We start from the raw sequence: 135,557 nt of genomic DNA, 5'->3' as shown, positions 1-135,557 counted from the left end.
ATACAGAACAGACAATTCCGGCTCTTGCTTCCAGTTCAATGAGGAAACCCGCTGTTGAAAGTGGAGTGAGAATGACAGCACTGTCGCGCCTCACACTTTTTCATAGTCATCATTTCATTTAATCCCCAAAACGGTCTTATAAAATTGGTATTACAGTCTTCATTTCACAGATCACTAACTGAGCAATAGGGCAGCTTAGGTGAGTGGTCCGTTGTCACACAGGAAAGGAATCAAGCTCTGGCAGCAACCAAAATCCATGCCGTTAACTTCTACACCGATGTGCGTCATGGCGAGGATAGGCAAGGCGCGGGGGGGGGGGGGGGGCAGCTTTCTGTCTGCTCCCCCAGGGATGGACGAGAGCAAAGGGCAGAAGGGGCAATCTTCTCTGAGGTGGAGGTGGGCGCTGGGTGTGGTTTGAAACCAAGCTGTGATAAACCACTTGGAGTGGAGCTCAGCCACCTTCTCCCACCAAGGGACATGCCTTAGTGTCAACATATAGTCACTAAACTCCAAAGAAAAACTTCTGTTTTTTTTTTTTTTTTTTTTTTTTTTTGCATAGGGTGCACAAATTTGAGGCCAGAGTGGAATTACTGGGGATGACAGCAGAGAGGCTGAGTCGTGCCATCACCTTTTCTCTACTGGTAGGTCTCTCCAGAAACAATACAGACCACTTTTTGAAATATTAATATGCTTGTATACCAGGTGATACAAATAGATGCCATCCCCAAGAGGGCCTGGGGCAAGAAAGGACTCTGCCACAGGTCCAGGCTATGGCGTGAATAGCCCTGTCAATTGCGCTATATGATAGAGCAGGCCCTACGGTGTTGGAGGTATCTGTGGAGAGGAAAGAGGCAGTGTGAAGCTTAAAGCAAGATCCAGTGGAGAGACCACAATGCAGGACTTGGAATTCTGGAAAAAGATCATGCCGTCCACAGGAGGAAATTTCATTCCTTTTGAAAAAGAGCTCCTGGCCTGTTTCTAGACTCTGGTAGAGATGGAATGCTCAAACATGCATCCAGTCCCGCTCACTGGGACCCGGGTTCTGCTGGACCCACTGAGGCATAAAGTTGGACAGGCACAACTTCAGTCCATTGTAAAATGGAAATGTTCTATCCAGGGTCGAGTCCCAGGGGTCCAAAAAGCTTGAGAAAGCTGCATGAGTGGGAAGTCCAGACCAACTTGTCCTTCACCACACTCACCCTGTCTTACACCCAGGGCCACATTCAGGGAGGGGACAGGGTCACGACCAGCTAAAAAGGAGGGAAAAGCCTGAGCTTGGTTTAGACATGGGCTGGTTTAGAATGTGGGTACAAGACAAACGTGGAGGATGGCTGCATCACAACCACATTTTTGGGAGGCCCTGAAAGACAGGAGAGCAGGAAAATATTTTCAAGGGGCAAAGCTGTGAGTGGTGCATCTGGTCACCTATTTTGTATGGAAGAAGTGATCTCAGGTAAGAAGTGGTTTCAGGGACTCATCTAATGGGCAACTTTGGCTTAGGGACTCCCCATCGGCCTGGCTGAAATGCTGTTAGATGCTGTCGTCTGAGAAATTTCCTCTCCAATCCTTCCTCTTTTCTTTCCCAGCCGTGTGACCTGTACTGTGGTCTGAACACTCTCGCAGGCTACTTCAGCTTCATTTCCTTTGCCCACTACAGGCATTTCCCCCATTAAATAAATCTCTTCTTGTCTAATTTCATCTTAGCTTAGAGGACCTGAACTAATACAAATCATAAATTTCAATCACAAAGATATTATTCGAATTGAGCTAACAACATGTACAAGCTGAAGTCTGCAGTTACCAGACAAAAATACCTTGCTCTTTGCACTGTTTCACAGCATTACGCTCTTTAAATTGTGGCAAAAAACACATAACATAGGGCACCTTGCTGGCTCAGGTCGTGAACCCAGGGTCCTGGGATCAAGCCCCGCATCGGGCTCTCTGCTCAGCAGGAAGCCTGCTTGTCCCCTCCCGCTCCTCTGCTTGTGTTCCCTCTCTTGCTATGTCTCTCTCTGTCAAATAAATAAAAATAAAATCTTTTAAAAAAACACACATAACATAAAATTTAACATCTTAACCATCTCTAAGTGCACAATTCAGTAGCGTTTAGTATCTCCGCATTGTTGTGCAACAATTGCCAGAGATTTTTTATGTTGCGAAGCTGAAACTCTGTACTCGTTAATCAATAATTCTCCATTCCCCCTTTCCCCTGCCCCAGCCTCTGCCAACCACCATTCTACTTTCTGTCTCCCAGCCCTTTGTGGCGGCTTTAAATTCCTCATATAAACTCAATCAAAAGTATCTGTCTTTTTGTGACTGGCTTTTTCCCTTAGCGTCGGGTTCTCACAGTTCATTCATCCACAGCACGTGTGAGAGTTCCCTTCCTATTAAAGGCCGCATAATATTCCATTGTATGTACCTGCCACATTTTGCTTCTTCACCATCTGTCAATGAACATTTGGGTTGTATTTGTCAGTGCTTTAAATTCTAAACACAAATAACCACAAAATTCCGAAACTTAATTAATAGTATGCTGTTCAGTATTTAAATATGTGCTGTGTGTTATATGTCAGTTATGCCTTAGTAAAGCCGTAAAGCAGGCAAGCGAGCAAACATGCTCTCTTCTCTACCCAGCCTCATACATCAAACCGCCTACCCAGTAGCCGCACTCAGATGTGTAGTGGGCGAGTCAAACTTGGCATATAGCCACCAAAGTTACCATTTTTCTTCTCCCTCCAAATCTGCTTTTCACCCATTCTTCTCCATCTCAGTAACTGGCAACTCCAACCTCCTCAGAGACTCAGGCCAGAAAGTGGAGAGTAATCCCTGACTAACCCTTTTTTTCTTGTCCCTACATCAGATCTGTGAGCAGATCTCACTGGCTGTGCATTCAGAATAAATCTAGAACTCTGCTCATTACTACGATCACCCTAGTCTGACCTACTTTTGTCTTTTGCCTGAATCATTGTAGAAGTCCCCTCACTGTGCAATTTGTTACATGTCAGTTATACCCCTCAATAAAACCTAGGGTGAGGAGGAGAAGACACTGCCTATTTGCCAAATTTTCTCCCCTTTTGTACTTTGCCTATTTGCCAAATTTTCTCTCCTTTTGTACTTCACCTCCTTCAGGTCTTTGCTTAAATTAGTATCTTTGCAATGAGCCTCTCTTCATCACCCTAGGAAAAATTAAGCCCTCTTCCTATCTGCTTCTCCACCCCAACTTTTGTATTCTCTACCCTTAATTTTTCCCGTAGGGCTTACCATAAATAAATTATTTTATTTATTCATTTTTTAAAAGACATTATTTATTTATTTTGAGAGAAAGAGAGAGAGAGAGAGCATGCAAGCCGGGGGAAGGGCAGAAAGAGAGAGAGAATCTGAAGCAGACTCCTTACTGAGCACGGAGCCCGACCCAGGGCTCAATCCCACCACCCTGAAATCATGACCTGAGCTGAAATCAAGAGGCAAATGCTTAACCAACTAATCCTCCCAGGTGCCATTTACCTATTTTTTAAAAGATTTTATTATTTATTTATTTATTTGAGAGAGAGAGAGAGAGAGAGCATGAGCATAACCAGGAGTGGGGGAAAGGGAGAGGAAGAGGAAAGGAACCCCAAGCGGACTCCATGCTGAGCGTGGAGCCCAGTGCAGCTCACAATGAGATCATGACATGACCCAAAACCAAGAGTCAGACCACTTCACCGACTAAGCCATGCAATGCAAGTTCCCTGCTTATTCGTTTATTATCTGTCTTTCCTTGCCAGTCCCACCCTACCCCTAGCAGCTAAAATATAAGCTCCAGGGATGCCTGGGTGGCTCAGTTGGTTAAGCAGCTGCCTTCGGCTCAGGTCATGATCCCGGCGTCCTGGGATCGAGTCCCACATCAGGCTCCTTGCTCGGCAGGGAGCCTGCTTCTCCCTCTGCCTCTGCCTGCCATTCTGTCTGCCTGTGCTCGCTCTTTCCCTCTCTCTCTCTGATAAATAAATTAAAAATCTTTAAAAAAAAAAAAAAACAAAAATAAAATAAAATATAAGCTCCATGAGGGCAAGGAATTCTGTTTGTTTTGCACACAGCTTTATCCCCAGTACCTAAAACAGCATCTGGCATATAGTAGATGCCCCACAGATATTTGTCAAATAAATACAAGAGTGTGAAGGCCGGACTGTGAGGGGTTTAAGAGCTCAGGTTCTGGGATCAAACAGACTCGGGTTGGAATCTGGGCACTGTCACTCTTTCGTTGTATGAGTCACTCTGGACAAGTCCTTCATCACGTCTGTCCCAAGGTCTCTTCCTTCAGAGAAAGATGAATAAATGGGTTAAATACCTAGCTCGTGGGCAGCCAGGAAGATTCACTAAGGCGAAGGGGAGGTATAGAAGAGAGGTGACAGGAGATGTCATTCTTGGTCTAGTTCTAACACTGCATTGCCATTGTCTTCACTCCTACCTGGGAGGGGACAGTAAGCCTTGGGGACCAGCAGGGAGGCCACTGAGCTAGCACTAAGCTGAGAATCTCCAGACACTAGGGAGGAAAGCTAAGTCAAGTGGGCAGGCCTCCCTCTTCTGGGCTTAATCGGATGTTGTATCCTCCCCTGAGGTAAGCTATTAAGGAAGGAAAGGTACAGACTGTTCCTAAAGACAAACTTCCATGCACTGCCCCTTCTGCCTCCCTCCATTTGTAATCCAGAATCCAGCCTTGCCTGGTAGATGACAGTAGGTTCCTCCCCCCAGAATGTGTGGGTGTTGCTGGTCTCAGAACGCATTTGCTTCTTCGCAAGAGCACAGCCAGACTTAGCCATCTGACTGCTAGTTTCACGGACTCTCCCTGCACACCCACACCCACACCCCCAACATCTACACCCTTCAAAAAGCCAATTTAAGGCACAGAATCTCTGCTCTCCTCACACCCTTGTGAGCACCAGTTAGCTGGACAGCTTGCTTTCAGAGGACATAAATTACTAGATTCAGTTATCTTTCAAGGATATCTCCTTCGTCTTACCCCCTATAGAGTCCAGGCAACTTAGCAGGCAAAATTAGTTGGCTTTTGAAATAAGCATTTAGGATACAAAAGGCAGAGTCAATACGTTCAGGCTTCCTGAGCATGGCCAAAGGGTTCACACGGATATAGCCCACTCACATCAATTCCTCGCCTGTGCTGCTTGCTGATTCTACCTCTGCCCTCTTCACATCACCACCCCTCCATCTTTGTGCTGGTGTATCTCCTACTCCCACAACCCTCTCCTTCCTTCCTCTATGCCCTGGGCGACTAGTTCCTGTGGACTCCACTTCCCAACCTCCCTTGCTGACTGACTTCCTGGTGGCTTCAGCCAATGAGAGGCACCCACAGGAGACAGGAGGTTGGGAAGAGAGAGCATCTGGGGGATTTCTTCCCTGCTGCTTCCCTGCTTGGGCACCACAGTCCTAGTGGGACATATAACCCAACCCCCAGAACTACACCTTCTGTCTGGTGTCCCCTCACTCACAGTACCAGCCATGGAAAGACACTGGTTTCACCATCCCTCCCCATCCCTTCATACTTAGAAGGTTGCTGGTTCCTGGATACCTCACCATCCTTGTTCGTTCCTTAGCTCTGCCCATGTGAGTGTAAATAGTCTGTTCATGGGACACCTGGGTGGCTCAGTTGATTAAGTGGCTGCTTTGGGCTCAGGTCATGATCCTGGGGTCCAGGGATCCTCGGGCTCCTTGCCTGATGGGGAGACTGCTTCTCTCTCTCCCTCTGCCTGCTTGTGTCCTCTCTCTGACTCTGTCAAATAAATAACATCTTAAAAAAAAAATAGTCTGGGGGCACCTGGGTGGCTCAGTGGGTTAAAGCTTCTGCCTTCAGCTCAGGTCATGATCTCAGGGTCCTGGGATCGAGCCTTGCATCGGGCTCTCTGCTCGGCGGGGAGTCTGCTTCCCCCCCCCCCAACCCTGACCCTCCTCTCTCTACCTGCCTTTCTGCCTACTTGTGATCTTTCTCTCTCTGTCAAATAAATAAATAATATCTTTTTTTTTTTTTAAGTCCATTCACTAAGATCTATTCAACTGAACTGAATGGAATTCTATTTCCCACAGGACCCTGACTCTTAAATATAACTGGACTCCATCTATCTGAAGAGCATCTCAGTTCCGAAAACTATCTGCCCAGTAGCCACAGATGTTTGCTGAGCAGATACCAATAGGAGAGACAACCATTAAATATGAAGACACTCAAAACTGTAGGCCATCATTTCCTTTCCTAAGAGTCAAGCTTTGTTAGGGAGGAAGAATTTGATATCTAAAAAAGTGGGAAATGTAGTAACTTGGAGGTGGAGGAGGCAGGGACGGAGTGGTTTAGTGGTCTAGGGTTCTGGGCTGGCTTGGCTGTTGGCCACTGAACTTGGGCAAGTCACTCAGTGTTTTTGTCCCTCAATTTCCACCTCTGAAAATGAGGGTGACCTATTTTAAGTGGCTACCCTATGCATCTTACAAGTTTATTTTCAAGCTGAAATGAGATGTAGGAAGAAAAGATAGTAGTTTGGAAATTACAACGCTAAGATAGGGACCCAGTACCTCCTCCCTCTGGAAGGAACCACCACCCCAGTTTGACAACCATCTATAATAGATTAAGTGAAAAATCAACTCAACTTGCAGGCCTCAAATAATAGTGATGATAGTTGCCATTATAATTTCTTAAGATATTTATTATCAATTAGGTAATATTATTGCTTAATAAAAACACAACAATTATTGTTCCAGTGGCTACTTATTAACTGTCAGCTCTGTGTCGAACGTTGGGCTAAGCACGTTCTACACATTCTGTCATTGCATCAGTGTGATGATTCTGCAAGATACAGGTACCTTCTGAACTCCCATTTTGCCTGTGAGGAAACTCATGTTCAGAGAAGTTAAGCAACTTTCCCCAAATTACATGGCTGTCCTGGGGCTGAAATTCAAACACAGGTTCATCCTATTATGTTCTGTTCTCTCATGATATCCGCTTGGTAGAGTGGTGGTTGGGGGGGGGCGGGGCGGGCAATGGCACCCCCCAAGGGACATTTGGCAAAGTCTGGAGATACTTTTGTTTGTTTTAACTGAGGGGAGTCGCTATTGGCATCTAGAGGACAGAAGGCCGTGGTGGGGCTTGCATCCGTTCCCCCTGGGTGCTGTAAAGAATTATCAAGCCCAGGCAGCTGTGACAACAAGAATTTATTGTCTCGTGGTTCTGGAGGCTAGAAGTCCAAAATCAAGAAGAGGTCACACTCCTTCTGAAGGCTCTAGGGAGGAATCCTTTTTAGGTTCTAGTGGCTCCCAGCAATCCTTGGTCTTCTTGGCTTGTAGCTCTTGGGTGCCCCTCTCTGCCTCCACCTTTGCACGACCTTCTTCCTTGTGTCTTACTGTATCCTCTCCTTTTCTTATGAGAACAACAGCTGTGAGATTTGTGGCCAACCTGGAATCAACGATGATTTCATCTCACCATCCTTCACTAATTACGTCTGCAAGATCCTTACTTCAAACAAGGTCACACTCTGAAATTCTATGTGGACATGAATCTGGGGGGGTGGAACACTAATCAATCCATTAACCCTTCAAAGCACAGGACAGCCCCCCACAACAAAGAATTATCTGGTTCAAGATGTCAATAGTGCTGAGGTTAAGAAACCCGCTTTAGAGGGAGGTATTTGTTCTCTGGGAAGCAAGGAGAATGTGGCTCTGTTAATCCACACAGCTACAAACGGACAAGGTCTCAGATTGCCTTAAAGTCCAGAGGTCACCTTCTCTTTCCACTTTTCAGGGACCACAGACTCTTCTGATAGCCTTGAGTCTCTATGCTGCCCCCTGCATGGCATTTTTACAGCACTTTGTATTTTGACTTGAGAATGATATGGTCAGGAGGCTGGGTGGCTCAGTGGGTTAAAGCCTCTGCCTTGGACTCAGGTCATGATCCTGGGGTCCTGAGATCAAGTCCAGCATCAGGTTCTCTGCTCGGCGGGGAGCCTGCTTCCCCATTTCTCTCTGCCTGGCTCTCTACCTGCTTGTGATCTCTGTCAAATAAATAAATAAAATCTTTTAAAAAAATAAAATAAAATCATGATATGGTCAGGGATGCCTGGGTGGCTCTGTCTGTTAAGCGTGTGCCTTTGGCTTAGGTCATGATCCTAGGGTCCTGGGATCGAGCCCCACACTGCACTCCCAGCTCAGTGGGGAGCCTGCCTCTCCCTCTCTTTCTTCTCCTCCCCCTGCTTGTTCTCTCTTTGTCAAATAAATTAATAAAAATTAAAATTAAAAAAAGAAAGATTCGGTCAGATCCATCCAAAGGATTAAGTGTCCATCATAAATAAGAAATGTCTGGCTTCTTTCCCAAAAGGGACGATACTCAAAAACCAAAGAAAGAAACTCAAGCTTGTGGACAAGTGACTATTTGCAGGTTACGGAAGAGGACCAGCCCTACCAGGTGGACCATCATTGGATGACTAACAGGGCACTTTCCTCCATTCATTCAACAAATATATGTTGAGCACTTACTATATGCTTAGCCCTGGGGAGGCAGTAGTGAACAGAAAGGCTGTTGTGCTTGCTCACATAACCTTCCAGTCTGACATAACCACTTACAATCCAGTGTGGTAAATGCTATAGGAGGGAACTCCAAGATGCTCAGATTTCAAGGGGTTATAAAAGGTTTTCTGGAGCAAGTGAGATTTGAAAACTGAGTAAGATTCAAATGCATGTGGGTCAGGCTCATTAGTCCAAAGTCAACACAGCTTTGGCCCCCAAGCAAAGACTAAGGGAAGAGTAGGATTGGGAGAAGAGAGAGAGCTTGTGAAAAGGCCCAGAGGGAAGAAGGCCCATTTGGGGAATTGAAGGAAGGTCAGTCTAGGCTTCACCGCCACAGAAGAAGAAAGCAGAGAAGGTGATTGCTAAGGTCCACATTCTGTTTTCCTCTTTGTTCTCCAGGAACTCCCTTTGACTTCCCTTTCCAATTTGAGATGCTACTGGATGCTTTCTCTTGCTGTCCATGTTGAACTCAACTCCCTTCTCAGTTTCAGCGACCCCCATCTAAGTCTGATCTCCAGGTCAGGACAAAGGCCTTTGACCTCATCCAGAAGCAGAAGGCAACATCAGGCATGACCAGATATCTCTGGTGTCTTATAAAATATGTAGAAACTTCTTTGTCCCAGCCAGACTAAGGCAGAGGCAGAAAGTCCTGGGTAAGCATCAGAGCTGGGACTAATTCACTCACAAAGTAGACCCGACTTTGAAAATCAGATAAGGACCGGGACCCACAGTCAATGTCACTGTGTCTCTTGCTTTCTCTGGATCATGGAGGAACAAAGATGTTAAGAGCCTGGGTTCTGCAGCCAATGGCCTGAGTTCAAATCCAGCCCCAGATCATTCCTAGTTGCAGGACTTGAAACAAGTCAACTGATTCTCATTATCGTAGTGCTGCCCCCTAGAGGAACATGTGTGTATCCAATTGAGGGCGTCACAAAACCACTCCAGTAAAAGACCAGGCGTTCACTTTTTAAAACAGTCTATGACGGGGCTCTATGCCCTCCTTTCCCACAATCAATCATTTCTTCACACACATCTCTGAAGCCTGGATCTGTGTGCCAGGCACTGAAAGAGCTCTGAGAAGGCCGCAGGGGAAGTTCCATGGGTTAGTCTGGCCCTGTGTGCCCTGAGATCTTTCTCCTCCTCATTCCCCTCTCTTTTCTTCTTTCCCTTGAACATGTATGTGAGGGCAGGGAAGGGGTAGCCCAGAGAGCCCTTCAAGCTGCATGTCCCAGACTCCTGGGTCAGCCAGTGGGCACTGGCTGTTGCTCAGCAGACAGGAGAGAGGAGAAGGCTAGGGTAAGGGGGTTCTTCCCTCTCTCAGACTGAGGCAATGTTTCTGGTCATGGCTACACATCTTCCATGGCTCCAGCTCCCAAAGACAGGCCTGTTATGGTTCTGGCCTCCTCAGGTGACCCTGACTCTTGGGCTCCAGTGACCTTTCCCTTGCCCCTCTGGCTGATGGGGAGCAGTGGCTTTTTACACTTGGCGGCTCCTGGGCTTCTCCCCTCTAACACCACCTGCACATCCAATCAATTCCCCTGTCATTTACCCTCTTTAGTTAGAATGATTTCTCTTTTCCAGGTTGGAAAAGTAACTGATAATTCAGTCACAGTTTGTTGATGACAATAGCATCATTAATGAGTGTAGCAGAGTACTTAAAAATGCTGGCCTTGGAATTCCAAAGACGATGGTTTGGGGGGCCCCCACTCAGTTCACTCGGTTAAGTATTCAGCTTTAGGTTGCAGCTCAGGTCATGATCTCAGAGTCATGAGATCAAGCCCCTGCGTGAGGCTCTGTGCTGAATGGAGAGTCTGCTTGGGATTCTCTGCCTCTCCCTCTCCCTCTGCTCCTTTCCCCGCTCATGCATGAGCGTGCGCTCTCTCTCTCTCATTCCCTCTCAAATTAATAAATAAAATCTTTAAAAAAAATAAAATAAAGGGGTGCCTGGGTGGCTCAGTCGTTAAGCATCTGCCTTTGGCTCTGATCATGATCCCAGGATCCTGGGATCAAGCCCTGCATCAGGCTCCCTGCTCAGCGGGAAGCCTGCTTCTCCCTCTCCTACTCCCCCTGCTTGTGCTGTCTCTGTCTCTCTCAAATGAATAAATGAAATCTTTTTAAAAAATAAATTAATTAAATAAATTTTAATAAATAAATAGAACTCAAAAGACGAAGCTTTGAATCTGGATCCTGCCCCTTGCTTATGGATGGTTTTCCTCGGTTTCTTTTCTTTTTTTTTAAATTTACTCTTTTAAGTTTAAAAAAAAAAAAAATTTATTTATTTATTTGACAGAGAGAGATCACAAGTAGGCAGAGAAAGAGGACGAAGCTGGCTCTCCACGGAGCAGAGAGGTGATGCGGGGCTAGATCCCAGGACCCTGGGATCATGACCTGAGCCAAAGGCAGAGGCTTTAACCCACTGAGCCACCCAGGTGTCCCTCAGTTTCTTTTCTGTAAAATAAGGTTAATGATGTCCACCTCCCCTGATTCCTGAGCAGATTAAGTAATGGGTGAGCATCAATGGTAGTAGAGCTTGCAAAATTTAAACATGTATGTTTATATATACATATAATATATAGTGCAAAATTACTCTTTACTGCATATGTGTTACAATTCAGAGTTTTGCAATCATATACTTATGGCCTAAAAATAACTTATGACCTTCAGACTTAACAAGTCATTAATTAACTTATTTTATCTGATAAAATTATATATAGAATGAATTTGCCTATGTTATTCCAAATACGAGCCTCAGATTATAAATTACCACTTTGGGGTTCACTTTAATAAATCCAATCCAAGAGGTGTATTTTTAATATTGCACTGTAATTTTAGTTGAAAGATATAATAAAGAGTTGCCATACACCTTTTACACAGATTTTCCTCATTACCCATAGGTTAACATTTTACTAAATTTATCATTCTCTCTTATTTATATATATTTATATTTATACATTATTTGTATATATTTCTATATATGCAAATATATTATATATTTCTATATATACAAATATATTACATATTTCTGTATATACAAATATATTATATTTATTTTATATATCATTTTATTTTTAACATTTTACTTATATAAAAATATATAATATATAATATATAAAGTATTTATGACAAAATGTTATATTATATATGATAATATATTATATATTTATTATTAATATAATATATATTTATATATTATATAATATATTATTTAATATATTATTATATATTATTTAATATATTTAATAATAAATATATAATATATTATTATATATTATTATATATTGTATATATTATAATAAATATATAATATATTATTATATATATTTATTATTAAATATATATAATTAGGGGCGCCTGGATGGCTCAGTGGGTTAAGCCGCTGCCTTCGGCTCAGGTCATGATCTCAGGGTCCTGGGATCGAGTCCCGCATCGGGCTTTCTGCTCAGCAGGGAGCCTGCTTCCCTCTCTCTCTCTCTGCCTGCCTCTCTGTCTACTTGTGATTTCTCTCTGTCAAATAAATAAATAAAATCTTAAAATATATATATAATTAAATATTATATATTTATTATTAAATATATAACATATTTGTATATATAGATATGTAAATATAAATTTATATATATGTGAGAGAGAGAGAGAGAGAGATAAAAAACATAAATCTAGATGTTGGTCTATATCCCTTATTCAAATGTTTCCTTTTTTCTGAAACATTTGAGACTAGTTTCAGACCTGATGTGTCCTCTTTAACCCTAAATATCTCAATGTGTATTTCATAAAAGCAAGAACATTTTCTTACAAGATTCTAAAAATCAAGATATAAACATCGATTTGATATTGTTACCTAACATAGAGATCTTATCTAAGTTTTCTCAATTGTGCCACAACTGCCTTTTATAGCAAAATAACAACAAGAATTTTTCTGGTCTAGAATTGTGTTACACGGTCATGTGTCTGTAGTTCCTTTGATCTGAAACAGTCCTTAGTCTTTTGTCTTTCATGACCTTGACATTTGTGAAGAGTAAAGTCTGGTATTTTGAACAGTGCTCTGAAATTTGGACTTGTCCTATGTTACCTCGTGATTATGTTCAGGTTCTGCATCTTGGGCAGGACTATCGCAGAAGTGATGTGTCATTCTCAGGGCAAAGTGTCAGGAGGCATGTGATATCATGTGGTTTTAAATTTAATCACTTGGTTAAGATGGTGCCTGCCAGATTTCTCTGCTGTAAAGTTATTGTTTTTCTCTTTGTTGTTTGTAAGTATCTTGTAGGGAGATACTTTAAGTCTATGTAAATATCCTGTTTTCCTTGATACCTTCTCCTACCAGTTTTATTATTCATTGTTGACACTTGCCTGAGTAAATTGTTATTATGACAGCTGCTGAACAACGATTTTTCTAATTCTACCACTCCTTCCATGTTTCTTAAGTTGGGATTCTACTTATTTGCTTATATCAATATGGACTCGTGGATTCTTATTTGATTCTATGCGTTGTGATCCCTTACTATCATTATTTAATTTGATGTTCAGTTTATACCAAATTTGGTTCCTTAAAGCTGGTTCCTTTGTCCTTTTGACATGTTTCCATGATTGTTTGTGTGTTTGCTTAATTTCTGGAAATTAGATGTTCATCTATATTTCCCTTATGCAAATCTGGAATCAGCCATTTCTTCAAACAGCCCTTGTTTCTTTTAGTGGATAATTTATACCTCAACTCTTAAAAAACAATGAAGGAGAAGAAGAAAAAGGAGGAAGAGGAGGAGAAATGCCTAAAAAGGGGACAGGGAGGTTTACAAATATTACAGTATGTGTTTTAATAAATCAGTTTTTTAAAGATTTTTATTTATTTAGTTGAGTGATAGAGCATCCACACACATGCAAGCAGGGAGAGGGGGAGAGGGAGAGAGATAATCCCTAGCAGACTCCCCCCTCAGTGGGCAGCCTGACTTGGGGCTCAATCTCACAACCCTGAGACCACGACCTGAACTGAAATCAAGAGTCAGATGCCCAACTGACTCAGCCACCCAGGTGCCCCAACAAATCAATGGTTTTAAAACTAAAGGTATGGGGTGCCTGGGTGGCTCAGTGGGTTGAGCCTCTGCTTTCAGTTCAGGTCATGGTCTCAGGGTCCTGGAATCGAGCCCCGCATCGGGCTCTCTGCTTGGCAGGAAGCCTGCTCCCTGCCCCCCGCTCTGCCTGCCTCTCTGCCTACTTGTGATCTCTCTGTCAAATAAATAAAAATCTTTAAAAACAATTTAAAACAAAAGGTATGATGCAAATATAGTGGTGCTTCTCATAAGACAGTTACACCAAGTCTGCATTTGAGGTTCTTCTGAATATGAGTCCAAATCACCTCCCTGTCTCCCCAGAACCTCCATAATGGCCCTATGCCAGCAGCGCTTAAACGTGGAGAGAAGGGAAACCCCCAGTGTGATGGTAAATCTCAGGGAGCTCAGGTCTTTCTTCTCTGAACCCTGACCTTGACCTCCTCACCCCCAGAATAGATGTTTTATATATTGATAGATTGGGATTTTACTCAGTTTTATTTGGGGGCATTTTAGGGCAGTGGGGTAGGGAAGGTGGGGTAGGGAAGAGCCAGGCTACTTGATTCCAAATCCTGGTTCTGGGGTCTCCTGGGTGGCTCAGTCGATTGACATCCAACTCGCTGTTTTTGGCTCAGAGGGTTGTCCCAGGATTGTGGGATCAACCCTGCATCCAACTCCACGCTCAATGTGGGATCTGCTGGAGATTCTCTCCCTCTCCCTCCTCCTCTGCCCTGCTCTCCAAAATAAATAAAATCTTTTTTAAAAGGTGGCTCTGGCAAGTGACTTAACTTCTCTATGTCTTAGTTTCCTCATCTGTAAAATGGGGAAGTATTGCCCCCAGAGGACTTTGAAGAGGGTGACACTGTCAGATGTATGTCAAGTACAAGAAGCAGCAGCTGCCTCGCAAGAGTTTTATGTTGGTGTCATGACTTCCCCTGAAGACTGCTGCCTTTAGAGACATCTTCCCATTCTATATTTATCACTTCAATTTGGCCTCGGGATTTCCCCTGCCCTCAAGGACTGGAGCTCACGAATCAGAAGTCATGACCCACTGCAGCCTATCTTCAGCCCTGGCCACCTGCAAGCACCTGTGCCTCAGATGCCCACATTTGTCAGGACCCTTTCCAGGGTGAGTGACAGAATCCCAGATCCTACCAGGTGACACAAAGTAAGGATCCCACTGGCTCCCAGAGTGCTTTGTCCACCTTCAGGCATGGCTGGATCCAGGGACACAATTATACCACCAATGCCCTCCATATTTTCTGGACTCAGTTTTCCTCTGTGTTGGCTTCATTTTGAAACTTCACTTTCATGTAGCAACAAGATGATCGATGGCCGCAGCCTCATGTTCGACCAGCTGAGGGACTTCGGAAAAGAGAGAGAATGTGTCTCTCCTAGTAACATTAACAAAGGTCCTAAGGCTGATGCCTATTGATCTGTTTGGATCATGTGATGCTAGACCTCTCCCATTTGCCCCACCATGGCCACTCTCCATTCCTTTCCACCCTCCTCTGTGCCTTGGGAAACTGATGCACACAGACTACAAAAGAGACTCCCTTGCCTTCTGGGTTGGGGTTGGGCTCAACGAATGGGAGGCACATGCAAGAGCTTGGAGGATAGAAAGGAGGTTACAGTTAGGGTGTGGATTTTCAAGCTCTTTTCCTTCAAGGTTGCTTTGAGCTGGCTGTGTGTTTTCACTAAAGGTCCCAGCTCCTGCCAAGGAACCTTCTCCACACAACACCATTCCTCTTGGACCCTGTAATCATTCCCTCTCCTTACCTCTCTGGGCTATGAGGATGATGGCTCCTAAAACCTGGAGGCCCCAGGGTACTACCAGCTCTTGTAGGTTTTCCTGGATCCTGCCTTCACACTTATAAAAGACCCTTGATTATACTTTCCTCAGTGACCCGGTTGAGCCTACCATCTGTGTCCTCATTTCAGGAGCCCCAGGCTGGTCTTCAGTGATCACAGAAGGAACAGACAATGCAACAAAGATGTGAATGTCAGAGTATTTGTCAGTTTCAAGACACGAGACCGTGGTGATGGTATCAGTCTGGAAAGCCAGGGTCCCCCTTGGTCTTACTTTTTTAACCTCCTTCTTCTAAGGACCCCTTCTTCTAAGGTCCCCAGTTCCATTGAGTGGCAGGGTGAGAAACGGAACTGGATTTGGAGCCCAAGGCCAACCACCCCCTCTTTTGTATATCTACCACTGATCGTGTGACCTGAATAAGGGACTCAGGTTCTCTGAGCCTCCCTTAAGCAAAGAAAGCTTGCCTGCCTCCCTCAAAGGGCTGCTAGCAGAATTGGAAAAAAATGGCTACGGGGAAGGATGGCTAATGTCTGGCATTCTCCATCTACTGTGTATTATGGGGCTTCAGGATTTCTGGGGTGTCCATTAGTACCACTGTGCTGTAAGTACCATTTCCCATAAGTACCATTTTGATTCCATTTGTTTCCATTTTGACCACAGAAGATTCCAGTCCTCTGTCAGACACTTTCTACATGACCTTAGAGATAATCTCCTTCACCCCCTTCCCCCGGTCACCAGCTATGAAGATCAAGAGCAATAATGTCTGTTTATGGTCTCTCTGGGCCACCCCCCACCAGCAGGAGACTGTAATCTCGTTGAAGGAGGGAACATCATAGTTTGTTCCTTGTCATATGCCCACGTCTAGGAGAAACGAGCACAGATCAAGTGCTTAGGAAGTACGTGCTAAATAAACACAGGCACACAGGCATTAAGAAAGATCAACTCTTAGATTCCTGGATGTTAAAAAGCAAAATGAAGGAGCACAGAAATGGAGTTATAAAAACTGCCCTCATGGCCAGACTGGCTATGGGAATACCTGTATTGTAGGCTCGTTGTGAGACTGATGTGAGATTGTACACGTAGGGTACTTGGCGCCATGCCCAGCCCAGAGCAAGGATTCCGTCAACCCTGGGTGGATGCAGAAGCAATGACCCATCCAGAGACCAGTGCTTGTCTGAGGGTCCTTCTGCTCCTGCTAGCCTGGCGCTAGCTACTTAGCTAACACTGGATCCCAAGGACAGAAACCAATGTCTTGGGACAGAAGTAGCTTTCCTGTGTCTTAAGGAGGGACTCTGTGGAAGATGAAAAAGCAAAGAGGGCCTATGGACCTCGCTCAGAAGACAGGGCACCAGCTACTAATTTGCCCTTCAGACAAGCGGTCTCGTCTTTCGAGGTCTCAGTCTGGAAAACGGTGATGTTTATACTCAGTTCCATTTACCTCACAGGTGGTCCTGGGGACCAAATAAGAAATGGTTATACCTGGGGCGTCTGGGTGGCTCAGTTGGTTAAATGACTGCCTTCGGGTCAGGTTATGATTCCAGAGTCCTGGGATCAAGTCCCACATCAGGCTCCCAGCATCATGGGGGATCTGCTTCTCTCTCTGACCTCCCCTCTCATGCTCTCTCACTCTCTCTCTCTGTCTCTCAAATAAATAAATAAAATCTTAAAAAAAAAAAAAAGAAATGGTTATACTTAAAAGCTCTTTTAAATTAAAGGTCACGTATGAAGCTCAACAGATGATGAGGGAAGGTTTTGCAATCACCAACGCCTCCCCCACACTCACACTTGCACGCCTAAGGGTGTTCAGACCTCCATGTTCAAGACTTGTCCCCAGGCCCTCTCCATCCCTCCTCTTTTTCCTTTGCTCTAATCAATGAATCTTGATTGAGCAATGTATACCCTACCACCCCAGGCTAACACCAAGTGATCTTTGAGTAAAGGCCTGGGTTGAAATGGTCCCGGTTTCTATTGATTTGGAAAGAACTTGACTTGGAATCCTTTAGGATTGCCAAAACACAGAGCTCTGCAGGCTCTGGTCCCATGGGCAGCTCACGTGGGAGAAGAGGAGGGAGCCATCTCCACCCCTCCTGAAAAGTGAGTCACCCTATCGACATGCCCTTCTGATGTCACAGCTGGTTCTACCAGATCCCCCTGGAGTGGAGCCCTGCCCTTACCAAGCCAAACCCTCTCCTTCCCCCTCTGTCAAAAGAAAGAGACACTTGCCAGCTAGGACTACCAGGACCCCAGAACCCCATTCTATTGAAAAGTCTTTCATACTATCATAGTTTTTGTCAAACAGTTCTTACTGACTGACACAAAGGAAAGAGAAAACTTTTGCTCCCTTTCTGCCCTCCATCTCAATCTGTGCCCTATTATTATTAATAATAATTATTAATAGCTTCCTGTGGAACATTCCAGATTCCACATAATGCATAGTCAGTGCTCTTTATTAGGACTTTATTTTTTTTATTAGAGCGGTTTTAGGATCACAGCAAAATTGAAGGGAAGGTGTGGAGATTTACCATATCCTTCCTGCCCCTGCGTATGTCCAGCCTCTTCCATTACCAATATCCCCCTCCAGGGTGGTACGTTTGTTAGAATCGATGAACCAACAGTTACACAGCATAATCACCCAAAGCCCATAGTTGACATTGCAGTTCATTCGTGGTGGTGTTGTACATTCTATGGGTTTGCACAAATATATAGTGATCTGTATCTACCAGTCTGGTACCACACAGAGTATCTTCACTGCTCTAAAAATCCTCTGTGCTCCGCCTAATCGCCCCCTCTGTTCACCCCCGACCACTGATCCTTCTACTCTCTCCACTGTTTTGCCTTTTCCAGAAAGTCATACTGCTGGAATCATACAGCATGCAGTCTTTACAGGTCGGCTTCTTTCAGTTACAAATATGCATATAGGGTTCTTCCATGGCTTTTCATGGCTTCATAGCCCATTTCTTTTTAGCTCTGAATAATATTCCATTGTCTGGAAGTACCACAGTTTAAACATTCACCCACTGAAAGACATCTTGCCTGCTCCCAAGTTTTGGCAATTATGAATAAAACTGCTACAAAAACCCAAGTACAGGGGCACCTGGGTGGCTCAGTGGGTTAAAGCCTCTGCCTTCAGCTCAGGTCATGATTCCAGGGTCCTGGGATCAAGCCCCGAATTGGGCTCTCTGCTCAGCAGGGAGCCTCCTTTCCCCCCACTCTCTGCCTGCCTCTCTGCCTACTTGTGATCTGTCAAATAAATAACTAAAATTAAACAAACAAACAAACAAAACAGGGGCGCCTGGGTGGCTCAGTGAGTTAAGGCCTCTGCTTTCAGCTCAGGTCATGATCCCAGGGTCCTGGGATCGAGCCCCACATCGGGCTCCCTCCCTTCTCTCTCTCTGCCTGCCTCTCTGCCTACTTGTGATCTGTCCAAATACAGATTTTGGACATACGCTTTCAACTCTTTTGGGGACATATCAAGGAGTGTGATTGCTGGATCATATGGTAAGAGTATACTGAGTTTTGGGGCGCCTGGGTGGCTCAGCAGGTTAAAGCCTCTGCCTTCAGCTCAGGTCATGATCCCAGCGTCCTGGGATCAAGCCCCGCATCGGGCTCTCTGCTCAGCAGGGAGCCTGCTTCCTCCTCTCCCTCTCTGCTTGCCCCTCTGCCTATTTGTGATCTCTGTCAATAAAAATAAATAAAATCTTTAAAAAAAAAAAAGAGTATACTGAGTTTTGTACGAAATAGCCTAGCTGTCTTCCAGAGCGGCTGTGCCATTTTGTATTCCTGCTAGCAATGGATGAGTTTCCTGTTGCCCCACATCATCTCCAGCAGTCGATGCCGTCGGTGTTCTAGAATTCGGCCTCTCTAAAATATGTGTGATGGTATCTTGTTGTTTTAATGTGCATTTGCCTGACACACATTACGTGAAGCATCTTTTGTACGTTCCTTTGCCACCTGAGTATCTTCTTTGGTGAGATGTCTGGGAAGGTCTTTGACCCATTTCCGGATTGGGTTGATTGCTTTCTTACTGTCGAGTTTTAAGTGTTCTTCGTATATTTTGGATAATAGTGCTTTATCAGATATGCCTTTTGCAAATATTTTCTCCCAATCTGTGGCTTATCTTCTCAGTTACCTGATGAATATTCAGTTTTATTTTTATTTTTTTTAAAAGATTTTATTTATTCATCAGAGAGAGAGAGAGGGAGAGCGAGCGAGCACAGGCAGACAGAATGGCAGGCAGAGGCAGAGGGAGAAGCAGGCTCCCTGCGGAGCAAGGAGCCCGATGTGGGGCTCGATCCCAGGACGCTGGGATCATGACCTGAGCCGAAGGCAGCTGCTTAACCAACTGAGCCACCCAGGCGCCCCTATTCAGTTTTAAAATTTAATTTGATTTTACAAGTAATACAGAAAGGTACTATCTGTGGGGAAAAAAATGAAATGGTACAAAATCTGCCTTGACGTTTATCCTCCATCCGAGTACATTTTCACTACAGCCCTTGGGTTATGCCTATTATCTCTTCTGAGCGTATTTTTCCTCACTCTTCTCTACGTGTTTCTATTAGTACATATTTCTATTTCCATGGGGAATAAATAGCTCTATTTTGTGTGCACAGTTTACATAAATATTGGCATATTGCACCTATTATTTGCCAGTTAGTCATACTGAGTCTTGAAAATTCATTGATGTCAGCACATACATAGCTACCTCATTTTAAGCATAGCATTGTATTGCATTAAATGAACATATTTCAATGTATTTCACCTTTCCCTTTTGATGGGATGCTTAGGCAGCTCCAATTTTTTCTTCAGTTCCTTTATAAAAATGATCTTTTCAAATTTTGGTCAAATTCATGCATGTTCACGGTATTTTAAAAAATCAATTATATTATAAGGTTTCTAGCAAATACCAGTAATGCAACACACACATACACACACACACACACACACACACACACACACACACACACCCCTGAGTCCTGTTCTTCTGAGAAAATTACTTTCTACTCTTCTAGCTGTTTCTTCTGGCATTCACCTCCATATTTGTGAATCAGATGCTTATATACTATTTCTTGATTTATCCACCTGAGATATGATATCCTGTCTTCCTGTTGAGGTAGGTATGCTTTATACACATCACACACACCCACTTGCTTTCCCTCTTTCCATTCTTCCTATATAATTCATGACAACTTTCTGGTTAAATCCATATTCTCTGTTTACATCATTGTCATTTTATTTTTTCCTGCCAAGCCAAGGTCCTAATCGTTAACTGCCCCCAGGGAGATTTTAAATCACCCAGGGAGCTTTTAAATAATCTTGAAGCCCAGCCTGCACCCCAGATCAATTAAGTCAGGCTATCTTCAACTTTTTCCTTGTCCACCTTCCATTGAATATATTTTTTTTTCTGCTCTTACATCTTTAACTTACAAGAACTCTTTCTTGCTTTCTGATTGCATCTTGCAGCAAACAAGGTAGGCATTGACCCTTGGCATTCACCCTTGAGTCCTGCCCAAGGCTGTTTACTACAAATATCTATGACATTCTGCCCAAGGGGTGTTTTCTTCCCAACAGCATCCTCAGCCCCAGTTCAGGACAAGCTGGAAGTAAGAAGGTCTCTCCCCCCGGAATCAGTTAGTGGATCCATGTGCACTGGTGAAGTTACCTCTGAGGCAGGTTCTACACCAGTTCCCAGGGTTCTCCAGAAATATCAAGCTCCGGGTGCCCACAGTAGTACCTGCCTAGGACAACACACCTTTTTGCTGACTTCCTTCCCTTCCCTCCCACACTCCCCAACTCCTCAACCCATATTTTCTGGGATTACCTGCCAAAAATCACTTGCACTGGAATCATTATCTCAGAAATGGGCATATGGGGAAACCCAAACCAAAACACTCCTTTTTTCTTTTCTTTTTAAATAGAATCTGGTGTTTCATGGATGCGATACCATATTATCTCTCCGAGGATATTAATTACAGTGAGATCTAACATTTGCTTAACATTGCTGCTATATGGAGACTTAGCTTGGCCCATAACATCTCCAGGTTAATTTTCCGGGGTTTCTCCGCAGGTAAGTCTCCAGGTTCCTACCATGGTGAGGACATGTCTCAGACTGGCAGCATCCTTAGAGCCAAGGGGCTGGAGGGGCAGGGTTCTTTATGGTCAGCACACAGACTTTCACAGAGCTTCCCTGTTTTTTGTGTAGTGTTCTGCCTTTTGCTGTGCCTGGTGTCCTTTCTTGGGGAGCCTCCCTGGTCCCATTTTTCTGTAGAACAAACTTCTGCCAAGATCGGGAAGAGGTAATTTATCTGAGAGGGGTCCTAGGTAGATGGTTATTACAGTTATAATTGATAATCCAGAAATCACCCAAAACTAATCAAATAACAATATGCATTTTTTAAAATCTCTCCTAGTTTCTGAGGCTAGAGAATTTGGGAAAAGCTCGGAATGGGCATTTCTGGTTTCGGATCTCTCATGAGGTGATTGAAGCTGGAGTAACAGGGGCCAGGCATCTATATCTCTGTGTCTTTCCGTCTCTGTCTCTCTCAATTCTCCACCCCCATACCCCTGCCCATACCCATTCTCGGGGTCATTCCATGGGTTCTTCCATCTGGGTTTCCTCACAGCATCATGGTCTTGGGACATTCTCACTGCTTAAATGGAGGCTTAGGTTTCGCAAGAGTCCCAGCTTCAGAAATTACACAGTGTCACCGCCCCCTGTGTTCTGTGGTCACAAGCGAGTCACGAGCCTGTCCCGTTCAAGGGGAGGGAACATAAATGCCATCTCCCAATAGAAGGGGTGTCACAGTCACCTCGTAGAACCCATCATGTGCAATGGGAGATATGGCTGTGGTCATCCCCAGAAAAACCAACCTGCCACGGCTTCTCACACAAGGTTTTAGCCGTGCTTCTGTTGGCAATCCCTCCCCACCTCTGACACATCATTTTGATTCAGTTCCTGGCATTTTGGGGTTTTGGTCCACGAATTGTCCTGCTTCTTTTGGGGGCTTCCCTGTGCAGATGCACGAGCTGGGCAGGGCATGTCCGGCCTGAGGCTGCTTGTTGGCTCGGTCTTCTGCATGCATTTTCAGCTCCACTTCCTCGTCTGCTCTCCACCCACCCCCAAATTTGTCTACACCTCTCATCTGCTACTGTCCTATCTCCTGGTCTTTTGGTTCTTTGTGAGCTGATACCTGTTTGGTTCATTTACTCTGATTTTGGTTGGGCTTTGGGGAGGAGGCAAAGGAAAATACATATCCTCAATCTGTTATTTCAACTAACAGTGCCATGTTTCCATTTTTTCTCCTAATAGAAATTCCTGCAATAATGCCTCATTATGCACAAAAGCAGGCACTAGTACATGTTTGTATAGTTTACCTTAAAAAAATGGATCATGATATCACTCGGCATCAGGGAAATACAAATCAAAACCACAGTGAGATATCACCTCACACCAGTCAGAATGGCTAAAATCAACAAGTCAGGAAATGACAGATGCTGGCGAGGATGCGGAGAAAGGGGAACCCTCCTACACTGTTGGTGGGAATGCAAGCTGGTGCAGCCACTCTGGAAAACAGCATGGAGGTTCCTCAAAATGTTGAAAATAGAACTGCCCTATGACCCAGCAATTGCACTACTGGGTATTTACCCTAAAGATACAAACATAGTGATCCAAAGGGGCACGTGCACCCGAATGTTTATAGCAGCAATGTCCACAATAGCCAAACTATGGAAAGAACCTAGATGTCCATCAACAGATGAATGGATCAAGAAGATGTGGTATATATACACAATGGAATACTATGCAGCCATCAAAAGAAATGAAATCTTGCCATTTGCGACAACATGGATGGAACTAGAGCATATCATGCTTAGCGAAATAAGTCAAGCAGAAAAAGACAACATATGATAATATGATCTCCCTGATATGAGGAAGTGGTGATGCAACATGGGGGCTTAAGTGGGTAGAAGAAGAATCAATGAAACAAGATGGGATTGGGAGGGAGACAAACCATAAGTGACTCTTAATCTCACAAAACAAACTGAGGGTTGCTGGGGGGAGGGGGGTTGGGAGAAGGGGGTGGGATTATGGACATTGGGGAGGGTGTGTGCTTTGGTGAGTGCTGTGAAGTGTGTAAACCGGGTGATTCACAGACCTGTACCCCTGGGGATAAAAATATATGTTTATAAAAAATAAAAAATTAAAAAAAATGGATCATGTTATATATAATAGATATATATATACACACACACCAATATATACAGATATATATACATATATCTCTATCTATCTATCTATATACACATTTCTATAGATAGAAAATCAGAATCTTTTCTCCAGATACCTTCCAGATAATCACTGATAACATAATTTTGGTGATTATTTGGACAGCCTTCCGGTCTTCTTTTCTATTTCTTCCCCTGTGTAGAATGTATATCTGTATATATATCTAAGTGTGTCCATAAAATTTTAAGCAAAATCCCCTTTTAAACAATATGATGGGGCACCGGGGTGGCTCAGTTGGTTAAGCATCTGCTCTCAGCTCAGGTCATGATCTCATGATCCTGGGATTGATTCCCATCTCAGGCTCCCTGGTCACCACGGAGTCAGCTTCTCTTTCCCCTCCCCTCTCTATGATCTCTCACTTTCGCTCTCTCTCAAATAAATAAGTACAATCTTTTAAAAATACATGGTAACTTTGTAATATCTCTTCCTGCTTTAAGCACCAGATTTTCTTTGGAATTACTTTTTTTCTTAAGATTTTATTGATTTGACAGAGAGAGAGAGAGCACAAGTAGGCAGAGCAGCAGGCAGAGGCAGAGGGAGAAGCAGGCTCCCCGCTTAGCAGGAAGCCTGACTGGGGCTCAATACCAAGACCCTGAGATCATGACCTGAGTCGAAGACAGAGGCTTAACTGCCTGAGCCACCCGGGTGCCCTTGGAAAAACCCCTTATCTGTGCACCCAGATAGCTCTGCCTTACTGCTGCTCAGGTTTGATGGTACTGATAAGGAGATCCCTTGCCTCTACCATTGTCAAAATACAGCAAATGACCTCTGTTGCCTGTCAAAGTACAACTTGAGAACATTAAAAACATGGCACCCTCAGACAAATGAGCCCCCACCCCAGATATAATGAGGGAATCAGCAGGGTGGTAAAAACTGGTTAAACGTTAATTTTTTAAAATTAAAAATTGTTAATGAGGGGGCGCCTGGGTGGCTCAGAGGGTTGAGCCTCTGCTTTCAGCTCAGGTCATGGTCTCAGGGTTCTGGGATCGAGCCCCGCATTGGGCTCTCTGCTCAGCAGGGAGCCTGCTTCCCTCTTTCTCTCTGCCGGCCTCTATGCCTACTTGTGATCTCGCTCTCTCTGTCAAATAAATTTTTAAAAAATCTTTAAAAATTATTAATGAGGGAATCAGCAGGGTGGTAAAAACTGGTACATAGGAGAAGTAGAGGAAAAGAAGTTATATAGTCCATCAAGAAAGACATATGAAAATTAGTGTGCTAGGTTTGAGGCAAAAAGGACGTCTCTCCTACCAGGCAATAAAACCATAACCTTTTAGGTTATCCTTCCAGAGAAAACTCATTTGCATCTCCACCAAATTCTACAAATTAGCACACAGCCTTACAGAATAGGGGCCCCAGTCAAGAGGAAAGTTCAAGTCCAACAGAAGTATATTCCCCGGATAATGAAATAATCCCAGCGTGGTCAGTCTACACTGAAAGGATGTGCAGTCCTCTCTTCACCTTGTTTCCAAGTTTGGGACAATTTTTCTGAATATTCTCATTCTTTTCCCTGGTTCCCAAACAAATTCTTTGTAATATTTCCCAAAGGGAAAGTGGCGATGGTTTCTGTGGGGACGTTGGTATCCCTAAGGTTCCTCCCCTGTACCTACATTCTAAGGAGGTAAGCCTGGTCCCCAGAGACCTGGGTATTTCCAATTAGTCACTGTACCTAGCCAGATACAATTCACATACTGCACTTATTTAAAATGTGTGATCCCATGGCTTCTGGTATATTCACAGTCATGCAATCAGTTTTGAAACATTTCCTTCACCTCAAAAAGAAATGCTTTTGGCAGTCACTCCCCATTTTTTCTCAGCCCCTGGCCACTGGTAATCTACATCCTGTCTCTATGTATTAGTTTTTTCTGAACGACCTTTTCTACAAATGGAATCATACAACACGGGGGTCTTTTGTGTCTCATTTCTTTCATTTAGCACAATATTTTCAAGGTCCATCTATGCTATAGCATGCATCACTCCTTCATTCCTTTTTGTTGTTGAATAATATGCTGCTGGATAGATACACCCCCACTTTAATCAGTTGATGAACATATGAGTTGTTTCCATTTTTGTCTATTAGGAAAAATGTTGCTATAAAGCTGAGTTACAAGATTTGTGAGGATCTACGTTTTCGTTGCATATCTACCAGGGAGTGGAATTTCTTAGCCTATGGTAACTAATACCTAACCTCTTTAGGAGCTGCCAAGCTGCTCTCCAAAGTGGCTTTGCCATTTTATATTCCCACCTGCAGCATAGGGTGGGGAACAGGAGTTCCAATTTCTCCACATCCTTGCAACACTTGTTATCATTTGCCTTCTTGATGACAGTCATCTTACTGGGTGTGAAGTCATAACATGATGCTTTCATGGTCTTTCTTCTCAAATCAGTCTTGCACAGAAAACAGTTTTGCATACAACTGAGGAGCGGAACACAGTGGCCTCATGGTTCTAAGCCTCTACTGTGGGTTGAGTCTGATAGATGAGTGAAGACAGTCCTACTGAGCCATTCCACAGATGGGAGCTCCCAAAATGGGTAGGAGGCTTAGACCAAACCTTACCCGCCCAGGAGGAAGCATCTAGAATGCATGATCTTCTGGCCAAACATGGACCACATCATCCTCATGGTAAAAGGAGGCAGTAAATACCCAGGATTGTTGTGTGAGGCAATAGAGAGGAGACACGCAGTCTGCCCCTGGGCTGGGCCCCTTCAAGAATGTCTCCAATTGCTGCCAGGAGTCATCTGTGTGCTGCCCACGAATAAATGACCTCCTTCACCACCTCCTCATCACTCAGGGTCACTGTCAGAGATCCCACCAGATCCCCAAACTCAGTAAACAAGTTGCCACCTTTTTGAAAATGTGAATACCTCTGAGAGGGGTAGGCATCTTGCAAGAAGTCAACAGCTGGTTGCGAATGAGCTTATCAGATGCCAACCCACACCCTGCCAAGACAGAGCTTGGAGCAAGTGGGTGTTTTGACTCACTGGACAGGGTGGGGAGAAATGGGAAGGAGCTCTGGTGGCAAAGGGGTAGCTCTGCTCAAGAGGTGGCATTCCAGGATGCCAGGAACGGGTCAGCGCTGGATCTGCGGGCCCTTCACCTGCACCTTCATTCATCAGTGATAAACAGGGATCGTGATTAGTTTAGGGCAGTCCACGAGGGGTACTAAGTGCTTTGCAGATAATTTTCCCCCTTTATTTATGTAACAAGCCTACAGAGCCCACGTACTGCCACCCATCTCTCACACTCCACGTGCCACATCTATAATCTCACACAGATCCTGTTGGCTTCCCCTACAAAATGATTCCCCAATCTGACCATTTCTCACCAGCTTCCCAGCCAACGTCTCCTCTCAGTCTTCCTGCAGATCTCCCGCTGGTCTCCCTGCCTCTCCACTTTGCAGTCAGAGCAATCCTTCACCAAAGAACAGCCTTCCTGTATTTGAAATGCTCCATCGCTTCCTATCTTTGTCACTATTAAAACCAATGTCCTTAGAATGGTCTACAAAGTGCTACCTGAACTTCCTTCTCTTACCTGGCTGACATCACCTGCCCACAGGCTCAGCCACAGGAATCCGGCTGCTCCTTAGACACAGGAGCTTGTTTCTGCTCAGGGCCACCAGGACTGCAGTGCTCTGCCTAGAACACTGTTCTCCCAGAATCTACATGGCTTCTGCCCTCATTCCCTTTGAGCCTCAGCTTCAATGTCATCTCCTAGAGAGACATTTCTTAGCATTCCCTCCTCCACCTAAAAGAGTCCTGCACACGCCAGATTGCTCACTGTCAGAAAAGAGGGTTACAAATATAGCAAGGGAGAAGACTAGAATGAATTCTGTGGTGATAGATTGGAATCAGAGATAGGGAGTGAACTCATGGTTTTCAATAGACACAGATATATATAGAAATAAATACAGATGGAAATGGGTGTGTGTGTGTGTGTGTGCGCGCGCAAGTGTGTATATGTGCGCCCGCACACGTGTGCATACATACATGTAATCTGTAGCTCAGGCCATGGGAGAAGGCCTGGGAGTCCAATAACAGTGAATACACCTCATGCCCAGATCTTGACTTCCAAGTATTATTCCCTACTAAAAGCAATCATGATCCCTTGGAGAAATGGTTGATTCCAGGTCGGGGGCAGGGAAAGTTCAAGAGGAGCCTGGAACATTCTTTGTGCCAAAAACTAAGAAAGTGCTGGAACTCCTGGGTGGCTCAGCCAGCTGGGTATCTGCCTTTGGCTCAGGTCATAACTCCGGGGTCCTGGGATTGAGCCCCACATCAGGTTCCCTGCTCAGCAGGGAGTCTGCTTCTCCCTCTCTCCATGCATGCTCTCTCTGTCTCTCTCAAAAAACAAACAAACAACCTAAGAAAGTGCTCAAAGGATGGTATGACACATCAAAAGGATACAGGAACTAGTTCAAAGGGTCCCCCATTAGCCAAATAAAGGACAGCTTGAATACCAAAATACCTAATGACAAGAATCAATTACAATTCACTGAATAAACTAGGAATCCATTGAGTCCCTGCCAACATAAATAAATAATTTCATAAGGACCAAGATAATTACACAGTTTTCAAAATATTTCCCCATAAAATAGTTCTTAAAAAGGTAAAAAGAGTAACTTTACAGTGGAGAAATCTGGCAGATGTTAATCAAGTGATTGAACTTAATACCTCAAGTAATGGGGCAAATAGAAATTGTCCAGCATCTAATAGGAGGCAATGAGAAGTACACAGCATTATTTTTTTAAACTACGTTATTTTTTTAAAAGATTTTATTTATTTATTTGAGAGAGAGAACAAGCGATTAGGAGAGGCAGAAGGAGGGAGAGAGAAGCAGACTCCTTACTGAGCAGGAAGACCAACAAAGCCTGGATCCCAGGACCTGGAGATCATGACTTGAGCCAAAGGCAGATGCCCAACCGACTGAACCACCCAGGCATCCCCACAGCATTATTTCTGTGATAATACATACATATATATACATTTAGTATATATTTTTTTCTGTCCTACATAAGTTATTTTGGTGATTATATATACATTTTTCTATGATATGCATTATTTCTGTGATTTCTGTCCAAGATATATAACCTAAATCAAATCATGAAAAAACATCAGATAACCCCAAATCAAGGAACAGATTACAAAATAACTGATAATAATCTTTGAAAAGAAATGGAGGAACTGCTCTAAACCAAGAAAGATGAATGAATTATGACTCTGTAGCTATGTGTGGCATTGGATGTTAATCATGGTACGAACATGTATGAATCATTATGTCATACACCTGAAACTAATACATTATATGTCCATATATCTCCATTTTTAAATTTTTTTATTTTTATTTTTTTAAAAGATTTTTATTTATTTATTTGACAGATAGAGGTCACAAGTAGGCAGAGAGGCAGGCAGAGAGAGAAGGGGAAGCAGGCTCCCTGCTGAGCAGAGAACCCGATGCGGGGCTCGATCCCAGGACCCTGGGATCATGACCTGAGCCGAAGGCAGAGGCTTTAACCCACTGAGCCACCCAGGCGCCCCCATATATCTCCATTTTTAAACAGTGCCAACTAAACATGGTTTAGTAAACATGGTTTAGCAGAGATGTTTTGGCTCTAAAGGACATTACTGGAGCAAATGGAAAAATTAGAATAGGGTCTAAGGATTATGGTGTTGGCAGAATAACACGATTCTTGCTCCAATTAAGGTGAGTCCCTGCCTGACTCCGTGATGGTTCCACCAATGCCACCGACCAGGACTGGCCAGGAACACCTTATCCCAACCATCTCTGCCACTGTCACCGGCATCCCCTCCTCCACTCTCTCAGTGAAGTGATTGATCCCACCTTAGGGGTGCGGAATTTGGATTCTCTTCTTGGGCTTGGATTGTGCTTTCTGGGGCTGGCGGTTCATCCATGAGGACTTCTGTGGTCCTCTGTGCCCACTGAGGGCAGCCGAGGCTTGCAGCATTCCCAAGGCCCATCACTAGCATCTGGGCTTCCCAGATCATCTTCCAGTCAAACAAGAAGACTTCCACAAGGACCCAGAAATGATGTGTTTCCTAGAACAAAGAGTAGAGCCTGTAGGTGCAACATCTTTTAGTTTTGTTACTATTGTTATTGCTGTTCTGTGGTGTTTTTTTTTAATTCCTTGGTATAGTCATTAGTATCTATTGCAGGAATAAAAAGCTATGAAATCTCAGGCTCAGAATCTTCTAAGCAGATGCCCTAAGATGAGGAAGAGTGGGAGCTAAAACCTAGGGGAGGGGAAGCCTAATGTCGAGAGGTTCCTGCATGTTCTTTTGCCTCCAACAGTTAGAGCAGCTGGTCCTTCTGGGCAGCAAACTTTTCTGCTTTAACACCAACTACAAAGTGGTAAGCGAATATCTGTGATTTCTAGTGGTGACAGACTCCCAGGTACGGCTCATGTGCTTTGTTCTTATTTTTGTTTTTGAGCGTTTACTATATCCATCATGGAAGGAAATGCTAAATTTAATTTAAAGATTTGTGAATAAGGATGTAATAATTTTCATCCAAGTTTATGAGAATACTGAGTCCTAGCCACCTACCCCAGTTAAGGACCCTGAGTTATCATGTGGGGAGTCTGACAGCCCAGAAATCACTTCAGAAAAGGACCTTCGAGATGCCCAAGGAGATGAGGCGGGCTGAAAGCAGGGCAAAGGTTACGGGCACCCAGACCAGAGGCTAGAAGTGAGTGGTCATCTGGACAGAAAGCCAGCTGGCTTGGTGACAGATGGGGCATGAAAGGTGATGGTGATTCTGGGCAGTTTGGAAGAGCAATTGGGCAGGAAACAGATGAAGCTCCACAAAATACAATGGCCTTACCATGGGCATGGCACCTGCTACTTTGGAGGTTAACCCACTTCCCTCCAAATGCCTCCCACAACCTCCCCGAGTGGGTGTGGCCCTCAGAGAAGTACCATCTACCCTCCCTCCAAAATACCCCTCCCCCATCCAGGATTTAGGACCCATTCTGCAAAATCTCTTAGTCCTGACCCTCCTTAACCCTTTTAGAGAGCTGTTATTCATATTTTAGCCCAAGTGCTCTTATCCATCCTTCCCTGAGAGTATTAGGAGAATCTGAGTTCACCAAGCTTCTGAGAATAGGTGGGTATTGGGGCATCTAGGTAGCTTGGTTGATTAAGCATCTGCCTTCAGCTTAGGTCATGATCCCAGAGTCCTGGGATTGAGCCCCGCATCGGGCACCGTGCTCAGTGGGGAGCCTGCTTCTCCCTCTCCCTCTGCCGCTCCCCCTGCTTATGTGCTCCTACTCTGTCAAATAAATAAATAAAATCTTTAAAAAAATAGGTGGTTTTGAGGAATGGGGGCTAAAAGTGTGCCCCCTTTCCAGTTGGGCAACCTTGAATAAAGGGGACCTCACTGAAGAACCAGATGAAAATTTTTATTTCTATCACTTCTAGCCTGGGCAGGCTGTGCCCCATCCCTCCCCCCCCACCACAACTGCCACCTCAGTCCCCTCACAGGCACTTTCTGGGTAGAGGGCAGAGTGGGTCACACTGTAAGGATAATTAGGGGGAAAAAAAGAATAAAAAAGTGATAGCTCTAAGCAAGTTGCAGATAAATGTACGGAGGTGAATTGCTGCCAGTGGGACCTAATTAACATATTTTATTCAAAATATGTCTGGAGCCTCAAAGACACCTGAGATGAGGACCCACATTACCTGTAGACCCCTTCCTTACAGAGAGAACTCAAGACCCTACTGTCCTACCATCTATTCCCTTCCCAACCAGGAAAAAGCCTCCATTAATTCACAAGTTGTTGGGGGAAGGGCTAGAGTAGGCAACAACCTGTAAACATCGGTCATTTTTTCTGATTATAAAAGATTCAAATGCACTTTAGTGTATTTCCTTCCAGTTCTTTCCCTATGCATTTGTTACGTGCCCGAGAAAATCTATACATACACCCCAGTACCCTGCTTTGAGACTAAGTGAAGCAATACAGAGGAACGCGGGTTGTAGTCTATGTCCTTACTACATACATAGCAAAGGACCTTGGAGGAAACACGCCAACTTGTGGGAATGTGAAAGGCAAAGAAGGGCAACTTTCACGAACTTGGGCGTTTCCCGGTAAATGTTGAGTGACCGTATATCACTGAGTGAATTTCCTATTCCTATTTCCTATTGCTGCCACAGACTTAGCGGCATAAACCAACACAAATTTATAATTTTATAGTTCAAGAGCTCAGAAGTCCAAAATGGGTCTCTTTCGACTAAAATCAAGGTGTTGGCAAGGCTGGATTCCTTCTGGAGGCTCTAGGTGAGATCTTTGTGTCTTTGCCTTTTCCCAGCTTCTCGAGGCTGCCCACAGTCCTTGGCCCATAGCCCCCTTCCTTCTTTAAAGCCGTAATCACACCCTCCTGACTACTGTTTCCATCACCGCATCTACCTCTGATGCTCCTGCCTCCCCTTAAGGACCCCTACAACATTAAAGCCACCTGGATATAACGCAGGATAATTTCTCCATCTCAAAATCCTGCATTTAATCACATCGGCAAAATCTCTTTTTCCGAGTTTGGTAACATAGTCACAAATTCACAAGCTACAGAGATTAGGGAGTAGATTATCTTTGGAGAACAAGGCAGGGAGGGTGGTGTTATTCTGTTTACTGATAAAACACTTTTTGGGGCACCTGGGTGGCTCAGCCGGTTAACCGTCCAACCCTGGATTTGGGCTCAGGTCATGATCTCAGTCTCGTGCGACTGAGCCCCACGTCAGGCTCCAAGCTCAATGTGGAGTATGCTTTTCCTTCTCCATCTACTCCTCCCCCAACTTGTGCTTACATGCTCCCTCTCTCTTTCAAATAAATAAATAAAATCTTTTAAAACTAAATAGATAACCCTTTTTAAAAAAACATATACGATAAAATGTATTGCATCACTAAAATTTCAGGATAATCATCATTTTTCATGGGGCCTAATATTGTACTGTAGGGATATACCACAACTTATTTAAGCAGTCCTGCAATTTGGGATATTTGAGTTGTTTTATCTTTCCTGATTTTCATGATGAATGTCTTTGGGTCTTTTGGGAGGGGGATGTGTAGAATTAGAAAAAGATTACAGAAATGGAGTTGGTGGTCAGAAAGGCCTTGGTTCAAATCCATTCTCTGCCTCAATTCTCCAATGTCATTAGAGTCTCGGTTTCCTCAACTGCAAAAACAGGATCCTTACAACTCCAACCTCAGCATTTTTAATAGCTCTCTTGAGCTATAATTCACATACTATATAATTCACCCATTTAAAGTACAAATTCAGTGGGTTTTAGCCTCAGGGTTTTTGCAAGTTTCAGTGATACTGAACATGTGAATTGTCAGCACTCTTAATAATTCTTTGATCATAATTTATATTATTTTCTTAGGCTAAGTTCTTAGAAACAGCCATATAAGATAAAAGCCTGAATTCTCTCAAATGTTTTAGAAATAGACCTTGTGAAGCTAGAAGGTATTCTTCTGAGGGTTTTACATTTTTGTGGCGCATATGTGTGTGTGTGTGTGTGTGTGTGTGTGTATGTGTGTGCTGTGTGTGTTTAGATAGACTTTGGGAACATAAGAGTTGGTATGAAAATGTTGACCTATTTGACCCAAGATGCTCTCTTTCATTCTCCCTTGTGTAATCCTGGATTGTACTCACCCCTAAACCCACACACACATAGTAATTAGGGGAAATCAATTATGGTTCACTGTCACCCAACCCTGCAGAGCTACCGGCCTGTCCCTCTCCATATCCTGATGTGACCTACTCCAGTGAGGACTGCATTGGTACCATCCCCAACTGCCAATCTTAATTCATACACTGTGTGGTGGGCTGGCAGGAAGGAGAGGTGGTAGGTCTCCACCAAGGCCATAGGGAGCCCAACCTACCCACCAACACATCATAAAAACATACTCAGTGTGGCTGTGGGAGGACTGAGTACAGGTTTCAGGGCTGAGTTAGTGAAGTGCCAGCCAAATCCAGGAGTGTGTTGCACCAGAGTGATGTGTGGGTGAATCCTTGGCATCCCAGCAAGTGTGAGAGCAGGTTACGTGAGATGGGTGTGGGTTAGGTGTTGAGGGATGAGAGGAAGGTGCAGAGAGGATGTGTGGGGTCAGACATGGAAAGGGGTGGAGGTGAGGAATGGGACTCCCCCTGGGTTTGGACCTAGTAGTCAGACGAGGGGTTTGGAACCATTTTGGGGTCACAGTGTCCTGTGAGTATCTGATGGACGCTAAAGAAAGAATGCACACATGTACACACACACGCATATGCAGTGACCCACACGTTTTGCCTACTGTGTGATGCATTCTGGACCCAGGAAGCTCATTCAAGGGCTCCGGATTAAAACCTCTGGCCTAGACTAGTTCACAGGGACTTGCCAAAAAAAATCCAAATGCGGCATTAAGAGCTGGAGAATGTTTGTGCCTTCTTGCATGGAAGACATTTAGAGAGGTTTAGAGGTTTTGGACTTAAATTCCAAAGTGCACTTACTCTATAAATGCTTTGTTTATCTTCTTCCAGCTTTTGTTTTGAAAATTTCAAATCTACCAGAAAGTGGTGATCTCATGTAGTCTTCAACTATATTCTACAACTATCAACGTTTCTGCCCTAATTGCGCCCCTCTCCCCATGTATGCTTGGGCCCTAGGGAACCCACGTTTCTCTGGAGAACCATTTGAGAAGAAGTCGCAGATATTATGATACTTCATCCTTAAACACTTGGCATGTAACTCCTAAGATCAAGAGACTTTCCTTCATAACCACAAGATAACCCTCAGACTCACAAAATTTAACATTGATGCAATACTATTATGTAATGTACATCCTATGTTCAAATTGCCCCAGGAGTCCCATTCGTTAGGGTCCTTTTGGCTGTATTTCTCCTTCCCTTCCTCCCTCCTTTCCTTCCTACCTTTCTCATTCAGGATGGGATGCAGAATTACAGAGTTCTCTCTCTCAGGCTCCTTTAATCAAGAACACTGTTCCGGAGTTTTGTTTTCTTCTGTGTTGTTTTCTCTTGTGACACTGACAGTTTCGAAGAAACCCAGACTTTGCTGTTTTGCAGAATGTTTCCCTGTTTGGATTTGTCTGATTGTGTCCTCACAATGAGATTCAAGTTAAGCATTTTGGGCAGATGTCTTGTCCCTTCTTGGTGCATCACTTTACAGGGTCCGTTGGTCCTTTATTGATGATGTTAAATTTGACTCGTGGTTACAGCAGTGACCTCCACTTTCTAATCAGTTAGTGATCTGTAGGGTAACACCGTATTTGCTGAAAGCCTCTAAATGCGGCAAATGCTGGTGAGCCAGTGGCGAGCATTCAGATTCAGTCCTTGCTCTGATGCTGTTTTTACACTGGAGGAGAGAGAATTACAATTACAAAATATGCAGCTTTCCGAAGGATAGAATGCTGAGATAGAGAAGTATCAACTCTGCCATTTAAAGTGAACTTAAAGGGGTGCCAGGCTGGTTGGCGCAGTCCATAGAGATGCGACTCTTGATTTTGGGGTTGTGAGTTGAAGCCCCATATTGGGTGTAGAGCTTACCTTTAAAAAAATTACAGATTTAAATAGAAAATCCATTAATTTTTTGTTTTTAATATGGGGCACCTGGGTGGCCTAGCGCTTGAGCAACCCATATTTCATTTTAGCTCCAGTCGTGGCCTCAGGGCTGTGAGATCAAGCCCCATTTTGGGCTCTGCACTCAGTCAGGAGTCAGCTTAAGATTCTCCCACTCCCGCTCCCGCTCCCTTCTGCTCCTTCCCTTCCTCAAATAGATAAATCAATCCTTTTTTTTTTAAGCGTTTTTTAAATTGATTATTATTTTTTTTTAGTAATCTCTACACCAAACATGGGGCTCAAACTCACAACCCCGAGACTGAGTGACATGCTCTTCCAACTAAGCCAGCCAGGTGCCCCCCCTAAAAAAAAAATTTTTTTTAAAGATTGTATTTATTTATTTGACATAGAGAGACACAGCGAGAGAGGATACACAAGCAGGGGGAGTGGGAGAGAAAGAAGCAGGCTTCCTGTTGAGCAGGGAGCCTGATGCGAGGCTCAATGCCAGGACCCTGGGACCATGACCTGAGCCAAAGGCAGATGCCTAACGATGGAGTCAGCCAGGTGTCCCAAAAAAAAAAAAAAAAAAAAAAAAAAAAATTAAATTATAAAATGAACTTAAAGACTGCTTGGGAAGATGTCAGAGTAGGAGGACCTTGAACTCATGTCGTTCCATGTTTACAACTAGATATAATCTACATTCCAGTAAATAAAATGAGCCTTAAATTTGAGACTTGAGGAGGAGAAAGAAGGCAGGCACGGGAAGGTGGGGATGGAGGGATTGGAGGCAACCATGGCCAAACTTGGAGGATGGAAGGAACCAAAAGCTGGGCACGTGTTGGTCTCAGGGAGGGAAAAATGATAGGAAAAGGACTCTGGATCTGCTAACAGTGGTACTGAGCACCTGGTAACTGCTGGACACTGTTTTAAGTGTTTTACATGGTTCACCTTGTCTAAGTCTCCCCATAGCCCTGAGAAGAAGGCCATTACTGCTTTTATGCTGTAAAATCTGCAGCACAGAGAGGTTAAGTTATCTGCCCATAGTCACACAGTTTATAAGCAGCACAACTAGGATTCAACCTGGGTGGATCTGACTCTACAGTTTATGCTCTTAACCATAAGAAGGAGAAGCGGGGTTCCACCTAGAAAACAGAATATAAAAAAGCACTGGAGTCAGAGCTCCAGTGGGAAGTGCTGTTGATAAAGGATGTGGAAGGGGAAAGCAAGACAAAGGAAAGGTCCAGAAGATCAAAGAGAGAAGAAGGTCAGGAGCTAAAAAGCAACAGATAAAACAGGGCAAAGTTTGCCTGGCCAACCTCACCCTCCGTCCATGCCCAACCGCTGGCAGGTCCCTTCAGGGAGGACTCACTATTCTTCTGCTCTGTCCTTCCCCGCAAAACAGGACATGTTCATAGTCTCAAAGTGCCTCCGCACATACCGCTTATTAATTACAGAGGGGGAAATGGGAACTTTACAATGAGCTACCTGGCCCACTCCAGCTTAACCAAGTGACAGAAGGAAGCATTCGGTGGGTTCTCGGGGAAGGCTCTGGAAGGGAATTAGGGGCTCGTGTAAGAGAGGGGTTTTGTGAGGAAGGAAGGCTCTGGTTGAAGAGAGAAGGGGGAGTCTTGAGGTTGAGGAATCCTAGGTGATAAGGCAGGATCCATCGGAGAAAGAGGAGGTGTCTCCGGGAGGGAAGAAGAAATCTTGAGGTGAGGGATGTGCTCAGTGGTAAGAGTGAGTCATCGGGAGAGACCTGATGGGGACGGGTTGGTTGCCGGGAGGGTCAGAAGGGGGTCAGTATGGGGCGGGTAAACTCTGCATGACGAGAGGGTGGAGGGCTTGAGGCAGGGGTCGCCAGGAGAGTCCTGAAAGCGCCCGCCAGGGGTAAGGCTCAAGGCAGCGGTCAGCGGCTGAGTGAGGCCCTGTGGCGGGCACCCCCGCGTCCCCTCAGCAGGGCAGCTCTGGGAAGAGGGCTTGAGGCGGCGGGCGGCCGGGGGCGGGGCCGGAGGCGGGGCCGGCGCCGCCCGGCCGGTCCCCCCGCGCTGCAGGGGGCGCTGTGAGGCTGGGCGGCCCCGGGCCGGGCGGCGGCCGCTCCTAGTGAGCGCGGCCCCTTTTCCGGGTTTCCTCCTCCTCCTCCTCCTCCTTCTCCTCCTCCTCCTCCTCCTTCTTCGCCGCCGCCGCCGCCGCTGTCCCTTTCCCGGCCGGCGGCCGCCGCTGCTGGTGCCGCCGCCGCCGCCGCCGCCGCCGCCTCGGAGCCGCGAGCCGAGCGGAGGCCGCCGCGGAGCGCGAGCGCCGCCCGCCCCGCCGCCCCGCCGGCCGCTCCAGGGCCCGGCCGGCTCGGCCGGAGCCCCCCGCGCCCCCAGCCCGCCCGCCCCCGCGGGCCCGGCCTGGCGTGGCCGCCTGCCGCCGCGCTCCTCCTCCTCCTCCGGCGCCCCGCGGCCCGCCGCCTCCTCTGCCCGCCGCCCCGCGCCCCCCGCCGCGCCGCCGCCGCCGCCCTCTGCGCCCCGCGGCGCCCCCCGGTCCCGCCCGCCATGCCCGGCCCGGCCGCGGGCAGCAGGGCCCGGGTCTACGCCGAGGTGAACAGCCTGAGGAGCCGCGAGTACTGGGACTATGAGGCTCACGTCCCGAGCTGGGGGTAAAGCCGCCGCCGCCTCCCCCACCCCCGCCCGACCGCTCCCCGGCGCAAACCGCACTGGTCCCCCACCCCGCGGTCTGCCTTCCCCTCCGCCCCGCCGCTGGCCGGCGCTTTCTCGGGTCTGGGGTAGGAGGCAGAGCCCCCTCCCCTGCCGCCCGCCGCACATGTCCTCTCCGGTCTCCCCTTCTCCCCGCCTTGCGCACCCCTCTCTCCCCCTTACCCAAGGAATGCTTTCTTACTGAGAAGTGTAAGGTCCAGGGACTGAAGCCTGGTGGAAATGAGGGAGCAGCCCTTCCTCCTTACACTTCTAGGTTTCTATTTGGGGTGGGCAGTCAGCAGCTGTCCTCTGGAGCTATTAAAATTCTCTTGCCTTTTTAGTTTTTTGAAATGAGGCTGGGTGGGAGGAAATCTTTTAAAGACATCCACATTTCCAAAGCAGGCGCTGGTACCTTTGGGGTGTGAAATACAAGGCGGTTGCTGTGGAGCTCTAGGCAGCGGGGCACCCTCTGAACCTCCACGATGAATGCTTTGCTCACCCTTCTAGATTGGCTCAGAGCCGTGCCTTCCTACCTCTGCTCCCCAAGTTCTGATGGACCAATTAGGTTAGGAACTGTGCGCAGAGTGAAAGGAGCCAAGTTTATGTTGTGACTTTCATTTAGGGAATGAGTCGTGTCCTGATGTATAGACGCTTCCAACACTTGATTAATGGAAGTGGCTGGATGGGGGTGTATAGTGGGCATAGGCTTGGTTAATCCCAGGGGTGTATAGTGGGCATAGGCTTGGTTAGTCCCAAGTCCTGGCATTTATGTGTCACTCTTGCCTTTCACAGTAATCAAGATGATTACCAACTGGTTCGAAAACTTGGTCGGGGAAAGTATAGTGAAGTATTTGAGGCCATTAACATCACCAACAATGAGAGAGTGGTTGTAAAAATTCTCAAGGTGAGTGTCTTATGAGTGGCTTTAAAAATGTGGTCCACTGGTCCGGACATAAACTTCAGCGGCATTGTAGAACGAGCAGTGCAAGCTCTCATTTCACATATGATTCTGTCTGATGTCCCTTCACTACTCCTCCCACCCGTTTTCCTGTGAACTTTGAAGTACCTCCGTAGACCTGTTTCAAATCTAAGCATGGTCGTTCCGGAACATGTTCTGAAATGCCATTGTGGGCTCCCAAAGTGAAAATTCCAAAGGGTTCATTTGTTAAAACAGGAGATAGGGATTCAGATGAAAGAAAACCTTTTCCAGTGAATATCCTGTCAATTGAGGGGTTCCTTGAGTGTGGGATTTGTTACCCTTGCTGCTCGAAATTATTCCAGAAAGAGAGCTGGAAGAAATGAGAGGAGCTCCAAAGATGAATTTGAAGCTTGGGTGGAAACACCTCAGTGGCTGATCAGTTGTTTCTTCTCTCTGGCAGTAAGAGTGTGTCAGGTGGGGTTGGATATGGCGAACCAGTAGTGCCTAGAAGGTTCATTGTTGCTTATCAAGAAGTTAAAGTGAAATTGGGAGCAGTAAGGAGTACACTTACAATCACTAAAATTAATGCTTGGAACAAACAGTCTTAGGCTCTGGTTTAGTCTGCTTGAGTTTAATAAAGATACGTCTTTTATGGTCTCTTTGGTGAATACATCTTAATGAGCATGAAGAGTTGGCTAAATTCTCCTTTAGGTAACTGGTTGGATAGCTTTAATAATGTTTGATAGGGTGTACAAAAAAAAAAGTAATTCTTAGGATCTGTGAAGGGTCTTCATCGTTGCCAGATCACTTAATGTGTGCGCATGTCATTTAGTGAAATATTGAAAAGACTAAAGAGTGATTAATATAAACACTTGCATATACAAGATATCCGATGTGGCCATTTTGCAGAGGCTCAGTGAATAAGGATATGGGATTGGAGAGCTGTTTTTGTGTGTTAAGGACAGAGTTAGGGTAGCTGTGTCCCTGTTTAATATGAAGGGTCAGGCTTACGCTGTCTGAAAAATCAGTTTTCAGAAAAGTGATCAGCTTTGTTACTCAGTGCCATTTGAGCCCAGTGTTGAAGAAGCAGAGTTGAAGTAGAGAGAAGTAGGCAAAGTTATCTGTGCCATCAGAGGCACTGGAGTGAGAAGTGAGGAATTGATACTGAAGATGGGGAGTTTGACTCCCCTCTTCCCCAGATGTGAATTGGACCTCAAAAGTCACATGGTCTTTTTTTTTTTTTTTCTTTACAAGTATAAATATTTAAAGAAATGTTCCCTTCAGGGAAGTCACCATATGATTTTTTTCCTTTATACATGAGCATAAATGTTTTTAATATAAGCTGCTTAAATCCTTCTAGGAGTGAGCAAGACATAAAATTGAACTTAGGAATATCCGTATTCCACTGCTGTGCATTTGAAAGAATGAAGTGCTGACTCGAGAACAATTTCAGAAAAATACTAAACTTTTATGCAGTAGCAGCATTTTTAGAATAAGTGTGTAACTTCCTGTCATGTCTTTTTTTGGAGGAATGGCTTTAGGTATATATGTAAGTGAAAGTACGTTTATTCATGAGAACATCGTATTACTCTTTAGTCTTCCTTCTAGAGATCTTCATAGCATCCGTTCCTGGATAGTTTTTCCCCGGGAGAGTCGCAGGATATGTTTAGGGAACCCAAAATGGAAGCCTGCTTTTACAGGCAAGAAACCTAAGGACAGGAAAACTTACTTACCTGATATCACTATGTTGAAATGACCCTTAGCCAGAACTCCTGTTTCCTATTTCTTCCTCTCTCTCTCTCTCCCCTCATTTTAATGTGTGTTTGTAAGATCCTCAGAATAAGGTCCTGTGTTCTGGAATAAGATTTGGAAGGCTCCTTTGATGCTCTAGTTAATGAAGTGTTCTTGTATCTTTTCCATACAAGTTATCTTCAGGATACAGCCTGAACCAACTTCGTTGCCACTGGTGAAAACCACCCTCACTTCTTTTTTTTTTTTTTAAAGCCCTGTGGCATTTCTGTCTAGATTTTGTTTTAGCTGAAGGATAGGTAAGAAACTACTAATGATATTGTAGTTTTCTCGTTTTCACAGGCTGAATTAAAGTGGATTAAAAATATTGGGGGTTTTTTGGTTTTTTTAAGAGGACAGTGTCTTGATCCCAAGTTTTCACCCCTGTTCAGATAAGTTATGACTAATATCTTTTGTTACATTGTTTGGTCATAGGAAATTAGGCCCTTAACAGAGTTCCAGCTGCTTATAATTCAGAGGAATCTAGAAAAAAGCTCTCTTCATAAAAGGCCTACTACTGTACTTTAACTGCAGGAAGGGTACTCACATACACACGGTGGCTGAGAGAGAAGGTGTATTCCTTAAAGACCGGGCTGTCTTCCTTTTTGGTCAATAACATTTTCCTTCAGTTCTTCGCAGTAAAAGAGAATGGTCACATGAATTAATTACCACAGAATTCTCTCATTTAATTTGCAACTGTAGATTTTTTTGGTCAAAACACATTGGAACTCTTTAGAGGTTTTAGCAATTTAGAAGTCGGTGAGCAAAATTTTACTATTTTGAAGTGAAATTGTGAGGTTGAAATCTTAAAATGTTCCAATTAATAGGAAGGTTATACCTTTTTTGACCAAAATTGTTTTAAGGAGAAAAAGAAGGGGGGGAGGTGGGAAGGATTAACATAGGAGGGGAGAAAGTTACTTCAGTGCCCAAAATTTCATCTTTTGATTATGAAAAGTCCATTGCTCAGTTCCTTTGTAGTACCACTCAGGAGGGTATACACAGAAATAAAAGCATTTGGCCATGTTGGACAACTTGTAGCGTTTTGTGGACACCACCTGTGTATGGATTTCAGCCGTTCTTGTGTTCCTTCAAGTGAAAACTCCCTATTTCCTAAATAGAAGTTAAGAACAATACCATTTTTAAATAAACGTGTACGGTGTTTTGAACCCATGCTGCCCTGACTTGGAAATTCTCATGTAAGCGAGCATAAGGTAGTCTTATGAAGAGTTGGATAAGTTCATTTTGCCCCCCAGCAGTTAATCCACAAATTAAAAAAAGAATGGTGGTAATAAAAGTTTACTTTTTAAGTGTGCTTAGCATATTTGTAGATGTTTCTTAAGTGTTGTGCGGTGAGGAAGTAGTGGGAAAAGAAGGATGGGAGGCCTGCCAGTGACCCGTCTTGTGGGGTTACTTTAGAGCGAGCAGGTGACTGTCTAGGTCATATCAGAGATGTTCACGCATGCTGGTGCTGGGCTTTCTCTTGTATTTCTGCTTTCTCCGGTGGTAGGTGTTTTCCTTCAAGGTACTATGTTAGGCAAGTACACCAAGATGTCATTTTCCTGAAGCAAGATATTAGTATTGATTTTTCTAAAATTTTTGTGATTCTTTTTCATTCCTACAAATGTTTTATGGTATAAAAGTAGTTAAAATTGTATTATTAAAGTGTTACTAACATCAAATAATATAAATTTTAAAAATTGTGTGAACTAGTCAGTGCTGTTTCTTTTAAGATTTTATTTCATTTGAGAGAGCACGCATGTGCACAAGCAGGAGCAGGGTTGGGGAGGGGCAGAGGGAGAGAATCTCTAGCAGACTTTCCACGGAGTGCAGAACCCAATGTGGAGCTTCATCTAACAACCCCAGGATCATGACTTGAGCTGAAACCAAGAGTCGGATGCCCAACCGACTGAGCCACCTAGGGGCCCCTAGTGCTGTTTCCAATATTGTGGTTGTAGTGTCTGAGCTTGAGAGTGTGGTGAAATAGAATCATGAAATAAGGGAGCAGAGAAACCTTAGGACCCAAACCCTTTTTACAGATAAACTGAGACCCAGAGCACACAGTTTGCTCAGGGTCCCATGGTTAGGGGGAGAAAGCACAAGGGTCCTATGTCCTTCATGGAATCTTGTAGCTGTGAGGAGCAGTTAATGACATTTGCTGGATATTTGACTTTTTGAGGTATTGAACTACCCTGGAAAGATGGATAAACATTGACTAGAAGTCAAGTGAATTTGTTTCTAATGGTTTTGGGGACTTATTCTTCTAGGAAATGCTTGACCGGGATGGGTACTAGATGGAGTACAGAATAGATGAAAAACCCAGAGAGCTACAGGGACCCAGCCAGGGGCTCTCTGGTTTGAGTCTGCAGCAGCATGGTGAATGCATTGTGAAATGTTACTTTGTTGCTTTGAAGCCACAATAACCAGTGCTTTTACACTTTTATTAACCCATACAGTTCCCTCATCCTGATAACTTGCCAGATTTTGGAGCTAACAGCTTTATCCCTCTAATATATTAGAGTTTGTTGGAGAGTGAGCCATGTGTAAAAAGAGTATCTTGGCATAGAGGACCCATATTTTATGTGTATAGCATGGCTGTAGATAGTTTCTAGAGCCTGATTTTAGGATCAGCCACCTCATCATGAGGGCAGTATAGTGTTAAGAATTGCTATAAATGGAGGGCAGGAGACTTGGGTTCTAGAACCAGCTTCCTCTTTATACCCGCTTGACTCTGTTTTCCTATCTATAAAATGGATATACATTTCCTGTGGAGCTCAGAGGGTTGTTGGGAGAATTAAATGTTTAGATCAGGAGAGATGGGTAGGTACATGACAGTGTTTTAGTCATCTACACAGTGTTCCTTTCCCAAAAGTAGCCCTGGAAGTAGACTGCCTGCATTCAGACGGGCTTTCCCAACACCTGGCAACTCTATGACCTTGAGCAGGTATTTAAACTCTGCCTCAGCGTCCTCATGTAAAATTGCACCAATAGGAACTCCTCTCAGAATACTGTTAGAGGTGGATTAAATGTGCTTAAAACAGTGCCTGCACATAGAAAGCAATAAAATATGGTTCTAATAACAGTATTTCAGCTGGGCTACAGGAATGATTTCAGAGGGCAAAACCAGGAGTAGAAAAGACGATACCATTCTCTCAATGAAATTCAAAAGGCCTGCTGTATGCCTTGCTTTTTTAAATTAAAACACACACACACACACATCCTGACAAAAACAGTCTCAAGGAGTCGATAACATAATTGGAAAGGGACTTGAAAGACTAAGAGAAAAGTTGCTGTGAAGAAATAACACCACTCAGATAATGTTTATATTTGGGTCAGTTGCAGTGGATTTGAGGGATGCCTCAAGGTGGTAAAATAAATTCTGTCATCCAGGCTCAACTTTCCTTTCTTACTCTGTCCCACATCCCTGGCAACCGGTGTTCTTTGTGATTGTTTACTGCAGGCGATTAAACTAGTCTCTCAGTTGTCACTGTGGCACTGGAATCAGAGTAGTTCCAGATTTGCAAGTTCTGAACCACCTTTCTGCCTGTCTTGAATTTATTAATTCAGTTGTGCTTAGAAAGAAATTAAAATGGAACTTTGCCTGTTAACATGTGCTGGGATTTATTGAGGTCCTAATTCTTTTTTTTTTTTTTTTTTTAAAGATTTTATTTATTTATTTGACAGAGAGAGATCACAAGTAGGCAGAGACGCAGGCAGAGAGAGAGAGAGAGAGGGAAGCAGGCTCCCTGCTGAACAGAGAGCCCTATATGGGACTCGATCCCAGGACCCTGAGATCATGACCTGAGCCGAAGGCAGCAGCTTAACCCACTGAGCCACCCAGGCGCCCCGAGGTCCTAATTCTTAAGCCTTGTGTATATGTTAGTTCAGAAATTCAATCACAATCAAATGCTAGTAGTTGAAATCATTCTCAGATCTGGCTTTTTTAAAAAATCAGCCCTAAGTAAGTAGGACAGATCATTGACTTCATTAATTAAGCAACTTACCACTAAATTTGTCTTTTAAGTTTTTCAGTGTTGGTCAATAGGGAGAAAGAAGTAGTCTTAATTTTTGGATTATGTTGAACAAGGTTGTCCTGAATCACTGGGACTCTCCACCATGTGGGCAGAAACTGTTGGGAAAGTTCCTTCCTTTCACCCCCTCTTTTTCTCTTCCTTTCTCTCTTTCTTGTATTTTCCTTCCCTCTTTCCCTTTTCCTTCCTTTTCTGAGCTCATGCACAGAAAAATTCAAACTGAGTGTTTTCCCTTTTAAACGTTCTCTCTAGGTGTGCGCCATAATTCATTTATTATTGAAACTTGATTTAATGCTTTAATTTCTTGCTTTTTTTTTTTTTAAGCTTTTTGCCATTTTTCTCTTCTAGACTTTGAGTTAAAAAGAATATTGGGAAACAACTAAACTGATTCATTTTGAATCTTTTTAAACATATTCTCTGAGTTGGAATAAATAAACCTTAACTGGGAGAGACTTTGTCTAGCAGGATGAAATGATGAGACTGTGAGGGAAGTGCGTATTTTCTCCGTAGCTGCAGGTGGATGAATGCAAACACTGGGCTACAGTCTCGAAGCATTTTTTTTTTTCTATAAAATCCATGATCTGTTTTCCACAAGATGTGAAGAGTCTTCCTTTATAAATTCTAACCTTTTCTCTCTCATTCTGTTTACAGCTTGAAAATGATCACTTTCATTCCCAGGGAGCTCATTGATTTTTTAGCTTCTAAAGCATGTCCCAGGTTCAGAGGAATAAGCTTGAGGCAAAAGGAAGTTCCCTGTGGTCTGGTTCCTGTAGAGAATGGATGTCCATGCTTTGGAGCAAAGTCCTGGGTTGTAGGTCCCTTTTCCATTTTAATGATCTCTTGGTCATTTGTCAGGATGTGAGGATTCCAGGTGCTGTGAGAGTCTGTTGTGCCACTTCAGAATTGCCCTGCTGTCCCCAGTCTTCTAGGTGAGGAAGTTGTTGGACAGGTGATAGTTGGGTAGCAAAATATGCTCTCTTGCTCCATAAGTTACCTTAGGACATCATGAAAGATACCAAAATCTTAGTGGCATTGTCCAGGAACCATGTCCCTGCCTGACCTGTTGCTGACTAACAGGAAGGCAAAGCAAGGCTTTATATGGGGCATTGTCATAAAGGCAACTTAATGGGTTACCCCGGTACTAATTCACTGTTAGGGGGAGAGGAAGGTTTTTGGTGTATACAGATCTCTGGCTGTGGGTGTTTTTTCCTCTGCGACCACTCTCACAGATCTGTAACTGCTTTCCAACTCTAGAATTTTCTACATTGAATATGCTGGTAGCATTGGCTGAATTTATAGATACAGTAGCCAGCTTTTATTTTTCTTTTAACTTTTTGATATAACTTCAGCTTTAAAGAAAAGTTAGAAGAATTCCCATATGTCTTTCACCCAGATTTCTCAAATGTTAACATTTGCTTTATGCTTTTCTCTCTTTTATGTATAAACACACATATGTGTGTGTATAAACACATGTAGTTATGTGCTTGAGAGTAAATTGCAGTGATCCCTACTGTAACGTGCATTTCCTAAAACCAAGGACAATTCTTATGTAACCCCACAGTGCCATGATCAAAAATCAGAAACTAACATTGATACAGTGCTGTTAGCTAATCTGCAGCCCCTGTTCTCATTTGCCAATTGTCCATATAATGCTTTTATAGCAAAAGAAAATCCCAGGTCATGTGTTACTTTCAGTTGTCATATCTCTTTAATCTGGAACAGTTGTTCAGTCTGTTTCCTGACATTGACATTTTTGAAGCTTACTTATTTTGTAGTATGTCCTTTTCTGGCTGTTTTGGGTTTTTTTGTTTGTTTGTTTTTGTTTTTTTAATCAAATTGTACTTCATGTTTGAGTGCTTTATTTCCCCCAAAGTATTGAGCTCCCTAATTATGAAAAAGGGAATGAGTACGATTCCTAAGTGGAAGTGGGTGAGAGACACAGTAGTTAGATCTACTCTCCCGCAAACCCTGACAAAGCAGAGTGGACGTAAGTGTGGCAGCTGGCTTGGAAGAATGCAGCCAGATTCCAGCCTGTCAGTCAAACACCCTGTTAGAGGTGATGCAGGTGCTCTGTGTTTCATAATCTCCCTCTGTTTTGTTATGTGTGCAGAGCTGTAGCTTAGTGACCAGCAAAAGATGACGATGTCTCTGGCATATGTATATTTCTCTCCCCTCCCACCACCAGCACACACACGCAGGCTTTTAAAATCTTACTTCATTGAAAACCCATTGAATTTTCTTTACCCGTGCTACCAGAACAGTGTCTAGTGTCTCGGTGATCGAATACTCCTTTTCCCCAGTTCCCTTTCTCTCCTAACCACACTTGGGAAATGAGAGCAGCGTGGCCAAGAGGGAGGCCTACAGAGGCACTGTCTAGATCTGAACCCTGCCCCCATCCTTCACCATCAGCTGTGGGACCTTGGGCAAATGGTTCAGCTAGGCTGAGTCTACTACATAGGAATTTTGTGGTTTGTTACTAACTAAATACATGAAAATAATGCAGCTTCCATTTATTGAGTGCTTACTACATGCCAGTTAAGTGTTCTGAGTACTTTATAAAATGTAATTGTGATGTGACTATTGTTCCAGAACTGCTTACATTCTTCAAATTCTTCAAGGCAAGAAATAGCACATGTAATGCTAGTATTTCTGATTGCGATTTTTAATTTTGCTACCTAGCAGATGGAAAGGTTAGCAAGTAGTAGAGGTTTCCAGTCGGTACTGGATCAGATACCCGTTTTCTCCTCTGCTGCTCCGTCATCTCTTTCTTTAGGAGTGGGATGTGTTGGGGAGTTTTAGTATGTCTGTGCTGATTTCAGATTCTAGATGTTGAGGAAATGGGAGTGGCCACAGGAAATGGGAGCCAGCAGCTGGGAAACAACTTTGTAACTTGATGTCAGTGAACTGGTCTTCCCTCCTGGAAGACAAAATTACATGTAACTCATTGGAAGAGCAGGTGTCTCCCCATTTTGTTTCAGTTTTTCCATTTGCAAGTGCATGATATACAGCTGTTCAGAGCTGTAATACACGCCTTCCATTTGGCAGTTATCTAGGCATTTTATTTTTAAAGTATGACATGGGTGTTCAAAATTTGTAAGTGACCTGAATGTAACTACCTAAAGATCTGACACATATGCTGTATGAGTCTGTATTTAACTTAATCTCAAACATTCTCAAGGGCAGTCCCCATTTTTATCTTGATTTCTCTTTTCTAATTTAGACACGCTCTCTAACGTGACATGGTGTGCAAGATAGCCCGGTAGCCGCTTGATTAGCTGACATTGTTTTAAGGTTTTATTTATTAACTTCAAAAGGAATCTCACTTCCGATTACTCTTGTGTATTTAAGCCAGTGAAGAAAAAGAAGATAAAACGAGAGGTTAAGATTCTGGAGAACCTTCGTGGTGGAACAAATATCATTAAGCTGATTGACACTGTGAAGGACCCCGTGGTAGGTGCCTGACGGTTGGGGGAGAAGGAGCAAGTGAGTGCGTGAATGTGTGCGTGGTGTGACACAGAATGTCAGAATAATGAGAAACATCATTACGTATTGGGAATGACTGTGTTCATCTTCTACTCCTGAATAGTTTTGAAAGCCAGAAAAAACCATGGTGGCCCAAAGATGAAGTAGTCACCACCACTTTTATGAAACCTAAAAGTGTATGTATAGAAAAATCCCTCTCCCAGTTTATTACCTTGTTCCGGTTCAGCCCACAAATGTTTGCTGAATGTCTTCTTTAAGCCCCGACTTTTCTTCCAATTTTGAAAGCTTATTACCTCCAGTTGGCCTTATTTTGCTTCACTTCATTAAGCCTGACATCTGAAAGTCTGGGCTTACAGAGGGAAATACCGAATATCTCCACGTGGACACCTGGCATAGAGATCACAACCCCACAGACCCTTTGAGGAAGGCATCTTGCTGTTTCTCCTACTACAATTTAATTCAGTGTCTACCCCTGGGGCTCGTGTTGTATATTCTGATACAACTAAATATTTTTTGTTAAAAACGCTTACTTTGTAGCCCTTTTAGATGTGCTATTTAATTTTGTTTTCTTGGGAGGTGATTAGCCAGAGTGTTTATGTACCACCTCCCGTCCCATTTCTGTTCTTCATCTCTTCTACTTCACCTGTTTTCCTATCCTCCCATGCTGGCTGTTCGTTGAAGAGGTAGGTCTTTGCTTCTGTCTGCTGAAGACATCATAAAGAAACGGTGCGCTATTGAACATGTGCTGACTGCATACTGTGGCGGGCACTGTTCTGGACCTCAGGACAGTCCTCAGCAGTCCACTGGAGTCGGTGCTGTGATTGGCCACATTGTTACACTGTACAGATAGGACAGCTGAAGGCTCTGAGGTTTGGTGATTTGCTCAAGATCATACAGTATCATTAAACTGAAGAATCAGGAAAATTTTGCTTTCGGGACCCTAAGAAGACTGAAAAGAGTGCTTGTATGCTAGATTCTAGCTTATTGCCATTAAAAATATATCCCAGCCAGAGGAGTTTGGATTGATTTTAGAATGACTAACTCTGGACTCCATCATCACTGAAAACGGCCTGCAGCGTGACCCAGTACATATTACGGTTGCAGCAGCCTCTGCACTTTGCCTTTAAGTTAGTAGAACTTAGTGAAACTTGTCTTACTGATGTTGTAATGTGTTGCTTAAGGCATGTGTATGTTTTATATAATATGGAACACGAGTAAATTAAAATTGGATTGAAACCATGGAGGGAGCCCTCCTTCTCCCCTAAGTTTTAGGGAGATAGGCTCACTCCCAGGTAGTAGAGAGATCTGGTGGTCTTGATGAAGCCCTGTCCCCTTCAGGCTAGTGAGGAACCCTCTGACCAGTGCTCCTGGGACTGCTGCTCTTTCTGACAAAGCCCCATGTGCACATACTGTGCCCTGTTTCTAGGGACTTTTACCTGCTTCCTTGAGCAAAACTTTCTAGCCATAAAGATTTCTGAGGTGATTTTCTATAACCCTTTAAGGCCCTGCTTTTCTCCTAATTTTCAAAGCTTATTACTGTTAATGAACATTATTTTACCTTACTTAAGTAAATTTGGCATTTGAAAAATTTATACAAGGAAATATTAGACATTTTGTACTCACTTCATTAAAGATTATAGCACTTTAGAAATACTTGGTTATGTATAATTTGGGGGTGAGGGGGATCACATCTACTTTGTAAATTGAGACATTCTCTAGTGGTATGTAGCCAAGGCAGTAATTTCACATTATAGCCTGCTGATTGATAATCATAGATATTTTCCTTTTGGATCCTGAAAAGGCCTATGATAGATTCCCAAGACATATGATAATTCTGTAAAATGCATCTGGCTTGCCAAACCAAGATGAAAACATGTCACTCCTTTTGTGGCTGGCAGACTGGAATACTGCAGAGTGTAATTCTTCAAATAATGTGCCAGGCCCACTGACAGGTTGGTCAGAGAATATATCTCCTTTAAAAACAAAACAAAACAACTTAGGAAAAATGTCAACCATTTACAAAAGTAAAATGAGTAAGATAATGAACCTCCCTGCACACATCAGTCAGCTTGAGCAGTGCCGCAACTCGTGGCCAACTTTGTTTTTCATCTCCCTGCCACCCACTTTCCCACCACCCACTATGCCCACTTATTTTGAAGCAAATTCCAGACGCAGTCTCAAGAGGACACTTTCTTAATAGGCTCTCCCTGATGAGTGAATCCCTTTTTCATTTAAGTGGGATTTGGGGATAGATCGGTACAACAGAAGCAAAGCACATTTACTGTTTGAATACTTATAAGGCATTACTATTCTCTCTTGCAGTCAAAGACCCCAGCTTTGGTATTTGAATATATCAATAATACAGATTTTAAGGTGCGTATATGCTTTTTCTTTCTGGCATGGGGTTAACGGGGGATGGGCAGTTGGCAATAAGTACTGTTGATACTCCAGAACCCGAGGGGACCAGGAAATCATTGGTGAGAGTGGGAAGTAATAAATCCGGATTCCTTACCGCATGAGTATAGGGGTGCAGAAAGTGGGTAGGGTTTTTGCATTTGGTGAAATTACTCATCACCCTTTGCCTTGCTTACTCTGGGAATAGCTGCTGGGCTGGGTCTAAGTTAATACCTCGTCTGTAACACTCCTGTTTTAGACAGCATGGTTTTAGGGAGATAACTTGATTTGCATAGGAATCTACCCTTGCTGATAGGAAGTGATAAATGGTTACAGGGCTCCTGTGAAAAGAAGCAGTCTGTAGGACTCAAGCTGTCAGAGTGTTGTGTGTTTACCAACACTGTACAAAGCAAATGATCCAGAAAAGCTAGTTAAGTGTCCCTGTGCTATAGAAAAGCCCCATCCAGGATTATTTACATTTCTTATATTTATAATGCGTATTAATTTAGACTTGAAGTGTTCTTCTAAAAGCATGGTTTTAAGCTGGTTTTCCTGAGTTTGTTTTTATTATTGTTCAGACACTACAACCTTAGCTTCTGGTAAGGTTTTAGGGACTAGTTATTCTAGACATGGTAGAGCATAATGTAAATCCATGTATAAAAACAAAATAGTGGTGTTGATTTTGAGGGGTCTTTGGAGAACTTTTGGGTGATTATAATCACTCTGTCAGTGAATCATAAGCTTGTGATTTTGTTGTGACGGAAGTTAGGGCCAAAACCACATCAGCAGTTGAAAGATGCTGGTATCAGGAGTGAGGCTTTTGGGTGAAAATAACAACTTTATCTCACATTTAATTTGTCTTAGGTAGTCACTCTAAAACAACTCTGAATTAGGTTAACTAGTGGAAAATAAGTAAACATGGATATTATAATTTGTGAAACAATAAGCAAGTTTTATGTACAGTGTAGCTCTCCCATGTGTAACAAGTTTCCTTGTTAGAGAGACTCCTTAAAGTTGAAGTCAGCAGTGAGCTCTTGGCGGTAGATGTCAGTATATTCATCAGCCTGCCAGTGTTTAGCTAGTAGAGTTCTCTGCTGATACACATGGCCAGTCACACTTTCGCCATGAGAGACCCGGGTTTATCAAGGTGTAAGTACATGAGTGGGAATGTGTATGCATTTTTTAATGAAACCAAGCATTTTCCTAAATACCAAGTTTAAAAGCTGGTCTAAATGAAACTTCATAGTGAAATACCCTAAGTTTTAAATGTCTCTGCTTCCTTAATGAGTTTTTATCAGTTGTTTGGCCACTCATGTAAAATTTTCACGTCAGCATTTTGTGTTTCTTAAATTGACAACTGCCCTGTGAATTTAACAGCACGCAAAAGATCGGTTTGCAGGAATTTTTAACTCCCTGGAGAAATCTTAACTTCTCTTGCATCTTAACTCTCAAAGGGATGTTTTAATGGCACATGTTCTCCAGGAGCTTCCTTGAAAGAGGACATGGAAAATTCATGGTTTTTGAGGCTTGCATATCTGAAAACGTTTTTATTTTATCTTTCCATTTAGCGTACTAGCTGTGGCCTAGAATTCTGGGTTGTAACTAATAATTTTCTCAGAATTTTGAAGAGCTTTTTCCAGTATTACCACTGAAGCCGTTCTGGTTTGGGTTTTGGTTTTTTCTTTGGAAAGCTTTTAGGATTTTTTCTTGAGTTGCAGTCTGTGAAATTTCACAATGATGTTCCTTCGAATGGGTCACTTTTATCTTTTGTTCTGGACACTTGCTGGGCTTTTTCCATCTAGAAACTCATGTCCTTCCGTTTTAGAACAATATTTTTAACATTCTTTTGATTTTCTTCCCTTTTCTTCTTTGTTCTCACTTTCTAGAGCTCATTCAAATGTTAGACTTCATCTCTTAGCTCTGTTCTGTTCTCAGAAGTTTTAAAAGTAGTATCCTGTTCTTTTATGTAATATCTTCTATTTTCTCACCGAGAATGTGTGGATTCCCCCCATCCCACGATGTTTTCTTCTTCATGCTATTTTCTCGGTATTTCTTTCAAATGCTTTTTTATGTGTGTTGTTTTTTGTCTGTGTTACAATTGTCTGAAATCTCATGGTTTTTGACTGTCTACTCTTTAGAGTCATGAAATGACTGACGACTGCTTGTCAGCCCCTGTCTGGAGGATGCAAGCCTGGCTGCGGGCCTCTTGGCCTCCAGCGGAGGAGCCCCGTGGGCAATGTTAGGTGCGCTTTCATGTAACTCCCCATTTTCAGTGTGGTGTTTTATTTTTTTAAAGATTTTATTTATTTGACAGAGATCACAAATAGGCAGAGAGAGAGAGGAGGAAGCAGGCTCCCTGCTGAGCAGAGAGCCTGACTCGAGGCTGGATCCCAGGACTCTGGGATCATGACCTGAGCCAAAGGCAGAGGCTTTAACTCATTGAGCCACCCAGGTGCCCCTCAGTGTGGTGTTTTAAACTTGTTTTCCTGTTTTCAGCTGAAATCTGTTGACTCTCTTTCACTGATACCTGGGGTCACTGTGAGCCTTTTTCCGTAGCTCTTCCATGTGAGGTTGTCTGCTTCTGGACCCCCTCTGCTCTTGGCAGAGTTTTCAGTTTTGTCAGTGGACATTTTTGTCTTGCTTCAAAGTGTTGTCATCTCTTCCATTCTCTTAGTTACTGTGAATGAATCCCCCAAGCCTCACTCCTTTCACTGTTCCTGGAGAGGAACTTCAGGAAGATGCAGAGTGTAGGATGTGTTTGGGCTGCAGTGTCACACTGGGGGGCCCCTTGAATGGTCAGGCCCTACCCTTTTAATCAGCTTACAAGATTGTTAAATATCCAGATAGTAGATGTGTATTTTGGAAAAGCAGATCATGACAGGATGGTCGTTTTCTGCTCCAGGTAGTATGACAGGCCGCAAGTAGGGAAATCAGCTAGTTTAATGTCCTCATGCCCTCCAGGCTTTATTTTGTCCTGTGTCTATCTTTTTACAAAAGCTTCTTTTTATTTTTTTTCATTTTACTGTTAAGTGTATTAGTAACTGGATTTAAGGTGTCGCTCAGAGGAGGTTTGTCCCAGGTTTAGTATATGATGAGTCAGCAGTGATAGAACCTGCAGCCTGTTCTTTTCAGCATTTTTTGTATCCATAATTTCCTTCTGTTGTAGACTCCTGATTATCCTAACGTCATAAAATAAGTTGGGCAGCTTTTCCTTTCTCTTCTCTCAAAGTTTATATGAAATAGGGATTATCTACTTGTCTTTTGGGAGGAAAGGGAGCCTTTGGACTATCCTTTCCTTTTCAGAATGTATGTACATGTAAGTGAAAGGTTTATCCTGGTTTCTTGTCTCTTCATGAGTTTATTTGGATGGTATCTATTTCTAAAATTGTCCACTTTCATATTTACATAAAGTTATTAATAGAATTCTCTGAGGGCTTAAAGACTGTAATGTGTTTGTAATTATGTTTTCCTTTACAGTTCCAACATTATTTGTGCCTTTTGTTTCTTTTTCAAAATTACCAGTATTGCTAGAGATCTCTCTTATTAATACTTTAAGAACGGCTTTTGGTTTTATTGTTCAAATGCTTCTGTTTTTACTATTTCCTCATTTCTGTTCCTGTCTTAATTATTTTCTTTATTCCTCCCTTCTTTGTTCCTAAACTGTTTTCTTTCTTGGATTTTCATTGTTTCACCCCTACCTTCTCGAGTAGAAGTCTGCTCATTTCATGTATTTCTGTCTTTCTTGATTGACGGTAAGTGGGCTTGAAGTCTGTGCCCCCCAAGCACCATCTCAGCTACACATTCCATGGTTATAGAATTCATTTCTGTGTAGTTTTCACGTTAGAAGTACAAATTCCAGGGGTGCCTGGGTCGCTTAGTGCGTTGAGCATTAGACACTTGGCTTTACTTTGGGTCATGGGATGGAGCCCTCCATCAGGCTTGGCGCTTAGCTTGGAGTCTGCTCATCTCTCCCCTCCCTCTCTCTCAAGTAAATAAATAAAATCTTTATTTTAGAAAAGAAGAGGTACAAATTCCAAACTTGTGGATTTGGGTCTTTCTCCCCCGACTTTGTACTTTGAAATACTTTAAACCTATTGAAAATTGTAAGGAGTAGCACAGGTAATACCGTCGTGTTTTTCCCCTAGATTTACCAGTTGCTAATAATTACATTTGCTGTTAGTTCTCTTCCCCACCCCACCCCCAATCTCTTTTTTTCTCAAAGTAAGTTGTAGGCATCATGATACTTCACTCCTAAATATACTAGCACTGGAACTGGATAGGACCTTTTCCTACCTGCCAATACTATTAGTACTCTTAAGGCATTTAATACTTCTATGATAATGCCATCTGATACATGGTACAGAGTCCATATTCAAGAGTTTTCTGGTAATTATTGTCATAAGAATGTCCTTCATAGCCATATGTTTGTGAATAATGTGATAGAGGAGCCACATGGTTTTTCAACAAAAATATTCTTTCATTGTTGATTCCTGATTTGGCTGCACTGTGTCTCGAGGAACATGACCTGCATAATGTTCGTTATTTGGACTTTGTTGACAGTGGCTTTGTGACTTTAGTGCATGGCCATTTTTAATATCAAGCTTGTTAATTCAATTCAGATCTTCTATGGCCTTCCTCATTTTTCCCCTTGATACTTCATTTTATGGTGGAGGTACTGATTTGGTTGGTTTTTGCCTTGAAATTATCAGTTATGCTTCCTATGTATCAGAGCAGTCATAAAAGGTACATCGTGACATTTACCAAAAAAGACAAACTTCTGAACAAAGGAGTAGGAAAAGCCAGTCTCTCTAATGGTTGAAATGAACAGTTCCAGAAAACTCTCAAACTTGACATTTTCTCAAGGAAGCTGAAATATAGTTGTGGCAGAAAAAGTTTCTACTGAGACATGCTTCTCAGTTTTCTATGCTTTTGGAAGAATGTAAATTAAAATATACATTTTAATTTTTGTAACATTATAGTGATACAAAATATATCATCTGGACATTATAAAGATTGGTAAGGGATCCTGAAGAGGGTGCGTTTGAGAAGATGGTAGACCCATACTGCTCTGTGGAGAATTTCTAAATCACTCCCAGAGAGGTGGGCCTTGACTAGCTGATGTCTTGAGGCCTTGTTAATGCTTGTAGTAGTTTGATGTGGAAAGGATCTTCTTTGTAAGACATGTTCCAGTGATTAGTAATAACTTTGATTTTCTTGATTAATGATTTGTTCTGCTTCTGTAAATTTCTAAAAATATTGACCTTGATTTTATTCTGGATCTTGGGGGTTACGTTTTAATGCCAGTACAGGTGACAACTGCATTAAGCACCTTTCACACTATATATCCCACTGCCTCTGCATTTTCTTCTCCCTCTTTGGGGACCACTGGGACTTCTGGGCACTGACTGAGCTGTGTGTGTGAGGGAGTCTGCAAGCTCTGTGTGCAGGGTGAGAGTTTGCTGTGTCTGTGATTCCCACATGTGGCTGGGAACCTTCTTGAGCTGCATAGCCCTCCTGAATGACAGTCCTTGGGTTGATCATGATGCAGCCGAAGTACACCCACACATCTCTGAGGACCAACAAGTATACAATTGAGAGTGAGGCCACATGGGGCCATTCTGTTCTGGGTGGCAGTTTTAGACCAAGGAGGGTCTGAGGCAGTTGACCAAATTGCCATTTTTCCCATTGTCCTCCTCAGTCTTTCTGAGGTTAATAAAAAGTCCCAGGATATTTCCACTTTGGGCCTCTTGAGCCGTCCTGGAGTAGGTCTGATTTCTGAGAAAATGCCAGTGTGTTTGAGGCTTTGGAACCAAGCTAGGATTGGTGAATAGTTTCTTCCTCAGCACCTTTGTAATCTTCTGGGAAGCATAGGCTTGTTTTGCTTTTGATAAGTCATTTATTTCATGAAAATATAAGCAAAGCTAACTTCCTGCCAACACTTTGCACTTGGTTGGTTAACAATGTTCTCCACAGAGCTGGCCAAAAAGAATGGAGGGAAAGTGTGGTTCTTGTGAAATTTCCCTTTATAACTCATCATGGACTCTTCACACTTAAGTTTCCTAGAAGATAGTTTTAATTTTGTTCCATTGACTGGTGAGTGTTATCAAAGACAAATATTTATCGATTGCCTTCTGGATGCAAGCTGAGAACCACCATTGATGGGGTGGAATATAGACCACATATGCTCCTCCTTTGTCGTGTTATCTGAGCATTTAGCATATGGACCAGGTTGTACGGTGCCCCTGGCATGCTTGGAGGAGGGGAAGCAGAGATCCTGAGTCAGCCAGTTGGCGACTAACCACCAGCCACAGTACCCTTTTCTTCCCTACCATGTGTGTCCTGATATGTGGGGGTGCTGGCGTGGGACTTGGGGTGCAAGCAGAGTGGAGCGGCCTCTTGTTGCTCACAGCTGAGTGAGGTTATCTTGAGAACCTCAGGTCGCTGCCAGTACCTGAGTGGAGAACATTAACTTTGGGGACACGGCTGCTGTCTGTGTCCTCTGAACACTGCAGAGGACAGTAAATAGCCAGAAGGTTCAGAGAAGGAAGGGACACCTGTCAGCTGTCTTGACTTGCAGGCTAAGGGAGCCGGGTGGGATCTTCTAGGTTTGTGGGGAGGTGGGGATGCTGGAGAAGGAAGAGTGGAGGGGGCCAGCAGGTTCGTTTGGTTGGGGTTGGTGACCCCCACCTGCCCCAGGGTGGCAATAGAGACAGAGCTGCAGAAGTTGGAAGAAGCCAGACTGTGGACCCTGGCAAGTCTTGAATTTTAGGCCCAGGTGGTAAAATGTTACAGGTGTAGTTTGGGCTCCTCCTACCCAGAGCTCCTGAGAAATGAGAGTGAATGTCAGCCTGTCATTTGGGACTTCATAATGTATTAGACCTAACCATTATATTCATTTGTTGTTTTATATTACATAAAATTGATACTGGTTGGAGTAGCTAGAAATATTATATTGGCAGCCCAAGAACATATATTGTTAGGCCTTAACACCATTTACACAGATGCTTTGTATAGATGCCACATGATAGGAGAGGAAAGCCTTCCACAGATAAAGATCCAAGTGATAAAACAGCCCATATTTGTTCTCTGGAAAGAAAATAGTCCAACCCTCTGCAGGTTAGAAAATGCTCACTTCACTTTCATGGTCTATTTATTGACTTGGGGTTCAACTTGGCACCGTATCTGGGAGCGATCTCCTTAATTCTCAGAGGAGGAGCTGATTTGACACCCAAAGAGATAGTATCTTCAGCCTGCATCTGTGCATCCAGGCTGTTGGTGTGCTGGCCCAGAAGTCTTCCATGCAGTGCAGAGCTGCAGGAGAGCAGAACACTTGAGTGCTTGGCTGCTCTGCAGCCAAGTCCCACCTGAGCAGGAGAGGTGGTGCCCTTGTTCCTGAGTGTAGCTCCTTCCCAGCCCAGACACCACCAGTGGACTGGTCTGTATGGGCTTACGCCCTCTGTTGCCTGAGGTTGATGAAGGTAAATGTTTTTACTAAGCTAGAGGGAGAACTACTTTTATTTAACAAGGGAAATTTGAGAAAGAAGCTAAATCCTGGTGGTCTTAGAAGATACTAAATTTAATTCTTGGCAAATTGTTTATCTTTTTGAACAGGTAGTGTATTTACATGGATCTAAAATATAAAATGGTATGCAGTGAAAAATCTCCTTTATTTCACTGTGCTCCTGCTGTCCATCCCCCCCCCACATATATATATAAAGCCGTGTTTTATTTATGTCTTTATATCATTCCTGTAACTACAGACAAATAGAGATGTGTAGTTTTGCTCCACACAGACACATCGTATAGGCTGGTCAGTGCCCCTTTGAGAGCTCTCCTCTGTTGCCGGAGTCTTCCAATAAAGAAATAAAATATGTTTAATAAAGTTGTGCTGACTAATTTTGTAGAAAGTGCTACTTGTGACTGATGGGGAACATATCTACTTGGAATTGATTACCTAAAACAAAAGTGTTGGTATAGTTTCTGATGAAGGTTTGTGATGATTTTAATGAACCTGGATGTGTTAATGCTACTCTGCCTCTTAGAAATGGAAATTTAAAAAATAAAAAAGAGCAGACTCCCAGTGGGTGTGCCTTTTGTCCCAGTATGAGAACTCTTTGTTTGTTCTTTTGGCCTGGAATCATTTTCAGTACCTGTCTTTCTTCTTTTTTTTTTTTTTTCTCTCTCAACTCCCCTACTCCTTTCTTAAGTCTCTTACCATCTCCAAGAGCTAGAGCAGTCATTTTCCTCCTGTTTCTTTTTCTCTTTTCTCTTTTCTTTTTTAAGATTTTATTTATTTATTTGACAGAGAGACAGCAAGAGAGGGAACACAAACAGGGGGAGTGGGGGAGGGAAAAGTAGGTTTCCCACGGAGCAGGGAGCCCAGTGTGGGGCTTGATCCCAAGACCTTGGGATCATTACTTGAGCCAAAGGCAGACGTTTAACAACTGAGCCACCCAGTCATCCCTTCCTGTTTCTTTTTGAGCAAACACACTGTGTTGCCACTTTTTACCACATGGGCCAATGAAGTTCTGATCTCCACTCAGAACATAGTTCTCTAACGGACACTGTGCTGCTCCAGTGGGGTTAGTTTGAAGTGTAGTAAGAATATGAGGATGGTCAGACAACTTGGACCTCATCTCCACAATAATGTAATTTGAGGTGTTGAAATCATGGAACATTGAACAAATTTTTTAAAAGATCCAGGTTGAATTAAATGTTTCTCTCCCTTGGAATTCCTCCTCCCACCCCCAACAAAGGCAGAAGTATTACACCCTTGCCCTTGGCCTTTATCCCCATTTGTTCCAGACAGGTAGTAGAAAAAAGTTCTGGGGTTCTTTAGGACTTAAGTAATAAGTTTACAGAGAATGATGAGCAGTATTTGGGATGACAAGATGCGATGAGACTTAATTAACTTTCTCTTTTCTGAAATCTGTTTCAGCAACTTTACCAGATCCTGACAGACTTTGATATCCGGTTTTATATGTATGAGCTACTTAAGGTAAGTGGCATTCATATGCAGTGAATTTTTTCAGGTATATTCGTTAAAGGAGAAGTTTCAGAGAGGACAGAGAACTCAGGAAGACTCTTTCTTGATACTTAGAGAATTTCATGAAATGTTTGTTTTTGTTTTTTTTAATTTTTTTCTAAGTAGCCTCCACACCCAACTAGGGCTTGAAATCATGACCCTGAGATCTAGAGTCGCAGGCTCTACTGACTGAACCAGCCATGTGCCCTAAGGGATTTTTTTTTGCTTCTCTTTTAACCTACATTGAGATCTCTGTCGTGGGATCCTTACATAGGAACTTTCCAGTGGAACTGAGAAAGGTGGCCGAGTCAAGAGATAACAGGAATCAGAACCTCCTTTGTAGCTCTTGTTGGCCCTTGGATTTTCTTTTTGCTGTTTAATTAACACTGTTAGTTTTCATGGTATAACATGTCACCCAGAACTTAACACTTTTTAAAAAGTAATTTATTTTTTCTCCTAATTCTATGGGTTCCTGGGTGAGTCTTCTGCCTGGGTCAGCATGACTGGGGCACACTGGTCCAGGATGGCCTCATTCACATCTCGGGGGTGGCAGCTGGCATAGCCAAAGCCTCGTTCTACAGAGGTGTTAGTCTAAGCTGCTTCTTCCTGTGGTGGCCTCGGTTCCTACTTCCACGAGAGGGCAAAGTTTGATGTGTAAGCGCTTTTCAAGCCTCTGCTTTAATCATTGTCTCCTAATGCCCTATTGGCCAAAGAAATCCTGGCCAAGCCTAGATTCAAAGAATGGGGAAGTAGACTTCGCCTTTTGATGGGCAGAGCATTGAAATCACAGTCTGGAGGGATGTGCGTGCTGGGAGGTAGGCCTCTGTGGCCATCTTTCTCTTGCCATCACTCACAATCCCCTTCCCAGCCTACCCTCCAGCCTTGACTGATGTGTACACGCACGGAGAGGTGATGGCGGGTTGGGGGTTTGGGGGTGGGGCAGTGGTCCTCTAGCTGTCTTAGTAATCTCCCAAGATGGAAATTTTGAAACATTACTGGTTGATGGAGGAATGGTCTTTTTTAGTTTTATTTTGTCTAGATGAACACTTAGGTAAAGAATTCTAAAATGGCTTATCAAATGGAATAGACGAATGGCTCCTAAGTAGTTTTGAGTCACGGATCACTACGAATCTAAAGAGAACATATAAACTCCCCCCGAAATACATGTATAAATATACAGTATTACATGAAGTTTTATGGGGGGTGTGGATCTCAATTTAAGAACCTCTGAGAGATAGAGATGACTGAGTTATTAGCATTATTGAAGAAAATTGCCAAGAGGAGTTTAATGGGATTGTGAACAGTTACTTGAACAAAATCCCTTGTTTAATTAAAGCTAAGCTTTAGGGAATGGGGGTTTGGAGAACTAGCTTGTGAGGTAAATGTGTTTTCTTAGAAGCGCTTATACAGACCACTTTTCATTAGTACCAGGGTGGCCAATTTTCTAAGAGTCCACTCTTAAAATTAATGGGTCTTTCTTTTGCCTGTGCTTAAGTCATGGGAAGACATCCCAATGATGCAGGTCTTCACAGGCGGGTCATGTAGATGGTACTGTGTGTCTGATATCCCTTCTGCTTTCTGGAGGTAACAGCTAGCCAGTAAGGGCATTCTTTCTGCTAATGAGGCACAGAACCCCAGACGAAGTTTGAAAAATGTTTTTCATGCTTAATGGTCAGATAATACCAGATTTTGAAACTGAAATAACTCCCCCAAGGAATTTAAAAGCATGTCAGTGACTCCACAGGGAGTCTGACTAGTGAACTTGGCAAAAGAGTTAATTCCCTTACTGTCCTTGTTCAGCCTCTGCTCTCCTTAGGTTTTTCTTACACCCCAGGTATTATGGTCCTAATTAGTTCATTCCTTTGGGCAAAGACTAGGCAAAATAACAGAATCGATACTTGCTGAATTTTTTCTTTGGGGTAATAAAATGGGGATTGAGGAAGAGGAGATCTTCAGCTTCACGGAAAATGTCAAAGAAACTGAGGCTAGGGCTATTGAGTGGTTGCTGGGTACACAGTGCAGTCTCCCGATTCAGATCCAGGGAGGTGTGTCCTCAGGAGCCCTGGTTTCAAAAGACACTGCCACAAAGCCATTGTAGAATCTTGCTACACCTGTTGTTGTGAAGCAAAACAAAGAGAAAAATTAAATTGAAGTAGAACTTCTATAAATGAATAAATCTTAAGCGTACAGGTTTTTGGGTTTTTACATAAGTGAAACCTTCACCCAGATCTATATGGTACTGTGCTGCCCAGTATAGTAGCTGTTGCCCACAGGGAGCTCTTTAATCCATGCCTTAATTGCAGCAGCTGTATTTCAGTGTTCAATGGCCTCCTGTGGCTAGTGGCTACTATATTAGTGCAGCTGTAGAATATTCCTGTCATTACAGAAAGTTCTATTGGACAGGTCTGGTAGAGAATATTAACAAATACCCCAGAAGGCTCGCATATGCCCCTTCTCTTCAGGATCCCTTTTCTGAAGATGCTTGTACCACCATAGTTTAGTTTTGTCTGTTTTTTAACCCTCGTATATTAAGCATCGTATGCTATCTACTTCTTTGTGTCTGGGGAAAGCAGAATTTGTTTATTCCTGGAATGCTGATCCTAGAGCTCATTCTCTGACCTAGTCCAGTGGTTCTCAATCAGGTCAGTTTGGCAAAATCTGGAACCATTTTTGGTTGTCACAATGGGGAAGAATGTAACTGGCATTTGGTGGGAAGAAGCCAGGGATTCTGTTAAACATCCTGCCGTGCACAGGACAGCTCTCCCAGCCAAGAATTACCCCAAGTCCCAGGTGTCCAAGATGTCAGCAATGCCGAGTTGGAAAAACCCTAATCTTGTCCTGTAGAAAACTCCCCTAAAAGTACTCAGTGCCAGGCACATAGTAGGAAGCACGAGATGATGGGTTGCTATGATTCTTATTACCTAAGGAGGAAATCATGGCAGTCAAGTAGGCTGCAGTGCTTTGAAGACAAGCCAGAAGGCCTAATTTAAAATGTGTGAGAATAGTTACTGTGTTCAGAAAGGGAAAATTAGAAGCAAATTTTTGTATTATCTAAAACAAACAAGGCACCCAAAGAAAAAAATGGTAAAAGATAAAAATGACAAAAAAAAAAAAAAAAAAGTTTTGAATCAGTATTTATCCAAAGAAGATGCAGGATGACCACTAAGACTCAAAAAGATGTCCTCTTAAAAAAAAAAAAAAAAAAGATGTCCTCTTGATCACCCATTTAGGAAATACAATTCAGATCCACGTGAGGGCCCACGTGAGACCCTCCAGAAAGGCGCAAATCCCGAGGATGAACCAGTGACAAGTTGTTGGCAAGGAAGTGATGAAACCGGAACCTTCATACATGACTGCTGGGGATGTAAAATGGAGCAGGCACTTTGGAAAACGATCAGGCAGACTTAAAAAGTTCAATGTAAACTAACAGACAGCTCAGCGCTTCCACCCTCAAGAATCTGTGTAAGAGCAATGAAAGCCTGTGTCTTCTCAGAGACCTTTACGTGAACATGCATAAGCAGTGTTCTTTGTTTAGCCCCAGACTGGAGATAACCCAGATGTCCGTCAGCTAGGACAGCCCTGCAGCGGATTACTACTCAGCAACACAGAAAGGACAGAGAGGAGAGTCTCGGCAACATTATGCCGAGGGAAGGAAGGCAGAGTACTGTATATTGTATTATCTCACTTTAAAAATGCCCAGAAAAGGCAGTTCGGCAGTAACAGCAGGTTTGTGGTTACTGCTGAGGTAGGGGCAAAGAGGAGTGGGGACCGATCACAGGCAAGCTGACAGGGAATTCTTGGGATGGTGGCAGAGTTCCAAGACTGGATAGCACACTCACAGAGTTGAGTTGTGAGTGTGCTAAAGGAAATCATGGACGTCTATGTTTAAAATCGTATCTGCGTGTCATCTGTCTTGTAGGGAGCAATATCTTCCCTTAGAGTAAAAATAGAACTCTTAAAGGCCCCTGGCTTAGGGGTTGTTTGTAAAAGAAAATATTAATACTAGAACACTGGGTCCATGTTGAACGACACATCTTCATTCCCACAGTGACTCTTGCGTGCCATTTGAACCACTGTGAGAGGGGACTCTGGTGAGTTTCCCAGATCTGGTTTTAAACCCATCAAGCTAGACCAACAGATGAGTGTAGGATTTCTAAATCTAGGTGGCTGGTGAAGTGCTATCTACTAACACCTAGGTAGGAAGCGTCTCCCTGACCCCTCCCTCACAGAGCCCCCTCTCCACCAGCTGCCGGCATAGGGTGCCCCCAGAGCAAGGGGAGCCTTCTGAAGCATGCCTATTCTTCTCTCTCACAGACCGTAAGCTGCTCTTTGGGAGAGTGCATCCAAGCCAAGCTGTCACAAATAATAAGAATATGCTTGCATCGCGGTTGGTAGATGGTTTGCTTACTTTTCTCTGTGCTTTCTTGTCTAATAGGCCCTGGATTACTGCCACAGCAAGGGAATCATGCACAGGGATGTGAAACCTCACAATGTCATGATAGATCACCAGCAGAAAAAGGTACCATTGCAGCCAGGCAGCGACAAGGCTTTCCGTGGAAGGCCTAGGGCAGACGCAGCGCTGGCCAGTACCCAGGTGGTACTGCAGACCCGTTTACCGCTGTCTTTGGCAGACTTCTGTTACTGTTCCCTCTTCAGTCTCTGGTGTTGCTGTCTACTTTGCATAAGGTGTACACAAGGAAAGTAGGCAGCCGAGCCTCACTGTCGTCCCGTGTTTACTTCGGTCATGGTTTTCCAGAGGGCCATGCAAAGAAACTCCAGCTGATGGTTTCTCCTCATTTTAATGACTTTAAGACCAATCAGTGTGCCTGGCCTTACGAGTACACTTGGGTCTCTCCTATTTTCGATAACTGGTTCTAGTTGTCCCTGATAGGTGAGTGGACGAATCCACTGCTAGGAGATGAATGAAAGGCTGGAGCAGTGCTTCAAGCCTGGACTGGGGCCTGTGTCCCCAACCCTGTCAGTCGTGGCAGCTGTTATTGACGGAGGAGTGTGTTATATATGCCAGCGAAATGGACAGAGTCAAAGGCTTAAGCTTGACTGATCTGAAGAGAATGAAAAAACAGGATCATTTAAGTTTTAAAAAAGAAAAAGCAAATAAGATTCTGAGTGCTCTGCTCTAGAAGGGACCCTTCCACTATTGCTGAAAGTGTAATTTTTGCTAGCATTTTTCATGTGGCCCACATAATTGTTAACTGATGTGATGTGGCCTTGTTCTAAGGCATGGGCATCTGGAATCACTCCTTTACGTGTTTGATTTCTGTCATGTTTGTAGCTGCGACTGATAGACTGGGGTCTGGCAGAGTTCTACCATCCTGCTCAGGAGTACAATGTCCGTGTAGCCTCGAGATATTTCAAGGGCCCGGAGCTCCTTGTGGACTATCAGGTAAAACTCCTAGCCAAGCATTTCCCCCGCCTTTGTGTGTTTTCTTAGGGCTTCTCCTCCTTTGTTATTTGGATACATTCAGAACCAAGCCTGAAGTGTTAATTTCAGACTTTTCTCAGTAACTTTTTTTTTCTTTGAATTCTAAAATATACGCCAAGGTCAACTAAAGACTAAAAATCCAGATCAAAGAAATGCATTTATAACACCCTTCACTGACAGGCTGACCTTATTTCCCCAGATGTATGATTACAGCTTGGACATGTGGAGTTTGGGCTGTATGTTAGCCAGCATGATCTTTCGAAAGGAGCCCTTCTTTCACGGACAGGACAACTACGACCAGGTGAGCAAACAGTGACTGGCTCTTCCCCATGTGGGGCAGATGCCAAGAAAATGGAGTCCTATGACAGGGATGTTGTCCTCAAGCCGCTAAATGTCACTTAGTGTCTGCACAGAAGTTTTCCTTCAGGGTAGAGAATTGTATGACCCTTTGTGGTTACCAGGTCCCCAAATGTAGAGACAGATAAAACTCTCTAATGCGCAACTTCCAGAGAGAGTCCTGTGAAGAAGTCGGGCAGCCCTTGTCTAATAAAACCAGACTGTAGTCATTAGATTGTGATGTCCCCAGAATTGGTCAGCTTCTGGAAGATTATTGTCGTAAGTTGTTACCATTTTAAAGGCGGTTTGGAAATTTGTGTTCTGTGACCATCATGTCCTGGGGTCTGCTGCCTGTGTGCCCCAGGCTTCAGCCTGCATCTGGTCCCTGGGAACCCAGTGGTGTGGAAGTCCCCAGTGCCTTGGGATCGTGTCCTCCCAGGCCTGCAGTGAGCTCTGTGCTCAGTGATTTGGTCAGTTTGTTTTGTGTTTCAGCTTGTTCGCATTGCCAAGGTTCTGGGTACAGATGAGCTGTATGGGTATCTGAAGAAATATCACATAGACCTAGATCCACACTTCAACGATATCCTGGGACAGTAAGTAAGAGAGGGAGAGAGAATGAGAGTTTTAACTTACCCTATTTCAGAACTGGGAATGTCGCTGAAATCACTTGCTAATCATAGCAAAATTGAAACCTCCTCCCTTTTTTGCCTGTATTTTTTTTTTTTTTTTAACTTGCTTTGAGGTATCTAGGCATTGTTTACATGTGTCTTCTGGTCACTGTACTTCTCTAAGAGATAACCTGTCAGTAGAAAATGGAAAACAAAATCCTATTACAGGAAAAAAGCTTTATGATACAGCATATGCTTATTTTAATGGAAAATCTTAGAAAGCTGTGTTTCTTCTTTGAGTAAGAGCTTTATAGTTTTTTCTTTTTCTGTGTAATGGATTTTTACAAGATAGCAAATTTTGGGGCACCTGGGTGGCTCAGTGGGTTAAGGCCTCTGCCTTCGGCTCAAGTCATGATCCTGGGGTCTTGGGATCGAGCCCTGCATCGGGCTCTCTGCTCAGCGGGGAGCCTGCCTCCTCCTCTCTCTCTGCCTGCTTCTCTGTGTACTTGTGATCTCCATCTGTCAAATAAAATAAATAAAATCTTTAAAAGAAAAAAAAAAGATAGCAGATTTTAAAGCATATTTGCAGGTACAGTGCAATAGTATTGAAAAGTAAATGCATTGGGGCACCTGGGTGGCTCAGTGGATTAAGCCTCTGCCTTCAGCTCAGGTCATGATTTCAGGGTCTTGGGATCGAGCCCCACATCGGGCTCTCTGCTCAACGGCGAGCCTGTTTCCCTCTCTGTCTCTACCTGCCTCTCTGCCTGCTTCTGGTCTCTCTGTCAAATAAAGAAAATCTTTAAAAAAAAAAAAAAAGGAAAGAAAGAAAAGTAAATGCATTGGCAATTTTCAGTGTTTTATGGAGCCTCTAGATTTCTGAGGTTGGCTCTCTAAATATTTCTGCTGAACAGAAATAACTCCATCACCTCTGTGCCTCACCAAATGGACTAAAAGCCTGATGCGTAAGAGGTGATCTAGGAAGGTGCCACAGATTGTAAATGAGACGTCGAAGTTTTTGCTCCTTTTATTTGTCAGAGAGCACGGTTTTTGTTTCAGGATGCTGCGAATGTCCCTGTGGGGGGTGGGGCAGATACGGTGAGAAAGGGATTGAACGAGATTGAAATCAGTGCAGTAGTCTAAGATTTTGTTGCCTTTAGCCCTAGTAACATCAGGAGTCTTGTTGAATAGAATCTCGGTATTAACGCTTCCCTTTCCTTCTCAGACATTCACGGAAACGCTGGGAAAACTTTATCCATAGTGAGAACAGACACCTCGTCAGCCCTGAGGCTCTAGATCTTCTGGACAAACTTCTGCGATATGACCATCAACAGAGACTGACTGCCAAAGAGGCCATGGAGCACCCGTACTTCTGTGAGTCTCCCGGGGTATAGTTTATTACAGGAGAAATAGTTGCTTATCTTTGAGGCCAGTCAGAATTCTAGCTGTTTGGATTGAATAATCCGTGGAATTTGGCCTCATTGGTTCTCGACTGTTGAGACAGTTTTGCAGTTCCGTTTCTTGGTCTGCAGGGTGTTTGCTTGTCTGCTCCCTTAGTTCTCCTTTAGTCTGGTCTGTGGACCATTCCCTGTGGCCCTGAGTTGGGAGATCACGAGCACCTGAACATTGTTTTCAGATATATACAATTGTGTGGGACCCTAACCCAAGATACCTTCCCCTCAAAAAACAAGTAGTCTAAAGTAATAAGGTGACTGTGGTATATTTTTAAAGAAGGAAATGAGTTAAATAAATAGAAGGAATTTGAGAAAAGGAAAGCAGGTGTGGAAAGACCTCACTAAAATCCTACTTCAGTTAAAGAATTTTGGGGCCTCCCTTCATAGTGTGGGTATGGATTAGTGCCTGGGTTGCTTATTGTCTGCATGTGTACCACCCTCCCCCACAATACGGGAGGTCTCAAATAAGCTTTCCTCTTAGTTGCTGGCAACATGAGATGATAGGGTCCAGCCACAGGAGACTGGGGATAAAGGTTACAGGACCTGTCTTAGCTCACTCTCTGAATCAAGAAAAAAACCTTCAGCCTGTCTATTGGGTTGGCCAGTATGCTATCTTCCTTTCTTTTCTTCCCTTCTAGAGATTAAGCAAATCTTACCTGTATTATACAATTCTTGAACCAGCTGGCCTGTAAGCATTAGTGGACAACAAATTGGAAAGGTTTTACCCTTCGGCCTTCTGGACCTCAGATAAGCACAACGCAGGGGTCCCTCTTTCCAATTTCTGGCACAGGAAGCTATTTTCACCCTCTGAGTTACAGTCAGTTAAGAATTCTGATGTTTGTAATACGTAATTAATGATCTGTCTACTTTTCTGAATACACATCTTCTGTTTAAAAAAAAAATAAAAAGTGTTTCAAATGACTGTTGCTTAAAATTGATAGGTCTTCTAATGGCTCTTTTCATTCCTTTGCTCCCAAGTGCTCATTACTGCCCATGATTTGAAGAAATTGGGGGTTGGACCTGACATTAGTATTCAAGGAAAATAACACATAAGAAGATTAGTAGTGATTTTGAACAGTGGGAAGTCAATGTTTGTGGACCTCTGTTTTCCAAGAGTCTCCGTAGTTGAACTTGCCCTTTGAAGGAAGTGCAGGAACTGACTAGAAGAGCAAATTCCCCTGATTAGTTTTCAGTGTCTGATTTTTCTCTAACCTTAGTTCTGTAATTTCTGTTGTCCTTCTGACCCTGGCTTTCCCGTCAGTCGTCCGTCTCTCTACCCCACTGCAGAAGGGGGATTGTCATGATGGTGCCTCCCATGGTTTCCAGCCCAGATTCGGCTGACTTCCATCCTCTTTTCTTGCAGACCCCGTGGTGAAGGAGCAGTCCCAGCCTTCTGCAGACAATGCTGTGCTTTCCAGTGGCCTCACGGCAGCCCGGTGAAGACTTGGAAGGCGACGGGTAATGCGGCATTGATGCTTGCCAATAAAACCAACCAACCAAACCCAAATCTTGAAGGAAAACTACAATGTGATAAAAAGAAATTCTAGTCCTTCCTTCTAAATGCAAAGAAGAGTAAAGACCTAACTGTCTGTCAAAAAGAAAGAAATCCCCCAGTACTAGTCTACAGGGAGCTGCCGTTGTGGCGGCAGGACGATGCCCATAGTTCAGGATCTGAGGGAACGCTCCCTTTGGAATGCATGGGAGAGGAGAGACTCGGAGTTGTTGTCCATTTACCTTTATTTAACAGGAGGCCACTGTTGAATTAACCCGTTCAGTCAACAAGCTCTGAATATCTGACTTCCTATCTATTCCACTGTGGTCTGGGTTTCCTTTGGTGTGAGATTCAGGCTCAAGATTTAGCAAAATGTCAGCAGTCTATACTGACACACCAGCCTCATTTATGAAAAGGAGATATTAAAACAGTGACAGTATTTTTTTTTTAAAGCTCTTTTACAAATTCATGTTTTATGTATTTTTTTATGACATGAGCTCTCTGGGAAATGTACCTCACCCCTGCAGTTTTCTTCTAAGTGTATTCATTTGGGAGCACACTGCAGGTGCTCACAAGAGGCCCCTTTGCCATCAGCAGGCATCACTTGAAACCTTGTGACGCCACGAACAGGTCCCTCTGTCTCATCAGAAGTTTGATGCAAAGTGCATAACTTGGAGCTCACTGTAACCTTTGTTGATTTACCTAACCATAAAATCTTGTTGCTATTTTTTCCGTGTAGCCTTTTTTTTCTTTTTGCAGCCTTGTAAGGAAAACCTCACCATTTCCCAGCACATACATCCCTGTGTGTGCGCCTGTTTTCATGCACCTCCCTGAAATAGAGACTTTTTGGTCATAACCATAATGAAAGCTGGAAAGTAGGTCTTCAGGCAGGTTGGGGAATGAGGGAAACATCCTATTAGAATGTATTTAGGAAAAGACCTATTGAGTGAGAAAATGTACTCTTCCCCCACCCCCCACCCTTTTTGCCTTTTTATCCCCATGAGAAGCAATTTCCCTCTATAATCAGGGTAAGCTGCATTTGGCAGCTCCAAGAGGTCATATGTGAACGTGATGGCAGAGCTGTCCTTCTCACGGGCAGGGACTGGGGTTGTGTGTGCAGGGCCAGCCCGTACCCCGGTGACGGAGCAGTCATCATCTGGGGAGCCTGGGGGGTTAGTTGGAGCTCCTGGAGTCAGTGTCAAAGCTCGGGATCCATTGTGCCAGCCTTCGTGTTAGCAAAGGAAGCTGGATTCTGTTTTAAAAAGTAAACAGGCTGATTTCATTTTGGGGACTTGTCACCAGTCTGGTTTGCAAGCAGTCTCCTCCCCCAGCTGCAGAGCCATGCCACAGCTGTGGGGACTTCGAGCTAGGCTAGAGCTCGAGGTGTCAACCCACATCAGACTGTAGGATTTCTTTATTAACTATTTAATAATGCCATACATTTTTATAAGGTTAGATTGTTTGTTTGGAAACATCTGTTTACATTCCGTATTCCAATAAAATCGTATTGGTATTGGTAGCAGGTCCTATCTCTATATGTAGATTGTATTTTTGTCGTTTGGTTGGTGGGAATTTAAAATGCAAATAAAACTCTTACTAGAGTTGACGTTACAGATTGAAAATTAAAAATAAGACCCCAAAGCCAGGAAATGCATTCAGTTAAGATTCTCATACCAATACTACCTGCCTATATTGCACACTCTGTATATTGATGTATGCATTTGTTCTACCTGAAAACGGAAGCCAAGGCATGAGCTCTCAGCTGCACCTGTATTCGTATGTCAGGCATGGAAGCCTTCTGATGTGCCCTTCTAGGCAGCGCTGTTGGTAATTATCAGGGAGATGTGCCGCTGTGTGTCTTTTTTACCCCCTACCTCTCACTTCCTCCTGTCATTCTCGCCCACCCTTGTTTTTTTTTGTTTTTGTTTTTGTTTTTAAGTTGCCTGTCTGGACCAGGCAGGAGGAGTGTACTGGAGGGTCTTGATGAAGTAGTAACCCCATTTCTTTTCCTTGGGTTCCCCAGACGCAGCGAAATTATCTGGAGGAGTATAGTCAGGTGATGGACGTACTTCTGCCTCTCTCCGTTGATCATGATTTAGTCAGTGCAGACACAGCTAAGCTGCCTATCCTGGCTCTGTGACTGCGGCTCTGACACAGGAGGAATTCTTTTTATGCATAGTTTACTTTTCCACCACCTATGCTTTTCACTTCTTTTCCTGCCTTAGACAGTATGACTGAGTTTAAAATGCCCATCCCTTTCTGAGTCTGGTCTTGACAACTAACTGGCTGGCTGGCTATAGGTTCTTTCCCAAATTGAAGTGAGTCCAGTCCTAACCTTTTCTCTTACCCATCTACAGAGCCATTTTGTGGCCAGATGAACCTAGCTCCCTGGAGATTTCCGCATACTTAACCTGGCTTAGGAGATGGTCATGAAAAGTTCCCAGAGTGGGGGGCGTGGGCAGGGAAAGAAGATGTGTGAGAGAGAGAGAGAGTGAGTGAGTGTGTGTGTGTGTGTGTGTGTGTGTTTGAGCGGGAGTCTGCTCTTATACTTAGACTCAGCTGTGGTATATTTACCCACCCAATATCCTGTCTGGTCAGCAGATTATTTCTTAAGTTCATCTCAGTATTTTTGATTAGCCATTTTGTTTGCTTTGTTACTTTTTAACTGGTTAAAAGTGCCTACGATAAGGACTTAGTTATTTCCTAAAGAAAAGCAAAAAATGTGGGGAACAGGGTAGTGTTACACTATCATCTCAGGTCCTGCCTGTGTTCAACGACATAGGCCTGGTATGGTGAGAACAAAATGTTCCTTTGCCAAATACATATCAGTCTGTCAGGGCTGATGGGCCACAAGTGAGCATAAGTGCGAGGCTTGGCTTCAGCTGACAAGTCCCATGGCGAGAGCAGAACTGATGAGATGCCCAGTGATCTTTTCACCTGCAGCTTGCTTGCAGTTTACTCTCCCCTGGATCGTATCAGCTGCCCGCTCCTGTCCCATCACTGGGAGGGGACTAGGTGGGAGAAGTCAAGTGGACAGCGCAGACCAAGCATTCCTGGGTCTTCTCACCAATGACAGCAGTGCCGATGGTGGCTCTCTGAGGCGCCTGCACACCGGCCGCCGCGCCGGGTTGAACAGACATCCTCTAGCACGTCGCTGCTCCCGGGGCTCAAAGCTGCTGTGCTCCCTTGCAGAGAAGGAAGGGACTCAGACTACTTGGCTGGAGAAGAGCTTATAATCCTTGGGGGCTCAGGCAGGAGGTGGTTAAAAGAAAGGGAACCAATAAGAAAAACAGTCAAAGGGTGGATCTTGAGGAGGGAGCATGACTTCTTGACAAAGTTCAGGGACACCACCTTCACGAGCTGGAATGGTGTCCTGAGATGGTCACGGAGCCTGGAGTGGTTCCAGCGGGACTGGAAGTGGTGCCCTCCAGGCAGATGCTGAGTCCCAGAGACAGCTGGCGGCCGTGGGTCTCGGTCCACACCTACTCAGGGAAATGACTTAGGTTCTCCCAGGTGCTGTATTAAGGATGGAAGCAAAATTCTTTGGGGAACACAAGCAGCAATTGGAAGAATTTTTTTATATGCACTGAAATGGTTCTAAGAGAGCCCACTTGGCCGTTTCCCTTAATGCCAGTTCAGACTGCACGATTTGTTTAGAAACCTGTGTTACTGCATGAGCACCCACAGGATAAAGCAAATTTCCCTCCTACAAATAAGTAGGGGTGGATCATAATGGAGCAGAGTCAAGGTCATTGAACTCTAAGCCCTTCCAAAAGCAAAAGCAGGGTCCACAGGAGCGTATGAGAAGCCAGAGTTGGTCAGAGCTTAATCAACCTAAGATGGCCTAACGTCCTGCTTTTAAAAAACTAATCCCAGGGTGGGAGTGGGGGAGGGGAGGTGGCGGTAAAACATCTGGCCCAGAAAACCAGTAATAACGTATACTTCTGAGCTCTATGGATATGTTCATGGAAACGACTACGAGCAGGTGCCGTGGAGGCTGGGGAAAGTGATGTGATGGGTTATACAGCTGATGAGCTGAGTACTTCTGTGTAGAGACTCAACAATGTGCTACAAATGTGATACTTAATCCTGAACTGCATGTATTGGGGATTGTTCAAAAAAAATAATAACTTTCATTGAATCAATAAATTAACAGTTTTGCACTTGCTGGCTTTTCTTGCTGTAAATGGTGACTAAGAGGTTGGGACAGAAATCTTGCCACCCCCTGGAAAGCTTGGATAAATCTTCAAGACCTGTGGAGCCAACCATTTCCTTCTGTTCGCAGAAAAGCACCACTGCCTGGGTTGTGATCTTTGCCAAGTGACCACTTCTGACACACTTGGCTACCTCTTTATCACTGGATGACTGATACAGGACTGATGTGCTGCTGCCCTTAGTGGAAAGACAAATGCATGTTCAGTCCTGTTTTCATAAATAAAAATGTTGACAACCACCAGCTTCCCAAGCGGGAGACCAGCCACTGCTATGGGGACCTTAGGCTTGTGTTTCCTGTGTCTTGGGGGAGAGGCGGGGTACACCTTGAACTGCGAACATGGGTGTATGGGCGATGCAGTGGATCCCTACCTTCAGTCCTATGAGGTAGGGCCAGAGTGGGGTCCTGGTGGGGCGGTTGTGGTTCCTTGGTACTCGCTTCCGCCTCAGGCACCTGCTTCTGGGATCGGCCCATTTCAGTGCCCGACTCACCTCTGTGGCAGAGTGCTCTGCATTGATGAACATCTCTCCCTGCCTGCATTCCGTGCATCACAAGCAGGCACACGCTATTGTGCGTCTGCATTTGGCAGATGGTGGTGTCTTTAATTAGCGTGCTTCTCCCTGACGGATCCCTCTGTGGCGCTGGACGCTTGGAAATCAGTTGCCAAAGTGCTTAAAGGCAAATAGGCCTTTCTTTCTTAGCCTTCCGCGCCATGTGGCCTTTCTCAAGAACGTAGGATCTCCCTTCCTTGACCCAGGGAAAGTTTTCATGAAATGATGTTTCTGTGACTGCTTCCCGGGGGCATAGTCCTTTCTCATTGCTGTAGTGCCCATCTCAGCACTGCTTCTAGAGTTCTGCCGCTGGCTTCTTACCGCCCACACCACTGTGCTGGACATGGAAGGAGAAACGGGGTTTTCAGGCCATGCCACACCGCTGCTCCCAGGGGAGAGTTAAAAATATTTGAGCTCCCTTTTTGCTCTTTGTTTGTTAGTGGACTCGGCGCTTCCCCAGCGTAAATACAGTCATCTGATTATTAGTCCTGAGATGTCCTCAGTGAACTGGGTCAGGGCTGATGGGGATCTGGAGTTGGACTGCTGAGCTTGTGGCTCGGCTGTCAGAGAATGGTCCATGGTGGAAGCCAATGCTGCTTCCAAATCTGTGTTCCGGACCCAAGAGGTGGGAAAGAGGCCTGGGGAACACATGCCATGTCCAGAGCTTTCCCCTTGCTCTCCCAGAAGGCCATGCCTAAGACCGCCTCTGTGAGTGGCCATCACAAGAGGAAGGAAGAGGGTATTGCTGAAACCTGAGACCATAAAGTTAGCTCTTACTAGGTTTTCCACTGAGTGGCATGGGAAAGTCCAGCTTGCACACTGCTCCCAGCACTCTTACAGAGAAGGAAGCCGCAGGCAAGTGAAGGCCTGTCCTCACTCCGGGTCAGATTGATTAATGCCGTCTTTCCCCTCCTCCCATCTCTTTCCCCAGGTCTGTTGCGGTTCCTCCCACTTTTCCATAAGCAGAACAAGAACCAAATCAAAACGTCTTAACGTGTGTAGAGAGATCACGTTCCGTGAGCAGACACAAAATGGTGGCAGGTTTGGCCAGCACGAACCAGACCAACCGAAGGGGCAGCCCACCACCGTATATCAAACCTCACTTCTGAATGTAAAAGGTTCATACGCCTTTGGCTTCCTGTTGACTTCCTCCTGACCCAGAAAGCATGGGAAATGTGAAGGGTATGCAAAATGGTCGTGGGTTATTGTTGCTCCCCTGCTCCCCCTTGACTCGGCCTGTGGCCACCAGCAGACCACGTTAACTAGCCGACCACAGACTCCACAGTGGGGGTACGGGGGCAATCTACGGCATGACGGGCAGTTACATATTATAATTTTAAAAGTATATATTATTGAATAAAAGGTTTTAAAAGAAATGTATGGAGAGTTTTCAGTGTTGAAGGGGCCATTAACCGAGACCCGTGGCCGCAGAGGACTGAATGAAGAGCATTCGTGCCAGGTTCTAGCCAGAGGAAAGCAGGGGGAGCCCCAGCGGTGAGAAGGGCTGGTTTGAAGGACACTCTTGGCCAGAGATGAGAAGTTGAACAGGTATCGTGAACTATTCCTGAGAATGGGGCAAACTGCAGGTGACTTAAGTAGATCAAGCGAGCCAGGAGAGCCGTGTTTTGCCTTGACCCTTCTAACCCAGTAACAAGGTGGTAGACAGATGTCACCTCTAGTGACCTCCAGGAGATGCCTTAGCCCCTTCTTTGCTTTCCTATTACCAGTGTCTCTGTAGTTCATTCCACCTCCCCATCCCCCACCTTCCCTGTGGTCCTTCTGGAAAAGCATCTTAACATGGAGCTTGCTTGAGTGTGCGGTCTTGCAGCAGGGAAGGGGTCAGAGGGTCTCAGGTCCAGACCAAGGGCTGCTTCTCGTGGCATTTGGAAGCTCCCATGAGCTGGAAGGAATTGTGGCCCACACGACTGTGAGAGAGTGCAGTGGAAGCACCAGGTGTATTATGTGAAAACGAAACCTGCTTTACAAACAAGTCTTCCCTGGCTCCCTCAGGCCTGCCATCTCAGGACAGCTGTGCCACAGGGAGCTGAAAGCAGCCACAACCTGGTGGCTACCCAGCTTTGCCTCTGGCTGTGGCCTGCGTCCTCCCACAGCCTCTAGAAAGCAAGAGAGCCGGGCAGACCCCGATGCCCACGTGGCTCAGGGGAGCCCACTAGTTCCCCACAAAAGCCACTTGGTCCCACAACATTCCTTCTTCTGTCTTTGCTGCTTGTCCTGAACAGGTGACTGTGGGAACCCAGGTGTGGACACTCACAGTTTCTGAAGCAGTTGTGGGGGGAGAGCAAAGAGGCCCCTCAGGGTCATCACGGCGTCACAGTGTCCCTTGGAGCAGCCTCTGTCGTATCCAAGCAGTTGCACAGGTGTGGGAGCCCGAGACAGTGCCTGGCCCCGGACACCAGCGACGAGGGCCCGCAGGCCTGCTGCCAGCAGACTTTGTAAGGCCAACGGGACACTGAGTGGATGGACTTGGGACTTTGCAGCACCACCGCTGGCCTGGTTTTCTCAAGCAGGCTCTCTCATGCAGCCCTTTTGACTCAAGGCTCTGCAAATTTCTTGTGGTCTCCCATCCTCGAAGCTCCTACAGACATGGTGCTTCGTGTGTGCACGTTACCTACCTAGCCCATCACTCCATGTTGACCCATCGGCATTTGAGAACCTTCCCAGATGAGAAGGGTCTCTGCAGAGTAGATGTTGATTGGCTCGGGAGTTCTTAGATGCCATGCAGAACATGGATGCTAGCTCCCTGTTTATCTTCTCAACCGAGGTGCTCTTTAACTTCCCCGTGGGAAAGTCTTGTTTTCCAGAAACCTCTCAAGCGTTTCAGATAAGTTTCTTTTTTTGTCGATGACTACTGTTGGGTGGGAGAGAGTTTGTGGAATAAAGGGAAAGGAGGAGTTTTTGCTTAGGCTTTTTTGACCTTGAGAAAAGGGGACAGGGGACCTGCTTACCCAAAAACCGTCTATAAGGCTCATCCGCAGCATGCTTGGAAATCCAGAATATCGATTCTCATCTCAGTGCTCCTGCTTTGTGTTTGGGCTGTTTAAAGTAATGTTTGTTTAACTTTTCTAATTACCAAAGTACTATATGCTCACAGCAAAAAATGCAAATGTTACCTAAAAGTCAATCATGGAAGCTTTCCCCCACCTAACACCCACCCCAACCCGCCACACACAAACACGTACGAAATCTCTTTTCTCTCTTGGAGGTAGCTGTAGTTAAATTTGGCGTATATCCTGTGATTTTTTTTTTCCTTCATGTTTATGAAGTTAAAAAATGGTGACAATTTTTATTTTTACAGAAATGTCTTCAAACTATACGTCTTTTTTTTTTTTCTTTTTTTGGCAACTTGTGGTTTCCCGAAGTTGTGACAGTTTCACCGTCAGCACGTACAGATCTACCTCACCTGTGTTTCGTGGCTGGGTGGTGTTCCAGTGTGTGACGTATTGCAGGCGAAGCAGTCCTTACCGATGATAGACTCTTGGCAGAACTATTACCAATATGCCGCAGTGAACACATTTGCACATATATTTTTACGTGGTACATTGTGTTTGTGAGATAAAATATTAAAAAGGAATTGTGCCATATGTTTTGTTTTGTCTTAAAGCATTGCCATGATTCAGAGAAAGCAGGCTTCTCTTCCCTTCTCTCACCGGTCTAGGTTGGAACTGTGATGCCTTTAGCGGTGGAACTCTTGTGGGACTCTGTCAGGCACTCAGAATATGGTGCCTAGAGTCTTTGAGCTTTCCAGGAAAGCAGGAATGTTTGAAACCTGAAAAAAAAAGTATTGGCGTTCACATAAGAAAGTTACAAAATAAAAAATTAATAAATGTAATTATCTGTCTTTCCAATCCTATGAGCTTCATTGTTATTTGCTTTAAAAAATATTTCTCTTATGGTAGTGAAGTGTCACAATCACCAAATCAAATCATTTAAAAGCAATTTTTAAAGATCTTTAAAAAAAAAAAAAACAAGAAAAAAGTTACCTTAAATATGAAAAATGGCTACCTTTTAATACGTTTGATATGCTGTAGGGAAGCCTTCAAAAGTAAGCAGGGAGGGGGCTGGCAAATGTTATAAAATATCCCTGGGCAGAGGGTGGGTATAGAATGGATGAGCAGCACTTTGAGGAATATTCAGCAAGCTTTTAAAATGTGCATTTGAAACACATAGTACTAAGTGAAGACGCCAGACTCAAAAGGCTACTTACTAAGTAATTCCATTTCTGTGACATTCTGGGAAAGGCAAAATGTAAGATGGAAAACGCATCTGTGGTTGCCAGGGATTCAGCATGACCAGGACAGGGTGGGGGGCTTGATAACAGGAGGAAATTTGGGGGTTGATGGAACTGTCTGTATCCTAAATGTGGTGATGGTTATGTGACTCAGTGCCTTTGTCAAAACTGTACAGCCCCCCAAAAGAATACATTTTCCTGTATGTGGATTAAAAAATAAATTTTAAAAACAACAATAATGCGCAGGGGCCCAACAGAGTCCCACTTGAACTTCACTCTCAGATGAGCAGGAGCGTTTTCTGCCCACCGTTGTATCTTTTACTGATGTCGTCAGGGCTGATGGTCTTTGGCTATAACCACTGGTGATGGCAAGCAGTGGTCCTTCACCCACCAACTGAACACCCACTTCCAAGGCAGTCTTCCGTCTTTGCTCTGAGCTAAAGGGTGATTCTTCAGGCACAACTACTCCCTTCATTACTATGCCTTCCCACCCCGATCAGCAAGGAGGAATAAGGCATAAACTCTGCCTTGCCAGTGTGTGGCAAGTCCCTTGTGTCTCTCAGAGGCCAGTGTTCAGAGTTTCTGGGCTTTGACATGAGCAAACACTGTCCACTGGGTTCTGGTGTCTGACCAGAGCCTCTACACACTGAAAAGGATGCTTACAATTACTGGTGTTTCTAATATCTTAATAATTAAAGCTGTACATTTAAAATCTACTCTGTGTTTCTAAGATTGATTTCCAAATCTTGTTCTAACTACCAACTAGTTGGTTTTATATATAAACACTTTTGCTTATTCCTTGATTGTTGCTCAATCAACTCAAAACATAATGGGTTAAACTGTAAATATTGCCTGTACACTTAATCTAGTTTTCTTAGACATTTCAAAGTCAACCATATATTTAATCTGTTTGATTTCTACAAATATTTCCAGTAACTAAAAGGAAAGACCTAAAATCGGATGAAGTCTTCCTAAGCATTCAAATGCAAACATACTTAAACTCATAGACTTAATAAGTCAAAATCTTTAAACAGTAAATGTTTATAAACTTAAAATGTCTTCAACATTTTTAAATTAAAATCACAGATTTAATTTCACATTCCTTTAAGAATTTCAAATGAAATTCAAATTATCCGATTCTCCAATACATTAAGTTATCTTAAATAACAAAATGTCACAATAATTGGAAGCTTACTCCTCACGTTGACATGGGTTACTGATATCATGGGTTTGACTTACTTGTATTTATCCCTGTGTGGGTTGACATCCTACCAAGGTAACCTATCTAAACTCAGGACTGTGATACATCCATGGTCTGAGATTCTGGGATGGTCAAGTACTGGTTGCTACTTCTACAATGGTTTTACCCAAATTTCAGGTCAACAAACTAAGCCCCTTGCAGTAGTAATGAGGTTTTCAAGACCACCCCTATCTTGTACCTCATTTGATGATAGTTAGAATAATGTTAACCTCTTCTGAAACTCTTAATGGCCTGATTTGCATCATTTGAGCTACCTCACCCACTATCCAGATTGGAATCCCTTTAGTGTCTCAGTAAATTCTGCTTCCTTTCTATTTATTACTTTTTTAACTGACTCATCCAACCCCATTCTGATTATAGGAATCATTGAAGAAAGCAACTCATTAGCAAGATTTTTCTTGTGTTTTGTCATTAAATGACTTCATGTTGATGAAGGGAAAGCAGTCTTAAAGAATTATAGTGTTGTTGTTGTTGTTGTTGTTTTAGTTTTATTTATTTATTTGACAGACAGAGGTTACAAGTAGGAAGAGAGGCAGGCAGAGAGAGAGGAAGGGAAACAGGCTCCCTGCTGAGCAGAGAGCCCGATGTGGGGCTCAATCCCAGGACCCTGGGATCATGACCTGAGCTGAAGGCAGAGGCTTTAACCCCCTGAGCCACCCAAGCGCCCCAAGAATTATAGTGTTTAATGCATTTTTCTGTGAGAGGCAGTTTTTGGTTAATTTGGTCAATGTTAACTTTGAAACGAAAGTAAATGTCAGAGATGAGCATTTGGCTCTACTCTACTCGTCCATCCATCCATTCAGTCATCGTGTGCTTGCCATGATGTGTAGGTGCTGAGACACATGCGCAAAAGAAGACACAGTCTGCACCTGAAAAGTTTGCACACCAAAATTAAGCCTACAATGGAGCCAACTCACTAATTTATGTTCTCCAAACCTTTGAACAAATCATCTTTACTGTAGCCAAAGCCATAATCACAATCAACTTTGAATCCCAACATAAGAAACAACTGAAGACAGTTAAGGCAGACGCTTACTGAGAATGGGTAGTTAGGAGAAGCAAACATTCATTTTCTCCATCAGCTCACTCATTGATTGGCTCTCTGTTCAAGGCCCTTGGGCCCACACTCGCTCAAGGTGTTCCATGTTAGTTAAGAACGCACTGTTACTGAGAGGAACGTGAGCAGGCAAATGGGATAGGCGAGCCTCAATTCAGAGTGGAAGGAGACTTCTACTGGCTGGCTGGTGTGGAGCTACTTAGGCCAGGAGAGACAGAGCCTGTGCTGGGCCTGCAATGACCAGGACCACAGGTCCATGACTCTGATTCACTGATTCAACACATACTTACTGCATTCCCACTTTATGCAAGCATTTGGATTGGGTACTGGGAAGACAACTATAAGCAAGACAGACCAAATCCTTTCTCCCAGAAGATCAAAATCAGAGGAAGGGAGATAGCAATAAGTAATATAGATGATGAAGTGATGACAAATTCTATAAGAAAAATAAAGTGGGGTAGGGAACAAATAGTTGGGGTGGGAGTGGTGCCATTCCAGGTTGGTTGTCAAAGAAGTCCTCTCTGATGAGGTGTATAGTGAGTTGGATAGTGTCCCCTCAAAATTCATGTCCACACAGAACATAGAAACAGGCATTTATTTGGAAAGAGGGACTTGGTGGATGCATTCTCAAGATGATGTTCTACTGGATTCAAAGTGGACACTAAGTCCAGTGACTGGTGTGCTCATAAGAGGAGAGGACACATAGGAAGTTTATGTCAAGATGGTGGAGAGAGTGTGCCTGGGTGGCACAGTGGGTTAAGCCTCTGCCTTCAGCTCAGGTCATGATCTCAGGGTCCTGGGATCAAGCCCCGCATCGGGCTCTCTGCTTAGCAGGAGCCTGCTTCCCCCTCTCTTTCTGCCTGCCTCTCTGTCTACTTGTGATCTCTCTCTCTCTCTGTGTGTGTCAAATAAATAAGTAAAATCTTAAAAAAAAAAAAAAAAAGATGGTGGAGAGATTGGAGTGAGGATGCCTTAAGCCAAGGAACATCTAGGGCCATCAGAAGATGGAAGAGGCAAAGCAGGATCCCTGAACATTTTAATAACAAGGCATAAATTGTTCACTGGCCTAAAGTGAACAAGTCATCCAAAAATAAGTTTCATATAAAAAAATTTGACTTTCTACTCTAATAAGATCCATATATTCCACCCCCCACCCCCCACCCCACACCATGTCTGGAAATTCTGGTTAGATTGTTCACAGGGTTGCTGTGAGGATTAAATGATCTCTTGAAGGCTAAAGCTCTTCTACTAAAGTATAGCGCCTGACACCTAATAAATGCTCAACTGATCTTAGCTATTTGTAGCAGTTTTGATGAGGATGTTAACAGCAAACTCCTTTTCTGGCAGCCACAATACCCAGCACAGGCCTGGGCACACAGTGTAATATTGAGGAGATGCTCAGGAGCGATTGGTCTCCAACATTCACGATTTCTTCCACACGTGAAAAATCAGAGCTTATTTTATGTCTTTTTTTATTTTAAGATTTTATTTATTTATTTGACAGACAGAGATCACAAGTAGGCAGAGAGGCAGGCAGAGAGAGAGGAGGAAGCAGGCTCCCTGCTGAGCAGAGAGCCCCATGCGGGGCTCGATCCCAAGACCCTGAGATCAGGTCAGACCCTGAGATCATGACCTGAGCCGAAGGCAGAGGCTCAACCCTCTGAGCCACCCAGGCGCCCCTATTTTATGTCTTTTAAAACCTGTTCTAAATATTAATTGACTTAAAACAGCTATTGATTCAACTCAACCAACTCAACTTTATTTTGTTTTATTTTATTAATTTCTGCTTTTATCTTAATGCTCAGGCTTTTGGTTTGCTAGTGCATTGAAAGTAATACATTTTCTGAGAGCACTGGTTTGCATCCCACGAGATAACGGGGTGTATTCGTAGCGACTCCCTTGATAATTAAGCAATGATGCGTATAAGGCGCTTAGCACAGTGAGTACACAGTAAGGGTCGGCTGCTTTAATATTATCCTGCACTTGGCCAACATCTATTTGACAGTCTCAGGACACCAGGTAAGCAATTGCTTAGCCACGCTACCTTCCGCGCCTTTCTCCACTTTCCTTTTGCCCTTGTAACTCCTCCCAGACCCCCAGGGGGCGGGGCCAGGTCTTCACTCCCCAGACCCTACCCAGCCACGTTTCCTTGACACCGGGTTCGCGTACCACACATTCCACAATCCTCTATCTCCTTCCGCCTTCTAAAAGCAACTCTGAGGGACTACCAAGGAAAAATAGTTCCCTGACAACTGAGTTCTTTCCACAAGGAGGCGGAACTGGGGCGGGACTTAAGAGCGGAAGGGACAGGAAGTTCGTGATTCTTGTGGCAGGATTGGACTCCGCGCGCTCAGGGGGCGGGTCAAATAGGCGGAGGGATCCATGTTACGCGGCGCACGTCCCGTCGCCTCCATTTAAGGCGGGAGGAGCGGCGCGGGCGGCAGTTGCTGTGGTTTCCGAATTGAGGTTGCGTTAATTTTGTGAGAGCTGAAACTCGAGGACTTAAGAGTCTGGCTCCCAAGTTTAGCCGCGGGGAACTGTAGATCAGGCGGCCAGGAGCGCAGCTTCTCATCTTCGAACCAGGACCGGCCCCTGCTTTCCCTTAGCCACTTGGTGCTCGTATCGAGGTCGGCTCCGGGGCGGCTGGGAAGGCCGCGGGCGAGATGTTCAAAAACACATTCCAGAGCGGCTTCCTCTCCATCCTCTACAGCATTGGCAGCAAACCCCTGCAGATCTGGGACAAAAAGGTTAGGAGCTGGGAGGCGGTGGCAGGGCGGGGTGCAGGGGCCGCGCCCCCTCCTCCGGGGGTTCGGGACGGGATGGCGGGTAGTTGTGCCGAGTTGGAGCTCCGGGGAGGCCAGGCGGGCGCTGCTGTGACCTGTCCCCAGGCTGGTGTGACAGAGGCGCGAGGTATGGACGTCTTGTCAGCAAGGGGATGGGGGTTGCGTGTAGGGTGCGCGTGGCTGGTGTTTAAGTGTCTTGCGGCTGTGGTGTGGTTGTGGTCCCTCGCCACTGTCTTGACTTGGTCAGTCAATTCCCCAGAGTCTCGGTTTCCCCATTCATATAATGCCCATATCCTAGCGTGAAATGCATAAACTTAACTGTGGTTGCTTTGGGAACATAGAGATGAAAGAAGCTGCTGTTCACTGATTTCACAAATATTTACTGAGAGCCTGTTTTGTGCCAGGCACTGTGCTGGGCACAAGACACAGAGTCTTTGTTCCAGGCATCCTCACAGGGACAAAGCCAGAAGGCAGTTGTGTTTGGATTTGATTCATTCGCTCCTTTCCTTACAGTGATCTCAAACAAGGTTAGAAGTCGGTGCCCTTAGGCACCTGCTCCACATTCGTTGCTACTTGGGGTCTGTGCTGTGCCTTCCGTGCTTGATGTCTACATCAGGAAAGTTGCAGAATAGTGATAAAGTTTTGTTTGGAGTATAAGCTCAGAGCCAAGTACCAGCCTCACTATTTTTATTGAGGTATCCACTGGATAACACTTTCACTGAGCCCAGGAGATGATGACCCTGCCCTTCGTCTCCTTTATGGAGGTATTGAGTAGGGGACATGTGTGTCTAGCATGCTATGAGTTGGTCTGCATTTTTTGACTTCGTTATTTCATTTCTCATGCCTGTTCTCTGTCAGCTGTACCACCCCCCCACCCCCCATCCCCCGCTTTTTAAGTTAAGACAGGTACTCTATTGTGAAAGACAGGTGATTCCTCAGGGGACAACAGAAAGAAGTGGTATGTTGAATGGTGTTTTTCTAGAGATGGATGTGGAATCATCTACAGTTTATCTGTCATGAAGTCAAGAATCTTGGATTTCTTCTCAGAACAAATCTTTGTCTTCCCATATCCCCAGATAAGCATTTTGGGCCACCTAGAGATTGAGAGAGAACACAGATAGCCTTTTGCCTGTCATCACTAGGGATATCTGCATTTCCAAAGAAGCAGTGAGGGTGGTATGTTCTTAATGTCATTTTTGTAAGGTAGTTGAAAGATCTGAATATAGTGGGTTGTTTGAGCCTTTTGCTTATCTGAAAAACTTGAGCATCTTTCTTCTTTCACAGTGCTTCTATCCACAAGTTCAGGCTAATACCAAGAGTATTACACAGGAAAGCAGTTCCTTAATTTTTTCCCCTGTGTTACTGAGGTTTTTCAGTTCCATGGTTTTGTTCACATTATAGTAAGCACTGTAAACTCTAAATCCCATCTCTGCAAAGAGAACTTGGAGTGAATGTACCTGAGAACTTTGTAAGGATGTGGCTTGACTTAGTTACAGACTGTCATGGAGAGAGTGGCCTTGGTGCCACTGAACATGGAGTTGTAACAAAAGTGTCAGTATGAGGCAATCGAACTAGAGAATGCGACCTAATCTAAGAGGGGTTTACAGAGCAGGTCAGAGAACGTACTCACCCTGAAAAAATTCCAGGGGTGGTGAGACCTTAGCATTTCTGGTAGGTGAAACTTACCAGAGTTGTCCATTTTAACCCTTCCGGAGCTTGGTCTTCTGTAGTGTGTTTTATTTTTTCAAATGCAGCTTTTTGATTAGTCAACATGTTTACACACGGAACATGAAAGCAAAGTAACCATGGTGCACTGTGTCCCTTAACAACGCCACTAGAGGTCAGATGGTACCCTAATGACATAAACACGTGTGAAAACATTAGAACAGCTGGCCAGGGTTACATGGAATAAATTAAACAGACAAAACATTTAGAGTAACACTCATTTCAGGCAAAGTTCTTGTAATAGTAAAAGTTAATTATGTTTCTACTTTTCCTATTTAGACTGAAAAGTGTTTAGGGGTGAATTTTTTTCCCTGGGGCAAGAAAAAGTAAGGAAGGAAAATGGCAAGTAGTTTGGGGTTAGATCCATAGGCTTTGTTGTATGTGTGCCTTTTCTCGGCTATATTACCAAGTCCTCAGGAAGTGCTGGGAATCCAACCCAGTTGGGGAAACACTGGGAATTGATAGACTTACTAAAGATTTGTTGAGCCACAGTTAAGTCACTGGCACTGTGTAGATTTGGGAAGATAAAAAAAGAGAAGAAGACATTTTTCCTGCTCTCAGGGAGTAAGGTATAGTTGTAGTAAAGGCAGTCTGTTGGAGGGAGGGATGGATTGCCTACAATTATCTAGAAATGGCCCTGACCTTTGCCAGTAGTTACATATGGCTATTTTTACTATTTTGATTTCACAAACTTTACTGTTCTCCTTCTGAGTTTATGAAGACAGAATTTCTATACTTGTTTTTTGTGAAGAATAATCTTGGAAAAATTAGGTTTGGCTTCTGTTGAGGCGCTGTGTCTTCTTATGAATGTGAGGAGTGAATGTCATATTCCTAACACCAGTGAATTGACAAACTCCATTTTCACGGGCGTGGTTACTAATATTTGTAACACCTGCGTTTATCCTACACTTGAAGTTCATACTACCTCCCCCCATTCCATCTTTTAAATCTTAATTTAAACATTATTTCATTGGGAGCTTAAGTTAGGTCTCCTGTGTGCGCCTGTGGCCCTCTACAGCACACTTATGGCGGTTGCCAGTTTACTGTGTATTTCCCACTAGACTGCCAGTTCCTTAAGGGGAAAAGTATTTTACCTTGAAACCCCAGGGCTGGAGTTGGGACTGTGTGGATTTGTGTCCTGGGTCTGCCTTCTCTCCTATGCTGTGTAACCTCGGGCAAGTACTTACCTACTCAGTTTTCTCATTTTGTAATGATGCTACCGCCTCCCATGATTATGGTGATTAAATGAAGGTGTATATAAGAAATGCTTGGCAGCAGAGTTATGGCATACAGTATCAAATAGGGTGGGAAACTGAGGGATTTGCTCAAGAGTAAGAAAGTCTGTAACTGATGCGAAGGAATAGGAAGTGCAGTAAAGTCAGACTTCAGAGATTAGGATAATTTTGTTGTTGTACCAGGGCTTTCCCAGTCCCAAAGCCTTAATATGGTTCTTAGGCCATACAGCTCATAGTCTGGTGCCTACTTCAACATGGTCTGGTGCCCACTTCACTGCTTCTCCAGGCTCACCTCCCCCAGGCTCCTCACCTTAGCAGTGACCTCCCACTGAACCTGAAACCCTTCTCGAACCTTCAAGGCTTCTATACCTGCTGGTCCCTCTGCTGGGACCCACCCTTCCACTCTTCATTAGTCTCTAGGTCACAGTGCAAAGGCACTTCCTCAGGTTACATTAGTTTATATTCACTTGTTCCTCCAGGTTAAGTTCATTTGTATCCCCTTAGAGAACCTCTACTTCCTTTTCATCAGACTCCTCATACTTGAAATTAGCTTCTGAAAGTCTGTATGCCTGGCTACACTGTAAACTTCCTGACAGAGATCTCTGCAATTTTTTAAAAAAAATGTTACTTATTTGAGAGCATCAGAGGGGAGGGGCAGAGAGAGAGAGAGAGTCTCAAGTGGACTTCCTGCTGGGCCAGAGGCTGAAGTGGGGTTTTATCTCACCAACCTGAGATCATAACCTGAGCTGAAACCAAGAGTCTGGACCTTAACCGACTGTACCACCCAGGAGCCCCAAGACCTCAGCTGAGGAAAAATTAGGGGTTTCTTGATGTTCCCCTAACTTTTGGGACCAGCAAATACTACATTTACTAAAGGACTTTTTTGTTTAATGTAGACATTACTTCTGGTTTGTAAAGAAAATACCAGATGGTTCTATTCCCATTTATGCCTATATAAAACATACAGTTTTCGTATTTCACATATAAATCTAAGTCTAATATGCTAAAAGTTTACTAGATGAGAATGTTAACTCATACCAGCTTCTCTGCCTTTCTTGCCTCTCACCTTGTCTTTCAGCTGCAGCTGCTCCTTGCCTATTCCAAAGCTAAATATTAGAACCAGACTTTGTGGTTGTTGCTGGATAGTATTAGAGTCCCATTCCCTGTTCCTAATTTTATTTATTTATTTCCCCTGTTCCCAGTTTTAAAAATCAGCTGTTTCCAGAAATGTAGTTTCTATACCCAGTTTTAAATTAACAAACCTTACCAGTGCATTGTTAAACTGCTGCAGTTTCCAGTAGCAGAGGCAAGGGCATTTGGGCAGGAAGGTAGTACAACTGTTTGTTTGGTGGTTTGTTTGTTTTTTTTTGTTTTGTTTTGTTTTGTTTTGTTTTTTGTTTTGAAGACTTTCCCTGGATCAGTCTGATGATGTTTATTATTCGGAGTGACAGCTTTTACTATAATTGGGCAAAGGCATAGGTTTTGGTTATACTTGCCCTTGCAAGGAATTGCTAGGGAGACTGGTTAGCAGTGCATTTAATTGACCCATTGGAGCCTGCAAAGCCCAAGCTTTGAGGCAGAGCTATGCCCAGCTCTCCCCACAGAGGTCTCCCTCTGCCTGCTTTCAGAGTTAGGTCCCAGCCCCTAGCTGCCAGCAGAAACTTTCCTGCTGAAATGGACAGCTCTAACGGCTTAATGTAAATTGGAACATGTGTCATTAAGACTAGGATGCCAGATGGCTGAGGGCTCAGCTGTCCACCGGGATAAGTGGGTGGAGCCAGAGAAATGAAAGGTGGGGGCAGGGAATGCATACAACTCATGTGTTATTTTTAAAACACTTGAAAAAATATGGAGCATTGGCCAGCTTCCTCCCTATCCCAGGAGTACTTTTTTCCCCTCAGCTTGACCCTCCTCCCTGGAGCTTACATTGAAGAAAAAAAAAAAAAATCAGTGTTCTTTTTTAGTTGCCCCAGCAACCATGGAAAGCCTGGGAGAGTGATTGCAAGAAGGACTTGAAGGTTCCCTTCCTGGTGTCTGTCTGCAGGGGCTGAGAACCATTCTCATTTGTAATAACTAGTAGCCTGGGTTCTGTAGCTCGTAGCTTGGGGGTGGTGATGTGGGGGATGGGGTACGTGGGGGTAGGGAGTTCATGGGGAAAAAAAAAAAACAAGATTGGCTTTGTTTATTTTTTGGAGGAATGAAACACTTGTAGCCCACACCTTAATAGTGGGAGAGTGTCATAAAAAAGAATTGACAAGTCAACAGTTGGCACTTGCTCATTTAGAGAGGGAAGTAGAATAAACCTACTTCCACTGTAAGCAATAAATGCTGACCAGTTCATTTTGTCTTCATTTCAAAGCCAGGCCTGCTTAGCGACCTCTGAACTGGAAGGAGCTGAGGAAAGGAAGTTGATGCTTTCTGAGGCCGTGTATCTTGTTATATGTGTTTGTCCGAAGCTGGACTGAGGAGGAGGGGGTGGCTTCCTGGAAGACCTTTACAATTTGAGGCGGTGACAGCCAGATTGCCAGGGAGGGTGGTTGGGAGGACTTGCCCCAAATTGTCCACCCCCTTTTCCCTTTGATCCTAATTTTAGAACCTAGAGAGGTTTGAGGAGGTTTCCTTTAAGTGCTTATTATCTCTGGTTAATTGCGCCCCCACCCCACCCCACCCCTCTTTTCCAGTGAGCATTTGCAGTAAGTATTTTTCCAGTGTGTATTTGACTTAATAAAGGAGAAAAATCATAATTCACTAACAAACCAACTTAATTTGATTTCAGAACTCTGGCAGTTCGTGATATGAGTGAGAATACCTAAAACTCCAGAGAGACTGGTGGCATTCCTTTGAAAAAGCTGCCTTTTTCCCTGACTTCTCTTGTTTTATGGACTACATTAATTAATTTTGTAAGAATTAAGTCTATGAGTGTGGTGGTTGATGTGTGCTGAGAGAAATTTCTCTTTAGGAAGTTATTGAAAGTCTAGCTAAAAATGAGTTTGCCTCTGGGTAAAAGCAGAAGAGAATACATCAAATCTGTTTTGACTTCCAGCCTGTTGGCTTCTGCGTGCAATGTAAGGCATTGTTTTCTTCTGTAAAGACTTGAATAATCATTTGCTGGAGTGAAGTCATCTGCTATAAACTTTGAGATGGGCAGAAGCAAGTTTCCTAACATTTCTTCCCTGTTAAATCTCGCTGGGCTTTCTGGAGCGGATAGATAACTCTCATTGGGCTGGGAGGGACCTTCAGAAGACCCAAGATTTGAGGCCATGCTTTCAAGCAGTGTTGGGTAAATTGCAACAAGTTGCCTTTTAGTTGTCCTTTAGCCCTTAATCTTTTCAAGTTAACCATCTGTTTGATGTTGCATTATGTACCTTTTTTTTTTTTAAGATTTTATTTATTTATTTGACAGAAAGAGAGATCACAAGTAGGCAGAGAGGCAGGCAGAGAGAGGAGGAAGCAGGCTCCCTGTGGAGCAGAGAGCCTGATGCAGGGCTCGATCCCAGGACCCTGGGATCATGACCTGAGCCGAAGGCAGAGGCTTTAACCCACTGAGCCACCCAGGCACCCCCATTATGTACCTTTTAAAGAAAGAATGACGTTATATTAGATGTAACTATAATAATATTAGAACAATTAGAGGTATGTTATAAAATTGTCTTGTTGGAATACTGGCAGCTCTTAGCAATGTGAGAGAATCATGTTATTTGGAAATGGAAATAATTTCTTGTTTGATTCCTCCTTCACCAAAAAGTCGGCTTGATTTTCCCCAGCAGCTGTGGGCTAGCAAACAGAGGAGGAATATTGCCACTTCGCGTTTTTTGCTTCCTGAATATTGCCAGAGTGTTTATATGGGGGATGAGGTGGGCAGTGTTGGCATGTGGTACACAGACCCAGGGCTTTGTGCTCTTAATCTCCCTGGGAAAGAGGCCCAGAATTTGAAGCAGGAGGGCATTGGGTGTCGCCAGCTTTGTTTGAGAAGCACTTCAATGTGACATTTGTGTCTTAAAAACCTAAGAAATGCTGCATTGGCAGAGATCTGGGGCCCGTCCACCATGCATTCTGTCTCTGATAATGGGCACCAAAGGCTGATTTGTGGGAAAGCATTCTTCACGCTGGCAGCTTCCCGGGCTTTGTGACATACCCCAGGCTCTCTGGCTTCCTATAATAGCCCATGGTGGATGTGTTATCCAGGAATTTTTTAAAAATCCTCCTTGAATCTATTCATCCTTGCCAACTCTCAGGGTGACAAATTCCAGAAGTCAGCAAATATTTGAATGCTTAGTTTATGCCTAGCATAGTACTAAGCATTGTAGAAGATACAAATGATGCTTAATACTTGATCCCTACCTTTGGGCTTAGGCTTTTTCAAGGAGGCAAGACTCAGTTGCATCTTTCAGGAGGAGATGGGCAGTAGTAACATCTGATCTCACATAGGAATACCAAGCACACCATAAGTGGATCAAATTCATAGTAACAGAGTTCATAGAGACTGAGGTCTAAACACAAAATGCCATATTATTAATGAGCAGTTTTGAAAAATACAACTGTCAGACTTGACACTATGCTCTCTCTTAATGTGCAAGACCAATGGAAAAACAAAGGATTGAGTCATTGACCATGACAGGCCAGTACAGCCGTTTTCACTATACCTGGAAAAAGACTCATGGTTTTGGAGCATACTGTTCTAAAGCTGGTAGATCTTTTTCATTTGTGAATACATTCAGCCCTAATAGGCCAGCCCCGTGTTGAAAATGCCTGTGCCTTTCTCTGCTCCGTCCATATTAGGTGCTTCCGAGTTTAGAGCTTGAAGGTAATTCTGCTTTCCTGAATTATTTTGAGAAGGGAAATCCATATTGAGTATTGATCTCTCCCCATATTATACCTCCTACATATGCAGCAGACAGTACAAGACAATGTGGGATGAGGTGCTAAATTAAGACCTCTAGGCTACATGAGCCAGACAAATCAGAAAGAAGAGAGGTCGGTGTGGGATGAAATGCTGAAGAAGGCTTCTGTGTATGGCAAAGATGAGACTTGAATTCTTACTTTAGAAAGTGAAATTTAGGGGCACTTGGGTGGCTCACTCATTAAACGTCTGCCTTTGGCTTAGGCCATGATCCCAGGGTCCTGCAGTTGAGCCCCACATTGGGCTCCCTGCTCAGCAGGAAGCCTGCTTTTCCCTCTCCCACTCCCCCTGTTTGTGTTTCCTCTCTGGCTGTCTCTCTGTCAAATAAATAAATATTTTTTTAAAAAATAGTTGAAATTTAAGAGACTCTTTTTTTTTTCTTTAAAGATTTTATTTATTTGACAGAGATCACAAGTAGGCAGAGAGGCAGGCAGAGAGAGAGGAGGAAGCAGGCTCCCCACTGAGCAGAGTCCGATGCGGGGCTGGATCCTAGGACCCTGAGATCATGACCTGAGCCAAAGGCAGAGCTTTAACCCACTGAGCTACCCAGGTGCCCCGAAATTTAAGAGACTCTTAACGATTGAGAACAAACTGAGGGTTGTTGGAGGGAAGTGGGTGGGGATGAGCTAGATGGTGACGGCATTAGGGAGGGCACTTGTGATGACACTGGGGGTCGTATCCCCCCAGTGCAGTGATGCATTGAATTCTACTCCTGAAACCAGTATTACACTATGTTAACTAACTAGAATTTAAATTTAAAAAAGAAAGAAAGAAAGCAGCTTTAAAAAAAATTAAAAACGGGAATTTAGGGAACAGAAGATAGGGAAACGTGAAGTAGGAGCACAGCACTAAGCATTGTAGAAGATAGAAATGGTGCTCCATACTGAGGGCGGAATGCTTTCATGTTTTGGTTGCCACCCTCCTTCTCAGTGGCACCCAGCATTTGTCCTTTCTGGAGAGAGTGTGTCAGGCAGTGCGGGGGCTGTGGAAAGCCTGGTCATTCATCCTGACTCTCGGGATCCTCATTTGTGTTCTCTGGGTGTCAGTGTCCACGTCTGTGAAATACCAGCTACCTTGTCTTGTGATTTTGGTTGTCATTTGGACTAAGTCAGAGAATGTAGATGAATGTCCCTCGTGCCCAGTCTGTACAACATTGTCCTGACGGATGGATTGCCAGCTCACCTGCAGCTCCTGTGCTGGCTGATGGGACCCTGTAGAGAGGGAATATCATGGCTTGCTGACACATAAGCTCAGTATGCCATGTCACACGGTTCTGTCATGCCCCGAGGGTTACTGTGGTCTCCTTTACATGGTTCCATTTGGCCTTCAAAATCTTAACAAAGTTATTGCCAAATATTTCAGTACTGATCAGTTTAATTTTCTTCATTGTAGGTACGGAATGGCCACATCAAAAGAATCACTGATAATGACATCCAGTCCCTGGTGCTAGAGATTGAAGGAACAAATGTCAGGTAGGCAGTCCCTCTGTTCGCCCAGAGACACTGCACTGGCGAGGCAGTGCATGGTAGGGGTTCATAGAGCACAGACCGTGGGGCCGATGACCCGGTGGGGATCTAGCTCTGCTGCTCACACCTGGCCTTGGGCAAGTTTCTTAAGTCCTCAGTTTCCTAACCTGTAAAATAAGGATAATGGGGTTATTGTGAAGATTGAGTAAGTGAATTGTGTGTAAACACATTAAACGCCTGCTCAGCCCATAGTAAGTGCTGTGGGTTAGTTAAATTATTATTAATACGACCAAGGCATGCGGACATGCGTGGAGGGGTGGTACTAATCATCCAGTGGGTGACCTGGGCCACAGTGAGGTTTTCCCAGTTATTGTGGTCTTAGTTTGGGTTTTCTATTATTGGATGGCTCTCTTAGACCAGAGGGGAGTTGTCTTCACTGGAGGAAATTGCTCAGCTCGCCAGCCAGGCTTTGTTTTTCAGGTATTTTCTTGTTGATATCTAGCTATGTGTGAAGCTTGTGTTTTGGAGTCCAGTATTTTTTTCTTTTTTTTTAAATCATCGGGATTGAGGGATAATTGGATGATGTGTCTGGATCTTCTAGATCTACTCTCCAGTTTACCTCTTGGACCACGTGTTTTTGTGGTGTGTTCCACAGAAGAAAAGGCAACTGGTATGTTTATCAGTGTCTCCTCTTTCTGCAGCACCACATATATCACGTGTCCTGCAGACCCAAAGAAGACGCTGGGGATTAAACTTCCCTTCCTTGTCATGATTATAAAAAATCTGAAGAAATATTTTACCTTTGAAGTACAGGTTAGTAGATGGATTTGTGTATACTCTTAGCTCTACCAAAGGGATACCCTATCAACTTGCAAGAGAAAGTAGCTCTAGGAAAGTATACTTATTCTTTTGTGTGTCTTTTCTGCCTCTGCTAGACACTTGGTGCAGCCATTATTATTATGACATAAATTTGGTATTAGTAACAACTTTAATGCCAAGTTTTTAAAGCAGCAGGAAGCTCCTAGGAAGTCTGAACAATAGCTATGGCATCGCAAAGCTTGAAGGTTAGAGTGTGTCTGTTCACTGCTGGTTATTGTTGGTCTTCGTTGTAGTACTTGTGATTTTTCAAATGGAAGAATGTTTATGAAATCATTCTATGGTCTGTGGGCCCTCGGCTGTGTCATGTGCCCTAAAGCAGCTGATGTCTCAGCAACTGACAAGATAAACTTGCTGCTTCCGGGCCATCTGCATCCAATGTGACCTGTATCTGGTCTGTTTATTCTCCCTTGGGCCTCAGCCTTGGGAAACCAGGCTGTGGGAGTTCAGTCCCTTGCGTCACCAAGGTTGTCTCCTTCTTCCAAAGTAGAGTTACTATGGCTCTTTTTCTGTGTTTCATAGGTACTAGATGACAAGAATGTGCGTCGGCGGTTTCGGGCGAGTAACTACCAGAGCACCACCCGAGTCAAACCCTTCATCTGTACCATGCCCATGCGGTTGGATGATGGCTGGAACCAGATTCAGTTCAATCTGTCAGACTTCACTAGGCGGGCGTACGGCACAAATTATATCGAGACCCTAAGAGTCCAGGTACTAGCTCCTTTCCTGATGGAGGCCTGAACAGGAGAAGGGAGTGTGCTCTGCCTGCTGCTGGCTTGTGGCTCTTGTGACAGAACAGTGTGGCTTTCTGGCTGAGGGGCCCAAGTCACTGTCCAGAGGGCTCAGAAAGATCCAAGACACATTCAGGGGTCTGCTCAGATATAGTGGGAGAGCATAGCAAGCAAAATATCCCTCTTGCCTGAACCCACACCAAGCCATGCTGAGGAGATGCCAAAAGAGAGGAAGCTTTGACAGCATCATGGGAGGGGCTCCAGGAGAAGCAAGAAAAGAGGAAGGCCAATCATATTTTGTTTCCTTTTTTTTTTTTAAAGACAAGGTTGTCACACATCCTGCTTTTTTTTTTTTTTAAAGATTTTATTTATTTATTTGTCAGAGAGAGAGATCACACAACCAGGCAGAGCGGTAGGCAGAGGCGGAGAGGGAAGCAGGCAGGCTCCCTGCTGAGCAAGGAGCCCCATGCAGGGCTCGATCCCAGGACCCTGGGATCATGACCTGAGCCGAAGGCAGTGGCTTAACCAAATCAGCCACCCAGGCGTCCCCATATTTTGTTTCTTAAAATAAGTCTTGCACCCACAGATTCATGCAAACTGTCGCATCCGACGGGTTTACTTCTCAGACAGACTCTACTCAGAAGATGAACTGCCAGCAGAGTTCAAACTGTATCTCCCAGTTCAGAACAAAGCAAAGGTAAAGGGGCCTTCCTTGGAGGAGGCCAGACGGTGAGTTGGGGAAGTGTGCTCTTCTGAGGTCAGCTGTAGAGCCTCTCCATGGTGACATGGGGGCTGGAGTACTTTTCATCCTAAGATCTTCCTAAGGTCTCCTTCCATCACCACTGAATCAGGATCAATCCTGTGAAATGTTTTGTTACTGCTGTCCCCACCTCCGCAAGGTGTTCCTGCCCCTCCCTGCTTCCTGCTCAAGCCTTCCTTGGAGAATGTCTTCCATCCGAACCTCTTTAGTGGCTCATCGGTCTCCTCTGACAAAATGGCAGCCACTTACTTGCCTGACTGCTGCTGACATTATTCATTTCCGTACAGCCCGGTGTCCCCTGCAGTGTCACCAGAGTCTGGAGGGGGGGTGTTTCGTGTCATTGGCACTGACCATCTATTTTCTGATAACTTAAACTGATGCTTCTTCTGTTTGTTTCTTTTTCTCCAGCAATAACTGGAATGCAACTCAAGGGATAGCCCCTGGACATGGCTCTTAGTTTAAAAAGGAAACTGTCTGGAGGACAATGCGAAAAAAAAAACAAAAACAAAAACAAATATTTCTATTAGTTTACTGTGCTGTGGTTCTTTTATCTATTACATGGCGTCCCCTGTTGTGGACACCAGTGACCATGCCATAATGCCATAATTGCATTGTAAGTACAGTGAGGAATAAGCCGTCCTTTGGAACATGAATGGTGGAGTTTATCCTGCTGCCTGCCTCAGTGTGTGGGGAGATACACTTACCACGAACTTACAGATTTAAAGATGTCCCGTAAGGCAACTTCAGACCAATATTTCTTCCTACGGTTTATTCATTGTTTTATATATTATCTAAATATATGTATATGCTGTGTAATACTCATAATTCAGAAATGAATAAAATACTATATTCTTGGTTTGTAAATTTGTTTTTAGTTTATTTTTTTAAATATATTTTTTTCCTTTATCATGTGAAGATAGAACTCTTTCCAAAGAACATCCCCTACACTCTTGCTCTGGAGTAGCTTGCGGTAAGCGCGTAAAGAACAAGACAGATCTGTAGATACTGATGCAGAACAACTCCCAAGATAAACTAAATGGAAAAAAATTTGCCCAGCATATGACCAGTAGAGTCATTTTACTAGGGTTTAGGGCCCATGTCAAGCTTAAGACAAAATGGCTTCTAGTCTAGATGGCTTTTTTTTTTTTTCCAGTTCTTTTTATTTTTATTTTTATTTTTTTTTTTTTTAAAGATTTATTTATTTATTTATTTATATGACAGACAGAAATCACAAGTAGGCAGAGAGGCAGGCAGAGAGAGGAGGAAGCAGGCTCCCTGCTGAGCAGAGAGCCTGATGTGGGGCTCGATCCCAGGACCCTGAGATCATGACCTGAGCCGAAGGCAGAGGCTTTAACCCACTAAGCCACCCAGGTGCCCCTCCAGTTCTTTTTATTATCTATTTATTTATTTTCTTATTTATTTAAGAGAGAGTTGGGTGGGGTGGAGCAGAGGATGAGGGAATCTGAAGCAGACTGAGCTGAGTGTAGAGCCCGAGGCAGAGCTTGATCTCACGACCCTGATCTCACGACCTGAGCCCAAATCAAGAGGCAGTCAGTCAACTGAGCCACCCAGGCACCCACGAATGCTCTTAAATACTCTAGGAAGTTGTCGTCTTGGAACTGCACATGCTGTTCTATAACAGCGCGCCCCGTGTCTCTCAGCCTGGCAGCCACTCCCCATGTCCCTGTGTGAGCTCCAGATGAAGTGCTTGCCTTGGATTTAGTGACTTTGAAGAAAAGTGTTTCTTTAAACACTTGAATCACATGAGAACTGAAACCGTACCCCACTTTCCCTGCTCACACTTCTTCTTGGGCATATGCTTGGTTAGTGGAATGACAGACCCTGGCACAAACAGTTAAATTTAGAAAAGTGAAATGCTTAGATGATGTAGCTCTACCCCATGCAACATTTCTGGGGAAAGCAGTCTGGGGGCAGAGAAGGGCATGTGCAGATACACCTGGTCTTGAGGGATACAGCAGAACTACTCCTAGCATCCAGAGAGAATAGTTACTGTATCGTGTAGGATTCTTGTACGATTAAAAAAAAGGATTTTGAAAAGTAATATTCATGTAACAAGAATTTCCAAGTCAAGGAAAGAACAGAAGGCCATCCTAGATCCTGTGCTCGCCCCAGGGAACTCCCCCAGATTCAATTCTGTTCCACAGGGATGGCTCTGGAATCGTGGGCACCAGCCATTTTGACTTCGACAAGAGGTAAAAACAGCGCTGACTCTGATGTTGCCATTGCTGCCTTCTGTGAAGTTAAATGGCAAGAAGCATTTTTCCACGTCTTCCTCCTCCAGAGTGTGCCATGGGTAAGCACCGTGTCTCAGAGGCAGCCGGGGGCAGAGGGCTGCGTTGGGGAGGTAGAATCTGGAGGGGAAGGGGCTGCCTCTCATGTCTCACAGAGCTTCACTTCCCACAGTTCCTGAGGGCCTGACCCCTAGCTGGGTCACTCAGGACAAGTTTGCCCTTTTCTTTCCCTGCTAAGGATTAGATGGGAACCACCTTTCTCATGGATGCCTCCCCTCTGACAGGCACCAGTGGATCACACAGAGGGCCATCCGCACAGGTGACTGGGCCTCCTCCTCCAGGACCAACCCCAGTCACAGCTGAGTGTCATCCCACTTCTCCATCCTTAAACATATTAGCAGTGCCATTGTTAGACTCCGTGGGCCTGTCTCCTGAACCTTCGGGGTCACATGACGGTTGGAATCCTCAGAAGTGGGTGGCCAGGGACTGCAACAGAGTTTCTTGTCTCTGCTCACTGTACAGTGAAATCTTCCTTCCAATCTGAGGTCTATTGTGGAATGAAAGATGCTTTTGTGGAGACGAGAAACCCCAGTTAACTTTCCGTCACTCTTCAGTGCCAGGCCATCAGCAAAGTGCTCCTGGAAGTCCAGAGAAATACAGTAACACACTCTCCTCCACACAGAGCCCCTTTCACCCTGAGGCACTTGTTGGACTATGTATGGGGATTACCTCACCTCCCTCTCTGGGGTGGAAGGCGGCAGCTGTTGACTTCCCAGATGCTTTACATATCCATCCGAGAGGAAGTGAGGGGGCGTTGAGGGTGATGGGATGTATTATCTAAACTGGACCCAGGCCACTGTGAATTGTGGCACCAATGACTGCAACGCCCCTTGCCCGGGGCCTTGCAGCTCACCAGGAAGATGGCGACACCCAGTTGTGAGGCTGAGGGAAGGAGGAAGGGACAAGCCGCGAGGGTTAGCGGCCTCCTTCACAGTGCTAGGGCCAGAGTGACCTCAGATGATAGAAATTGAAGCAACCAGAGTTGCATTATGAGGCTCCTTGGAAGTCACAGTGTGTGTTAGAAGGAATCACTTTCCAAACGAGAGAGTTCGTTAATTGTCATGAACTCGATGGCATAGGCGGGCAACCACTCCCAGCAGGACTCATCTTGGTGGAGAATGGATCCCTTATTTGCCACTGGCCCATTGAATGCTTTCCCTGTACCAGGCCAGCCCCCTCCTGGGGCACTTCTCAGGAAGACAGGTATGCCAGAGAACAACCTCCAAGCTGATTTCCCCAGCACCCCAGGAGCTTTAGCCAAAAGCCTTCAAGGATCAGGGAATTCACCGAGAAAGATCTTGGTCCTCTCCTTGTCTAGCCCTCAGTCCCTCCATTTACTGCTAAGGGCACCATAGCCCAGAGAGACACGGGCTAGCCCCTCAAATACTGGCAGGGAGGGAACCAGGACCTGGGTTGCCTGACTGGAGTCCTGTGCCATCCCTGTCCTGGCGTTGGTGGCCCCCTGCCTCCTGTGCTGTGCCCTTTTGGTAGAGGGCAGTGAGAAGTCAGAGAATCCCTCCAGGTGGCTGAGCCAGGTCAGACTTGGCTGCTGGAAAGAGCTCGAGGACCATACTCAGCTCTGCCTTTGTGACAAGGGCTGGCCTGGTTGTCACTTCACAAATGCTTGTTAGTGGACCTTCAGCGACTGAGGCTAAGAGTATGAACCAGCAGGGGTAAAGGTCTGTGTTTCACTAATAGGTCACAGAAGTAGCCCATGCTCATGGGAAGTTTAAAGCACACAAAGAGTATGAAGGAAGATGGAAGTCCCAGTTTCCATTTCTGAAAATGTTTGAAGGGGCGAAGTTTTAATTATTTCACATGCATTTGTGTTACTGAATTTTTGCAGCACAGGAACAGGCCCTATTACTCTCATTTTACAGATGAGGAAACCAAGGCACAGAGACGAACATGCAGGAGCTGACACAGTGATCCCCTCGCTGGCAGAAGCTCACAGGCTCTAGAACCCCTGTGTCGGGCTCGTAAATCACTCGACGTCTTTGACCTGCTCTTTCCTCAACAAAAGGCCAGAGGGAGACACTTACCTCAGAGCCAGGATGCAAGAGATGCCCATGAACGACAGGGCAGGGTTGGGGGGGACGGGTCCCAACAGTTGTGTTGTTTTCAAGCTGTGGAACACAACACAGCCATGAAAAGGGACATAGAGCAGCTAAGTGTAGCAACACAGGGAGCACAACCACCACACACAGTGTGCACAGCAAGGAAGTGAGATGTAACATGGTAGGAATGGGCCCACTTCTCTCTGATGTTCGGAGAAGCCAAACAGCGCACTGGAGGTACTGAAGACCAGCTGTCGCTAGTGACAGGCAGGGGACTGAGTACCTCCAAAGCAGCGGACTGCTTTGGGGGGGGGGGGTGGCAGGAGTGATGGGAGAGGTGCTGCCAGGGACTTCAAAGGGCCACCAGAGCTTTATTTCCTGACCTGGGCAGTTGTTTGCACACGGATATTTCCTTCAGTACAATCTGAATTACATGCACTGTTGAATACACCCTTCTGATTATATTTCTCATTTTTAAAAAGGTCAAATTTAGATTACTTAGACCTGGCCTATTAATATTAAAATGCAGGCTCTTGGGGCCCAGCTCATTAAGATGCAGATTCTCCCGCAGTTGATCTAAATCTGGCCCAGAAATCTGCATGTGAACATCTTCCCCTGGTGATTTTTGGTGTTTCTGTCACTGGAGAAGCTGCTTCAAGTTGGAGTGAGCAAGAATTGAGTGCGGAAAGGCCGGATGCTGGAAAGGAAGGAAAGCATAAAGCAAAGCACCCCTCAAGCTTTAAGTTCCTTTTACACAAAATTCTAGTATGTCACATCTCTGCCCCTTTTCCAGAACCTGGAAATATGGAGTCCTATAATGCAAACCACCGGTGCCTCTGGGCTGTGGCAGAGGCCCTCTAGATCATAAATCCACAAGGCACTGAACAGCTGGATGGAGCACGAGCCTTGGAAAAATTGTGCCTCTTGGTATCCATGGTGTCTGAAGCAAAGCAAAACAGTGATCGAGGGGTGGGATATGGAAGCACGTCAGCCGGATCCTCTCATTAAGGGGTGGAGAATGTCATCAGGAGCCTCTGCTGTTTCAGTGCATGAGGGGGACAGAGATGAACAGGGACTTCTGTGAGTTCTCTGTCACTTGCGTCCCCCCCCCCCCCACAATGTCTTCAGTCGTGAACCCTCCCAGTAGTTGGGCGGGGATGCAGGCAATAGCGTTAGGCGCCTTTGGAAGGGGCCTTCCAAGACGGCTCTCATGTTCACTTGAAGTCTGAAGAACAGAATCCTTCCAAGCCTCTTTTCTTGATGTTGGAAACCTACCAAAGCCAGCATGACAGGTTCCTGGTGACTGCCAAGGACTGCCACCTGAGAGAGCGCAGAGCTGTAGATCTCCATCCCTCGCGGCTGGTTCCCAGCCGGGTGCTGCTCTGAAGCCCAACCCAGACCACATGTAGGACATTGCCTACTAAGCATGTGAGAAAGATTTGTGCTACCTGTTCTGAAAGCTTGACCTGGTGTCTCTTTGCTCTTTTCAGATGCATTTCCTTGGGGAACAGGAACGTGTGTGGCAGGGAATCCAATGGGAAAGCAGGGTCACAAGGAAACCCTCTGCAGGTCTCAGGTGGCTGGGCCTGTCAAATTCTTAGGCCCCGTTTTACTGGAGACAGAGGTACCTACATAACGTTTCTGGCCAGTCACATATATGGCCTTGACTCATTTCCCCAGTGAACAGGCGTTTCTGAGATTCCTGTGTAATAACTACAGGGAGCACAGATTCATTCCCAGAGTTTGTGCTCATGTTGGTTGGTGTGCTGGCAGAGGGGTGTGGACGGGAGATGCTCTACACCACAGCTCCTGCCCTGGCCCCAGGAGATCCCAGCAACCTCAAATATGGGAAATGAAGAATCTCAAGATAAATTATGGAGCCAAACCCCAGAGGGATTACTAGCCTTTGATGTGAGAATTGGATATCAGCTGTCCCATTGTGCCCCACTTGCCCAAGGAAGCCCCTGAGGCCTGAAGGGTACTTTGGGGCACCCCCCAACCCCCAGAGCTCAAGGCTGAGCTCCATGGTATGGGGAACCCATGCTGGCTACTGCCCTCCCCTCCTGCTGTGGACTCTGTGAACCTCAGAGGCACCAGCAGCTGAAAGTTCTCCAAACCCCTGTACTTTAGGGATGTTTATGGAAGCCTTATCATGGAAGCTAACTTAATCTCCAGCCCCTCTCCCCTCCCTAGGGGATCGGTGTGGGGAGGGGCCCCTGAGAGCTCCAAGCTTCTGACCATGCCTGGTGGTTCAGGGCACTAGACCCTGTGCTGAAGCTGCCCAGGAGCGTGCCAGGAGTCACTTTATTAGAACAAAAGACACTCCTGTCACCCAGGAAACTCCAAGGGATTTAGGAGCTCTGTGTCAGAAACCAAGGTCAAAGACCAGATATTAGAAAAGATGCTCCTTAGCAACTTTGTGGCATAGGAAATTACCAAGGCTTTAGGAGTTCTGGCCAGGAACTGGGGTCAAGCACCAAAATACATATTTCTTCTGACATCATGACATCACACTGCAACGAGAACGGTTTTGCAAATCCGCTGAAGATGAAGGGAGCCAGGCTGCAATTTTCTAGGTGTATAGACCTTTAAAAAGACTAAGTAGATTTAAAATCTGTGCTAATACAGTAACCATTAGTGACCTATGGCTATTTAAATGAAACTGTAATTAACTTAAAATTCAGTTCTGTCGTACTAGCCATATTCCAAGTACTCTCAGCTGGCTAATGGCTGCCATATTAGGCAGTGCAGATAGATAAAGGAAATTTTAATTGGACAATGCTGTTTTAAATGTTGCATTAAAACAAAAGAAGATTTGGGACGCCTGGGTGGCTCAGTTGGTTAAGCAGCTGCCTTCGGCTCAGGTCATGATCCCAGCGTCCTGGGATCGAGTCCCACATCGGGCTCCTTGCTCGGCAGGGAGCCTGCTTCTCCCTCTGCCTCTGCCTGCCATTCTGTCTGCCTGTGCTCGCTCTCTCCCTCTCTGATAAATAAATAAAATCTTAAAAAAAAAAAAACAAAAGAAGATTTTATCTTCACCAAAAAAAGCGGGGGTGGAAAAATTAAAAAAAAAAAAAGCGGGGGTGGGGTTCAATGTAGTATAATCATGTTTTTGGGGTTCAACGTAGTATAATCATGTTTTTAAGAGCAGATTTGAACAGGTTTCCCAAATGTAATTATGCATAAGAATCACCTGGGGATCTTGTTAAAATTCAAGTTCTGATTCAGCAGGTCTGGGTTGAGACCCTAGAATCTGCATTTCTACTAAGACCACAGGTTGTGCTAATGTTGCTGGTCTTTGGACCACCCCTGGAGCAGTGAGGGATCACTGGATTAATTAACACCTAGGGTGCATTTTTAAGTGATGAGCCTTGGAAATGGGACCCATGTTCTGAATTGCATGGTGAGTGATGAGCGTCATTTTCTTTCACTCCTGGGTGGATACCTCGGCCACTGTGAACCGCATTCACACATGATGTCTCAAGCCTAAATTTCAGGCCTGTTGTAAACGAAGGCCCAGCCCATTTTCCAATGAAAGCTCATTTTCCAGAGGGATAGGCCCTGGCATCAGCAACAGCTTCCCTGCCCTCTTAGGGCCCCACCAGGCAGAAGGTCCCAACTTCCTGGGAATCAAGGGCACTTGCCGTGACAGCTGCCTGGGACAGCTCCAGCCAGAGCAGTGAACTGGAAGCCTCCTCTCAGTCTCTCCTTTATTTCTTGTCTTTTTTCAAATGTAAAAATAGAGAATTTCAAAGCCCCCACAGTCCCACCACCCCAGATTACCATTGTTGCCATCTTCCACGTATTGCTTCCAACGTGTCACCGTGTGTTATGACAGCCTGTGAATGAATGTTGCCTGCAATGAATGTTGCCTCCTGGTACTGAACACCTTGTGTACTGCCCGCCCTGTGACTTGCTTTAACTATGGGGTGTGGCAGAAGTGATGCTGTGCCTTTTCTGAGCCAAAGCCTTCAGCAGGCCTAGCAGCTTCTGCATTTTTACTATTGGAAACACGCTTGGCTCTTGGCTACTCTGCTGGAGCCATCACCCAGTACATCACCCAGTACATCACCCATTCAGTACACCCAGATGAGTACTGAATGGGAGGCCACCTCTGTGAAGAAGCGTGGCCTCAGTTTCTAGCTGAATGAGGGTATCAGGTGGCTCCCAGCAAGACCAGCCGGGAACTGCCCGGAGAGCTCAGCCAAGGTGCAGGAACCACGAGCAAATAAAACAGTGGTGGTTTTAAGCCAGGAAGTTCTGGGATGGTTCCCTAGGTAGCAATAGATTACCCAAACCTAAGCGACACAGGACACAGGTGACAGAAGCATAGCTGGCCCATCCACCCTTAGTACCTACCCCTTCCCTGAGCTGCCCCCTTCTCAAACCCCAAAGGCCTTCAAGCAAGGGTAGCAAAAGATTAATGCAAGGGACAGAGCAGATATTTATTTACTTGCCAACATATATCTCATCTCAGTTCCAAAAAGTATGGCAGTGTATCAGGTGGTTTACCAAAAATCCTTGTAATGTAAGATTGTCTTCGAAGCTGGAAGACAGGGAAGAAGAGGGAGAAGCAGGGAAGGCGTGGAAGGGAGAGCAGGGCAGGAGGAAACGTGCCGCCCACCAGGTGAAGGTCCGTGAGGAAATGCCCGTTCTCCTGTTTGTGTAGGGTGTGTGTGGGGGGGTCTCTTAACGTGGCTTTGACAGCCCTTGTGATCAAAACCTGGAGAGAGAAAGCAAGGATCAGGCCGCCTTAGGAAAGGGATGGCTGGGAAGAAGGGGTGTGCAGCTCGAGGGAGGAGCCGGCAGGTGGGAGGAGCCGGCAGGTGGGAGGAGCCGGCAGGTGGGAGGAGCCGGCAGGTGGGAGGAGCCGGCAGGTGGGAGTGGGCGGAGAGTGGACCCTGGGCAAGATGGCGAGTTCCCGCAGCCTGAGTCCAGCTCTGGCACAGAGGAGCCACTCTGAGAGAAAGGCAGCAGCCTGCAAGGTAGGGAGCACCCTGTTTCTGTTAAGACGTGCCTAGGGCGGGCACTGCAGTGATAGAACCTTGCCTTGGGGACTCAGCTCCCAGCTGTCTCTGGGCCCGCCTCAGCCCATAGATGCCTCCCCAGGTCCTTCCGCCTGAGCTTGCCCAGGGTGACAGGTCATTGCTCAGAGTGAGGCCTGGTCAGTCCATTTCACCAGTGGGGTCCAGGAGAGTTCCCCATCCCCTCCAGCGGAGGGTGCTTCTGCCATTTCAATGGTGTGTCATCCTTCCCAGGTATCTGTCCTGTGAGAAACTTAGAGACGGTCTGTGGTCAGGTAGAGGCTGTAATTCTGGAGGAGGACTTTGAGGGGTTAGGAGGCATGGACACTGGGCATAAAGGGAAGAGCAATCCGCAGGGAACAGCAGGAGCAAAGGCCCAGAGTGGGTCACTGGGCTTCCTATTGTAGAAAGAGCGTGCAGTTCCTTCTTCCTGACTGGGCAGCAACCTCAGGCTTGGAGGTGGGCCTGGCTAGGGTCCTAGGCTGGGGGAGGCCTCAGTCCTCCAGCCCCCCTCATGCTTCCTGCTGCCGGGGAGGAGGACTTTACTGGGGGAGGGAAGGCAGCCCCAGACACTGGAGTAGGCAGCCTCTTTGGCCCTGAATCCATTACCTCAGCCTCCAGCTCTATGGGTCTGGGCCTGGGTATAGGGCTGAGGGTGGGGGGCTCTCTGCTTCTGTTCCCCACCCCTAATCCCTTGCAGCTGTTGTCCTCCTCAGCAAAGACAGTTGTGTTGGAGGGAAGGGTAATAGTTATTTTGAGTTGGTCACTGGCTTCTGACCAGGAGACACGGATGGTTGTGTTGGGGCCTGGCAGCAGGGTGGGTTGGAGGGGCCAAAGCTGGGCCTGACTGGGAGGGCAGCCCGGATGATTAATTGCAGGGGGTGTTGGGGAGCAGGACACGGTCCTCCCTGAGACCAGGGTTGTAGAGGACGATGACAGGCCAGGGAGGAGACAGGCCAGTGATGAGGGATGCGGAACATGGAGCTAGTGTCCTGAGTGTAATCTGGATTGGCCCCCTGTGCCACTGGCAACAGTGGGGAGGGAAATGAGGTCCCTGTGACAGAGACAGGGGCTGCAGGGTAGCTGCCCATAAGGGACTGAGCCGGCTGGGAAGCCTGTGGTCACTGCCCACTCCTTTTCTAGGCAGAACTCTTCAGCACCTCCCTCCCAGCAGAAAGCAAGTTTGATGGAGACCATACTCTCTGGTGGCACCTACCCTTCTTGCCCGTGGGGTCACTACAGGGCAAGGAGATGAACAGATAAGAGCACTCTGGGCAGGGAAGAGCCAAGTGGTCAGAGGTTATGCCCTTCCCTCTAGGACATGCCCGTGTGGCCTTGAACCCTGGTTCTGACCCGCCCTGTGAACTCAGGCCATAAAATTGGCCTCCCTGAGCCTTCCCATTTTACAGAAATAAGAATTACAATAGTGATAGGCACTTCACAGGGCTGTGACGGGGATCCACTGAGAACGGATAGACATGCTCAGGAAAGGACCCACTGGGATCATCAGGGCTGGCCTCTCTCTAGGGCCCCAGCAGTGTGTCTGTCTTCACAGAGGGCGCCAGCGGGGTTTCATAAAGAGGAGAAGGGACGAAATCTTCAAGGGAGGAAGGCAAAGGTTCCCAGAAGCTCAGGGAGGAAGGAGGAGCACAGTGACCTGTAAGCCCTGAGAGGCAGGGCCCACGACCGTTTTCCCAGCTGTATCCCCAGGACCTAGGATGGGGCCTGGCACAGGTCTGGGGCTCAAGGCACATCTTTTGAAGGAATGAATAGACTTTTGAGTGAATCACTGGCTCCCTGAATTGTCGACCAGCCTTGGGCTTCTGGCAGGACTCAGCCTTCAAATTCCTATGCCTGGGATTTGAACACAGAAGTACAGAGGTGGGGGGACAGTTGGCAGCAGGGGCTCAGGAAGCCAAAGTGAGAAATGGGGCCAACAGAGCAGGGGTGGATTGGGCCCTTCCAAAGGCAAGGCAACCAAGATAGCATGGGGGAGAGTGACCCCGCCCTCTCACAGCCCTTCCCACCCCCCGAAATCGCCCCAGCTACCAAAGTGGTCAGTGGAGGGAAGCCAGAGAGGGAGGAGAAAGCACCCCCGCACCGACATCCTAGAGAGGGTCCAGCACAGGGAGCTCATCCCCCTTCATCTGCAGGCCCCTCACCGAGTAAACCCTGAGTCGTGCTGTGTACAGGCCTTGGCACTAGGAGCCAGAGCTGAACCACAGCCCTTCAGAGTGGCCTCTATGGTGGGTAGGAATCCAGAGTAAGCAGAAGGAGAGGGAGCACTTCTTGGAGGAATCCACATCTACTGTCTACACTGAGAGGAGTAGAGTGGTACAGGGAAAGGAAAAAGCAATGACTTTCCAGGCAGAAGGAACGGCGTGGGCAGAGGCCTGGAGGCTGGAGAGCCTAGCCAGTTTGGGGACCTGCAGGATGTTCCGTGTGGCTGGATTGTGAGTAGGGGTGGGGGTGGGGAGAAAGATGGGGTGAGCCGGGGGGCACTGAATGGGATCTTCACTCTGGAGTCAGAGCCTGCCTGTGCCAGAGCATCCAACCTGGCTCCAAGAGGGGCAGCTGCACTAGAGTGACTTGTCCTCAAGGCAGAACCAAGTGCCAGGTGTTGGGTCTCAACTTGGCTGCTGGCTGGTTGTGGGACCCCTTACTGGGGTGATACCCTATCTGCACAGTGAAGGGGCTGTCTTGCTGTTCCCTAAGGCCCTGTCCCTGGCTGAGAGGGGCCTGGGCAGAGAGTGCACTGTGGGCTTGTGGGCACAGGGCAGCAGTCTGCGGGGAGGGTACAGTCTACCCCATGTGGCCTTTGTCAGGAAGCTCCTTCCCAGGGACCATTGTGGTCCAGCAGGTGCTGCCAGCATTGCTCCAGGTCCTTGGACCAGGCTCAGAAGAGACAGATTCTGATGGCTCCTGGCTGGGTGGCTTTGCTCCTTTGCTCTTCCCTGGAGAGACCCTCTCCACCTTCCCCACCCACAGAGGAGGTCTGGGTTTCAGGGTGCCGGGCCCTGGGCTCCCTGTTTTTTCAGGGATGGCTGACTCACAGCTTTGGCAGCCCTGGCTCAGCCTTTTCCTCCAGCTGAGGGCTGAGGGGGATTGAGCCTTTCTCTGGCATCTTTCCCACCCCTAGCTTCCTGCCAGCTTCAGGCATTTGCAGATGGGATGAGGGTCATGTTTTTATCTGGGGCTTTACTGTCTGGGTCCCAGGAGCCCTTTCCTGCAGATTTTCACCTGTGCTCTTCACAGGTACACCTGCCAGGCAGGTGTTAGCGCCCCTGGGTGTGTGTGTGGGGGGGCACTAATGGCCCAGAGGGAGCAGGAGCCCTGCCTCATGATGTGTTACTGGGCAGGGTCAGACTTGTAGCTGGGAGGTGTAGAGAGCCTTCAAACTGCTCCCTGTTCTCACAGGGAGGGCACTCTGCCCGAGGACCCCACACTGGATCCCATCCAGCCTGCAAGGGAGGGATGGGTCTACAGGAACTCCAGAGCTGCTTCCCAAGGGCATCCTCAAGAACATTCCCTAAGGGCTAAGCCCTTCTGTCCTTGGGATCCTGCCAGGCAGGGGGCCCGGTGTGTGCGGGGTGCCTGCCACAGGGAAGCAGGGAGCAGAGCAGTTACAAGCACGGCTTTGGGGCTCAGCCAGCCTTGACTAGGAATCCCAATTCTACCTCTTTTTCAGTGCCTAGCTTTAAGAAAGAGGCCTCAGTCTCAGTACAGAGAACCCCTGTGCCTCCCTCTCAGGGTAGGAGGAAGGGTAAATGAAAGGAAATGATCTCTTCATTCTCTCCTAGAAATATGCAGCCTGCTCCCACTGTGGGTCAGGCTTGGGGGCAAGATAAAGGAAAGTAATGAGCAGAAGTGCTCTCACGGAGCTTACCTTCTAGATGGGAGACTGACAGAAATTGCATCGCAGCAAAGGACAAGGGACGAGATCAGCTAGAGGGCCAGCAGGTGGGGAAGGGCAGGTAGAGTGGGGAGCCGTGAGAGCGGGCTCTCTGTGATGGCAGCCAGCGGGACGGTCTCCTGGGGAAGAACATTCTAGGTCCTCCAGGGTGGCCAGCTGTTCAGAAACCTGGAAGTGTGAGTGGCTGAGGGCTAGAGCAGGTGAGAAAGCCATCTGGGAGGAGGCAGGGAGGCCGGGCCTCCCCCGTGATGGGGCCACAGGAAGTTGCCCCTGGGCAGCTGTGGAAGGTCAGGGCCTGTGTGAACACAGGACGTGGCAGCTGTGAGACCACTTCCGAGTGCTGCAGTGGGAGAGTGTCCTTTCTCTTTTCCTGCCACTGCTCAGTCTCTTCCTCAGGTCCTTGGGCCCCGAGGCCTCCCCAACCGTGGCCTCTGACCCCAGCTGCCTGCCACCGCCTCCTGCTTGGGGTGGGCTGCGTGTCTGCTCCAGCCAGTCTCGGAGGCTTCACAAAGGCGCCTTTCACCAGAGGGCACTGTGGGGGGACTGGGCGGGGATGTGGTGCCCTCCTGCCCGTGGGCATAAAGACCCCTTTTCTCTTCTGCTGCACCAGCCTCTTGACTGGCGGGCGGAGGGGCCAGTATGGGGAGATTCTTGTCCTTCCCTTTTAAAGTATGGGCGCGACTGGGGGCAGGCAGACAATGGTAGTGATTTACAGTCTGCCGGGGCCCCAGGGCTGCCTGCTGGGGTGGCACTGATCAGCCAGCAGCGCCCCAAGAGCAAGGAGCTGTGCACTGCTGGGTCTGGGGGTACCTGTGTGGAGCCCCACAGAGGGAGCCCTGGCTCACCAGCTGTCAAGTGAAAGGTCTGGGCTTGTGATTTTGGAACCTCCACCCCAGCTCTGTTATTCTGGAGTTCCGCCTCAACTGGCCTCCCCTGGGGTCAGTGAGGGATTCCTCCTGGCTAGCGTTTTCCCAGGATCTCCCACCCTTCACCCACACCAGGTCTCTCAGACAGACGGCAGCTTTGACGTTCTGTGCTGGGCGGACACCTGCCTTCAGAGAGAGCTGAGCTGTGAAAGGCCAGGGAGTGGGGAGCGCTCCCAGTCAGGAAGTGAGTTGGGCAGGCACATGGCTTTCCAGGTGAAGGGGACAAGTGCAAAGACCCAGAGGAAGGACGAGCCTGCGGCGGAGATGTGCCTGGAGTGGGTGGAGGCTCTTGGCGAGGGGCGGGGTGGGGGGTGGCGGGAGGAAAGGGGGGTGCACAGGGCCAACAAGTCTGGCGACAGAGAAAGGACTTTATCAGGAAGCCAATGGGTCCTCCCCAGGGTCTGGGACTGAGAGGGAAGAGAGAAGCCAGGAGAGGCGTCCAGGAGCAGGGGAGGTGGGAGAGGAGCCAGCAGGGCTGGTGAGGACATGGCCAGGCCACTGCCCCAACAGAGAAATGAGAGGGAGAAGGGAGCAAGAAAGCTAAAGAAAAGGCAGGGAAAGAGAAAGTGAGATCTGGCATAAAAAGACAGGCATCCAGGGAGGAGATGCTGGGTGAGGACCCAGGGAGTACACACGGAGGCCAGAATGAAGGAGGCAGGGAGGGAGTGAGAGCGAGGGAGAGGGATCTAGGCCATAGCCACTCGAAGGAGCCAGAAGCCAGAGGACTTTCTCCAGTCCTTTCTGGCCTAGAGCTTCCACTGCCCATGTCCCCCACACCCAGCACCGCCAGCCTAGGTCTCACTGGCCAGGGAGGGAGGCAGGGACAAAGCAGGGCCCAGTGTGTTCTCCAGCTCACAGAGAAGGAAATGGGAATGATCTGGTTGGACATAAGCAGCAACTCCTTGATTACACAACACAGCAGGCCTGCAAGGGAGGTGGCCCTGCCCTGGACCCCTGGCATTCCCGAGGCAGGGGACTGGTCGCCATGATCCCTCGGAAGTCATGGACTGAACTGTGTTCCACTGGGTTGACAGAACTGAGTTGTGGAGGGAGGTGGTTTTCACATCATCTGCCTCAGTGTCCCTCCATGAGGCAGAGTGTCTTTAGGAGCCTGGGTTCGTTGCTGGGGTGGGCGCTGGGGCTCTGGAGTCCACGCTGGGCCGGTGGTGTGACTGTGAGTGCAGCCAGGTGGGCCTTGGGACCTTCTCTCCATCCCAAGCCTTCATTCCAGGAAGAGAGAGGGTGGAAGGCAGGACTCCACTGAGTGTTTCCAGGGAAAAACTGATCCTTCCATAGAATAGGCAGCCAGTGCCGCCTACCCCCACTTCACTCTCCACCCCCAACTCACTCCCCTCCCATTCCTTCCTCCCTCACTTTCTGGCAGAAGCAGCCTAGCAGCTGGAAAAACCATGCTCTACTCCCGGCTCCCACCCTTAGCTCTGCTGAGCCCAGGGCAGCCCTGCAGAGGGGGCAGGGTGTGAAGGGTGTGTGTGTGTGTGTGTGTGTGTGTGTGTCTGTGTGTGCATGCATGCACACGCGCAAGAGCCTGGGGTGCAGCTAAAGTGCGGGTGGAAAATGGAGGCGCTCAGCTATCACCACGCGTAGCCATGGGTATGGGAGAGACAGTGCATCAGTGGGGGAAGGAGGCAAGCCTGAGCTCACCACCCAGAGCGTCAATCTTATCATCTGAGATGTGGGCATGACACCTGCTCTGCTTCCCTAATAGGGCTGATAGGAGGATCACAGAAGCCAAGGTAGGAAAGGCAGAAACGTGTCCCTGAGCTCCCTGGATATTGGCTGTCCTCAGACCAACCCTTGAGGCAACTCCTGAAGCCTGGTGATTGTGCCCAAGATTTCAAGGCACACCTGGGGCAGAGCTGGGATTCCAGCTTCCTGCCTGGTGGTCTATGTGATGGCCTGTTTTTCTCTCTTCCTTCCTCCAAGCATGAACTGAATGAGTTCCTGGAGGAGCTAGCAATACAGGCGCATTCCCCTTCCTCTCTGTCTTCTGCCTGGCCTGAACCCTACCACAGTTTCCCTGCCGTCCCCAAATAAGTTTCTCAGTAAGCTAGGAATGCTGAGTGAGGCTTCTGGACACCCCTTAAGCCCCTACCCCTTTTCTGGGCATGGACCCTCTCCTCCCCTAGGTTGCCCAAAGGGACCCTGCCCTTCCTTAGACCCCGTCTCTGAACCCTGACCGTCTCATCCCAGTGTAAACACCACTGTCACCTGGCTGACCGAGGTCCCTGAGAGGCTGGAGACCTGACCACCACCACCAGGGGGCAGGAAGCAGCAAGTTCACCTCTCCTCTTCTCCAGAGACCTGTGAGTCCTTATCGCCTCCTCCCTCTATACTAATATGCCTCTCCAATTGTGGGCTTGGGGTGCCCTAAGAATAAGTAAGGAAGGGGCGCCTGGGTGGCTCAGGGGGTTAAGCCTCTGCCTTCGGCTCAGGTCGTGATCTCAGGGTCCTGGGATCGAGCCCCGCATCTGGCTCTCTGCTCAGAGGGGAGCCTGCTTCCCCCCGCCCCCCGCCTGCCTCTCTGCCTACTTGCGGTCTCTCTCTCTCTGTGTCCAATAAATAAATAAAAACTTAAAAAAAAAAATTAAAAAAAAAAAAGAATAAGTAAGGAATCTTGGTTCTGCCATTTATTTGTGACCATGAGCAACTGGTACTCCCTCTTGGAACCCCATTTTCTCTATTTTTAAGCAGGTACTTATCCATTCACTCATATCTGCCCATTCATCCATCCACCTGCCCATTTACCCAACTACCTAGCCACCTAACTACAGCCAGCTACCCAACCATCCACCCATCCATCCATCCACCACTCACCAACCCACACTCCCATCTACCTAACTACCCAACTATCCATCCAGCCAGCCATCCACTGGTATGTACTAAGTGTCTGGTCCTGGTTCAGGTTGTAGGGTGTTAAATGGGCTCATAAAGTATAGATTTGTTATCATTTAGTCCCCATTTCCAGAATTAACCTTATTTTTGAACATTAAAGACCTTGATTTCAAATAAGCACAATGAGCATAGAAAGGCAAAGCTGAGACCAGTACATACACTCACTTTGCGTCATGCAGCCTGTCAACAGTGGCCACCCACCCAAGCCTGTGATAACCGACTAACACTACACTGAGGGTATCCGAGGACTATAGAGACACTGCTGCCACCCCCCGAAACAGGCCATCATGAGCCGGCATGGCCACCACAACCCAGGCAGGCCAGCTTCACAAGCTTGTATCACTACAGCAGGTCTGTCTCTGTGGAGGCATGGTTGGAGAAATGAGTGATGTAAAAAAAACAAAACAACAACAACAACAAAAACCTCCTTTTAGAAAGACTATTTTGAAGCTTCTAATATTTAGGCTTTTGCACAAACCATCTTCTATCATGTAAATCTCAAAGTTGTCTTTAGGGTGGGGAGTGGAGCTGAGAGGCCACTGGACTGGGCAAGTCTGGGGAGGCTTCCAGGAGGAGGTGTCATTTGGGATCCTACTTGCCAGTCAGGAGGTAACCTGTGTAGGGATGATGCCTGGGCCAGAGAGAGGAGTGGAAGATAGACTAGGCTGGTGACAAGTCCAGAACAGCCTCGACACAGAGGCCTATGGCCTTCCCAGAGAGCTTGCTCAACGTGGAGCCAGGCTGAGTAACACAACCAAGGGGAGGGAGGTGGGACACAACCAGAAGAAGGGGCCCAGGGACGTCGACACCAGGCCTGAGGAGAAGGCACTGGGGCTCAGGCCATGGACTCAGCCAGTATCAGTCCTAAGCTGCTGCCTGCCCTGGGCTCAGCTTCATCAGATGCTAAGTGCTCCCTAGAACCCAGTTCTGAGCTCTGCAGTGCCTCAAACACCATGCTATGGGCAGCTCACGCATGGTGGGGGTGCTGGACACTGCCAGAGGCAGGTGCTGTTCGTGACCACCCAGATCCCAAGGCTGGTGCCCCTCCCCTCAGCTGTCATGCTGTTGGCTGCTCTCTGCCCAGCCCCGTCCAGAGGCTGCCCTTGGCTGACGGGCACTGCATTCCCTGGAGATGCCTGGGAGGTTATGGGAAATGACAGCCACAGGCGTAGAGCAGCCTAGTCCCTGTGCCTCCGGAGTCCACACATTCTGTGGTGCCATTCATGCTCTGGAGTTCCTGGGGGATCTGGTTGAGGCAAGAGTTCTTCCGAAACCATATCTTGCTCGGCGTCTGCCTCTGCCCTGGTCTGTTTCCCTCACTTTCCTACGGATTGAAGCTCTCATTAAATTACTCAGACTCAAACAAGAATTCCCACCTCAGACTCTGCTTCTAGGGAGCTAGACCTACCATACCCACAGAATTGATCCAGTGGTCTCTCCTTTAGAATGGTATCAGGGCTGGATGGGTTATGTGGCCCCATCTTGGGGGCATAAAAGAGCCTTCCAGAAGAGGCAGCCTTAGAATTGCGGCCTTGAAGGTTGAGTAAGAACTGCTGAACTAAACAGCTCACTGGGGCTGAATGCCCCATTTGATAAATCTTGTGTGATGTAATCGCTCAGGGTGAGGGAGGATGTAAGAGGCCAGAGGAGCAACACGAACAAAGGCCCTGGGGCAGAAAAAATCAGGGCATGTTCAAAAGAGAGCAAATCTGTGGCTAGAGGGGAGGAGCATGGAAGGGAAGTAGATGCGATGAGAAGGGAAGCTGGGCCGGAACAGAGGATTGCTGTCTCCAGGCCATAAGCTCATGTCGTTCAGCACCATACAGTGGTCACAGCAGATGGACTGTCATATTCTCTCTTGCTGAGTCCAGATAGAGCCTCAATCTTCACCCTGCCCCTGGTAGGCCCCATCGAGCTACTGAATCAGCATCTGAGGTGACACCCATTTACTGTCCTTGTCCCAGGGCAAACCCAGGCTAGGTCTAGGATATGACACATGGGCCAGGTCCAGAGGCCCAAAGAGGATGGGCCCAAGTACAGTAGGGGCCTCCCCAGGGAAGCAGTCATTGTGGCCCATAAATAGGTTAGGCGGTCAGGAAACGGGACATCCTGACAATACAATGAGGCCTGGGGCGCAGGGGTTTCCTCTAGGCTGAGGGCTGGACAGAGGCTGCTTCTTGGGCCAGGAGCCTCACTGAAGCAAGACTCCTTGACGGCTGGCCCCAGATTCCCGGCTCTTCCCACAGTCCTCAGGGGGACTCGGGGCCCAGCCAGGGCAGCTCAGGACAGGGAGGACAAGCCAGGACAGGCAGCGGAACCCTGAGGGGACAGCGATTATGGGCTTGGCTCCCAGCGGAGCCTGGCGGTGGGTGGCAGGGGCTGCTGCGACTGCCAGGCCAGGGGCCAGGGGGATGGGAGTGCCCCTCCCAGAATCAGTGGGTGCTTGTGCCAGGCCCTTGGACCCCAGGAGCCTGCATGCCTCTAAAAGCTGGGTCGGTGGGCCTGTCCCTGCCCGGGGCTCCCCAAGGGCACAGCAAGTACTAGGCTGACCCTACCTTCCATTTTCCAACAATGGAAAAATCATGCGGTTCCTCATTAAAGAACCAGGCAGCCTGGAAAACCACATCCCAGCGAATTTTAAGAAAATCAAGTAATAAAACACAATGTCCTATAGGATCCCAATTTTGTTCAAATGCACACAAACATAAAACTCTGTGTGAATGTGTGAATCCAGACATATGCACAGAAGGGGCAGAGAGGGGGCCAATAAAACGTCAGAGTGGGAGGTTTTCGGGGATTTTTATTTTCTTCTTTGTTCTTTTCTGTATATTCTAATTTTTCTACAATGAACTGTGTCATCATCAAAAACCAAACCAAACAAACCCAAACACCCAAATCCTGCAATGCCTCTTTTCTTTTAAGTACAGTGTTTACAAAGACTGTTTAAAGAAATTGGAGAATGTTGATAATCTAATGCTGATGAGAAAACAGGATACAACACTGTATACATTGCATGTAAAGGACCAGCTACTCAGGGAAGGAAGGGGACAGGAAGGAAGCTCGTGGGGGCATCCAGGCCAATAGAGTATATGAGAATCCCCACACCCCTGCGGACACTGAGTATCACTAGACTTGAACACTTTTGGCAATCCAGTGCTTGGAAGATAGAGTCTTATTGTGTTTTGATCCAATATGTGGAAGATAGAATCTCATAATTGGCACATTCCTGACCATTGAGCCTCCTTGCCCCCAGAACCATCTTATTATGAAAATTTCAGCATATGAAAAAGTAGAAAGAATTGTACAAGGAGGGTGGCCCTACCCACCACGTAGGTTGGTGATTAACATTTTACCAGACTTGCTTTAGCACACATTGATCTATCCATCCATCGATTCTTATTTTTTTTTAAAGATTTTATTTATTTATTTGATAGAGAGACACAGTGAGAGAGGGAACACAAGCAGGGGGAGTGGGACAGAGAGAAGCAGGGAGCAGGGAGTCCCATATGGAGCTTGATCCCAGGACCCTGGGATCACAACCTGAGCCGAAGGCAGACACTTAAGGATTGAGCCACCCAGGTGTCCCCAATTCTTGTTTTTTTTGGACACATTTCAGAGTAAGTTACAGAAATCAGTATACTTCATCTCTAAACACTGGAACATGTGTATCATTAACTGGAGTTCAGTATTTGCTTATGATTCTTTTTTTCCACTTTATATAAAATATACACATGGGTGATGCAAAAATCTTTTTTTTTTTTTTAAAGATTTTATTTGAGAGAGAGAGAGAGCATAGAGAAGGAACAGGTGGAGAAGGACAAGCAGATCCCATGCTGTGCACAGAGCCTGACATGGGGATCCATCCCAGGACCCTGAGATCAAGACCCTGAGCCAAAATCAAGAGGCAGATGCTCAACCGACTGAGCCACCCGGGCACCCCAGTAAGGCAAAAATCTTAAGTGTATCATTTGATTCATTGTGTCAGTGCATACATTTGTGTAACCCAGATCTCTATCATGATACAGAATGTGACCCCCAGAAGATTTCTTCTTGTCCCTACCTAGTCAGTCTCTGCCCCATCCTCCAGAGGCAATCATGGTTCTTGTGCTTTCCTCACAGATTAGTTTGGTCTGTTCTGCAACTTCCTATAAATGGGGTCAGACAGGTTGAACTTATTTGCGTCTGGCTTCTTTCATTCCATATTATTTCTGTGAGACTGATCTACGTCATGGCAGTAGTTAATTGTGATATTGAGTAGTGTGGGATAAATCCAACATCCATTGCTTTATCTTTAGTGTGTTGAATATCCATTGTATGGTACCCATTGTATGGGTACACAAATATCCATTCTCCTGTTGATGAAAACCTGGGCTGCTTAAGTTTTTATTTATGAATAAAGCTGCTGCGAACATTCATAGGCAAGTCCTTTGTGGAGCCATGCTTTCATTTCTCTTGGATGAATACCAAGGAATGCAACTGAGCTGGTCTCTTTCTATGTTTGCTAAACTTGAATTTTCCTTTTGCCTATTTTTTGGTCATTTTGTATTGATTCGTAGGCCAAGAAGAGCCAGGACAGGCATTAGGGGTGTAAAAAATGTTTTACAGGGATGCAAAAAATGTTAAAACACAGGCTCTATCCTCAGGTTGCTCACAGTCCAGCAGCATAACAGACATAGATGTAATTGGGATGTGACGGGGTTGGCTGCTGTGGATTCATTTATTCGTTTCTGTATTTAAACTGTAAGTCAGTCATGTCACGCCTCTGCTCCAACCTTCTCTTGGCTCCACCTCACTCAAGGTAAAAGCCAAGAAGGCCCTACATGATCTCATGATCAAGTCCTCTAAACCTCTGCCCTCACCTCCCACTGAGCTCCCCCATTCAGTGTGCTCCCACTGCTCCGGCCCCTTGGTCTTTCATAAACCCACCAAGCCTGGCCCCTGCCTCAGAGTCTTTGTCCTCGAGATTCTCTCTTCCTGGAACATTCTTCCCCAGGTTCCCACACGATTTATATCCTGTATTCGTCTCCTAGGGCTGCTCTAATGGGTTGCCACAAACTTGGTGGCCCAACAACAGAAATTTTTTCTCTAACAGTTCTGCAAAAACCCTCAGATGTGGACATATATTCTGGGGGCCACCATTCAATCTACGATACTTCCCAGTCCCCATCTGGGCCTTTGTTCAAATGCTACGTTCTCAGGAAGACTTTCTCTGGCCACATTCCAGCTGCCTCTATCCTCTTTCCCGTGATTTTTCTCTCTAGTACTTACTCTCAGATATACCACATGCGGTTTCCTGATGCATTGATTTTCATTGTCTGTTCCCCTGTTAGATTGTAAGCTCCAGAAAGATTGATTTTTGTCTGTATTGTCCTTTGCTATATTCCTAATGCACAGAAGCACAGAAGGTACTCAGTGAATGACTGTTGTAAAAGCAAGCGAATGAATGATCAGACTGAGCCCCATGCTCTGCTTTGAATAGGATAGAAACAGGAGCACAGGAGGAGGGAAAAGGACGTTCTGTTTGCAGTCTGGTCCAGGCCAGCCTTGCAGAAAGGGTATATTTGAGCAGGGTGGGGTGGGAATGAGGAAGTGTGGGGATCCCCAGAGGCAGGAAGGGCAGGACCAAGACCCAGAGCTTCAGTGGGAAAGGGTGAGGAGCCTGGTGTGGCCAGGGTGTGGAGAAGAACGGAGAGAGCAGGGAAAGCATGGTGCGCGTGAGACAGGAACCCCTCTAGACTCTTTCTCCTACCTTTGCTGCCCTGGTTCCCATGATGAGGAAAATATCCCCTATCTCTCCCTGGGAGACCCACACTGACAGTCTGTCCCCAAAATGTGTGGGCAAGGAAAGCCCCACAGTTATCCTCAGTGACCATGTTTATCAAGGTGCCTTGGTGCACTGGTTAGCACTCCATCGGCTGTGAGCAACAGAAGCCCATATCAATCTGGCTTAAACTAAAAAGGGACTTTATTTGCCCGGGTATCTAAATGGTCACAGGTGGACCCACTTTAGGCTCGACTGCATCCAGGACTCAAGGGGTCACCAATCATCAGTCCCCACTTTCCTGCCAGGTTTTCCCTAAGTGGCTCTCAGGCACCAACCACCAACACGCAGATGCTTCCTGATGACAGGAAAGTGGCCCGCAGCTCCACACCCACAAGCGAGGGAAGAGAAGACCACCGCCCCCCACCCCACTCCCTTTCTCCTAGCAGTGGCTTAAGTCTAGTCTAGAGAAGACCTTTGATGGGGATACTTGGATTATCTGATTATCTCTGAGCCAATCACAACAGCCAGCCTGCAGCATGATGGTGTCTGCTGATTGGTTGGGCCAGAATCACGTACCTGAGGGGCGGGGCCATCTCCTCCCCAACCCCAGCGACAGAGGATGGGGAAGTTGGCTGGGATTCCTCCAAGCAAAATCCAGAAGCTGGTATGAGGGGAAGGCAGAGTTCTGGAAAGCCACAGGCTTGCGGCTACAGCGAGATGAGCTGCTGGGGTGCAGATGTCCCTGCACCAGTTGCAACTCTTCCTTTCTCTTGCTCACTCAAGAAGACATAATGGGGAGACACAATTATAGGGCGTAGCAGAGGCTGCTGGGCCCCCAGGCCTTTACTGGTCTAGGCATGCTGGTCCAGCTTCCAGCTGCCAGCTCCTCTCTTTACCTGAGAACTTGCTCTGGTACTGCAAGAGACTAGCGCCCCAGGGCAGCCCCGAACCCATTGTTGATGGGTGTTAGTGTGGAGCGCTGCAGCTCTGGGCTCTCAGGCAGGATGGCAGATGTGTGTGTGCGACCCCACCCCCCAGTCCTCCAGGGGGATAAGCTCTGTTTTCCCACTTTGGTAACTAGCTTGATAAAATGCCCTTTATTTTGTCTTCCTTTCCCTTACCACTTCCTTGCGCTTGTCCTCGAGTTCCTGGATCATCAGCGATATGCTGCAGAACTTTCCCTGGAATCCCGTACCAGGCTCACTTCCGGGGAACCCAAAGAGAGACAATGGGGTCCCGTTGCAGCTGCTAGCATCGGTTTTCAAAAGCAAATCTCTGGCAAATTCCTGTTGAGACACCACACAGCTACATGTGACGTGGAGCCCCCACAGAGTTGCAAGCTTGAGGGTGCGACTGTTTGAGAAAAATCTTTTGGGCTGCCTCTGCGGAGGGTGGGATGAAGGAGAGGATACTCGGGAGGGGAGTCTCATAAGGGCCTGAAACAAGACCCAGTGGGGGACGGTCGATGACTGCTGTGGCCCTGAAGGAAGGGCCAAGGACCTCACTTTCCGCACAGAGGACCAGGGCCACCAGCAGGAAACGTCAGTGGATGGAAGTATTTGACTGTAGGCAGGGATGGCGATGTGCTGGGGGGGGGGGGGGACACTGGCCCTCTCACACACTGTTGGTGGCAGTATGACCTGAGGCAACCTCTGTGAGAAGCTGGTGACTTTAAATATGCACCCATCCCCTGATCCAGAAACTTCACGTCTAGGGATTTATCCCTGAGCTGGGCATGCCTGCACATGCATATTAATAACCGCATATTGCCCGAATATGTGACAATCTTCTACTTCCCAAAGAGATCAAAGACAAAAACAAAAGCAATGACACATCTAGCAGGCTGTCGTCAAAACCCAGAGAATGACACGTGTTGGAGAGGATGTGGAAAAATTGGAGCCCTGTGCATTGTTGGTGGGAGTGTAAATTGGTGCTGCTGACATGAAAACAGGTTGCAGTTCCTCAAAAAGGTAACGGTGCCGTTTCTCTATGACCCAGCAATTCCACTTCTGGAGGAATGGATAAGCGAGGTGTAGTAGATCCATACTGTGGAGTGTTATTCAGCTTTTCAAAAGAAGGGGATTTGGACACGTGCTACAATATGGTTGAAAGTTGACAACATAAGTGAACTAAGCCAGTCACAAAAAGACGATGACTGTATAATTACACTTCTATGGGGTACATAGTAGAGACAAAGGTACAATGGTGGTGGCCAGGGACTGGGGGCGAGGTTTGGGAGAGGTACTGCAAAGTGGGCATAGAGTTTCAGTTTTGCAAGAGGGACAGAGTTCTAAGAATGGTTGGCAGTGACAGGTGCACAACACTGTGGATGTACTTACCACCACTGTACCGCACACTTGAAATGGTTATGGTGGTAAATTTTTTTTTAAGATTTTATTTATTTATTAGGCACAGAGAGAGAGAGATCACAAGTAGACAGAGAGGGCGAAGCAGGTCCCCTGCTGAGCAGAGAGCCCCCCGATGCAGGACTCGATCCCAGGACCCTGAGATCATGACCTGAGCCGAAGGCAGAGCTTAACCCACTGAGCCACCCAGGTGCCCCATGGTGGTAAATTTTATACTCTGTGTATTTTACCACAATTTAAAATGGTAAAAATTCAAAAACAAAAAACGACTGCACCTCTGTGGGCCAGCTTGTCTCTAGAACTTTCTGGTATGTCGGTTAAACATTCACATCCTTCAGATATTTAATGTATTGACTTAGCTACACACAGATATTTTAAAACCACCTATTAGCTAAAACAATACACCACTTTAGAAGTGTAGCTTTGTCTGCTCTGTCGTATTTTATTAAATAATGATGTTCTTCTTTCTGCATTATACTCCGCCCACACACCTCTGTTGTTTCTTCATCACTGTGACTGTGATCACTCTCTGAGTGCCCCCTCTGCTTTCCAGTGTGACTGTCATCTAAAGTGTTTGCAACAGGCCCCTAAGACGCTGTCCCCGAAATTAACCCAGGTTCCAGTTAGCACTCTGCCAAATATTGGATGGTGTAGGTCCGTTTCATCTTGCCATACGCATGCAGAAAAACATGCAAGTATTTTGATGAATTTTTCACAAACGGAACCCATCCATGTAACCAGCATCTATAGATCAAGAGAACATGCTCAGCCCATCAGAAACCACCCTACCACAACTCCCCTCCTGGCCATTGTCCCCACACACGCAGAACCGCTGGCCTGACTTCTAACACCAGAAGTTGGTTTGATCTGCGTTGTTTTTGTTTTTTTTTTAATCCCCCCTCTTGACTTCATTTCTTTATTTGTAAAATAGGGATCTTTTTAAAAAAATGTTATTTATCGTGGTAACATATATTTTTTAAAAGTTGCCATTGAAACCATTTTTAGGTGTACATTTAGTGACATTAATTATATTCATGACATTGTGTGACCATCATCACTATCTGTTTCCAAAGCTTTTCCATCACCCAACAGACCCTGTAAGCATAAAGCAGTAACTCCTTATTTCCCCATCACCCTGGCCCCTGGTAACCCTTAATCTCCTGTCTCCAGATATTTCATATAAATGGAATCATCCAGTATGTACCCTTTTGTGATTCTGCCATTACCAGTTATAATTTGTTCATTTCTACTACTTCATAGTATGTGTATGTTTATACCACAGTTATCCATTGGACTGTTGAGGGACACTTGGTTTGTTTGGCTATCACCAATAGTATTTAAAAGAGTACTTAAAAAAAATAAAAAAAATAAAAAAATAAAAAATAAAAGAGTACTTAATAGTACTAATGCTGCTATAGTTTTTTTTTTGACATCACAAAGCAATTAGCTCAATTTTGACATATCTACCCAGAGATAGCATCAGAGCCCACAGGTTAAGGGCTCAGTCCTGCGGGACTGCCCTCTGCCCGCCCCCACCTCCAGATCCCCACAGCAAGTCCAGACTGTTATCTGCGCTTGGGATCCACAATCGGTAGATCAGAGCTTCCAACGGCCCCTTCCTTGGGTTGGATTATTTGCTGGAGGCACTTACAGACCTCAGAGAAACATTTTCCTTCCTAGATAATCAGTTTAATAGTATAAAAGGATCAAACTCAGAAATAGATGCACAGGGCAAGGCATGGGGAAGGGGTGAACCTTCATGGGTTCCCCAACCAAGAAGCTCTCAGAACCCTGTCCTTCTGGGGTTTTATGGAGACTTCATTACATAGGTATGATCCATTAAATCAGGGGCAATCACTAGCTCCTCTTCCTTTGCTGGAGGTGGAACTAAACTTTCCAAGTTTCCAATTATTGATTGGTTTCCCTGGCAACAAGCCCCCCATCCATAGGTAACCTGGGGGACTTTCCAAAGGTCATCTCATTAACATAACAAAAGACACCTTCTAGCTCCCAACACTTAGGAAATTCCAAGGGTCTTAGAAATCTTAGGCCAGGAACCTTGAAGAAGACCAAAATATAGATTTTTCTTTTTTTCTTTTTTTTAAGGCTTTTATTTATTTATTTGACAGAGATCACAAGTAGGCAGAGAGGCAGGCAGAGAGAGAGAGGGAAGCACGCTTCCTACTGAGGAGAGAACCCAATGCGGGGCTTGATCCCAGGACCCTAGGATCATGACCTGAACTGAAGGCAGAGGCTTTAACCCACTGAGCCACCCAGGCGCTCCTTATTTCTTATTAGAAATCACAATCACACAGTGCTGCTATGAATATTCGTACACATGCCTTTTTGTGAACAGGTGTATGTGTATTTGCTGAGTGTGCATCTAGGAGGGAAGCTTCTGGGTCAGGGAGTGCGCATATGTTCAGCCCTCACAGATGAGGCCAGACCATTTTCCAAAGTTGTACCCTTTGTGTTCCCATCAACAGGTAGAGGAGTTCTGGTTGCTCCACATCCTTGTCAATGCTTGATAGTGGTTTTCTTCATTTTGTTTCTTTTATTTACTTTTATTTATTTACTTATTTATTTCATTTCAGCACTTCTGGTGGGTTAATAGTGTTATTACATTGTTGTTCTAATCTGAATTTCCCTAATGGTTAATGGACTGTGTTTTCATATGTTTGTTGGTCATTGGGGTATCCTTTTTTAATGAAGTGCTGACCAAGTCATGTATCCATTTTCCTTTTGTATCATCTGCTTTTTTGTCTTATTGTTCTGTAGGAGTTCTTTATATATGTTGGATATAAGTCTTTAGCTGGACATGTGGACTACAAGTGTCTTCCACTCTGTGGCTTCCTGTTTATTCTCTTAATGGTGTCTGGTGAATGGAACCTCTTAATTTTAAAGCATTGCTTTCTAAAGTAATTTTTGAAAGGTTTGTTTACAGTGTTATTTAACACTTGTAATTGTGAAGTCATATCCCCAGGAAAAATACTAAATCTGTGTTAAATGTCTTTGCCTCCTTTTCTCCCCCCCAGCTCTTTCTGCTGGGTGTCCGCCATAAACATCCAAAATTAGAATTCGCTGAGGTCATTTCAGGCTATTGTGTCTTCTGCAAATAGTACTTCCTTGTTTAAAATAAAGGAATCAGAAAGCTTCAGGTAATGAGAGAGAGAGTTTATCCAAACTTGTATAAAAAGAGACTCCTTTTCTGAGAGATTTGTTTGGAAGGAAAAAAATGTATTCTGGCATGGCTGATCTCTGCAGAAGTGTTCGTGATTCCACTGTTTTAATAGAAAAATACCCAAATGTCCTAATTATGGTATCTTCATTCAGTGGAATACCAAAGTTCAACAAAGACAAGCTGCATTTATGCATAAGAATATAGACTTAAGGGGAGCCTGGTGGCTCAGTTGGTTAACCGTCTTCTTTTGGCTCAGGTCAGGATCCTGGGGTTCTGGGATCGAGTCCGCTTCTTCTTATAGTTCCTTGCTCAGTGGGGAGTCTGCCTCTCCGTCTCCCTCTGACCCTCCTCCTGGCTGCTGCTCTGCTCTGCTCTCTCTCTCTCTCTCTGAACAAATAAAAAATCTTAAAAAGATTAAAAAGAATATAGACATAAGAGCGGGAAAGGCCGGGAGTGGGACAGTATGTGTGATCGACCCTGTGCACACGTCCCTTCTTGTGTACGCAGTCTGCTGGGAAGAAATCCCACCAGTGGCAGCAAGGGGGTGGGGATACAGAGGTGGAAGGGAGAGTCACATTCCTTTGCAAATTATTTGGGACATTCAAAATATTTTTTAATCCACAACCATCTATTATTTATTACCCCAAAAAAACTATTTAAAAATCTAAAAAATAGAAAATATGGAAACTTGAAAAGAAATAAACACTTTTTTCAAAGATTTTATTTATTTATTAGAGAGAGAGAGAGAGAGAGCACAAAGAGGGAGGAGGGACAAAGGAGAGGGAGAAGCAGGCTCCTTGCTGAATAGGGAGCCCGATGAAGGGCTTGATCCCAGGACCCTGAGATCATGACCTGAGCCCCAGGCAGATGCTTAACTGACTTGGCCACCCCCGTGCCCCATGAAGTACTTTGACCCTAAGAAAGATATGTAGTCATTTTGTCTGAGCCCTGAATGGTTCCCTTCCAACCCATCAAACTTCTCCCTGCCTCCTTACTATTGGAGTAAGGACCAAGGTGAGGGACAACCATAGGGGTATCTCCCTCTGGGACTTTACTCTCAGCAACCGGGGACCCAAAGTGTGGCAAACTCAGGGCTGATTTCTCCATGAGGCACAATGGGTGCAGTGTCTAGGGTCCACACTTGTTCTAGAGGCCCATGGAAATGTTTTAATTTATTTAAAATCACTAGAAAGTTGTGCCTGGATGGCTCAGTCGGTTAAGCGTCTGCCTTCAGCTCAGGTCGCGATCCCCTATTCCCAGGATTGAGCCCCGCATCGGCCTCCCTGCTCAGCAGAGAGTCTGCTTCTCCTTCTACTCCTACCCCCACTTGTGCTCGCTCGCTTTCTCTCTCTCTCTCTCGCGCTCCCTCTCTCAAATAAATAAATAATCTTCAAAAAATAAATAAAATAAAATGACTGGAAAAAAAGAGAGTACAATACAGCTTGGATTATATTTGTCTTTATACCAATACAGTCATAAAATATCATTTTATACAATTATGGGTATATATATTTTTTTACAAGGAAGGGGCTCATGATGGCATAAAAGTGCTTAGAAAGTCATAATGTAGGGCGCCTGGATGGCTCAGTCATTAAGTATCTGCCGTAGGCTCAGGTCATGATCCCAGGGTCTTGGGATCGAGCCCTACATCCAGCTCCCTTCTCTGCAGGAAGCCTGCTTCTCCCTCTCCCACTCCCTCCATTTGTGTTCCCTCTATCACTGTGTCTCTCTGTCAAATAAATAAGTTTTTAAAAATCTTAAAAAAAGAAAACAAAGGGTGCCTGTGTGGCTCAGTGGGTTAAGCCTCTGCCTTCGGCTCAGGTCATGATCTCAGGATCCTGGGATCAAGTCCCGCATCAGGCTCCCCGCTCAGCAGGGAGTCTGCTTCCCCCGCCCTACCCCTCTCTGCCTGCCTCTCTGCCTACTTGTGATCTCTCTCTATGTCAAATAAATAAATAAAATCTTAAAAAAAAAAAAGAAAAGAAAACAAAGTCATAACGTGGCTCTAGCTACACAGTAAATAATTTAGGTTTGGGGACCAGATGGCTTCTGATGTGACTGAACCCTGTTCCTGCCATAAACGGTACAATAGTTTCCCCCACCTCTTAGCCCCCCCCCACCCCGGTGCGGGGGAATTGCCTGAGATCATGGATAGAAGTGAATCTGTATATACTATGTTTTTTCCAGTACATACATACATGCCTATGATAAAGGGTTGTTTTTTTTTTTAGTTTTTTTTTTTTTAATTAAATCTCTACATTCAATGTGGGTCTTGAACTCACCATCCCCAGATCAAGAGTCTCCCGCTCTACCAACGGAGCCAGCCAGGTGCCCCCAAGCTTAATTTATGAATCAGGCACGGTAAGAGATGAACAATAATAACTGATGATAAAATAGAACAATTAGGGCACCTGGGTGGCTCAATTGGTTAAGCATCTGCCTTTGGCTCAGGTCATAGTCCCAGGGTCCTGGGATAGAGCCCTGCATTGGGCTCCCTGCCCAGCAAGGAGCCTGTTTCTCCCTCTCCCACTCCCCCTGCTTATGTTCCCTCTCTCGCTGTATCTCTCTGTGTCAAATAAATAAATAAAATCTTTTAAAAATTTAGAACAATTATAACAAGATACTGTAATACAAGTTATGTGAATGTGATCCCTCTCTCTCTCACTGGGCTCTGAGCACCCCCCTTCTCGCGATGATAACGTGCGGGGGTGATAACATGCCTGCGTAAGGAGATGGGGTGAGGACAGTGACACAGGCACGGAGATGTGGCAGCATCGGGCCACTGTTGACCTTCCAACAACTCCATTGGGAGGGTCATGTACTTCCGGACTGCGGTTGACCTCTGGTAACTGAGGCTGTGGAGAGCAAAACCGCGGATAAGGGGGGCACGGCTGGACACAGCTGGCGAGGAGTGGCCGCGTTCCAACAAAACTTTATTTACAAAAACAGGCGGGGGGCAGGGTTTGGTCAAGGGCCAACCCTCTGCTGTGAGGGCTGGTCTGTTTCTGCACTTGTTAATGAGTACATGGACTAGAAGAGGGGCATTGCCACCACGCCTGGTCCCTGTCTGGTGGTCGAGTTGGGGTGGGCGGGTGGGGCCGGGCCTTGGACTGGGAGTCACTTTGTACATGGACCCCAGCCCCTAATCTGTGTAGGGGCCTTGAGCCAGCCGCCGTCCCCTGCTCATGTCAGTAAGATGGAGGCAGTACCTCCCGTTTGCTGGACTCTGAGGGGACAGTGAATTTGGCACAGGGGACATAGAAGGGCCTGGAATAGGAGAGGGAGATTCCCACCAGCAGCTCAGGGCAGGAATGGCCAGCTTCCCGGAGGTCTGACAGCCTAGGGAACACACTCTGGCAGAGGAAAGAAGGAGGTGAGGGCAGCCAACAACGTGACCCGAAACACAAACAGTCCCCAAAGAGGGGCCGAAACTCTCAGGTTGGTGAAAACACGCTTATCAGGTTTTTGTCCTGCCTCAGAGCAGGACAGGGTGAGTGGGGGAAGGTGCCGGAGGCCAGTCACCATGAGCAGTGGCCAGGAGTGGCTGGCAGGGGACTGGGCATGGGTCCAGACAGGGGGCTCCAAAACTGCTGCTCACACCTTGGGAGCCAGATGCCCAGCCTAGAGGAGGGAGCCACACATTCCTGTCTCCACAAAGGCTGCCCCGTGGCTGGCTCAGGCAGGGTCTGCTATGACCTGGAAGGGTAGCAGAGCTGTCCCTCTGCTCCCAAGTTGTGCATGACCTGAGGGGAGTCTGTTCTCACTGAGCCCCAGACTTCAGTGACGAAGAACTGGATTAAGTGATGGTTGTGTTTGGCTGTATTTTATCAGTTACAAATTGCAGAAATTCTACTTAAATGACTGACCAAAGACAGTATTTATTGGCTCTCGCAAAAAAGTAAGGGTATTGACGTCAGGTCTGGTCAGCGGCTCAGACAACGTCATCTCTCTGTCTTCTGTCCCTATTCCCTTATACGCTACTCACTTTCCATGCAAGCTTTTCCCGGGTATGGGCAAAAGGCCAGAGGTGCCTTGGACCCCTGCCCAACCCCAGTAAGAATGCAGGAAGGGCTAGGGGACTCACTCCACCTGGTTCTCACCTGTCCTTACCGCTGAGGCGAAGGGCAGCCTTTCTGCAGGTCTTAAAATGAGAGCAGGAGAGGGCTGGCTCTCTAAAGGGAAGATGAAGGCATGCAGCTCTGAAACAGGTGGGTTGGGGCTGGGCGAGTGGGGTGGGGGGACACCCACTGATGCCGCTGCAGTCAGCAGGGTCTTGCGTTTGCCCAAGTTTAAGTCTGCTGTTGAACTGAATCCCCATCTTACAGCAAGGGTGGATTGCTCATGGAAATTGCCAGACAGAGCTGGGCTCTCACCCTTGATTTCTGAGTCTTGATCCAGAACTTTTTCTGACTCATCCCACTACCCCTTCTCTAAGGCCCTTTGTGAATGTTCTGAGGTCTGCTCCTGCTGTCCCCAGAGCCTAGAGCAGACTGCTGGTGTGGGTGTCTTGTCGTCAGCGTCCCAATCAAATGATGTGTCCTCTCCTGGTATCTGGGGACAAGGAAAGGACAAGAGCATAGCCCCCTGCCCCCCCAAGCCCCACCCTGTCCAGAAACTAAGTTCTGTTCTTTCATAGGTGACATCACCTGCACACAGAGTCCCTTGTCTGCAAAATGGTTTCCTCTCCATTAGGAACTGAGTAAGAGGCTCTGGTGGGGAGCTGGGGATGGAGACAGGGAAAGAACCTTATGCGCATCAGGAGGGACTAGAGGGGAATTCTCACTAGGCAGTGAACACAGCTGGCCTGGACATCCTCCTGGAACCAGCATGACTCCAGAGAACTCAGAGCACTGACTAGGGCCAGTACCCACTTTTGTTCAGGCCTCAGTTTACCCATCTGTACATGAGGGGCTTGGGCTGAGAACTTTATAGCTCTAAAATTCATTGTTTGGGGTGCCTGGGTGGCTCAGTGGGGTAAGCCTCTGCCTTCGGCTCAGATCCTGATCTCAGGGTCCTGGGATCCAGCCCCGCATTGGGCTCTCTGCTCAATGGGGAGCCTGCTTCCCCCTCCCCGCTCTGTCTGCCTCTCTGCCTACTTGTGACTTCTCTCTCCGTCAAATAAATAAATAAAATCTTTAAAAAAAAAATAAAACTCATTCCTTAACAAAGGGCCAATTTTCTCACGATATAAAGAGTTCAATAAGAAGAAACGCCCTGAAAGAAAACTGGGCAGTGGGCATGAGCAGGCAATCCTCCCACCCCTAAAAAAATCCCCAAATTGTGCAAATTCAACAGCAATCAAAGGACTACAAGTAAAACCAACAAAGCAATATTACTTTTACCAATCATTTTGATTAAAATGATCTCATGGGGCGCCCGGGTGGCTCAGTCGGGTAAGCATCTGCCTTTGGCTCTGGTTATGATCCCAGGACGCTGGGATCAAGCCCCTGTCGGGCTCCCTGCTCAGTGGGGAGCCTGCTTCTCCCTCCCTCTCTCTCTCTCTCTTTCAAATAAATAAAGTCTTAAAACAAACAAACAGAAACAAACAACAACAACAACAAAATGATCTCCTACCTAATGTGTGGAGACAGGGGGATGGGCACTCAGTCACTCAAGGGAGGTGTTACTTTCTTTCTGGAGAGTAATTTGTCAGTATGTAATAAAAGTCTTAGAACATAATGGGCTGGTGATTTCACTTCTAGGATTCTCTCTAAAGGCAAGAACCCTGGCTGTTTGCAAAGGTAGCCTATCAAAATATATAGTAACCAGAGAAATATTTTAAAATTAGAGATCATGACACCTTCCTCCTCACCCCTTAAAATATTTCAAAGCCTTCTTGTCAGGCTTAGAATAAATCCATTGCCTGAACCTAACCCCTCACTCTATCCTCACCACCTCCCCTTTGTCATCCTGCTTGTCTCATTTCTCTTCCTTCAACACTCCAGGCCCGGTCCCGCCTCAGGATCTTTGCACAGCCTATTCCCTCTGCCTAGGATGCCTGTCTCCCTCAAATGTGAATCCTGGGTAGGAAGGTCTCTGTGTTACTCACTGCTGGGTCCTTGGCCTGACTCCTGACGTCAGCAGGCATTGATTGAGTAAATGAACAGTCAGGAGCAGGAGCTTTGTGGTCAGAAATAGGTGTGGTTTGAGTTCACCCCTGATTAGCTGTGTGACCTTGAGCGAATTCCTTCACATCTCTGAGCCCTATACTCTTCTGGTATGAAGTGAAAACAAAAGAACTACCCCGCAAAGTACTTACCAAGATCAACTGTAGTAGAGCTTATGGTGGCTGGTGCCGAATAAGCCCTTGAGAACTATTAGTGACAATTACGGATGTTTCTAAAATATTATCTGTAACTGTCTTGCAGTGGGTTGAGGAAACTCCTCTGGGGCATCCATAGAATGCATCCACCAAAAGAATGTTGTAGAAAACAATCTACAAAAAGGAGTTAAAGGTATACCATTTACTCACTTCTTTCATCATCATGGGCATATGATGCGTGCTCAAAAAAAAAAAGCAAGCAACTGATAAAGTGAAAGTTTTCTCCATCTTACGTTTCCCATCCAAAGCCCATGCTATATGAAATGGGAAAGGCAGGTAAAAGAAACAACATGCCTGGTATGAACTCACTTTTTAAAAATAAACTATGTCAATATATACTCATAAGGGAAAGCCTGTGGTTTACAGGCAATGTTAGGGCTGTTGGCAGGAGAGTAGAAATTGCTGGCGTATTTCGTTGTCATCTTTGCCTTTTCTGTGGTTTCCTGATTGTCCCCAATGGCTGTGTATTACCTTTTGCAACCTGAAAAAGCCAGGGAATAGTTAACTGAGCCTCTCCAACTTCCCATACCTGCCACCATCTGGCTTTTCTTGATTTCCAGGGCCCCATGGGGAGACTCAGGTGCCCCATGTTGTTTTAGGCAGCATTACTGAAGCTGGGGGATTGTGTCAGGGTCCTGAGAGAGAGCCCTGGTTCTCAGTAAACATTCAAGGGTTGAAGAGAGGCTGCCTTGTGGTTGTGGGGTTTGGCACTCTCCTGTGAAGAGTCCTAGAGGGGCAAAAAGAAGGCATTAAGCTAAGTACAAGTTTGGAACCCTGGGCATCAATCAGGATAAAACCTAAGAAGCCAAGTCCCAGACCAGTAACAGCTCACACTGGCTTGAGAAATAAAGGGAGTTTATTGGTACATGTGGTACATGTCCCTGAAAGCCCAGGGCCCTAGAGCTTCAGGCATTGCTGGATCCAGGTGCTCCAGTGGTGCCTTCCAGAATCTTCAAGGCTCTGTTTCCCTCTGTGCTATCTCTGCTCTGGGGCAAGCTCTCTCCATGTCGTGGCAGGACAACCCATTTGCCACTTCAGGCTTCTGCTCCAGTAGCTCAGCAATCCTGGCAGACACAGCTTCTCCCTCCAGGGCCGCCAGAAAAGTCCTAGGGAGGACCTGATTGGGCGGCATGGGTCTTCTGCCCACCCCTGAACAATGAGCTGGGATGCTGATTGGCTGGTCGTGGGTCACAAGATCGTCTGACCACCAAGGGAATGGGGTCAGCTGTACCAGATTGCAAGGCCTGAGAAGGGGAGAAGGAGGGGTTGTTCTCACAGGACAATGGGGGGCTATTTGCAGAGGGCAGAGCTCCTCTCCAGGATCTGTGCTCTATGAAGCACAGACATGCCCTTTATCTGGAAGGCAGAATTAATCACCCTGCCCTCAGCTCTCCAAAGAGCAGAAGAGGGAGGTCCCATGTGGGGGTGGGGCGGGGGGAGGAGGAGAAGACTGTGGGGTGGGGGCTGGGGAGGCAGTGGTGGAAGGGAGTCATGCTGGAACACCAGAAGGACAGTTCACCGTTCAGGGTCATCGAGGGACCATGGCCAAATCAGCCCCCTTCCAGGCCTCAGTATCTCCATCTCTACAGAGGGGTTGATGTGACTAGAGCCGGCAGGTTTTAGGGTGGTGCTGTGTGTCTTTGATGCAATTATTGGGGTATAGCTGCCTCTCCCTTTCCAGTGACTCAGAATGATTTCTTAATGGAATCCAGTTTATTGCTGTGATCCATGCTGGCAGGGGACTGATAATCATTTTTTTCCAGGAGGGGCCTTTTAGCCCAGCTGGAAATGAAGGGGAGTTTGGAGGCTATTTCTGGCATTCTGAGGTGGGTGAACAATGTGGGGGTGGGAGGTGTCAGGGGCCCCGGGAGAGAAACCCGAGTCAGGGTCTGGGAAGAAGGGCTGGTGCTGAGGGAGGCTGAGGAGGGGTTTTGGGAGCTGGGAGAGGAGCTGGTGGGACTGGAATGTCCCTCCTCCGGGCACCTGCCCCCAGGCTCCTTGACCCTTGACCTGCCCCCCCACCCGTCCTGGAGAGAAAGGCAAGGAGGGAGGGGAGCCTCCTCGGGGCCCATCAGGTACACCGGCACCTAAGATAGAGATATTAGTAACAAACTGTTTAGAGTCTGACATGGGCCAGGGGCTGTTCTAAGTGTTTACAAGGCTTCACTCCGTCAAGCCTCAAAAGCGTATGAGATACGCATGTTAGCCTCATTCCACAGATGGGGAATCTGGGCTCAGAGACATGTAGTGCCCTGCCCAAGGATACACAGCTCCTGAGCAGTGGAGCCATGGTTTGCAACTGGGTGCCTGTAGGGATGGGTGGGCTACCACTTGCAATGATGTGGACGGAGCTAGAGTGTATTACGCTAAGTGAAGATAAGTCAGTCAGAGAAAGACGATTACCATATGATCTCACTCATATGTGGAATTTAAGAAAGAAAACAGATGAACATATGGGAAAGGGGAAACAAAAAAAAAGGAGAGCGAGGGAAAAAGCCCTAAGAGACTCTTAATGACAGAACAAACTAAGGGTTGCTGGGGAGTTGGGGGGAGGGGGGATGGGCTAAAGGGGTGATGGGCATTAAGGAGGGCACTTGTTGGGATGAGCACTGGGTGTAAATGATGAATCACAGAATTCAACTCCTGAAACCAATATTGCACTTGTGTGTTAACTAACTAGAATTTAAATTTAAAAAAAAAAAAAAAAAAAGCGGGGGGGGGGGGATGGATGGGCTAGGCTTGGAAACAATAGTCAGGACATGAGGGCTGGGTGAGTTGGAGGAGAAAGTAGAATCAGCTGTCTTGAGGAGGGAGGGTGGGAATCTGGAAGAGGCAAGCCTTCACCTGGGCCTTGAGGGATCTATACAATTGAGACAGCATGAAATGTGCAGGGAAGGGTTTTCTGGGAGAAAGGAACAGCATAAACAAAGGCATAGAGGCAAGCCAGGGCAAGGGACAGTTGAGACAAGGCAAGCCACTGGGCAGGGGCCTCTACCGTGCTTTGTGCGTCACAAGGGCACTTGAGCGGTGGGGCAAGGGGGGTACTATTCTGCCCTGAAAGTGCCTTGAGACCTGGAATCTCTGGCATTTTCTGGGAGAGCCGAGGGGTAGCTGACCCCTACCCCATCGTGTGGTTTTACAAGTTGGAGGGTAAAGCCTGTCAGCCTTGGACCCCAGAGGCAGGACTGGATGTCGTGGAGGCATAGAAAGCCCTTCCTCTCAGACTGACGTGGAGGAGTCCACTGCTGTCTGGGAGGCTGTGGATGGACAGGAAGCTGGCCATTCCTGCCCATGAGCCAGAGAATGGCCTCTGTGTGAGCCACAACAAAAAGGCTTTTCTGCCAAGTCGGAGGGGGAGGAAGCAGCCAGCTTGGCCCCTGCCCCAGCCTGAAAGGGGGCTCTGTTGGTGGCTCTGGGGTCTTCGATGCCTAGAATGTGTGGGGAGGGAAGACCAGGGTGGGCAGGGGCCTCCTCATGGCTGTCTCTATTCTCCAGCAGCACCAGGGTGAGCTGGGGCTGAGCAGCTGTGCAAGTCAATCTGTCTGGGTGCTTCTCCCAGCAGGGCCATGTCCTAACTGTGTGACCTTGGCAAAGTCCTTGCCCTCTCTGAGGCCCACTTTTCTCATTAAGTGTGCAAGTCGATGGGGGTGGCGATCGCCCATTGAGCACGTGTTACGTGCCAGGGCGTGTGACCAGCGCTGTACAGCTGCCCATCCTCTGTCCATCCTCCCAGCAGCCCATGCGGGCAGGTTGAGTTGCCCACTCTGCTGAGATGTAAGCACCCGGGCGTCGGGTCAAAGCCCAGCATGTCTTAGACTCTAAAACTTCAAGCTGTGCAAATGCGAGGGAAAAAAGCCTGGAAGAAACATGCCATACTGTCAACACTGGCCTGGGGTAGGAGAGGACTTAAATTTTGCTTCTTTCTGTTAAGTCTTAATTATCTTACTGGGGAATTAGCAAGATGGGGGCTGTGGGGCCATGGTGAGTTCAGATGCACTCACATTAAACAAAACCAATTTAAAGATGCAGGTTCCTGTTAATCCTTGGGGTGGGGATGGTGTCAAGTCGCAAGGCAGGGCTCTCTGGGGCTGGGGGAGGCAGGGCTGAGGCCTGACACTCAAACCTTAGAGACCTTCACACCCATGGGCTCACCAGATGAGCTGTTCCTTCAGCCAATGGGTTGCTCTGAGGTTTTACCAGAGAGCTTGGGGGTGGAAGTCTCTTCAGGCGATTTCCTGAGAAGCCGAAGCCTCCTGTGCCAAGTCTCTTCCCTGGCCTGGGTTCTAAGGAAGAGCTCACTGAGAGGTCTCGCAGCCTCTCCTTTTTCGTCCCTATGCCCCCACTTGCCTGGTGACCCTAAGGCTTCAGGCTTCAGGCAGAACTGGGTGGAGCCCTGTGGCTTCTGCCACGAGCAAGCTGACGAGATAGTGTCCGCCCTGGACCCCCATGCTGCCTGCCAAGGCCCCTGGGGGGGGCTCATGGGACATTTCCTAGTGGAACCTAACAGGCCTCTGGGGCTTCTGAGGGCCAGCATTTCCTACTCTCCTTAGCCAGTTTTCAACACAAAGAGAGGAAAGGGTGGGATCCAGGGGGGCTGGGGAGGAGGTGTGCTGCTGAGGGGAGGCTGGGCCCTGGAACAGGTTGAAGGACCCTGCTCTGAGCTGTTGTAGAGGCTTGACCTGCTCCGTGGTTGGGGTGGAACCCCACTATAACTGACCATCACACTTCTGGCGGGTGCAGGCCAGTGCCTATTAGTTTGGCCCAGAGGATGGTGTGGGGTCCAAGCCTTGCCAGCCATGCCCATCGGATCCCAGGGGCTGTAAGGCTTCAGTCTCCTGCTCTCCTGGGTCTCCTCTGCCGGTTGCCCAGGGTGAGATGTCCTGCTTCTTCAAAGATAACAGGGCAGATCTTGGGTGCCCACCCCCTCTTTGAGCAGAGCATGTGGTAAGGGGAACTTTCCAAATCCAAAGTGGTACTACTTCCCATCTCTTGCCTCCATGCTGGGTCTTCAGGCCACCCAGAACCCAGTCTAGATGGGTGGAAGAAGGGCTGGGGGGCCCGGCCTGGCGTTCCCACCCCTCCTAGACACACACTGCGTGTAGGAAGCTGGGATGCCCTTTTTTACATTCATGAATGAATGTCCAGTAAATTCTGTACTCTTTCTCTGTCCCTCCTCAGGCGGGTCAACCCGGGTCCCCTGCCCCACCCGCCTCTGGTCTGTGGAGGGCAGCCACCCCTCACTCTTCCTCTGAGCTCTGCCCCTCCCAGTAGGCCACTGGGAAGGAGCCCCCATAGAACTGGGAACAAGGTCTCTTCAGCATGGAGGGCAGGTGCCCTCATCATAGCCTGGACTCACTCCTGTCACCCACAACCCCTCCAGCCATAGGCTCTGGCCCAGGGCCTCTTACAAAGGAGGCCACACTTGCCGGCTGTACAATTTAATCAGTGCAGAATATTTACAGAAAGAAATGTATGGGGGTGGACACTGCCCTCCATCCCTTGGCTGGCTCTCCAGTTCTGAGGACGGAGTGGGGAGCAAGCTGCTGGACCCATGCTCCAGGCCAGCGCATGAGACGCCTCTCCCTCAGGGGTCAGGGATCTGGCTGGCAGACCTGCTTGCTCAGGGCTGAGGGGAAGCAGAGGGGACGGAGCCGGCTGTACAGTACCATTTCCACAGCAGCCTTGCCTCCTGCTTACTTTGGGAGGGAAAAGAAGGAGGAAGTGTCCCTGCCCTTGGGGCTGAGCCAAGGAGAAGGGGAGTCTGCAGGCCATAGTGGGCGCCTTTAGAGACTCTGCAGCCGCATCCCACAACTCTGTGTGAGGGAAAGAGCTGTTGGCCTCTGTCCACCAGTGTCCCTCCTCCCAGTGCTCTGGGGGACTGGGAGCTGGAGGGGAGGAACCCCTACGCCGCATGCGTGGTGGGCTGTGGGCACCCATCAGCCCCCTGTCTTTCTGGGACAGCTGGGAGCCTGGCAGCTGGTGCCTGAGACTCGTGGGATTCTGAGACCCCTGAGGACGGTGGTGTGGGTGAGGGAGAGTGGGAAGAAGCCAAGGAGCCCAGGTGGGTCATAGCTCAGATAGGAGTGGCTGGGGGCTGGAAGCCCAGCCT

General features: G+C 46.1%; 2 protein-coding genes and 1 long non-coding RNA gene across 6 annotated transcripts; all 3 read left to right on the top strand.

The window, feature by feature from the left end:
• Positions 1 to 37,714: 37,714 nt before the first annotated feature.
• Positions 37,715 to 75,003, top strand: CSNK2A2 (casein kinase 2 alpha 2). Of its 3 annotated transcripts, none has more exons than XM_032323834.1 (12): positions 37,715 to 37,859; positions 38,689 to 38,800; positions 47,980 to 48,081; positions 50,437 to 50,487; positions 59,447 to 59,506; positions 63,969 to 64,052; positions 64,827 to 64,937; positions 65,176 to 65,277; positions 65,805 to 65,905; positions 67,143 to 67,291; positions 68,735 to 68,829; positions 74,559 to 75,003. In XM_032323834.1, the coding sequence occupies exons 1-11, from the start codon at positions 37,756 to 37,758 to the stop codon at positions 68,809 to 68,811; spliced, it is 1,053 nt and encodes a 350-aa protein (XP_032179725.1). In that variant the 5' UTR covers positions 37,715 to 37,755; the 3' UTR covers positions 68,812 to 68,829; positions 74,559 to 75,003. The 3 variants fall into 3 exon arrangements, with proteins under 3 accessions (XP_032179725.1, XP_032179728.1, XP_032179727.1); XM_032323836.1 differs by lacking the exon at positions 37,715 to 37,859 and adding an exon at positions 38,550 to 38,601 and having other exon boundaries at positions 38,637 to 38,800; XM_032323837.1 differs by lacking the exons at positions 47,980 to 48,081; positions 50,437 to 50,487.
• A 7,586-nt stretch (positions 75,004 to 82,589) lies between these two features.
• On the top strand, positions 82,590 to 95,162 carry CFAP20 (cilia and flagella associated protein 20). 2 transcript variants are annotated; one of them, XM_032325534.1, is made up of 6 exons: positions 82,590 to 82,941; positions 92,230 to 92,309; positions 93,005 to 93,116; positions 93,702 to 93,890; positions 94,497 to 94,607; positions 95,079 to 95,162. In XM_032325534.1, the coding sequence occupies exons 1-6, from the start codon at positions 82,858 to 82,860 to the stop codon at positions 95,082 to 95,084; spliced, it is 582 nt and encodes a 193-aa protein (XP_032181425.1). In that variant the 5' UTR covers positions 82,590 to 82,857; the 3' UTR covers positions 95,085 to 95,162. The 2 variants fall into 2 exon arrangements, with proteins under 2 accessions (XP_032181425.1, XP_032181426.1); XM_032325535.1 differs by lacking the exon at positions 82,590 to 82,941 and having other exon boundaries at positions 92,228 to 92,309; positions 92,905 to 93,116.
• A 7,149-nt stretch (positions 95,163 to 102,311) lies between these two features.
• LOC116579682 lies at positions 102,312 to 115,621 on the top strand. The gene is made up of 3 exons (XR_004281373.1): positions 102,312 to 104,024; positions 111,050 to 111,226; positions 115,583 to 115,621. It is a non-coding gene; the product is annotated as an uncharacterized LOC116579682 (long non-coding RNA).
• The last annotated feature ends 19,936 nt before the right edge of the window (positions 115,622 to 135,557 follow it).

The sequence above is a fragment of the Mustela erminea genome, chromosome 19 (genome assembly GCF_009829155.1).
Source record: "Mustela erminea isolate mMusErm1 chromosome 19, mMusErm1.Pri, whole genome shotgun sequence".
Taxonomy (NCBI): Eukaryota; Metazoa; Chordata; class Mammalia; order Carnivora; family Mustelidae; genus Mustela; species Mustela erminea.
This window is presented reverse-complemented; position numbering and strand designations above follow the sequence as displayed.

Excerpts from the sequence above, each read along its gene's own strand:
- CSNK2A2 (XM_032323834.1), top strand. The coding sequence starts at position 37,756 with ATGCCCGGCCCGGCCGCGGGCAGCAGGGCCCGGGTCTACGCCGAGGTG. Across the intron at positions 59,507-63,968 it reads ATATGTATGAGCTACTTAAG|GCCCTGGATTACTGCCACAG; the intron begins GTAAGTGGCATT and ends CTTGTCTAATAG. Across the intron at positions 65,906-67,142 it reads TTCAACGATATCCTGGGACA|ACATTCACGGAAACGCTGGG; the intron begins GTAAGTAAGAGA and ends TTTCCTTCTCAG.
- CFAP20 (XM_032325534.1), top strand. The coding sequence starts at position 82,858 with ATGTTCAAAAACACATTCCAGAGCGGCTTCCTCTCCATCCTCTACAGC. Across the intron at positions 92,310-93,004 it reads ATTGAAGGAACAAATGTCAG|CACCACATATATCACGTGTC; the intron begins GTAGGCAGTCCC and ends CTCTTTCTGCAG. Across the intron at positions 93,891-94,496 it reads TCGAGACCCTAAGAGTCCAG|ATTCATGCAAACTGTCGCAT; the intron begins GTACTAGCTCCT and ends TTGCACCCACAG.